The sequence below is a fragment of the Rousettus aegyptiacus genome, unplaced genomic scaffold, assembly GCF_014176215.1.
Source record: "Rousettus aegyptiacus isolate mRouAeg1 unplaced genomic scaffold, mRouAeg1.p scaffold_m13_p_2, whole genome shotgun sequence".
Lineage (NCBI taxonomy): Eukaryota > Metazoa > Chordata > Mammalia > Chiroptera > Pteropodidae > Rousettus > Rousettus aegyptiacus.
In genome coordinates this window covers 8041854-8186032 of record NW_023416295.1, presented here as the reverse complement: position 1 = coordinate 8186032, position 144179 = coordinate 8041854, and the positions used below count along the sequence as shown (strand labels likewise).

The following is a 144179-nucleotide window of genomic DNA, read 5'->3' as shown; positions in this document are numbered from 1 at the left end:
CAGAAGAGGGAAAATCGCTTTTCAGTGGGAGGAATGAGATGAGACCACGGATCATCACAGCCCTGATCACCGACCTGGGCACAAGGGCTGTGTGGAAACCTGCACGCCAAAGACATTCCTACCCGTCGCTGAGACGCGTCTAGGGGCCACGCCCTCCACACCCTACCCCGGGGAACCAGAAGGGAAAGGAACCAAGAAACGGGCAGGAGAGTGGATGGGGAGGGGAAATGCTGCGTCACTAATCGCCATGACTTAATTTGTCCCCCGGGGGTCACGAAGCTGTCTTCTCTCAGCATCAAACCCGCACCACCGAGGCATTCCGCTTTGTGATTCTGGGGCTGGGGCTCTGCGAACCATGATTTTGCTTCGCGGTCGGCTCCTTGGGAGGCTGCCTGCTGGGGGGACGGTAGAGGAAGACTGCGAGGCTGGAGGGGGGAGGGGGACAGGGTCCTTCCCGACCACCCGCGGCTGCTGTGAGTGGCACCTTGACATGGCGCGTTCACCCTGGCAGCTGCTGGATCCAGTTTGCAGTATTTTCAACACTGGCAGAGCCAGTCTCATCACACTCCCTGAGAGACTCATCGCCAGCCAGCTGGCACCCCGCTTCGAGGGTCCATTTTTAACTCTGTGTGACGCTTTCTCCAAGCATCTAAGTTTTAATCATTTCAGCCTCTTATCTCGGTTCCCCAAGACCTAGCGGTGACAGCTACTTCCTACGTTTGCCACTTCCACGATAATTTAGTGCTGTCTTTTTGCCGTTTCTGGTGTCTAGTCAACAAATTACACGTAGCTAACACTTACGTCCTCTCTGTTCTAGCATCTCCTGACTGGCATGCGCCTAAAGTTTGCTTTGTTAGTGTATTCATTCAACACGCATGCAGTGTGGGCACTGTGCTAAGCGCTGGGGGTGGAGAGACGGACAACAAGACAAGCTCCTTGCTTTCATGGGGGAGGAGAGGAACACGATTAAAAAGCATTTGGAATCTTTTAACCCATCTCCACCCACTGGAGGGAGAGATTTAAACTCTCGATCTCTGGTGTAAAGAGCTAGTGCTCATTTAACTTCTCAAGGAATTTACAGTGAAGTAGCCAGCACTACCCGATGACCAGTGCTACCCTAGACAGGCTGTTGGCCGAGCTCCCAGACACTCTGCTCCCACCAGCTGAGACCCACGCTATTTAAGAGTCGGTTGTGTTTGCCCCCAATCCTGTGGGTGCCATTTGTACTTACGTTTCTGATTGCATTATTCAATGAAACAGTATGTCAACTGTAAGATGTAAGTGCAGAAGAAGTGAGCATTATTTTTACAAGAACTAAATTATATGAAGTTTACCGTCAATGGTGATACAAGTAAATATTATGTGTCTGAGAAGGGCATTTCATTTCTGTGTGTTCTTTCCAAAAACCTGTAACTCCAGTCGAATCATGAGAAAAACATCAGGTGTTTGCAGGCATTCTACAAATACCTGGTCCGTACTTCTCAAGACCGCCAAGGTCATGACAGACAAGGAAAGGCTGAGAAAGTGTCACAGACCAGAGAATGGGAAGGTACGAAAAGCCACCCAGGATTGAGTCCTGGGGCAGAAAGAGGCAAGGGCGAAAGGAGTAAATCCGAATAAAGCCTGGAATTTAGCGAATAATGACTTAAGGAGATTGGTTTTGACGAGTGTAGATGTTAGGGACAGGGAGAACTGGGCGAGGAGTCTTTGGGACCTTTCCATACTTATCTTTGCAACTTAGTCTGTAAACCTAAAATTACTCAAAAAAAAAAAAAAGTTTGCTTTAAAAAAAAAACAACTAAATTACATGCTTTGGAAGATTTGATAATGGTGGTTTGCTTTAAACAATGCCGTTAGATTGGGCGTGGGCAAGACTTCATTGTAAAAGATAAGGGAATCGTTTTTAATCTTGTTTTCCAAGCTTCTTTATGCACATGCTCCACTTCGAAGAAACCAGAAATGATAAGTGATGCTTGATAGCTATAGTTTAGACAAGAAAGATGATGCCGAACCTGAACAGACAGGCTCGTGTGCGAGATGATGACCTTAACCTCCAAGTTAAAACCAAGGCAGATGAATGTGCATTAACTTATATTCTCACAAAGATATTTAACGTGAACATATATTACCTTTTGCTTCCCCAATTTTAGTGTCTAATTTTTAATCAACTTGCCCACCACTCACCTCCATTGCGTTAAACATGATTTCTTCCACCGAAAACTAAAACCAGATAATCACAGGATGTGAATGGCACCCTGAAAGAAACGGGCGAGGTGTCACAGAGAATGATGGGAGGGCCGCTCGGGAAGGTCAGGGAACTCTCCGAGGAAATGACATTGGAGCCGAGGTCAGAAGATGGCCGGGGGAGTTTTGGTTGACAGAGTTTACTGAGAGAGAAAGTCACGCAAACAAATAGATGCAGGATGGACGTACTGATGGGTAGCATGAGGAGCGGAGGGTACTGATTACTAAGGGGAGATGTCAGAAGCGGCGTCGTAGAATGGGCTGCCACACACCTGTGCTTTGAAAGAGAAGAAGGTGTTCCCCAGACAGATGCGGCAGGGAGCAGGGTGATTTCAGTCCGTGGGCGCTACGTTCTTCGAGCACAGAGGCGCGAAACAGCTGTCACGTCTGGGAAACCAGAAGTAGTTGTGTACGGGGAAGTAACACGGTCAACTTCACATTTTTGCAAGCGCGCTTAGCGGCAGCCTAGCCTCGCTTCTTCCTTAGAGTGTGATCGGAGAGTCAACGGCATCATCACTGCCTGAGAGTTTGTTAGAAATGCTAGAGATGCAGAATCTCAGGCTCCTCCCAGACCTATTAAATCATTGTATTTTAATTAAGAGTCCCAGATGATTCAGAGGCGCATTGTAGTTTTGCTTAGGGTGTTGTCTAGAGGATAGATTGGAGGGGTGCGTTCCAAAGGCAAGAGAGGGTTTAAGAAGTGGTCACAGTCTGGTCAAGAGAGGAAGATGTCCAGAGCTGAAGCACTAGCCCTGAGGAAGGAGGAGAATGGATGTTATTGAGGTTCAGGGGATGGAATTATAGGACTTGAAAACGAATCGGATGTGGCCGGAATGAGGGAAGCGGGGTGCTCACGTGATCTTTAAGTAGCGGCAGGCCGGAACCAGCAGCCTATCCAATTGTGAGTCTATGTTGCCATCACTAAAAATTAAGTTATATACATTGACAATAAAATAAGGTTCTATTTAAAAAAAAAAAAAGGCAACACATTCTCAAAAGTCATCACTTCCTAATTATTCTACATGTTACTGTGGTCCAAGCCCTTGAGGTTATCTGCATCTACTGTGTCTGTTATGATCTCATCCCAACTCCACATTAGTAGCTTGGAATCTGCCATGGCGAGACGAGATCCACCACGGAAATGGGCAGAAGCTACAAATCAGGGCTCCGCTCGTTGTTTCGTTGCTTTTCTAGCTCCACGTTTTACTGTAAAGGGCCAGATAGTAAATATTCTAGGCTTTCTAGACCACGGGGTCCCTGTCGCAGCCATTTAACTCTGCCACGGACAATACGAAAATGAAGAGTGGGGTTGTGTCTCCATCACATTTCACAGATCAAATCAGGCAGCAGCATGGTGTTTTCGGTTTTGTTTTTTGCACACTGGCCGTAGTTTGCTAACGCCTGCTCTAGACTCAGGAAAGTGACGGGGGTAGTGTTAATAATGTAAGCTAAACTTTGAAGATTTTACGTCTGTAGCCATCGCACTGTGAAAAGCATAAAAACTGGAGGAAATATTCTTCCACTACTCAATTCTATTATCTGAATCAGCTCAAGAGTCATTTGCATCATTATTGAATAAGTTAAGTTCCAAGACATGTCTCCCCTGCTTCATTAATGTCAACGAAATATTAGCCAACATTTGTGTGTGAGCTTCATTCAGTCATCAATGGCAACACAGGATGCTTATGGTTATAAGAGGTCAGTCAAAATCAGTGAAAGCATTCTGTAAGAATCTATTGGCTATATGGAATTTACGCTAAAAATTATGGTGTATTTTCTTAACGTTTGCAAATTATCGTGTCCCATATTCTTTCTATCAGTCAAACTTTCAGTTAATGCATGTGCATAAGAAGAACCCTTTTGGTTTTCTGGAGAGTTTGGTTAATACACATGTAATCAACACGCCATGGTTCACGTTTCTGGTTTAGGTGACAAGGTAGGTGGGGGCGGGAAGAAACAAAAGAAATAGTTTTGCAAAGAAAATCGAGTTCAGTTTTAGACACATTCTCCAACTGTAATATGTTACTTTTGAAAGCATAAAAAGTAGAGCCATTACCCATTAAACAGCATATTCGACTCTTTTAGATAAAGAATTTTTTAAAAGAATTTATTGTAATTTTATTATAAATTTTAAAGAATTTATTATAATTCTCAGAGACCTACTTAGAGAGATGTTGTGGACCAAGATTACAAATACAAGGAGCAAGGTATTTAGGTCCCCTTTTCCTGCCGCAGACAGCTATCCGTTCAAGCACTGTTTAATTAAATTGTGGCTTTCTTTCCTCATTTTCTTCACTTTGTGGACAAAAAAGGGCACACATATTAAACCTGACAAGCTCAGCGGAGGCCAGCCTGGTGGGCCCTATGAACTCAGAGACCAAAAGTAACCGCAGAGGAGGGTCTGAACATACGAATTTCTAACTAAAAGCAGGGCATGGCGGGTAGTCACGTCCTAGGCCTGTAGCCTCCTGACAAAGGTCAATTTTACCTTAAGTGAGCCTGTTTATGGTCTTTTTGCATCTAAGATCACAAACTCTTGGAATGTCAGCGTGATCCCTTTTTTCCAGACCCCTGAGGGCACAACCGAGCAGCAGAGCGGGAGACCACAGAACCCCCATTGTTATCCTGTTCCCCAATACCACCTCTCTGTGCTGTAAATGGTAATTATTAACTCTCCTGTACCCACCAGTGTAAAAGCAGTGTGTCTCTCTCTGTTTGACTTTTTACTCAATTCCAGAGATTTCCCCGTGTTCCTTTCTCCTGCCCTCTTAACATACCACCAATGGATTTCGTGTAACCCTCCTAATGTTATAAAACTAAACTAAACTAAACTAAACTAAACTAAAATAAAATAAAATAAAATAAAAAGCAAAAGTGTCATTCTCCGGAGCATTTTCTCAATCCATTGAGATTTTGCTCCCTGGCAATTGTCATCAGTTTGGCTCAAATAAACCCACAAAAGTTTTCTACAAGGTTGGACATTTCTTCTAACATTGACGACTTTTAGAGCAAAAGACCTTGGGTCCCAGCCACAGACTCACCAGCACATAAGGTGCTTTTGCTGCTTATGGTTTCGTAGCTCTCTACTGGCTTTTTATGCAACCGTTACTGGTATTCGTGATCTTATACTGTAGTGGCATCTTTACCATTGACAAAGACAGCATCCAACCGTATTTAGAGCAGTTACCTTGTGCCAGGTACTGGACTAAGTCTCTTAACTGTAATATTTAATCCTCGCAACAAGCTAAAGAAATAGATGCCATCTACATCTCTACTTTGTGACAGGAAAACAAAGGCAGAGAATGTGAAGTGAATTCACCAAGCGTCGCATGACTAGCGAGAGGCTGAGCCAAATTTAGACCTTGGCATTTGGAGTCTTCATCAGGAAAGTACTTTGCCTCCCAGATCGGATTTCCAGTCAGACTGTCCAGATTTGACTTTGTGGGGGGTCCAAACAATAACTTTCCTTCCACCTTTTAAATTCTTCTAGCTGGGCTAATAATCAAATTGCTATGAGACAGATTAACAGGAGAAAATATCCAAACTTTATTATGGATGTGCATGCAGGGGTGTCATAAGACTATGGGACCCGTAGAGGGAAGTTCAACAAACAGGCTTTGCTAGATTTCTTTCTGTCGCCACATTTAGTCTACATATTATGGGGCTAAGGTGATGCTCTCTTCCTTGAAGCAGGTTTTTCTATCTGAATTCCTTTAGCAGGTAAGGGATAAGAGGGTCAAAGGTTTTTTCTGAGTCTTTTGTTTCTTAATAACCAGCCTAAAATCAACATTCTGAAAGACATATTTTGGAGCGGCAAAAGTTCGGTCTCCCTCATTTTTAATTTGAGGTTTAACAATCTGGGGACTGCCGGTCGTTAAGTGGGGATCCTCCTCTTTCCCCTCATCGTTACCCCATCCATTACCACAAGCACTTCCTACTTACAGGGGTCCAAGCAGCCTTCTTGAACCTTTTCCTCTGCCAGTCCTGCAGGGTGGTCTCAGGGAGATTCCTGCATTGTGTCTTGTGTCCTGGGACAGACCCTGTCCTGCCAAGGGACCTCAGGGTGTTCATGTGACTGGCACAGAAAACAGCCCCAGCGGGAACCTGTGTCTAGTCTCTACATTAATAAGATGAGCGGTGGCGCGGGGTTTCCCAAAGTGCGTCCTGCAGAACGAGGAATGTTTATGAGGAAAAAGCGTTCGGACGTCACTTAGGTTTGAAACGCTCTAGGTTAAGTAAAGTTAATGATAAAGTTACACGCATTTTAATGCATGCAGAACATCTCAGAGGCTCGAATAGGCCAGTGTGCTTGGTGACTCTCCCTGGAGGTAGAGTGTGCAGCGTTTCACTCAGTCTTGGAATCTTTTTCTGTGCACATCTATCTTTTATGACTAGCATTCTCAGGAAGACACTTTGACAGACAATATCCCAAAAGGGATGAAAAGGGCTTCTTCCATTGGTCTGGGCACGTTTCTCTTCCTTAAGGTAAAACTGTTTATTCTGGTATTATAGCACTGTAGGGGAGAGGAAAAATCTTTGTCTCTATCCATCTTAGTTTCTTCAGCCCTGTCAATTAGATTGGTTAAAGACAGATTAAGGAGAGAAAACAAACAGAAGTTTATTAACATATGCATCACACATACACATGGGAGTGTCCAGAGATGAGTAACCCATCTCTTGGGCTTACCAACGTCCTGGGCTCCGGGGCAGAGAAACGAGCTAGGCGATGAGGAAAAGAATGGCAAATAAGGGTTGGTCAGTAACATTGACTGTGGTGTCTTCTACGGTGGTTAAGAGTCTTCTTCTTCCCAGTACGGGGAAAAGAGAGGACTCTACAAATGTAAATTTCCTTTACTAAAGGAAAACTCATTCCCTGTTTTTAAAGCTTTTCATGTATCTGCTGGTCCTCAAAATAATCCACATGCCAAAGAGGCAAACTTTACTGCGGCGGATTCTGAGGTCCTTCAGCACTTTTCAGCTTCAGAACCTGGGCTGGGTTTAAACAAGCCATTTTCACCATATGGTCCAGCTGTGTGAGGTCCTGAGCGGGAGCTTGAACTGGCCTCCTACATTGTCTGGAATTGTTCTTTCTACGCATTTCTTGATTACATTGTAAGAAAGGAATTTTCCCATATTAAGTAAGTCAGGGTCTGTTAATTTGTGATAAATGATAAGAGACTGACTCTACGGGCTCATTCACACAGATACGATTGTTACCTGCTAGAGAAAGCTATTGAATCACTTGAAAATTCCTAGGGATGTAAGTTAGGCAAACAGACACCACCATGTTACCACACATGCTAGGGAGAGTTTTATGGATACTCACAGGAATCAGTCCTAGGAAAAAACCAAAAGAACCATTTTCAATCTCCCATTAAGCAAAACTAACAAAGGAAATATTTCCTTTTATCCAAAGAACATCCCACGTAGCACCGTAGACAATGAGTACAGCAATATCGTCAGCTTTGAGAAGTAAGGGAAAGAGAAATGGTAGAAATTAGGAGGGTTAGAAAAGACTTCTGTGGCCCATACAAAAGGCGCTGGAATTTGGAATCATAGGATGTTGGTTTTAAAGGTCGTTTGGTGCTACCTTTCGTCTGCAGATGAGGGAACTGGACCACAGAAAAGGAACTTGTACGAGGACACCTGGTTCATCCAGCAGAGCCAGACGAAGGACAGCTGCCATATTTCCAGCTCATCTGTCCGTGAAGCTCGGGGCCGTGGAGGCTGCCTTCCGCCGACTTCTGCCTTGCGAGTGTGGGTCAGGCCCAGATCCACTGGTCAGCCAGAATTGCTTCTGCTGATACTAACAGTCTTTCTCTCCTGAGGTTCGAGAGCCAGTTTCTATGGCATTCGCTGACCCTGGCTGCTCACCTTCCTTCAAGCCTTTGGCAATGCAGTGTAAAGGCATCAGAATCCCTTCGCCACAGGAAATGCTCCATTTTGCAATCCTTTTCTAAACTGAGTTAATAGCTAAGCCCCTGTGGGACACAGAACCACTGAAATCCTATTATTTCGTGATCAGAAATGGCCCTAGTCCTACTTTTTCATTTCCTTTGAAGCAGCCAACATGCTTTTTTCTTTTCCTTTCTTCATTTTTATATAATATAACATATAGGGATTGTTTTATGTTGGAGATATCTTTTACTGGCAAGAAGAGATATTTTAGATAAAAAAAAAAAAGCATTTGCAGCTCTTTAAAAAGCAAGCAATATTTGAATGAGAACTTACATGCCTAGTTGCAAACTACCTAAAATAGAGGAGATAAAATGACATAATGGAGAGAGTTTGTAACAGTTCAGTAATGATCTGTGGAACTTCATGCATCAGATTAGCCAATCGATCACTATGAAACCGTACCCAAATAAACCCAGAAAATTAGTTTACATGACTTATTACTTGAGTAGTTACTGTGCAAAACAAAGCCATACATCATCAAAATGAAGAGCATTTTTTAAAAATCAGCTTTTAAAAAAAATTGAAATATCGTTCCAAATGATGAAATTCATGCATTTAAGTTTGATGACTTTGGACAAACATCTACACTTGTGGAACCATCATAACCACCATGGTCAGAATACGGGACATTTTCATCAGGCAAATGGTCCTCTCTTGCTCAAGTTACAGATATGACCTTTTATTCCTTAAATATTTATTCGTATTTCCTAAAAACATGAATTCTCTTGTATGACCATGGGACAGTGATCAAAATCAGGCAGTTAACACTGAAACAATGTTATTATCTAATCTATAGACCTTCTTAAGATTTGCCGATTGTCCCAACAATGTCTTTTGAATTTAATTTTATTATTAGTTTCAAGTATACAGTACATTGGTTGGACATTTATGTAGTTTATGAAACCATCTCCCCGATTCCTCTCTCTCCCCTCTGGCTCTGCACACAGCCACAACAACGTCTTTTATAGCAAAAACAATCCAAAATTTAAATTCGGTCATTTCGTCATTTCAGTCTCTGATCTGGAACAGTTTCCGGAGTCTGTCTTCCTCACACTGATATTTGTGAAGAGGACAGTCCAATTATTTTGTAGACTATCCCTTTTGTACACTATTCGGGTTTGCTGGCCATTTCTTCGTGACTAGATTCCGGTTATGCACTTTTGTCTGGAACACCACAGGAGTGAGGCAGAGATACACTCAGAACATCCCATCAGGAGACTCGTCCTGTCGATTCTTTGCATCGCTGCACGGTTATCTTTGGCCATTTGGTTAAGGGGATGTCTGCAGGGTTTTACCACTATAAAATTACTATTTTTCCTTTTGTAACTAAAAAATATTTTGGGGAACTATTCCTTGAGATTCACCATATTATTCAGCATCTACACTCATGAGCATCCTTCTCTGAAGACAGTAAAATCTCAATTGGCCAGAGTGAACGAGGTGGAAGCCATCCTTTGCTAAATAAACGGTGGGTTTGCTCCCTACGACCTAGTGAAATGGAAAACTGATGTTTCACACCTTGCAGCAAAGAATCTGTTTCTCTAAAGGGTTTCTCCAAGGTTCACATGAGGTTCTGAATACCGCTGTTCAATCCTGGTATCATTGCAGTCGGCCATGACCGCAGATGTGTTGATACCTCAGTCTTCAAAGGTTAATGGAACTGTGGTAATTCTTCTGTGCTTAGAACGTCAGGACAGCTGATGTATTTTTGTAAGAGTTTCAACAATAATGTTAAAAGGCTAAACAAAATTATTTCTCATTTCCTACTTAAACTTAAATAAAAAACTTTCTGATTAATTGAGCTTCCCTAGCATATAAGGAAATCCTGTTCCACTTTTGAGAAATATATTCTTTATACAAATATGATATTATTCCATCGTTAATATTTTTATGCTTTTCCACATACATGTGAGATTGTATTAATGAACCATTAGATTTTTACAGTGATTTCCCTTATCATTTAACCTGGGTTAACTGTTTTTAAATGAGCATTCCTGGCATCAAATCGTGTGGTAATTAATGGGCAGAAATTGTGTTCATTCTCTAAAATCATCTTCTAGAATATTTATTTATCTCATTGTTTCTTTAAAAGAAGTGTGGGAAAATGTGCTACACACATTTCTCAAAGCTAGGCTGTTACCACTTAAAAAAAAACCAAAACGACCCAATTCTAAACGCTTACTCACCACCGGGAAGCTTTTATAGCTCGACGTCTAGTTTCAGATGCCTTCATTTTCGATTTTGTTAAATAAGAAATAAAGACTTGAGAGGAGATACAGCAGAACAAGAAGTTTGACCGAGTCTGTAGCTTCCTGTTCATTTACTGACAGACCCGTGAAAGCAGAGGCAAGGCCTCCTCTTTTCTTTCTCAAATAAAATCAGAAGTGAAGAAAGAGAAGCAACCGTGACTTGAGGTGGGGAAGGGGTGGTGTCTGGATGCTGATTGGGCATTCACATCTTTAATGTCCTTCCCAACTCTCGACTCTTGCTTTGGCTATGAACTGCTCTCTAGTTGGCTCTCCCCACCACGAAGTGTTGACCAACCAACCCATTGTACCATGGCTGTGCTATCGTCCCCATTAAACTAGGGACTCTTTCTCACTTGTTTTTAGGGTACCTAGATAAGTTCCTGAGACAAGTCAGACGGTTGAATGGACAATCGAGTGCTTCAGAGGTTTGGTGAATATCAGATATTATTTTGTAGGTGGGAAGAGACTTAAAAATAATCTACCACAATGTAACTTTTTATGAAAGAGGAAAGTGACTATAAGTAGTTAAATGACTTCCTATCTATTTAGTTGATACAACAGGACATAGAATTTATCAAGTGATTTTTCCAATATGTGTAAATAAATTTGATTCTTACAGGATTGGACAAAAGCAAAATAGAGATGATGTAGAGACCAGTTTCCCTTCTGTTCTTTACTTAATGTTGATACAGCTGAGATCCCTGGAAGAACTCACCTTTTGAGAATAACAGCCTTGAAGGTCAGACTCAATGGCTTATGACAGATAACCTCTGTCAACCTCCATGTCAAAGCGATTTTTCCCTGGGAAATAATCAGGAACTTGCTCCATTTAATGACATTTTCCATTTTAGAATCAAGTGCGTAGATAAATCTAGGGTCATATCAATTCTGAATCTTTGTTCCTAATAGTCCCACCACTTGGAATGTATTCTTGTACCTATCCAAATTTTTTCAAAACATGGGTAGATCTGGAAATTAAAAAATGTCAAGCAAATAAGAAAGCTTCAGAAAATGAGTAGAGTATGAAAACATTTGTGTAAATTTTGTTCTCTAATTTTTAGTTATATACAGTAAAATTTACCTTTTTCTGGTTTACAGTTCTTTGAGTTTTGATGAATGCATAGTTATGTTACTGCCACCACAATCAAGATACAGAACAGTTTCATCACACGCATGCAAGTTCCCTTGTGGAACCTCTTGATAGTTAAACCTCACCCTGTTCCCCAGCTCTCTCCACTCCCTGGCCACCACTGATCTGTAATCTGTCATGACAGCCCTCTCCAGTCTGTTATGTAAATGGAATCAAATGCAAGGTAAGCTTTTGAGACTGACTTTTTCACCCAACCTAATGCCTGGAGACTTGTCTAAGTCGCTGTGTGTATCAATGGTTCTTTATTAATTGACGAGTTATATTCCATTTTGTGGATAGGGCTCAGTTTGTTTATCTAATTCCAAGTTAGAGACATTTAAGTCATTTTACATTTTTGATCATTACAAATATTGCTGCTACAAACTTTTGTATATAAGTTTTTGTGCGAACGTAGGTTTTTATTTTACTTAAGTAAAAATGTAGAAGAGGAGTTCTGGGTTGTATGGTTAGTACATGTTTAATTAACACTCTAAGAAACTTCTAAGCAGCTTTCCATAGTTAATAAAGATGTTCAGGCAACCCATAGGAAGGCAGAAAGAAAGAAAGAAAGAAAGAAAGAAAGAAAGAAAGAAAGAAAGAAAGAAAGAAAGAAAGAAAGAAAGAAAGGAGGTAGGGAGGGAGGGAGGAAGGGAAGGAGACAGGGAGGGGCTGGGAGGGAGGGAGGGAGGGAGGGAGGGAGGAAGGAAGGAAAAGAGAAACAAAAAACAGAACAAACAGAAAATGACAAAATACCCTAACATATAACACTTTAAAGACAGAAATTGGCTGATTGGATTAAGAAACATGACCCAGCTATATGCTCTTATAGGAAACTTACTTCAAATATAATGATAAAGGCATTGATAGTAAAAGAATGAAAAAAGACATATCATGCAAACATTAGTCAAAGGAAAGCAGGAGCGGCTCTAGCAATATCAGATTAACTAGACTTTAGAACAAAGAAAATCACCAGAGACGAAGAGGGACATTATGTAATGATTTAAAAGGGAACCTATTCACCAAGAAGACATAGCCGTCTTCAAAGTATACACACCAAATAATAAAACTGAAAAATATGTTAAATAAAAGTGTTAGAATTAAAAGAAGGTATAGACAAATGCACAGTTGTAGTTGGAGACTTCAACAGTCCTCTCTCAACAAATGATAGAACTAAATAGAAACTCTTCCATGATGTAGAACTCAGCAACAACAATCAAGAGGATCTCAATGATATTTATAGAACGCTCTACCTAAAACATCATAACACACATTTTTTTCCAAGTATCAGAGGAACATATACCAAGATAGGTCATATCCTGGGCCACAAAACAAACCTCAAAAAATTTAAAAGTGTCGGAATCCTACAGAGTATATTTTCCAGCCACAGTGGAATTAAACTAGAAGTAAAAAATGGAAAAATAACATGAAAATCTCTAAACACTTAGAAACTAAACAATACACTGCTACATATTTCAAAAAGGAAGTCTCAAAGAAAATTTAAAAATTCAGTTAAACTGAATGAAAATGGAAATAAGACATTTCAAAGTTTGTCCTCATGAAGATTATATGATTGTCTACATGGAAATCCCAAGAGAAAAAAAAGAAAATACAACTCCTAGAATTAATAACTGTGTTTAGCAAGGTCATAGTATATAAGATAAACACATAACAATCAATTGCATTTCTATATACTAGCAATGAACATGTAGATACTGAGATTAAAAATGCAATAGCAGTCACAATAGCTTAAAAAATGAATTATTTAGGTGTAAATCTAACAAAACATGTATAGGACTTATACGTGGAAAACTACACAATGTTGATGAAAGAAATCAAAGATCTACTTCTCTGGGAGACACACACTGGGTGCATGGATTAGAATACTCAGCATAATAACAATGTCAATTTCCCCAAAATTTATATACAGTTTTAACACAATTCTTACCAAAAACCCAGCACAATTTTTAAAATAGATATAGGCAAGATTATTCTAAAATTTATATAAAAAGAGAAAGGAATCAAAATAGCAAAACAATTTTGAAAAAGAAGAACAGAATGAGAGGACAAAGAAGTTTACCTGGTTTTAAGACTGATTATGCAGCTACAGTAATCAAGACTGCGTAGTGTTGGTGGAAGGATACAGACGTAGATTAATGGAACAGAGTAAAAAAAAAAAACAGAAATAAACCCATACATAAATGCCCAACTGATGTTTAACAAAAGCGTAAAGCAACTCAATGGAGAAAACAGAGTTCTTTCAGGACGTAGGGCTAGGCAGAGTTCTTAAATTTGACAACAAAAGCATAACCGCCAAAAGGAATAATTAGTAAATTGGACTTTATAAAATTAAAAACTTTTTCTCTGTTAAGAGGATAAAAAGACAAGGTACAGAATAGGAGAAAGTATTTGCAAACCATGGATCTGACAAAGAACTAGTATGTACAATATATAAAGAGCTCTCAAAGCTCAACAGTTAAACAGACGAACAAACGAACAAACAAAAAACAATTAGAGAATGGGCAAAAGACATTAGGAAGCAATTCGCAAAAGAAGATATACAAATGGCAAATGAGCATACAAAAGATGTTTAACATCATTAGTCATTAGTGAAATACACAACAAAGCCACATGCAAATCTATACCTATCTCGAAATAAAAAGTTTAATTAAAAAATGGATCTGAAGCAAAATCTGCAACATGTTAGTATTTATAAAAATAGTTTGGTGATCATATGCGTGCTTATTATATAATTTTCTGTACTTTTTATGTTTGAAGTTCCTATACTTAAAAAAAAAAAGTTTCAAGTCTCAGGTCAAATGTCACCTCTACTCAAGGCTGTCAGTTAGAATTACATTAATTGCTCTTTCTCCATGATTCTATGGGGATAGAATCGGAGTTAGAATATCTTAAGTCTAGTGCCATGTTATTTATCTTTCTTTATACTTCTTACAATAATTCCCATATTTAGTCCAATGCCTTAAATACAACTGCTATTCTTATGGATGCTATTATTTTTATACATTTAGCTGTATCCTAGAGTTCTAACTTGAATGAAAGAAAGAAACAAACAAACCACACAATTTAAATCGTCATTCCATAAAGAAAAAACAAAAAACAAGCCAAAACAAATATGTTCTAGAAATTCAAAGAAACCATAAGGGTATTGAAAAGTAGCCACAGTGTCCTTTTTTTTCAAAGCAGTTACTTTGCACAAGAGGACAAGAAGATATGGTTTATGGGGTAGAAATTCTTTTTTTGTTCTTCTCATGCTGGCTTCTCTATCTTTGTATCACTTAGAACGCTTTTGGTGTCAAGTAACAGATATCGAACTTAACTGCTTAAACGATGAGGGACCATCTTGGCTCACAGAACTAGACAGTGGCTAGGGCACGGTCAGGGTTGACTGATTGCTCGGGGTCCCATTCCAATTCCCCAAACTCTGCATTCCCCTGTGGGCTGACTTTCTCCGCAGGCTAACATCGAGAGTTCTGGGCCTCATATCCTCCCATGATGATGTCTGGAGGAAGAGAAAGACCCTCTCTTCCTGTTACCTTTCAGTCAGGAGACTTCCTCAAGGAGCCCCAGGAAACCTTCCCCCTTATCTCACTGGCTTGCCCGCCCATCACTGAAACAACCTCTGGCAGAGTGGATGGGGTCCCAGACAGACCAACCAGGCCCCAGTCCCATCCTGGGGGCACTGCTGCTCCCGAGGACCTGACAATTGTCCTGAGCAACCCCGGAGTTCAGGAGGGGTGCTGGAGGCTAATAATAAAGGCCCTTCTGCTCTCCCTGTGCGCCCTCACTCACGCGGTGCATTTTATTGATGCCCCTTTCTTTCTGTCAAGGTACTGTTTTATTTCTATTAATGATGTCATGCCAGGAGTTTAAAATTCTGGACTGACCCAAATCTGAGAAAAGAGAGAAACCTTCTGCCACACGTTCTCCGTCCGCGCCGATAAATGCTAAAAGACTTCAGGCTAGAGCCAGATGCGGCACGTCACTGCCTACGAAGTCACAAAGAGGGGTCCACAGGCTGCGGAGAAACGACTCAGGTGCAGCTCCCATTCCGAGTTCATGGGGAGCCAGACAGAGCCAGGTTGGTAAGAAGAAGGCAGGGGTCTGTCACCTGGCGGCAGCCCCTTAATGGCTTGGGTGAAGTTGGTGAGTTTCCCTAGAAGCAGACCAGAGACCAGACGACTGCACAGAAAGTCTGAGGGCAAACCTAGATAAAGCAGTGCATTCTGGTTTGTGTTTAAAAAATTCGAAGGTTAAAGGGAGAACCGGAAACCAGCCAGGAAGACTGGCCAGGAGAGTAGTGCATTCCCATGTTAGGATTTCAAGGGAATAGCACAGCGTCTCGAAGCAGCAAGATATTCGAGGCTAGCAGACCACCGCGTTCGGGTCTGTGTGTCTGCTAATGAATATTCTAGTTCCACACCGTCTCCATGGATTTGCAGGATCAATGTCACATTAAGCCTCCACTTAATTTCACTAAATGAAGCCCTTTTGTTGATTAAAGAAAAACAGCTACGAAATTCAAAATGAACTTGGGAACTTGGATTAAAAGCAGATAAACATAGAGAAAAACCACTGAAGCCTAGGGAAATGTTATTTAATGTCTGCCACTGATATTAAGAGATTATTCTCTCTAATTGTCTAATTTATTTGGAAGAGCTTGAGATATTTATGGGACTGGCCTGGTAAAAATTTAGTGGTGATTTAAAGTGCTATGAGCTCTTAAAAAAGAAAGAAGGAAAAGGAAGAAAGAAAGAAAAGGAAGAAAGAAAAAGAAAGAAAGAAAGAAAGAAAGAAAGAAAGAAAGAAAGAAAGAAAGAAAGAGAGAGAGAAAGAGAGAGAAAGAAAAGTTGGGGTACAAAAAGTAATTTTTCCCCTATTCTCTTCTCTGAAAATTCTAAGAGAACATATTGAGGAACTATTAATAGCGTTTCTTTCTTAGAACAGTGGGGCTGGAGGTCTGGCAGGTAGGGAAAAGAAACTTTCACTACCATTTCATGTGGTAGCCATTTTTTTTTATTCATCATGATCTGTCATGACTATTATGATTTGTACGTCTTAAATAAAAATTTTTTTAAAAAGGGAAAGAGCTTATTAAATGTATCCCCAGCTTATAGAGAAAATTAGGACCTGATTTATCAGTCCTTGGTTCTGTTATGTCAAGGCCGTTGTCTTCTCTGGGAAAAATTTGTGTTTGAGTTATCCTGGGCAGCCTCATTTGGAGGGGAGGAATGTGGGCTGCTGATTTTAATAACAATACAAGACAGAGATCCTAGACTGTATGCTTTGTGAAGAAGCTTCATGTACTAAATGGCGCTGTAAAGATGCCGCTTGAGCCTGAGCTGTACCATTCTCATAAACACCCCAGGACATGCCCGAAGATCAGACACAGTTCATTAGGAAATGTAACAGAATTGTCACGAAGCACAAGTGACAGATTTTAACTCAAGCTAGTTCAATAGTGCAGAAAGCCCAACCTGATTCTATTTTGGGTGGGGGAAGGGAAAGACTATTATAATCAAGGCACGATTTTAGGGGAGGGAAAACTCCTCAGTAGGTAAAGAGTAAATGTCTTCAACGTTTCAAATATACAGATGTTGTTCCGCTACCAATATCAGAGAGTTAAACAAAATCCCACGTAATCAACAAGGATTTGCAGTCGATTGGGCTTGCTCCTTACTTTCAAAACACCTAAGCTAACCCGGAGCTTGTAATATCTCTTTCCATCTTTGAAAGTAATAACTCAAATTAGATTCCTCAAACTAAAAACTCTAAGCAAGCAAAAATATTATGATGTGTGATAACCTTAAGCTGATATACTTGGAATACCGCTTACCTTTTTGATACTAGTGTTTCAGTAACAGTCCATAAAATAAATTATTTATCCATTTTTTTCTCTTTATAACCTTCCTGACCTAAAGCACCAAAATCTACACTCTGGATGAGAGATACCAAAGCCATTGCTAAATTCTGCAGAAAATTGAGGTTGAATAGCCAATCAAGAAGCTTTCCTCAGCCAAAGTCCTCTCCAACCTAAAGAAACACAACTTTGGCTTATCCCTCTCTTCCCTTTTATCTTTCCTTTCCTTTCCTTACCCTTATTCTATTTCTCCAATTTGCCTTATATTCTTTTTTCCTGCCTTTACTTCCTAGAAAAGAATGAACGGGTAGTGGAGCTGGCGAGAGGGTGGGTGGTTAGGGCATCTTTTGAACACTTTTGAGGTACTTGCTACCAAAAGCTTTTCACCGAAGGTTTTGACTTTGAAGATCTAATCTGCCTATAAAAACTTATACTTGAAGAACATGTAGAAACAAAACTATAAGCTTCTGATTAACAAGAGGGCTATAATGATTTAGGCAAGGTGTGATGGTTTCTTTTTTCCTCAAGCATTTAATGGTTCCTTCTTAAGTCTCTAGAGTGTCATTTACTTGATCTGGGGCCTTATTAAATTCAACACAGTCTAACTCTTGAGTAATTAGAAAGGGTGTTTTCTTTTTCCCTCTTGGTACGATTGTTAATACGTGCTTATGTTCGGATTAAGAACTAGAAACAGTAGAAATTTTATTTAATATAGTTTATTTTAGAATAATGCATGCTCCTCAGAGCCATGGGATTTACTTGGTGTGGAGCTGAGTGAATAGTTAAAGAGCAGGAGAAAAAAGCTTAGGAAAAGACCTAAATCGGGGTTTCTCAACCTTGGCACTGTGACACTTGGGGCTGAAAAATGCTGCCTCAGGATGCGGGGGGCTGTCTCTTGCATTGTGGGATATTGAGCAGCATCCTAGGCCTCTACACAATAGGTATCAATGGCACCCTCCCCTTCTCCAAGTTGTGAGAATCAAGAAGTCTCCAAATATTGCCGCTGAGATCTCAGTGGGGGGTGGGGTACTGGTGGAGGCAAAATCGCCCCCACTTGAGAACCTCTAACCAGAATTTCAGCAGTGTAACTGTTTTATGAACAGTCTCAGGGAGTTACTTCAGAAATTTTCAAAAATTAAAATTAAAAACTGTAGCAGAGTAAAATTGTACAGGCCTCTGCATTTTCCTTGGTCATTTGCCAAGAAGGTGTGTCACAGTCTCTCCCAGGGGACTTGGGTCTGCTCCAGGAATGGACTTCAATGATCTAATAGATTTTTTTCCCTGTCTCAGTATTCTGGCTAATGACAGCATAATCAATGTGCTGGTGCTGAAAACATGCTGAGAAAACAGTGGGAACAGGGTCAAATTCTCCTGAAGAAAGATTTTTTTTTTTTTTTTTTTGGTAGCCTGGGCCAAACCCAACATTTCAGGGTACATTTTTCACAAGGTAGAAAACGTTAGAGATTTAAGGCAAAGTAAAAACATCGGCCTTTATATTGTATTCAAGTTCAGTCCACATTCATATATAGATGGAGCTAAGATACAATCGCAAAAGGAGAAGTCTTGAAATATGTTAACAGGTGGCTTGAAAAACGCAGCCAAATCTATATATTCACTTTGGCAGTAAAACACCTCATTTCCTTTTTGAGAAAGATCTCACACTACACTCCTTAGATTCAACCAAATTATGAAATGCAGAAATTGAGACTTGGGGACAGAAAGGGAAGCCATTTCTTCCCTCTCTCGCTCTTTCCTTCCTTCTCTCCTTCCTTCCTTCTTCTTCTTCTCCTTCTTTTTTTTTTTTTTTTTATTAGTGTTCACACATATAAGAAAAGTTGATTCAACACATCTGGATTGTGAAATCAAGCACGAGACGCGGCTGTGTCCGTACAAGTCTTGCATGCTGTTAATATTCGATTGCACATTTAAAATCAAGCAGCTGCCTTAGCGAGCTCTGTAAAGGAGGGAATGTGGATTTTACCAGCTTCTCTGAAGCTTGCAGACTTTTTCATGCTGTATGAACCTAGGACAGGTCTTAAATGGTAAAAGGTAAAATTATTCAACAAACTGGCGCCTGATGGGAGCCTGGCCCATTGGTTGCACCATACATGTAGCTCTTTATATCTGAAAATATCTGCTAGGAGAGGGCATCCAACAAGTCACCGGCCAAACTGATAAGAAGTTCACTTTATGGAAAGACACCCTTAGTAATACTTTCTAAACCTCAATAACAGGAATTATTAAAAGGCTGACCTTCAAGCGCCCTATACTGTGAACAAGCTAAATTCTCTACTTTTTGTCCAGCTCCTGTGTTTTCCCACTTCCAGCCTCAGCCCAGGTGGTTTCTCCTGTCTGGGATGCTCTTCCTTCCCAGGGCCAGGTGCCTTCCAACCCTGTCCGTCTGAACAGCCACATCCTCGCCAAGTCTCCTTTCTCTCATCCTCTGAGACTGAGGAAATCACGCCTACCTCTGAACCGCCTTAGCACATTATCTCACGTGGTAAACATTTCACTTTCTGTCATGTTTTGAGGTCATTTGCGTTTACTTTCCCTTTATGCTGAAAACTCTCATGAGGAAGGATCTGTGTCTGGTCCCTTCTTCTCTTTCCCCCACCACATGGCTTAGGACTTTGCACACTGCGTTCAGTAGATAACATGTTAAATAAACGACCCTTCGGATCCTGTGGCCACGTCTGATAATTGTTCAACCCGGAGTCAGTCTTCCCGGAAGGGAAAGTAATACCTTAAAGCTGCTCTCCAATCGCAGCAGGTGAAGAAAGGCAAAGGCCAGTTTTAGCGCAACTCGCTGGACGGATGTTGCAATCATTCTCTTTGCAAACGTGTGTCAGCATTTTTGCCTCTGTTCTTCCTACATATCTGGGGTGAACAAACTCCCCAGTAAACACTGGCTGCTTCTTGAAATGGGGCATGTTACTAAAGACGCAGCCATTCCTTTTCTCTCTCTGTTGTGTAACACGCCAACCTGCTCTTTCATATTTAGAAACGTAAAAACAATGACATCACCTAGTCTCACTCCTCTGTAGGGATACCACTGCCAGAGAGAGGTTGAAATGAGACTACGTCTGACCTTTCGGAAAGACGAGAAAGAATGTCACAGGAGGAAATTCTTACAAATGAGGATCGTCACAATTTAGAGTTCCTAAACATCTGCTGGCTTGTGACTTTACACAAATTCACGTTTGGATTAAAAGAATTATTTGAGCTGAATGTTTTCTCCCACAGAATGAGAAGCAGGATCCTTGAACTTGGCCTGGCTCTGGGTCTGTCCGTCTTCCTGCTTCTGAAGAACTGAACTCTAGGAAAACATTCCTACGTTTTCTGCTACTACATGGTCATTGTCTCTTTTGCAGTATTTGAGAGTCATGTAGAGTTTATTTTGTCTCCAAGATATTGTGGCATTGGGTGGGTCTCAGTGGTATTGCGGGAGAGGTCATCGTGCTCTAGTGGACAGCACATAGAAGGTCATCTGGGTTGGGGTCTCAGCCTTGTCACTATGGCAACTTGGTTTAAGGAAAGCCTCTCTACGTGAGACATGGAGACAATAACAATACATATCTTCCAGAAGTATCATGAGCTTTTGATAAGATCATACATGTGAAAATGCACTGGAAGTTATATAATGCTATAAGCATGCCCGTTCTTTCTGTTATATTGGCAGATTCTATGGTATCCAAACCGTACATTCATTTATCTCAGATCAACCACACTTGCTGTTTATGAACACCTTCTCCATCTGAGGGACAAGAGAAAAGATGGGAAACATGCAAAATAACATTACGAACTTAAATGCACCTTGTCAAGGGGAAACGAAGTTAAGGAGACAAATGAGTTTAATCGTGCTTACTTTGTGAATTTGGAAAAGTAGCTTATCTTCTGCATGTTGGCTTCTTCGTCTGTAAAATGGAAGATGAAGTAATTACTTTTCAAAAACAGGTAAGACGATACACCCGAAGTCTGGAGCCCAGTACCTGACATATCTGTTTGCTCGGTAAACGGTACCTTTCCAAGGGATAAGAAAAAGTGCCAACCTGGTATCTATCATAAGAGTTTAAATCAATAAACAAGAACCATTAGATCTGGTTGGAAAAATCCGGAAAGACTTTGTAGAACATTAAAATCTGACCTGAGGCTTGAAGGATAAATAGATTTCTGCATTTAAGATAATGGTAGAAATGGCTCCTATGTGCCACAGACCGTTCAAAGCCCTTTCTTTACATGTGTGACCTCATTTAATACTCACGCAAACATGGTTCGTGTGGTCATCCCCATTTTGCAAATGGGAAGACTGAGGCACAGACTTGAGGTGCCTAACCCAAAGTCTCACAGACGACTGGGGGCAGAGCAGGCGCCGGAGCCGAGCAGTCCAGTTCCTGAGCTGCAGCTCATAAGCGTGGAACAGAACTGAGCAGAGCGCAGGGTGGGGGAAGAGAGGCATGGGGGGCGGGGGGTGGGAAGGCATTACAGGAGCAGAGAGGATGAGCGGAAACTCGGGATCCTCCTCTCCTGAGAAGTGTTGTGAAGAGGGGAAAGAGGCACAGTTAGAAAGAAACCGTGTGATGAAATGAAGGGAACGAAAGGGCAAGAGACACAGGGCTGTCACTGTGGCCACGGGGGCGTCACAGAGAGTCGCCTACCACCGAGCTCAGTTAATGCCTATTGACTGTGAAAGCAGCAAGAAGGAAGGGTCTGGAATCTGCAAATCCAGGCCAGACTTAAATGTGCGGCCCGGGCTATTTTTTTTTTTTTTTTTTTACAAGACTATCTCGTCTAAGAAACCAAGAATATCCTCATCTCTGTCCACAAAGCGTTGCTAACCTTTGACTTTCATCAGAGAGTCCTCTGAAAAGCCTTCATTTGATGTTGTCTCTCAACAGATCTTAGCAATTACGTGTATATTTTTTTAAAAGGTTAGACTTGCAATGTTTTTTAAGCCTGCAGAGGAGAACGTCACGTGTACACGTTTAATCGTGTAGGCATTTAGATCACAAAGGCCGCTCCGCAAAGACACAATACACATCCCTCAGTCTTTAAAGCATGAACAACCATGAAAATGCACATTCTCCTTAAGAATCGTAAATACTTAGCGTACATTTACTTTATAATGTTATCTTGCAGGATGGCTCCTCTCTTTTCTCAAATGCAGAGTTTTATGGACATAATTTCATTGGCCCTCAAGTGTCAGACTTTCAGTAGAATCATGACAACTTTACACAGTCCAATACTGTTAGCATTTAGATTCAAGGTCACTTCCTCTGCAAAAGTTAATTGGACGGGATGATGGTTATTCAATGAAAATACATTACGCCCTTAGCATTCGCCGTGGGCTTCTCATTTATTACCAGTCCAGAGAGCATGTCTCACGAAGGCTTTTTGGCTCCTCATCACATGAGCTCACCTCTGCATGCAAAATTAGAGTCTCTGAAAGGTAGTTAGCATAAATTATTCCATCTTTCAACCACAGAAACATCTTTCTTTTGGAAAAATATTTAACTTCTTTGACCTATTTGAAGGAAAACCTAGTGTTCTATTAGAGTAATCTAAGCAACCGATTGTTTTTTGCCAGAAAGACCCAAAAACCTGTTTCAACTTTCTTTTGTTAAAAAAAAAAAAAAAAATCTTGTGAAAACTACCTGTAGGAACTTTTGTAGTCAATGCTATCATCTGTGTTGGCTTTTCCACACTGTTGAGTTTCCCCCTTTACTTTAGAAACCATTTAGAGGAGATGTTTTTGCTACTATCAGTAGTCATCCCAGAACAAATATTAATCGAGCACCTGTTTAGTGCCTAGCACTATTCAAGACACTTGAAATACATCAGTGAAAAAGCAGGAAAAGGTTTCTGCCCCTCCTGGAGCTTACATTCTCCTGGGAGGTGGGAGAATGTAACAAGCAAACATGGTAAGTCAGAGAACAACATCACGTCTGGGAAGTTCATAAGTGCCCTGGAAAAAGTAAAAAGGAGACGAGGGTAAAGGGGATGGGGAGCTGGGCGTGTAGGAGGGGTGGGGGCAGGTTGCCATATTAAATAGTGCCGTCAGGATAGGCCCTGTTGAGACAGTGAGACGAAGAGGAATGAGGAAGTTAGCCAAGTGCATGTCCGGCTTAAAGCAGGGACGGCAGCTAGAGTAAAGGGCCCGGGAGGAGTCTGGTTTCTCAGTGTGGCAAGAAGGTCAGAGTCGAGCAGACGGAAGAGGAGGCTTGCAGAAGACGAGGACGAGCTGGGGTGGAGCATTGCGTGACGTCGAGCAGCCAGGTGACGCGATCCGACTCAGTGTTCGCAAGGACCTCTCTAGCACGGGGGTGAGCATGGCCAGTAGAAGGGGCTGGGCGCGGAAGCCCGGAGAGCAAACGGTCTGGACAAGTCACATCGGGAAGTGTTAAAACCTTCTTGGTTTACGTTGTTTTAAACTGGACTTAGAAACCAAAATGCAGCACAAGCCCCTGCTCGGTCTCTCCTTGTGCTCCGTGTCTTACGCCCTCCCCAGCAAGGCCGCGCCGTTCCTAGGATTTGAATTCTTCCACTTTGGAGGAGCATTAAATATAAGCTAATGTATTTATTTATTAAATAGAAGCTAATACGCCTCCCTTTCAGGGGCAGTGAGTGTATATCACAAAACAAATCACCGAGTCAAGGGGCATTGAAACAAACGCAAAGTCAGAACATTCCAGAAGTAGTTCTGGAATGCTCGGCAATGGAAGAAAAGAACAGAGTCAGGAAGGGGGTCAGCCCTGGGTTCTGAGCGCAACATACCTGACTAATGAAGGAGATACGTATTTAACGTTTTCCTTAATATTTAGAGTGACGAGACCTAAAATACCACATGGCACCTTACTCTGTCATTAACTTTGAATTTCATGATGCAATGTAGACTTGTGTCATCTGTTTTTTTCTTTCTCAAAAATCTAACATTAGGGATTTAGTTCAGAGACAGAGAGAGGGGGAGGGAGGGAGGAAGAAGGGGGGGGGGAGAGAGAGAGAGAGAGAGAGAGAGAAAGAGAGAGAGAGAGAGAATCTTTACTATAAAAGAGGGTATCAAAAATCAAGACACAAGAACTATGGCCAATAATAAGATTGAACTTGAAACTTCCAAAGAGCTGTCTATGTAAACATGAGTTATAAGCAAGAGTACTTAGGGCTCTCAATTGTTTCACGTAACTGCGGACATAGGAGTGCAGCTATTAGGAGAACTCCTAGGAGCGATGACTGCTCTAGAAAGGAAGGTCTCAAGGCTTCCGTTGAACCCAGTAAAGCCGTCAGGAAGTTTAAATGGGACCACAGGGAAACACTAATGACAAGAGGCTAGAACGATGTTGACAGGTCATTTAGCCGTAGAATGGCAAGCAGATCTCAGACTTCATTGCCAACTGGGAGTAACCTCTGGAGTGCTGAGCGGCGAAGAATCCTGGGGTCACGACTCGTGTTGGCTTAGAAGTGGTACGGTGTGATGAGTGATGCCTGCTCTAGGCAGAGGAAGCGGGAATGGTTTACACAGACCATGTACCTAATGTTCCCGACTGGTTCTTCCTCTGGCCTCCATAGCAGTCTACATTCAAATCATCTTAGAAAGATGAGATGCTATTCTATTTTTAAGAGGCTTAAAGAAGACGTTATATAAACTTCTTTCAGAAATGCAAAGATCGTTACTTCAAATAAATTCTCCTTGCATGACCCGAGACCTTGTTGCTTTGATGTAAAGTCCTTTTCTTTGGAGTTGGCCTTGGTGGAGAACGGAGAACGGTCACCTTCCGGCAGTCCACCGTGGCGTCCTGGCCACCGTCTGTGTCTAAGGTGACGACCGTGGGCCGTCTCTTCCCTCTGACTGTCGGCGCCACGCATCCGGGGCCTCCCTTCCCTTGATGTGCTCCTCCCCACCTTTGTCACCCCTGCTGACAAACTGTGGTCTTCAGACTGAGACAGAGGGAGCCTCGAGGACACGGCGGGTGATGGGGAATCTGAGTTCTCGTCCTGGTTCTGCCACCAGATCCCTCTGGGAACTTCTTTGCTTTACTTTTCGGAGCCTGATTTTCCTCATCTGTCAAACAGGGTGGGATTTAGCCTGCGCACGACGACTGGCCTGAGATTATAGTTTATATAATTGGGGAAGAGGGAGGGTTGACATCTTTTATCGGAGTCTCAAAAGGGGCTGTAATTCCCAGGCCTCTGAGAGTCACAGGCCTGGGTGACTTCTAATACTCTCTCAGTTTGAAATTTGTACGTGAAGATCCAGTCCTGTGTAATGGGTAGCTGAGTATCATGGTCACAGGTGTGTGTTGTGGCGAAGCATTCTCAAACGGCAACTTCCAGTTCTTCCAGAAAATGGACCCGTATTACTATTAATGGACCCGTATTAATCAGATTTCAGAGGATGGCGGAAGTTGACCAAAAATGCATAAGGAAGAGGAAGCAGGGCTGTTGTCCAAAATACCCTGAAAACTCATGAGTTATGAAAAAGGAAGTGTTGCTGTAAAAGATTTCTTTGTCTTTTCATGGCTTTAAATCTAAGGCTCTGTCTGGCCCCCTGGGAGAGGCAGCAGCAGGTCCCGTCCCAGCCACGGTCCACAGCCACCTGCTGCAGTCAAGGCCGCAGGATGCTGGGCCGCTGCAGTGAAAACAGTTTAGCTACATTCACCAAATGTGGTTGCTGTCGATTAGATGAAACATATTAGACAGGTCTGTAAAAGAACAGAAAAGAGTCTGGAAAGGTAACAGAGTGACACTACTTCTGGGAGAAGGGAAGTGGTGGGTGAAGCTTGGCTTTAATAATGTATTCGTTTCCTAAGGCTCCTGTAACAAATGTTCACAAACCCTGCGTGGGGGGTGGGGCTGAAAACAACAGGAATTTATCATCGCAGAGTTGTGGACACTAGGAGTCCAAAATCGGGGTGTCGGCAGGGCTGTGCGCCCCCCGGGGGCTCTAGGGAGAAATCCTTCTTTCCTTCTTTCCATTTCCGGTGGCCCCAGCGTGGTCCTTGGCTTGCGGCAGCATCACTCCAACCTCTGCCTCCATCGTCACGTGGCCTTCTTCCCCATGCGGTTTCAGCCCTGTGTGTTCTCTCTTCGTAAAGGATGCCAGTGGTTGGATATAAGTCCCGCTCTAAATCAGGACGATTTCATCTGTGTTCACACTGAGACAGAGGGAGCCTCAAGGAGATGGCGGCTGGTGGAGAATCTGGGCTCTCGTCCTGGGTAGAGGTCTCCAACTAATTACATTTTCAAGGACTCTACTTTCAACTAAGGTCACATTCTGAGGTTCCTGGTAAATGGGAATTTTGTGGGACACTATTCAACCCACACCGTCGTTCGAAGTTCTTTTTTTGAATGAGGTTGCGTTCATGTTTTACATAGAATATTAAGAAGATGAAATGAAACAACAGAAAATGGAAACCATTATATATGTACGCACACACACACATCTGCTTACATTGGCTGCACTGTAGGGAGGTGGTGGATGGGTTGAGAAGGGAGTATAATAAATAATAACACTGGTAGAGGACTCGCTATCTCCACACACTATTTGTAGTGCTTTTTCTATATGAAATCACTTAATCCTCACAGCAACCTTATGAAGTTGGTGATATTATCATTCCCACTTTACAGGTGAGAAGACTGAGCCACGGAAAGTCCTCTAGGATGGGCGGCCCGACTCAGAAATTATACTACTGCTAACCGACCAATTCAACTACGTCTCCCTGTGCAGGTCCACGGAGGCCATCAGGGCCTGGGTAACGAAACTCGTCACCGCTTCCTAAACACACACAGACGCTCACACACTTCCAGCCCCGAACAAAACAATCCTAACTGAACATGGAGCTTCTGCGGTTAGAGGTGTTGGGAGCATTCGTCTGCAGAATCTAGTGAACTGAACATTGTCAGATATTTACTTAGGAAACATGAAAACGAGCATGGACTGAGCAGAACACAGTCGTTCTCGCGCATGACGGCCGGCCTGGCAGACCGCTCGGACCACTGCGGTTTCAGCCCGGAGGGCAGCATCGCTCTGGGCATAGGGTAGCGGGATACCCAGAGGGGTCCCCTGGAAGCGGCTTCTAGCGAATGGCAGCTAAACCGGTCGTGGTTGACTTGGCACCTTACAAGCGACACACAGCACAAGAAGAAAAGGGAATGAGCAGGAATATTCGCAGCCCCGAGAGGAAGGATGGCCGCGTTTAGGCCTGTGCCAGGTGCTGAGCCAGTGAACTTTCTCATTCAGGCCTTACCAAGGCCTGATGAGTCATGAAGAGCCCCAGGGCTGGGATGGTGACTAACCACAGCGCTGCAGGTCCTGTTTACAGGGAAAGAGGGCGGTGGGCTTCTTCCTGTAAACTTACCCCAGGGGCTCCCCCGCCCCCACCCGCCCGCGAAGCTGCCTCTACCATATGGCTCTATGCACATCGGGGAAGGACAAACCTATGTGGCAACAATGACTCAGATGAAGATTTGAAACTGTTTCACTGCTCGGAGCTTGACGTGGGTAACTTTTCAGGTAATTTCCCTCATTTGAAAAACTTTCTGAGGAAAAGCAGATCCTCAGGTGTGCAGCCTGAAAGCTTGAGGGGTGGGGTGGGGGGGGGCGCATCTCACAGAGCAGAAGCCTCTGGCCACACCTTGCTATTGGGCGTTCTACCCCACGGGCCGGCTGGAGACTGGGAACGTGTACACACCGGCTTCTGTCCGGTGGGGCCGGGTTTGGCTCACCAGAGCATCCCACAGACAGTACAGTGCTGACTCTGTGGAGATTATCAGATCGTAGGCTCCGACGTCGCACACCGCTGACCTTCGGTCCCAGCTCCATCGCTTCCCAGCCCTGCGGCCTTGGCAAGGTCCCCGACTCAGAGCGAGCCTTAAGTTTCTTCACCTGTAAAACCTACTGCCTGAGGCTGGCGTGAGAGTTAATGGAGCGACTCTACCGGGTGTGCTTTGCACGGCACCTGGTGCTTAGTCCCAGGAAACGTTAGTCACCCTTCTCGGGCCATCGACGCCGGAGTTCTGCGTGCCCTACTCAGAGGCTGGCGTGTGATGACATCATCACGCACTGGGCTCAAGAGATTTACCTTGCGCTGAGTTCACCCACGTTGTATAAAGAGCCATTACTTATACACCAGCATTAGGTGAGAAATAGAGAAAGAGGGAGATGAGTTTTTTTTTTTTTTAGAGACCCGCTTTTAAAGCATCTCCATCTGATCCCTTCCAAACCAAAGCCTGAGGGGGTAGGGCCCATTTCCTTTTCTGTAGGTCTCAAGCCCTGTGGGTATTTCTTTTCTGGTTAGAGCAGGTTTCTCTTCCCACTGGGGCTGCTTTCTTTCCCCTGAACTGGAAGAGAAGGCCCCCTTTCTCTCTCCAGTAGCGGGCGGGTGAGAACAACGCTCCACTGACAACGTGAATGGAGCGTTTCTTACTCTGAGACTCTTCCTGCTGCAGAGGCTGGGGCCTCTCTGTCTCTCTCTCCCCTCCCTTCTCCCCTCCCCCTGCCTCTCTCTCTCCCCTCTCCCCTTTCCTCTCTTCTCTCTCTTCTCTCTCTTCTCTCTCTCTCTCTCTCTCTCTCTGCTTCCAAAGATGACGATTCATGCTCCCTACAGGTGATGCCAGGGCCGGCCAGGACTCCCTATTCTTTCTAGCACAAGCTGACGAGGATGGGAGGCTGCTGGGTTGGAGCCAGGTCTCTGTGCCAGGCCTGTTCACCTGTGATCTCCAACATGTGCCAGCCTTAGAATTTCCCGGGCTTTACCGCCCTTTCGGGCCTGTTGGCGGCAACCTCCCCCGTCACACAGCAACCCCTCGCCCTGCCTCATTTTCCATGAGGGCACTTTAGCATCATCGCCCGGCCCACTTCTCTCCACGTCCTTCCTGTCTGTTCTCCTTCCCCTGGGAAGATGAGCTGCAGGAGAGGAGGCCCTCTCTTGGACGCTGCCGAATCCCCCAGGGTCTGGCACGGTGCTTGGCAGATAGTAGTAGGTGCTCAAGAAATATTTCTCAAAGGAATGAACGATGGCCGAAAGCTACTTCTGATTTCCTTCTAAAGGGCAGGAGTTGCCTTTCCGATTAATGAATAACTGAAGTCTTGTCGCGATCGTTCTGGGCGTCTGGAATGGCTTGAGGTTGGGCCAGTCAATCAACTGGGACGACCTAGGTGATGGCTTGGTCCCCGCTCCCTGCACAGCTGGAGAATCCAGCTGGCGAGACGCGGTTCCCAGGGGACGGTGTAAAATGAACCCGGGGTGGGGGAAGGACGGCTGGTCTTGGACGCGGGACAGCCAGGGGGCAGGTCCACGGCGCCTCTGTTTCTCCTGACTTCCGTAGTGCGGCAGAGGTGGCGTGACTGCCTGCCAGTCCCACAGCTTTGGCACTGAGGGATGTGGGTCTTTCAGGTGTCTAGTTTCTGGCACTCCGGAGTGTACCCGGAAACCACGCTGATGTGTCCAGGAAGTACACCCCGACTGCTTGTGCTCTGTGGGCCCCCCACCCCCTTCCTTTTACATCTCGCTGCTCCTTACACATTGAAAAGCAAGCCAGGAAAGGAATGTTAAAAATAATCGAACCACAGCTGAAGAAAGGCGCTATCAGAAGAAGCATCGAGCCGAGTATTATTTCACTGCGCTTTGCACAGGAGCTCTGTGATTAATCACTGGGTGGGACACGCTGCGCCCTGGAGGACTTAATGCGGCCAAGGCTTCTTTCCTTTTGCATAACTTTAACGGGCCACAAAAGTTAGCGTGGGCTCCTGAGCCGCAAGGTGGAAAAAGTCAGGCTACGGGGAGAGAAGAAGGTGGATAAAGAGATAAAACCCACAGCTCCAGACTTCCCAGCTTGTTAAAGGCTCGCCGCTGTGACCTAACCCTTTTTCCTAATCACAAGCAGCTTCAAGCACCAGGAGGGGCGGGGGAAAGAAGGATCTGAACACCCCAAGAATGGAGAATCAGGGCTCCCTAACGACCCACTTCACTCACCTGACACTGGGTGCTGAGGGAGAACTGGGGAGGCTTCTGAGAGGCTCTGCGCAGAGATGGGGTAGGGGGATTGGGAGTCTGGGGGCTCACTTCATAGAGGGTTCCTGGACATCTCAGTTTTTCAAGGCTCCCAGAATATTAAAACATGAGAAGATGTCAGTACAGGGCCACCAAAATTATGGCATATTTTAATAATCGTACTTAGCAAATTAGCCCTTTTAATACACAAGCAAAGAAAGAAAACGGTGATTGTGCCAATCCAGGACTTATTAAAAGTACGAACCCTGAGTGTCTGCAGGTAATGACGAAGCGTGGGACATGCTGGTGACGATGGATGCGGGACACACATGTGTACCTGGCAACGTCTTTCTACTCTGTCAGTGAATCTCCTGGACACTGTGAGTGATTTCAGAGATATTGTCAAAAGTCTAAATTTGAGTCTTTCATGAATGCAGAGCCCTCCTCTCCTTCCTCAAGTACTCTGAGTGACCAAGCTGCCGCTGGCCATCTCGTGACATTTGTTACTGCCTGTCCTGCTATGCTCTGCAGAAGACACAGAGGGGCCTCTTCTCTGGGCCTCGCCTATAGGCGTGGAGGGTGGGGTGGCCTCGGATGAGTTGGCAGCTTGGTCGCTGGCTCACTGACGTTTCAAGACGTTTTCTCTGAGTCACCCTTGGTGATAAGACAGACAGACGGGAGCCTCTCTCTCAGTGAGGCCGGTTTTAGCTTCTTACCTTCAGAGGTTAGATTTCAGAATTGCACGTTTCTTAACAAAACTATTGTAGCTTTGAAAGAACTGTAGCTATTCTGGGAGCCAAAAACATCAGAGACAACGGATAAACAGAACGCCGAACATACAGCCTCAGACTGAGGGAAGCTTTATTCTTGGGCTTCCCATTGCTGCATTTATTTTATTCCCTCAACCAGTATTCATCAAGCACCTTCTAAGTGCCAAGCCCCATACTAAGTGCTAGAGAAATAATGGTGAGCCAACATAGACCTGGTTCCCTCCAGGATGAAGCCTTCAGCGCAGTGAGGGGCTGGGTCCCCTAACTGAAGATCACGAAGCAGTAAGTGCTCCTCTAAAGAAGAGGAACATGGTACCAGGAACACATATAATGGGGTCCGACTTGATTAGGTGGGATGGGGAAGGATCTCTGAAAACAGATACTGAGCTGGATCTGAGGGATGAGACGGGAAAGAGGAGAGGGCAGGCCGATTTTGGAAACAACAATGGCATGTGCAAAGGCCCTGAGGTGGGAGAGAAGAGAATGTAATGGATTGAGAGGGAAGTGGGGATGGAGCCCGAGTGGTGGAGTTTCAGGGCGGTGCCCTGGATACCTGGGACGCAGGGAGGTTGGGGCGGGGTCAGGACACCTGACAAGGTAGGCAGGAAGCAGGCCTCAGGGCAGGGCTTCTGGGCCTCCTAGGTTTTCTTTCATTTTAAAGCAGTGGGTAGTCACCGAAAGGCTTCAAGAAGCGGAAGGAGACAGGGGGCATCTGAATCACGTTTGCATTTTGAGAGGCCACTGTTGACTACAGTGCTAACAACTCTGAAGGTAATTTCTGCTTTGTAAATCCAACAAGCAGGGTTAGTACTCAGTTACTGGAAATGGAAGCTGGTGCTTTGCAGCCAGATCTGGGGTTGAATCTCAGCTTCATGCTTCATTTATGGTGTGGCCTTGGGCAAGCCAGCCTTTCAGAGCCTCAGTTTGCCTCATATATATAAAATGGGACAATAATATCTCCTTCTGTGTTGTTCAGTGCTCGACACACTGAAAACTGTCCTTGGGATTTTTAGAAGTGGAAACTTACTTTGCTATTATATGTGGTATGAAAAAAAAACAAATTCAGCATGTCATATGAGCTTCCTGCTTTACTTAGCTTGAACTTTTACAATAGTTTGAACTTCACCTGAACTTCACCTTTCAACGGATTAATAGTCTGGAAATATTTCCCCCTGCCTCTTTGAAACAACAACAACACAATAATAAAACAACCACTTATTAAACTGTTTGTACAAGGTGCTGCACTCACGCCTTCTGGTTTTGGCATTTATTAGATGATAAACCATGGAGAGATCAACAAGCAGAAAATGTACAAATGACAAATGAGAAACAAAGGAATAGGCCATTGGCTGTTGGGTAGGTGCATTAGTTGGTGATGAATAAGAGACGGCCAGTGTCTTATACTTAGCCAGAGTGGGGTTGGGAAGTCAGCCTTCTGTTTGGGTCAGTCCAGAACTGGACATGTTAGTGCTCGCATCTCATAAACAACCCAGGGCCCTCTTGCAGTTGACCTTTAAGTCAAGGGTCTTGCCAAGAAGACTCAAGAGCCAACCTTATGAAGCTCTCATAGGCCAACGACGTGACAATGTAAGCACCATGGATATGAAATATATCAAAGATGTTGAAATGTTTGAGTTAACCATGACGCTGAAAAAATATTAATCACCATTGCAAGGTGATACGAAACCAATACATTATTCTGAAAATTTGTGAATAATGACAAGGGACAAACATTTGTCCTGCCTTTCTGACAGGAATGAAACCATAGTAGATGGAGAGAAGTTTTTCTTTATAGAAATAGTTCAGCTGATGAGTTAGAAAGACTTCCCCCTCCTCCATTACATTCCTCCTGATGGAAGAACACAACGAAATACGATTTTGTCAAAAAAAAAAAAAAAATTGAATATACTGGATACAAGTGAACTAGATTCGACAACACATTTTTTTTGAGGGGGAAATGGAGAGGATAGAGAAAAATGTCAAATGACATAAACTATGGGAAATGACAGGAAAAAGGGCCCAGTTCCTAAAAAAAAAAAAAAAAAGAATTGCAAGGAAAAGGGAGATGGAGGAGAAACCCACAGACTAAAAGAAACTCGATGAGCCCTATCACCCAATTGCAATGTATGGATGCAAACCATCTGTAAAACTCCTTTTTAGACATTGATGAATAATTGGAAACTTGAACACCGACATTTGATGATTTTAAGGAATTGTTAATTTTTTAGGTGGGCTACTGGATTGTGGTTAAGTTTAAAAAAGAGAAAGTTCTTATTTTTACCTATACCAACTAAAATATGTGTGGATGATCTACATGAGAGCCATGATTGCTTCAAAATAATAGGAGAGATGAGGGGAGGAGGAGGGTATAGATAAAAAACATTAGCCATGAGCTGGTAATTGTCGAAGGTAGGCCACAGGCTCCTGGGAGTTTGATATTTTCAATAATAGAAAGTAAAAAAAAATTGATCGGCCAATCCAATATCTGTCTGTCCGTTTCTTTTAATATTAAAACATTATTATTAATAAAATTATATCGACATGAAGTCTCACTTGATCAATTCATGCAGTCACTCTCAAGGGTGATCTGGAGGCTGGCCTCGGCAAGTAAAAAACCTGGATTCTAATCCACTTTTCCATTCACCAGCTGAGTGACGTCAGTACTACGGTTCCCTGGGTGTCCTTGTATTCCTTTGGGAAATGAGGGGCAAGGATGATTTCTAAACTTTCTGCTGCCCGTGGATCCCTACAGTGATTAAAAGGTTTGGGTCCTGCAGTCTGTCTGGTTGGCATCCCAGCTTTCCCATATGTACCCTCGGGGAAACCTACTTAATCCCCTCGGAGCTTTGGCTTCCAGATTTTTGTAAAATGGAGAGAACCAGAATGATTCCCTCAAAGGGTTCCGTTGGGATTAAACGAGATACTGAATGTATTCATTCCATTGACATCCAGAGCATCTCTGGGAGGGGCTGAACTATTTGGAGCTTAAAGGAGAATGAATCTCAGACAATGCATGGTAAAGACCAAATAAGAAACAGGATTGCAAATAGCTCGAACCGTGAAGAAAACACCACATAGCAATTCCATGGAGAACAACTTTCCGGGAAGGTGGGCTGCGGCGTTAAATGGGTTTACTGGGCCGAATGGAGTTGCTTGCTTTGGGTGATGCATGAAGTCGCCTTCCCCATGTAGCAGAGGTTCTCGGCCCGGTTGATTTCATCTCTTTACAACCGTTCTCCATTTGACAATGTCTGGAGATTTTTGGTTGCCACGACTTACGGGAAGGATAGTGCTGTCGTCTAATGGGTCATGGGCAAGGATGCTGCTAAATGTCCGGCAATGCATTAGGACCGCCCCCACATCGAAAAAGTATCTAGTCCTATGTCAGTCAGTAGTGGCAAAATTGAGAAAGCCTGACAGAGAGAAAACTGCAACCTTGCTGTGGTCGGCGTGCAAAGGAAATCCAGCATGGCTTGAGTAAACCAGGACAGAGCGCGGCAGGCCGGGCTCGCTGATGGAGCGCCCGTTAGGGCACGGCGAGGAACCTGGGGTCCTCCTCAGAGCAGCGGGCAGCCCTGGGAGAGTTTTAAGCAGGGGAGGGAGGTAACTCATGTGATGCGTTTTGTACATTTAAGAGCTCAGATGAAGACTGCCTGCTATTACCACCACCTCTGTGTCTCCCCCCCTTGGCTGGCCCCAGCCCGAACCCAGGCCTCGGCGTGGCCGCAGTGACTCCTCCTGGCCAACAGGGGGCGCCGGCCGGCACTTGGCCTCCGGCCGCCCGGGGCGGGCCTCCTCTTGCCTGCCCCCGTCCTCGCCTTTTCCCCTCTGGAGAAGTCGGGAAGGTGGCGGCAGCGGCGGCGGCGGCGGCGGCGGCGGCGGTTGTCCCGGCCGGGCCGGTTGGTGTGTCCGGTCAGCGCGCGCCCCGCAGCGCCCGCGCCGCGTCCGGCGCAGCCGAGGCGGGCGGCGGCGGCCAGGCCGGGCGCGGGCGGCGCGCGCCGGCGGAGGGCGGCGGCCGCGGCCAGGGCGGCCCGTGGGAGCGCGGGCGCCCGGCGCAGCGCCGCCCGGCTCCCGGCCCTGCCGGCCTCCGCCCTCGGCGCCGCGGCCATGGCGGCCAGCGCGAAGCGGAAGCAGGAGGAGAAGCACCTGAAGATGCTGCGGGACATGACCGGCCTCCCGCACAACCGAAAGTGCTTCGACTGCGACCAGCGCGGCCCCACCTACGTGAACATGACGGTCGGCTCCTTCGTCTGTACCTCCTGCTCCGGCAGCCTGTGAGTGGGGCCGCGGGCGGGCGGGCAGCCGGGGGCCGCGGCGGCTGTTGGGGCGCAGGCTCGCGCGCGGCGGGGGGCGCTTTCGCTTTCGCGGGGCGAGGGTGCGGGCGGCGGGCAGCCTTCGCGGGCGGGGCTGGCTGGGGTCGGGATGGGGCGCCCCGAGCGAGCATCTCCGGTCCCCTCGCCGCCCGCGCCCCCTCCCTCGGGCCTCCGCCCTCTGGGGCGCTGACCCGACGGAGCCGCAGGGGAGAGACTGGGGGAGGCTGGGGGAGGGGGTGCGGGCCCATGCGGGTCCTTTGTGCGCCCCGCCTCTCAGCGGCCGGGGCGCGCGGAGGTCCCCAGCGAGGCACCTGCCGGGCGCCCGGAGAGCGGGTTGGGGGGCCGCCGCGGTGGGAGAGAGTGGGGGCCACGCATATCGTGTGCCCCCCCCGACCCCCGCCTGGGGCCGGAGTACCTAGGTCACTAGAAAGAGGAGCCAGGGTTCAAACGTCTTAATGGCAGAGATGTGGATCCCAAGGGAGAAGTTGGGGAGGATTCATTTCGGGAGAGGGAGGGAGAGAAGCAGATGTGAGTTTGAGGGGTTGTTAGCTTTCTGATTCAAAGAGGATCTCGAGGAGTTGGGGGGGAAAGTTTTCATGGAAATAAGGGTATTGATTAGGAGCTGTGTCATTCTAAACATGGTGGTGGTATTTGTAAGAGTTCTCTGTCAGTACCCTATTCTGGCCGTGTACAGAAATGGGGAGAGATGGAAAGACAGCGTTGTTTTAGAAAAACGGAGACTCGAATTACTGGGATGGTTTGTATTTGTTCTTCTTTGCTTCATTAAGCTCTATTTTGATAAGATGTTCGTTGCTGTGAAATTTCTTTTGGAAAGTTTGCAAATGATTTCGGAACTGATGATAAGATGGTTTTATGAACTGATTATCATAAGATTCAAAGTATGTTACCAACGAAGTGGTCGTTACTAAGTGATTTTAAAAGCTTCGTTGTTCCAAAACATCTGATATTTTGTGGATTGTACCATTCCTTCAAAAAAAAATAAAATAAAATTCGGTTACCCACCTCCCCAAATAAAAAAAAAATAACATTATTGAGAAAAAGTACATAATATAGGAGAAAAATCACATTTGGAAAATGCAGGACATGCCCAGTAGTGCACGGGTGACTTTTTTTAGTTGGGTAAGGAGGCATTATTGTTAGTCTTCCATGACTGTTATTTCCTCAACAAATATTTATTTGGTACCTAGTAAGTTCTGCGTGAAGCCTTCGGGCTTTCCGATAAATACAGCAAAATCCTTGTTTTCTTGGTGCTTACATGCTAGCGGAGGAGATGGTGATACATAAGTAATTACATGAAAAACTGTCAGGGGAAAGTACGCACTCAACTAGTTGATAGCGGGGACCTTGTCTGAGTTACTTTCAGACTGTGTAGTCAGGGGAGCATTCTGAGGAGTTGGCGGTTAGTGATATTATTGAATTACCCCAGAATCATAGAGCTAGGTGGTATCTTGGAGATTGTCTGGTTCACACTTTTCATTTACAGATAAAGTCAAGTGATAATGCTGAGCCACTTTGATTCTAAAATGAAGCCAGTAGTCAGATTCATTTTAAGCGTACTTGACTTTTATTATGTACATAATAAGTATATCCCGCTTTTACTAAACACAAGGTCCTTTGATACATTTAAAGTATTTGGTTGGAAAAAAATATATGTATATATTTACTGTTTTGGATTTCTGATATTTCTGTGTAGCCCTGTGTTAAGTATAGCAGGGCAACATTTAGTTTATTGCAGCAAATGCATAATATTATGAAGTATTTACAAATTTCTTCTGGGATTCCGTGTTTGAGAAGCATTCTATGTAAAAGTATACCTCAATGTGATGACAATTGTTTATTTTAATGGGATTTTATAAAATAGGGCTATGTATCACTTTCGAGTGCTGATACCACCGAAAAATACTTATAGCTTACTTGGCCTGTGTCATACACAGTGGGAGACACTGGTTACTTGGATTCTCCTGTCCTTAAGGAGTTTGCATTCCAAGTATATAAACATAATTACAATACATTGTAATATTCCCTTTCTCTGAATGAGCTACAGATGAAATATGTAAATAATAGGGAAAGTTTCACAGAAGATTTGATGCCTGACAACAAAGACCTTTAAAGACAAGATCCATGTGGCAGGTAGGTCCCTGTAGTTGAATGAACAAGTATTTATGAGCTAGATAAGCCTGGTTTTGAGTCCTGGCTCTACTTATTAGTATCTGGTATTGAGAGTGTCACTCAGTGTCTTTGAACTTGAGTTTTCGCATCCATGAAGTGGTGAGGATACAGTTTACCTTGTAGATTTTGGATGTAGGTTAGTTTTCAGTATTTGAGATAATGTGTGTTTAATATCTCATACAATGCCTGGGAAATAGTAGTTGGTCAATAGATGAGAGACATTATTAACAAGGGGGAAAGGATATCCTATGAGTAGGGAACAATATGAGAAAGACATCGAAATGGGAAGCACCTTTATAAAAATCTGTTTTGATTTTTTAGATGTAACTCAAAACCAGACTCAAATTAGTTTGAAAATATGAAGGTAATTTATTATTTGGTTTATCCAATAGTTTAATGATGTTGCCTAGATTTCCCCCATCTGTCTCCAGCTCCTGGAGCTAAATACTGGTCCAACTTTTCCAGAAGTTCTGCAGTTCACTCCAGGTTAGCTTAGGTCATATAGTTCCCAGTGCCTTTATTGGACACGTGTTCTACACTGACTTCACTGAAACAACAAGGATCTCCAAATAGAATTCCCAAATCAGAAATCTGGGATTCTTGGGAAGGAAGGAGTGGATACTGGATCAAATGTCAGAAATATTGAAGGGAAACAGCTCCTGAGGATTTTTTTTTTTTTTGAAAAACAATAATGCAGGGAAAAATAAGAATAACATAAGTATTGATTTTAATGGTAATTATGTATTTATTTCGATGACATGATATAATTGAAAGAATATAAATTTTTAAGTCAGATTTTGACACTGCCACCAGCTTCATGACTTAGGGCAAGGTATTAAGCCAGGCCAGAATGTGCAGATTGGCCTGGATCCAGCCTCTCAGTTTCAGTTTCTTTGTGATAAGAAGATGACAAAGTATAACTTAGGATTGTTATGAGGATTAAATGGTGCAATTCATTGAATATTTATTGCACACGTACTATATGTGAGGACGGGGCTAAGCAGTGGATATACATGTATGAAATAAGACATACTAGCTGCCATTCCAAAATCTTAGTGTATCTAGAAAATGTCTGTAAACAGTAAATGGTGTCTTGAATTCTAAATTTTAGGATAGTCACATATCTTTTAAAATGCATTTAACAGTATCTGTTTTAATAAATTAAATGTTAATATTACTAGACTCAGAGCTAATCTTTTCTTTTTTTCAGAGGACTGTCCTGTAAGTTGTATGATGTTCATTAAGAGTATTTAACTGAATTCAAATTGTGAAACATTAAAATAGGCTTTAGACTTGGATGTAGTTAAACTATTCCTTATTGGTGTAACATTGATTTACCACTTTCAGGTTCTATCAATAGAAATATTAAAATGATGAGTGGACACTTTATTACAGCCAATAGTAAAATACTGCCTTCCTGTCAAAAACCTTTGAGTCAATTTAAAGACTAGTTTTGACTAGTGTAATCAGTAAATAACATAAGAATTATTCTATCCTTATTCATGAATTTTTCAGAGTTTAGATAGAATTTAAAAAGATAACATTTGAGAAATACTTTGTTTCTCTTAATACCAGCTATTTTATGTGGACAGTGTATTCATTTAAACTTGGGATTTCACAGGTATATAAATGTAGCTGGATAGTAACTTACACTTTATTAATTTTGTGTGCATTTTCACTCTTATGATAAATCTTTATTGTCAGAATTTTAACTTTTAAAAATTAAAGTCGAACAGATGACAAAGGACATTTACTTTGTTTTTATACAGTTATTAGCTGTCGAGTGGATTGCAGTCAAATACCCTTTAAGAGCTCCAATTATGGTATTCAGGACCTCACGAGGTCACAGGGGGCAGCGATTTATAAATCCTTAATTCCTTTCCCATTTTTTTCAGTATTCTAATGTGGCCACATTCAGGGAGATATTTTGATGATGTAATACAATTTCAGTTTACCATAAGTGAGAAAACTATTTGATACCTTTTTAATTGCTAAATTTTGCAAGCTCTTTGATGCAAGAAGTATGAAAATCAGTACAATCAGCAGTCTGGGCAGATATAAAAATACTTTATCATCTCTCTCTTCAAACCTTTATCTCTTGGTGGCTCTAACTTGAAACCCTAACTTGAAACAGTTGTATTCAGTAGGTATGTAGTCTTTTAAAAAGATTGTTGGTGTTCAGTAAAGAAACTTGATATTTTTGAAATGCAAAAATTACTCAAGTTTTCTAGAAATTTTTTTCATCAGTTAAAGAAAACAAACTATATGTCAGTTATGTTTAATTTTGACAAAAGCCATTTATTTTCATTATTTTTTGTTTTTTTAATTCAACTTTAATTTTTATCGAAAGAATACTTACGTAATTTTAAAAAGGAAAGAAAAGCTTATAGTGAACAGAGTGATCTGTTCCTGTCTTCCATTTCTGATTACCATAGACAGTTACTTTGACTCCTGTCTGTTCCCTTCTTCTGTATTTATTTACCTTAGTATTTCTAACATATTTAAAACATAGCTATTTTTTTTTAATGTTTCAATTTTTACCTATTGACTGTCGTACAAGGAGGAAGATAAAGATATGGCTTTCTTAACACTTCTCTTACTCTCTCCACTTAAAATTTGCTTCTGCTCCTTTAGTATAATTACATCACAGTTTTCAGTTAAATCCTGTTATTCTGTATTTGCCTTATTGCAGCTGTGTACAGATCTTGTTGTCGTGTAATATGTTAGTATTATGTATATTTTTCTTCTTGAACAACCTTTTCCTCTCTGAAATTTCCAGTTGTCTCGTTTTCTTCACTGGCTTTGTGTTCCATGAATATACCATTAATATATTCTCAGATAAATTACCTTTGTCTGAGGTATAAAACTTCTTTAAATATGATCAGACACACCAGGTACTTCTGTGATCGGGTGTGGAAATGCTGCCCTCTAGGCCTGCTGTGCAGCTGTCACCCTGGGACTTCTCTTCTGCCTTCATTGTGGAGACTTCTTTCAGACCTAACTTGTATTCCGCCCTCTCTGCCCAGGACACCTACAGCTCTGTTAGCCTTCTGATCAGGAGTTAGCGGGAGATCATTTTTGAGAGGACATGGCTGAGAATGTCTTTTTCTGCCCTCATTTTAACTTAATAGTTTATCTACATTCACAAAGGTGAAAATACCCTTTGGAATTTTTAAGGCATTGCTTAGTTGTCTTCAAACTTTCAGTATTGCTGTTGAGAAGTACTGATTCTTTGTGGCCTATCCCCCTACCTCTCCGCCCTCCGGCCCCCTTTGGGAGTATATATGATCCTCTTATTTTTTTTTTAATCCCTGGTGTTCTGGCATTTCTATTGAAGTATTTTGGTATAGGTCTTTGTTCAATGTTGAGGCATTTTGGGGGACTCATTGATTTGGAAACTCATATTTTTTTAGTTCAGAGATATTTTCGCCCATCTTCGTGTTAGGGAAAAACAGTGACTGCCACTGTTCTAGGAGCCTCATCGACGGGGTCTTGGGGAGCATAGAATTCATCATTCAGTTTGTGGAGTCTTGGATAAGCCCCCAGTTTTTAGTGGGGTACCTGGTCACCATCCTCACATATGCCCAAGTCCAGAGTCTATTTGGTGATCTCTCCAGAGTAAATTTTCCTTCAGATTTTTCTGCCTGAGACCTGAAGGGGGTCGTCTCGTAGCTGTAGGGAAACAGGGAGGCTGTTTTTGACTCTTCATAACCCCCTGCTCCAGCTGCACCGGATTCCTTTGGTAATCTTTCAAGGGTTCTTGGATGGGAACCGACTTCTAGTCGGCTTCTCCCACCTCTGCGACAGCTTCTGTTTGGCTTTCTTTACTCTGCAAAGTCAGTTACTGCTGGTGTGTTCACTTTTTATCTTCCACAGTTTTTACTTAGAGAACTGTAGTGTGCTTTTGGACTCTTCCCTTGTACTCTGTTACCTCTGTGTCTTTGTGGGTCAATGCCTTTTTATTCCTTTGCTGTCATTTCCGTGGAGTTTGGAGAGAGAGTGAAGACACTCTTGGGTTTTGTCCCCTTTTAACTGGAATACCTTATATCATTACCTAAGTATTATTTTTTAGATGCTTGCCCTAAGTTTTATGAGGATATTAGTGTAATATTTGTGACTTGCAAAACAAAAACCACCCCAAATAGTAATTGTGGTTTACATTGTGTGCTTGTGTGTGTGTGTACACACTTCCAGTGTTTTAATGTTGGGTTCTGGATAATGTTTTGGGCTATCTCATATATACAGAGCTTGGCATCAACAGTCTGCAGAATCTTGATAACCTGTTAAAGACATCTTCCATCTGTTGTAGATTTTAAATGTATAATTTTTATAATATGAAACATTTATATGTAATATTTTTACTAACCAGGATTAAAATAGATCTTAATGTCAAACTGACATTATTACTTTATGCCAACAATAGCAAGCACATAAATTTCCACAGCCTATCACAATATTTTAACCATCTTTTCCCCAAGCAGAGAAAAAACAATTAATTAACTAGATAAGCGTTCGTTCTTATTCATCCTGCACACATTGTTATTTGAATTGAACAAATGGCTGTTAGCAAGACCGAGGCATAGTTAAGAGCAGCATACTGGTGGGCATATGGAATGAGTCACACCATCTGGTCGCCATCATACCTGGGTGGCGGTCCTTAAAACTCCTCCTGGGGATCTGCATATGACTTAATTATACCACAAAAACATATTGGGCTACACTAGTAGGTGACTTTGGAACTTCTTGAAACCAATTAACTGGCAAACATGCTTTCAAAATATCAATGCTGGTGTTATTAAATGAGTCATTTAATTTTTTTTTTTTTTGCACTACACCGAAGACTTAAAATGTGATTTTTTTTCCGGATCCAGAATGGGTGGTACTTCAGCATTGGCACTGTGGAAATAATGTGGTTTCCTTGCCTAACACTTTTATCCAGTAGTTATGACTAATGCATAAAAGTAAAATGTTTTACAAACACTGAATTCACACGACAGCTAGACGAGGCTTAGCAAGAAAGGGAAGTGGCGCCAGCTTTCAGGAATGCGCCTTACACGTAAATAGAGAAATTACAATTCCGTGTGATTAGTTAAGGATTTCGTTCATTTAAATAATCAAACCTGCTAGGTGGAGATGTTCTGCTAATGAGAAAAAAAATTATTTTAATTAGTGTAAAAATTGTGGTTACTGTAGATAGTAATATTTAATCAGTATTAGCGTGTTTTCTTAAGTTATCCTATGTTGGCGTTGACATTTTTGGTGTATAGTTCTGTGAGTGTTAACACGTGTATCTGTAGATTCACGTAACTGCCACCACAGTCAGAACGTGGGACTGTTCCATCGCCCCTCAGGACTCTTCTTAAATCGTGTCTTTTCTTAATCCCTGGCAACTGCTGACCCGTCCTCCAACACTGCAGTTTTTTTTGCTGAGAATGTCATGTGAATGGAATCGTACAGCGTGTAACCTTTCCCATTGCCATCTTCACTCAGCACCGTGCCCTTAATTCATCCAAGTTAGTGGTCATGTATCTCAGTTCTTTTATTTCTCCTTACTGCGAGTAGTCTTCCATTGCTTGTGTATTCATTTACCATTTGAGGGACAACGGGTTTTTTTCAGTTTTTGATACATATTAGTAAAGCTGCTACAAGTACAGATTTTAGGGTGAACACACCTTTTTATTTGATCTGGGTAAATACCTACAAGTGGGTTTGCAAAGTCATAAGGCAAATATGTTTAATTGCATAATTTATGGTTGCCATTGAAATATTATTCTTCATACTAACATTCTAGAGTTAATCAATATTTTAATGTTCCCCTAATAATGCAAAGTTTTTAAAAGCACAAAGTACCCTCACTTAAGTGCTACTGTTGGCAACATGGTACCCTCGCCACCCACCCCTGTATAAATTGGACTTTTTAAAATCAGAAGATTGCTTAGATTTGCCTAAGTGTTTATCAGTTTCTTTGTTCACTCCTTTGTATCTTAGGACCTTCCTGGGGTCATTTTTTCCCTTAAGGTATTTATAATATATGTTTCTTTAGTGAAGATCTGTTGGAGTAAACTCTTGGTTGATGTTTATCTGAAAATATTATTTTAATCTTATCCTTCAAAGATAGTATTTCTGAGTTCACAACTCTTAATTTTTCTGACTACAGAGAATATTCTGCTGTCTTCTGGTTCCTATTAACAGATCTACTTTTAGTTCAGTTTTTTCCCTTTGTCTTTTTCTGATTGGTTTTAAGATATTCTCTTTATGTTTGTAGTTTCACCAAAATGTTTCTAAGTGTAAATTTTATTCTGATTTTGATAAGCCGTGCTTCCTACCTATATTTGTAGATTCATATCTTTCATTGGATCTGAAAAATATCCTCCATTATCTCTTCAAATATCACCTTTTTTATTCTTTCAGTTCTCTCAAAAGCAAGGGCATAGATTAGATATATGTTATACCTTCTAATATCTTCTTTCTTTTTATTTTTCCCCTCACAACTGGTGTCTTAGTTCTGTTTTCTTACATGTCTGTGCTGTCTCCTTGGTTATTTCTTCTTTATGTCTTCTAATTCACCAATTCATTATTTTGATGTGTCTAATCTGCTCTTTAACTGATTTGTTGAATTTTTAATTTCCACATTTATCATTTTTTATTTCTAATAGTTGTGGCTTTTAAATTTGCCTGTTCTGATAATTACATATATCTTGTTTATGTCATCTTTTATTTATTTTAATGTTTCCTGTAACTGTGTTCATTTTATATTTTGTATTTGATAATTCTAATATTAAAATTTGGGGGAGAGATGGTATAAGCCTGTTGTGTGATGGTTTTTATTGCAACTTCATATTTTATTCAACTTTACATTTCCAAATCCTGATAGCATATTTGGAAGTGCATGTCTTGTGAGAGGCTTTGCATACTTTTCTGCTGGGATCTAAGGATACCACCAGCCTGAAGCTACTTTAAATTTAACAGGTTCATCTCTGTCATCTTGTCTTTGTTGTTGTGGTATTTGCCTTCTGAGCAGCATCACATTTTGTGTATAACAGGCCACTCTTCCGGTTTCAGCTCAGAATTTTTTTTTTTTATTTGGTCTTTTTTTCTTTTGGGGGGGTGGGTCCTTGGAAATTTTCCTTAACTTTGTAGAAAGCCCAGCAAACAATATATTAACAATTATCATTTTTTAAAAAATTTTATTTTATGGAATATCAGTTATTTTAACAGAGGGACCTTTTCAGACTACCTAATCTGGCATACAATTGAAAGTAGAAATTAATGAAATTAAATATGCAAAATGCCAGTCTAGATACTTTATAAATATCAATTTTCTTTGGTTGTATTAACTTATATTTTTCCTACTAAATTGTAGAAGCTTGCTTGATATCACGTAGTTCATTTTTGGTTATTTTTTGTGGACGCTCCTTAGTCTTTTCTAATTTCAATTTTAATATATACTATACTGATTTTAAACTTGAATATTTTGTCATTTTATAGAATGAAGTATTTCTACTTTTTGTTATTGTGGAAATAATGACATGGGAAAATTAAAGTTTTGTTGTGTGTGGAGTGAATGTGTAGAATGTTTTGTGTAAGATCGAACCTAGGTAGAAGTTATACCTTAATAGAGATACAAAGGAATTTCACTAATTTCTTTTGCTTGATAGTTAACATATTTGGTGTATTTCTAACAATGATTCTGAACTAGAGAGATTTTGCTGTCCTCTATCTCCCCGTTGCTGGGGGAGGACTTGGCAGTATCTGGAAAACATTTTTGATTGTCACTACCGGATTGGGCGTGCTGCTGGCATCAGTGTGTAGAGGCCAGGGATGCTGCTTTACATCCTGCAGTGCGTAGGTAGGACAGTCCCCTCCCGCCCTCACCCCCCGCCACACACACACACAAAGAATTATTTGGCCCAAAATGTTAATAGCGCCAAAGTTGAGAAACCCTGAATTAGAGAAATGAAGTGAAGATAAGGTGTTGCTGCTGGTAGGTGTATTTGGGAGGAAAGGTTTTAGCTTTTTAGGAAAACTGAAAGGAAACCTTAGGATAGTTCTCTCCTTCCCTTTTTTCCTTTTTCTGATTCTTAGCACAGACATTCCCATCCATAAAGCTAGGACTAAAGGTCCAAATTTTTGGCTATTAATATTAATACTAGTCAATTGGACTTTCTATTATTTCTTGTTATTTTCTTTTTCTGTTATAGAATATTGTAGATTCATTGTGGGAAACTTGGAGAAAATAGAAAAAATATTCAGTCTCATTGTATGTAAAGACTGTTAATGTTTTAGGGCATTTGGTTTGTCTGTTTTCTTTGGAGGTTTTTTTTTTTAATGTAGTTCTGAGAATGCTATGTAATTTCATCTTAAAAAATTAAAAAAAGCTTAAGAATGCATAATGTTACATAGTTTTATTGTCATTTACTTAAATACTTTCCCTTTGGTATCAAAATGTTTTTGATGTTTTTCTATTATAAATTTTGATGAACGTCTTGTACGTCGTTAGCTACGTTTCAGAGGTAAGCAGCTGGTGAGCAAGCAAAGCCTCCTCTGTGTTTGCAGCCGCTCCCCAGCACCACCTCAGATCATCAGGTATTAGATTCCCATAGGAGCTCTGGTTCCCAGTGCCAACAAGGTTGGGGACCGCTGCAGGCTAAAAGGGTATTACTGGGTCAAAAGGCTTGAATGAAGTTCTTGACCCGAATTGGTGAGTTTATCCTGCCATCAGTGTGAAGATTACTCATTCACTACTGACTCATCAGTTTGCATTCTACTGAAGAGATTGATAGAGTCAGTCTTTAATTTTTTTTTAACCAAACTGTTTTATAAGCACATGATAATCTATGTACAGAGGTTATGGAGGCTAAAAGAGGAAACATCCTTGTATATTCATGCATTGAGAATATAGTTAATCTGCTTGAATAAATGGGATTTAAAAGAACAACTAGAGAAATCAACATGAACAAAAGTAATACTTCCTTGGAGTTACTCAGTTTATGTCATTAATGTGGCCTTGCAGAATTGTGTCTGCTGGTTTTGTAAGTCACATTCCATTTTAAGTGCACTGAGAGAGCTCATTTAAAGAAATCCTGTGATAAGTGGAAAAATGTACACTCACAGTTTGGTTGTGAATGCATTGTATTTGTTTCATAAGTTCAAAATTTTGTTATTTAAGTAATGAATACCTTCTTTATGCATAAATAGACCTTGTGATATGGTAGGAACTCAAGATATGTGAGTGAATAAACTATACATTGTACTGCTTTCATGAAATTACATCTGTATAACTTACCCCCCCAAAAAAGAAAAAAAAAACCCCGAGAGATTTCTTCATCTGATTGCTCCAAAATTTTTATCCAAACCGTATACCCTTGTAAGAGTGTTTGACATTTTCTATTTAAAAAGTAAATTTTTTTGCCTTTTCTATTTTTAAAAAGGATACTGTAAGAAAGATGGAAAGGTAAAGGGTCCTGTAACGAGGAGGAGGTATTAGGGAACAAGGAGAGACCAAGTAGCTAAGTGAGAAGGAGAGAGAAGAATTTGAGAGAGCAATGGTAATAAGTTAATTCCTTCTTGCATTGGTTTGGAGCTAGATGGGATGCAAATACATAATAAGCTTCCCAGAAAATGGTGAATTTAGTCTTGTTCTTATAATCAGGATAAGCTGGAAAACAGAGTATATGCTTTAAATGAATAATAATGACTTTTCGAAATTTAAAAATTATTTTTAAATTCTTAATTTGTTATTGCAAATTGTAAAGGTACTTGAAAGTAATTCACACTGTGGTTGTTTCTTCATAGTTAAATTTGAAAGTTTTACTAGGATGAAATTGCTGTGTTCCGTTTCTCCTACTGTGCGATCTTTATTTCTGAAGTATTGATTTACCAAGAGCTAGAAGGGAAATAATTTGTTAATTTAAAATTTAAACAAAGCAAAACATAATAACAAAACCTAACATTTCTCCACTTTGAAATGTGAAACAAAGTGCAGCTTGTCATGATTCAGAGCATGACCTGAAAAGTGTGCCATCTATCTATGACAGAAGGGAAAGCAGCACAATATAAAAGTTGAAGAGCTTCTGTTCATTCTGAATTCTTTATTGTTTTGATTTAAAATCTTGTGACTTTCTAGAATGTGACATACCATGTTTAATTATTCAAAAATGATTCCAGAATATTTTTGACTTTTGGTTCACTCGTTATTTCACATAATTTTAAGTATCTTATTTAATTAGCTTGGATGATTGCAAAATGACTGTGACAGATTCTCTTAAAATATTAGTAATATATTCTAGAACCTGGATTCCAAATGACACCTTTACCTAAACAGGACATGACTCCAAAGTAATTTTATGAAACTTTGCATAGATTTCTCTGTTATTTTGCATGATTATTTAACTCTTATTCTTGTATAACCACTTTGTGGTATTTGGACAAAATGTGAATAGTTCTTACTCTCTCTGAGTGCATTTCTATTCACTTTTTCATGTGCGTGATAAGACATCATCAAGAAACTTAGGAAAAAGTCCTGTTAAGAAAAGGCTTCAAGGTTGTAAAAGACCTTAAAAGTCATTTTCATGTATCCAGCTAGTTCACAGATCCCTTCTGCATGGTCCTGCTGTTTCCACTTGAGCGTTTTCTACCTCCTGAGGTGATTAAAAATGCTCCTTATTATCAGTCCATATTCGAATTGATGGAAACATGGGACTTGATTCTTATCAGTTGATAACTTCAAATTTCCTTAGGTTAGTTTTTTTTTCTACAATAGCCTCAAACTTAAAGATAGTAGCTATTTGACTAGAATATTTGTGTAGCTCCAAACTTAACATATTATCATTTTCTTAGGAAATATGAAAATGTTTAAATAATTATGTTTTGAAATCTTTACCCATAGAGCTTTTCACAGATAGTCTCTTCTTTATCCATCAAAAACACACTAAAGCAATATTTGTATTTCCTAGAAGTTCATTTGTTACAGGTACTATATGTTTTAAGTAGGTACTTGAATTTATTTTTAAATATGTTATTTAGCGTGGGTCTAGTCAAACTTACCTTAACATATCTGTTGTGGGATTAATAGATTAAAAGAATTTTAAAATACTTTTAGTTTAAGTATAAACAGTGTTCCAAGTTTAAATGTGCTAACTACAAATGTTTTGCATTGATATTAACTTTAAAAATAGACTATATAATAGTAAATTTGTAAAACATTTTCTCTTTTAGGCGAGGGTTAAATCCCCCACACAGGGTGAAATCTATCTCCATGACAACATTCACACAACAGGAAATTGAATTCCTGCAAAAACATGGAAATGAAGTAAGTGTTTTTACAATTTCAACTTTTTTTGTTGGCAGTCATTTTAATAAGATTTAATAAGTAGTTTAGAATGGTGAGTTTCACTGTCTAAAAAAAGTTATTTTTGTATTTTATAATTTAGATATTTTGGAATTAAGAATGTATTTAGAATTAATGCCTAATCTCTAAATTCTTTGCCTCAAACTTGAGGTGAAACCTATGGATTTAAAACTCATCAGGGTTGACTGTAAAAGGCATTTTTGAAGGATATTTTCTATTGGAGTAACAGTCTTCCATTTAAAAGGTGAAAAAAAGAGAAAAAGAATGAACTTTGCAGTACTCTTGTGAACTTGTGAGGCTGTTGTGTGAGCAGCTTTCACCTGAGGTCCCTTTCACTGTGTTTTTAACTTGGGATGCATATGCGATGTGTACCACTGAGCAGGTGCTCAGTGGGGGGGTTGGTTCTGAAGGGCAGCCTAGTGTCATGGGGAAGCCAGGGGTGTAAAGGTTTGGAGAGGAGCCTTGTCCTTCCACTCGCCTTCGTGGGCTTTAGTAATTCCATTCTGTCTGTTTGCTTTCTTGGTTTTAGTTCCATGTTCTGCATTAGTAAAAGTGATGATCTAATATTCTTTTTAAAAACTACAAAATTATCAAAGAAAGTAGGTCTATTTTGTAATCTTGGAGTAAGGATGAGCCAGTCACCCATTTGAGTAATAATAACCATTATTATTTCACAGGCAAGTCTTATCATTTTCTACAAAAGGAAACAATAGTTTACTTGTAATATTCTGGTTGTGTATTTTTCATACAGGAGCCGAAATGTAAGTTAATATTAGTTTCAGTCTCCTTTTCACTGTCAGAAGTTGTATGTGAGCGTTTTTCACTCTGCCTCTCTCTTCCTAACACTTAGTAGTATCTTAAACTTGACTGCCTACTTGTGATGCATGTGTGTTTTTGGTTCTAAAATAGTGAAGAAGTATAAATTCAAGATTTTGAAATATTTTTAAATACATGACTATAGAAGTGAGCACACTTCGAAGTCTCCAAATTTTACTGATAAAAAATTATTTTGTGTAATCAAGTTCCAGATTGATATGGAAACCTAAAACTAGATGAAAGAGCAGAGGTTTGTAATGATAGCTAAGTATAGAATAATATATTTATGGACTAAAATACAGTTCGAACTCTTTGTATAGTTTGAGATTAGCCTAGTAACTTTAAATTACTTTCTTAGAGTGTTGGACTGGCATGCAAAATTTTGGACATTAGAATGGTGTGAGAAGTAAAAGAATCTATTCTGATCTTAGATTAAAAGTCTAATGACCAAAAAAAAAGAAAAAGAAAAAGAAAGTCTGATGACAGTTGATAACTGGAAAGGTAACAGCCTTTTGAAGAGGTAAAAATGTTCAAACCTGTTAGTAGGTAAGGTTAGGTGGAGACTGGTCCCAAAGTACTAAGATTTTTTCTAACATGAAGTCTACTCTCTGAAAAAGATTTTAAGTGTACAGTACAGTATGATGCCTGTTGGCACAATGCTGTTCAGCAGCTCTCCATCACCAGCTCATCTTGCATAACCGAACTGTGTACCTGTTGAATAGCAACTCCCCAGTCCCCCGCCCAGCCCCTGGCAGCTGCCGTTCTACTTTCTGCTTCTGTGATTATGACTATTTTAGGTACCTCATGTAAGTGACTGGCCTCTTTCACTTTAGCAAAATGTCCTCAAGGTCTATCCATGTGTCGCAGGTGGCCAGATTTCTGAAGGAACAATTTTAAAACTGTAACGTCAAAATAAATTTAGAATACATGAAAGGAAATTTTTGATTTTAGGTAACCTGTTATATCAAAGAGTAGAAACAAAATAAACATTAGAGATGACTGGAATGAGTTCACGAATCTTAAATTCTAAAGAGCCATGCAAATTGATAGGCCACTTAAAACATTCATCGTGACAGTCGCTGTGCTCAGTCCTGTGGATGCAGTTACAGATGTGTTACGTAGGCTTAGCTGGCGTAGGGCTCCCAGTATAGTTGGGGAAGACAGATGTGTAAACACATAATTACTACATTTCATGGCGTTAGGTAATTAATAATAAGAATAAGAAGTTTCAGTGGTAATATGGGAGAGAGACTCCATCTGTTGGTGAAAAGGAGAGGGTTGGGAAGATCTCACAAAGGGGTAAAACGTTTGCTGGTGTTTGAGGGTAACTAGCACTTGAGCCGGCAGGAAAAGATACCAATGGCAGAGCAAACGCCAGTGTGCAAGGAAGAAGGGAAATTGGCAGTGGCTCTTACTGCTAGAAACATGCCAACCTTTTCAGTACTTGCTAAGGAAGGCAGACATACCTTCTTGTGTCCCTGAGGACATCTTAGGGCCAAAATGTTGGGCTAGGTATATTTGATTCTTTGCAATATTAGCAGAATCTGGGTTCTTAAAAGCTCAAGAGATGTGTGTGGAAAGTGTGGATTGATACTGTGAAGCGTGGGACGGTACAACTTCATACAAATACTTTGACTTCAAGTACATGTGCTCTGTTATCAGTTTATCTCATTTAAACAGTTAAATCTTAAATATAGCACGCGTAAAGTATAGATTTTAGTTTTTTGTTTCAAAATATGTTGCTATATTTCAACTGTGTGTCATCTTTCAATTGTTTGGAAAGAACCATACGCAGTCACACATTTTGGATTAAAAAGGCACTGTCAGTGCCTACATTTTGTGCATGAACTGGTTTGTGCCTGAAGAGGAGGGTTTCTAAAGTTAAAAGATCAGAAAGTATATTGACTCTGGGAGCAGGCGTGGCTCTTCTACCCCATGGGGGAGTTTTAGTGTTCTGAGAGGCACGTTTGGTTGTCACGATCAAGGGTGTTACTGGCTTAAGCAGATAAGTTCCGTGGTTGCTGGATGACTCACAATGTGTTGAACAGAATTAACCCACATTCCACGTGCTCTTCATTTTATATGAGAAAAGCTTGTTGACAGTCACGTGCATATAACTTAACTCTGTTTTATATGCTTGCATTATAGTTGTAAAGGACTTACTGCCAAAGAGAGTCTTGCTGCTAAGTCCAGAATTGGTGGGAGGGGACTGCCAAGTTTTAGGGCAAAGGGCATGGGCACAGGCAGACAGTTGGGACCTTCAGCACAATGGCGCAGCACATGTGTATCTAGGGAAGATTTCACTTTTCATTTAGAGCCTTAAGAGTTGTTCACTGTTAGGAAAATCACGAAACTGATGGCAGCACAACTTAACGGTACTTGAGTCATCATCGGTAGTGTGGTGTGCACACACAGTTATTGCCGTTCATAAATATGTATCAAGGGCACAGTGTTTATAGCAGTATATTAATAGTTTCTACATATGGAGTTGACAAATAACTTGAATATTTAGTATTCTCAGACTCTTACAGTGTGTTCAGTGGGGCAGATATGTACATTATTAGATTATAGAACATAGTATGCAAATGTTTGTAAAATATTTTGCAGCAATGCAAACATTTGCTGAAATGGTTTTGACATTTTTTTCCAAAAGTAAAGTATTTCACAAAACATTTCCATATATTGTAATGCTTTCTTTTGTATCATAATATCAGAAACTACTTTAAAAATGTGTGCGTGTGTGTGTAGTTGTTTCCTCCATGTGTCCTCTTCTGTGATATTGTGGGTAAATCATGGCCCTAAAGTTAAAGGAATTTCACTATTGGATTAATTTCTGATTATCAAAGTTACTGGAAGGAGGAGTGGCGAACAGTGTTATCGATAATTCAGTAAAAAGAAAATTAGAAGTAATTTTATCTTGAAACGGTTTTTCCTTTCTAGCAGCAAATTAACCCTCCTGATTATGTTTTAGGATTGAGAGTAAAGGGGTTAGTTACTATTGATACTACGGACATAAAGTCTGCAGGTAGAAATAAAATTATGCATTGATTGACAGTATTTGATCTTTATGCTAGATTATAAAAATAACCCCCAAACAGCATCTGTTACTTTTTTAAAAACCTTAGAACAGTAGACCTGTAAGATAAGATGCCCTTTCCCCCTATTAACAGCCTGATCGATTGATTCTTTATTCTTAAATAGATCTATTAATCGCCTACTGTGTACTAGGGACTGTCCTTGGGTGCTCAGGGTACAGTGTTCAGCAAACCCAGACATGATTCATGCTCACAGTCTAGTGGGGGAAAACTTTTTTTTTTTTTTTTCAATTCCATTTTGGTATAAGAGTGAGAAAGGGCTTCAGTTTGGAGTTGCAAATCCTCGGGAGTATAGAGACAGTATTCTTCAAGCAGTTATACTTACTATTTAAATAGGCCCTATTTTATGAGACAGCAATTTAGGCCTTTTAGGCAGTGAAAATCACATCTTTGAGAAAGATTGGAGCTATTTTTTAATCAGAAACAAGCACTGCCACAAATGAAAATATTTTTCTCAAAAAATTATCATTCAGAATTCACATTGTGGTGACAGTTTAAAATCCAGGTATCATTTTATGACATATTGTACTCATAACTTCTTATGAGGGTAATAGGATACTAGTTGTTATTTCCTAAATCTTCCTGTCCTATAATAAATGTTGGTTATTCTCAGTATATAATAGTGGACTCTGAAAATTGGAAGGCCAGTATCAGAAAGAGCCTATGGAACGTTATCAGAACTAAGACAATGAGCTTTTGAATGAATCCTGAATCAGTGCATGGAACTGTCTGTCGTTTCTTTTAAGTTTGATTAAAAACTGAGCAATCTAATTCAGACTGCTTCTCTGTAGAGAAATTGATAAAATTGGGCAGAGCTTGTTAAATATTCCTTCAAGCGGAGTGGTCTTGTGCATAAAGGATTAGATTTGGACCTGGCGGGTTAAGAATGTTGGACAAAATGCCTTTGAGCCTCAATTTCTACAGTTGTAAAATAGTAACAATAATATCTTTATCCAGAAAGGTTAGAATACTTCGAACTCAGAGAATTGTGAAAATTCCCAGAATATTTTTTGTTGAATGATATAAATATTCAGATTTTTATTGAATTATAATCTAAGGTAATGGATGTAATAGGAGAAGGATTATCAATATTTTCTTCACTCCTTTCTCAGAATGGTTTCATTGAGGGGATTTTTCAGTTTTCATAGAACACAATTGTGTCATTTACATTACTATATGGGTTTTGTATTTAAACTCTTGGAGAATTTAACCTTCGAATTTATAGTAGCTTAATAATAAAAACTGGCAATTATTTTACATATTAAGTATCATCATTGAGTGGCAGAGTTAAGGTTGCGTATGTGTTACCCCAGGATTTACAGCTACCTTGTTGGATTGCTCTCCCAGGTCACATGTTTATTTTTCTCCAGCTTGTCATTCCTCTCAGACTTTCTAGCTCCCTCTCACCTCTCAGCTTTTCTTGTTTCTTTCTTTTCATTAAGTGTGTTATCTTTTTAAAAATCTTACCTGAACCTAATTAAAAATATAAATTGTTAGACTTATTTCTTTTAAAACATTTTATTATGGACATGGTCATATATCTGTACAAAATAGACAGAATTAATTTAACAAACTCCCATCAGCTTATAATCCTGTCCCTTTTTTTTGTTATTTTGAAGCACATCCAAGTCATACAATTTCATCTGTAAATTCATCAACTAATGTTATCCCTAAAAAATAAGGTTTTTAAAAAACATAATCACAATACCATTTTTTTTTTGTCCATAAAAGTTAACAGTAATCTAGTTATGTAGCCAGTGTTCAAATTTCCTTTAGTTGTATAAATCTCCTTTTTTCCTTTCCCTTAAGAGTCTTTTTGACTCAAGATTCAAGGCAGGCCTACACGTTACGAGTGGAAATATGGGTTTTAAAACTGTACTGCTGATACAGGATTGCAGACTAGGTGGCTCATGGTCTAACCTGCAAAGGCCTGCCTGGGACGAAGCGGCTTCTTGGTGTCTGCATCGCTTGCTTGTGGGATAGAGACACATTTGGTTCTGGACTGGGAGATGGCGGCGGTCTCAGACCAAGCGGCTACTCTGGGTCTGGGTACCCTTTAACCTGGGGGCCTTACCATCTTAAGTCCCTGGGAAACGGACTCAGGTGACTTCTAGGGCTTGCAGCAAACTCTTGACACAAACGCCCATAGTATACATCTGAATTGTAGTCGTTCACTTGTGTTTTTTTTATTGTTTTAGCATCAGCGGCTACTCTGGCTCTTAAAATTGACGTTGGGTTCATTCTACAGAGCAGGAAGCCTGTTTGGCTGTTAGGGTAGCCACTGGCATCTCTTCAAGAGAGAATGCCATCTAGTCGGAAGGGTGCGTTATCAGCTGGTAAGAAACTTGAAACAGGTTCTGGGCCCATAGATTTTTGAGGAATTGCTGATGCTACTGAAGGTTTCTTTATTCTGTTTGATGAAATTCAAGCCATTCTATATAGGCAAGATCAGCTATGTATAGAGAGTAGCCAGAGACTATGCCTGGCAGGAACATCTTGAATAGTTAGATACATTTTGTCAGTCTTCTGCTGGACCCCCGATACAGCTGGTTCCTGTAGGATGACCTCATACTGGCCTGTAATGCTGGGATCTATCCTAGGATGGGGTGGGTGGCTGTGAGCCCTCACCTTCTGGTACCGGAACCTGTTTTTTACGCCACCAACTGCAGTGTGGTGCTGCAGGTCTTAGTGCAGACGAGTGGAGTCTCCTGGTAGCGTGAGAGCCGTGGTGCAGCAGCTGCTCTGCTTGCAGGGGCCTGGTCGGGCTACCTGCTGGATTGTCTCTCAGAGCTCCTCTCACCACGACAGTGCAAGATCCTGGTCTCCATCAGAGGCTGCTCAGAGCTGCAGCACAGCAGCCAGATCTGCCTGTCTTCCCCGCCACACCACTTTATTATGAAATATTTAAATATACATAAAAGTTAAAAAATTGTTCAGAGAGAGTAAACATTGTGCTGCCGTATTTGCTTTAGGTACATATACTTACTTACGTATCTATCCATTTGTCATCCACCTTATATTTTTCTTGAATTTCCAAGTAGGTTGCAAACAGTAGTTCGCATCACCCCTAAGTTATTTAGTATATCATTAATTAGAATTCACTGTTAATTTTTTAAGGTATAATTTACCTAATAGTGAAATATAAATATCTGAAGTGTACCGTTGGAAGAGTTTCGGTAAATGCAAAGCCCTATAAAGGTATAACCCAAAGCCCAATAAAGATAAAGAACATGACCATCATTCCAAAAAGCTTTCTGACATCCCTTCCTCTTTAATCATTCTCCCTTCCAAGGGCAGCTCCTTACTGTTTTGATTTTTATTCGTATTCATCTAAGTAAAATATTAAAGAATGTGCTTTTTTTTTGTACGAAACTTCTTTTGAGAGTTAGGCGTGTGGATGCATGTAGCTTTTTTTTCATTACTGAACACTATTCTATTATATGAATATCAGAATTTGCTCATTCTTTGTGAGATACATGTTTAGTGAATATTTTCTTCTAGTCTGTGGCTTTCTCATTAATTTTCTTGTTGATGTCTTTTGATAAGCAGAAGTTTGTCTTTTTTGGTGAAATGTGTCAATTCTTACTTTTGTAATTGCTTTTTCTGCTCTGTCTTAAGAAATCTCTGCTTGCTCTCAAATCATGAAAATAGTCTCATTTTATTTTAGAAGATTTGAAAACTTTATCTTTTATCTTTACATCTATGCCCCAGCTCAGATTAATTTTAGCATATGATGTGATGGAGGTCAAGGTTCATATTTTTCCATGAATCTATATAGTTTTCCAGCTCCATTTGTTAAAAACACTTTCTTCAATGCCTTTGTCAAAACTGAAGTAGCCTTACAAGTATGGATATGTTTCCGGGCTCTCTTCATTTATTTATTCCTTGGTATTTACACCAGTGTCACACTGTGTTGAAGTCAGTCTTGAAGTTAGGTAGTGCAAGTCTTCCGATTTCGTTTTTTGAAAGATTGCTTTACATATTTTAGGCCACCCAGCCGAATTTGGCCTGTTGCTTGTTTTTATGTGGCCCATGTGAGTGATCTACCATTGTTTGACACCCAGGCCAGGTTTGGTTTTCCCCTCTGCCCTTGCCATCCCCATCCCCTCTGGCAGCTACTGGTACCAACTGGCAGAACCTTGTTTGGGAGTTGATGACTCAGTCACTTTTGGCCAGCAGCTCAGATTGAGATGGTTGAGACTTCAGGGAGGACGGAGAGGAGCATTGGGATCTGAGTGTCACTGGGACAGAATGAAAGCGACCAGGTTAGTTATTCAGATTATCTCCTTCTCGTATCAGTTTTGATGAATTACATTTTTCAGGAAATTTGCCCAAGTTATCTAAAATGTCATATTTATTGAGTCCAAGTAGCCCCTATTTTGTAATATTTATAGGGTCTACAGTAATTTTGATCTTTATTATTTCTTCTGTTTACCCTAGGTTATTTGCTTTTTCTTTGTTAAGGTAGAACCTAAGGTCATTGATTTAAGACCTTTTCTAATATTGTTTTAAAGCAAATTTCTTGAAGCTCTGTTTAATTTCTTTGTACAAATTTTGATATATTTTTTTCGTTTAGTGCTGAATGTAGAGTATTATCTGATATTTATATTGTTCCTATGTAGCAATAGGTCATTTCGAAGCATTTTAGCTTTGATTTTCAGAGTGTGTCTTTAATGTACCCGCGCACGCGCGTGTGTGTGTGTGTGTGTGTGTGTGTGTGTGTGTGTCTGTGTGTCTGTCCATCCGTCCATCCTTGGGGTTTACTGAGCCTCTTGATCTATAAATTTGTCTTAAGTTAGAGAAATTTTGACCATTTTTTCTTCAGTTTCTTTTTCCGCCTCATTCTCGCTCTCAGCTCTCCTCTCAAGGCTTCAGCCGTGTGTATCTAGTCGTTTCATTATTGTCTCACCGTTCCCCGAGGCTGTTATTTTTTTCCCTCAATCTTTCTATTCTTTAGATTTTGATTTTCCAGTTTAATGCCATTTCATCTCCACTCTCCAGGTTTCAGATTGACTATTTTCTACTTATTCCCACCTGACTCTTCTGTTATCTCCAAACTCCAGTTTTTAATTTGGAGTTAATTTGATATGTTTTCCAGTTCTAGAGTGTGTTTGGTTCTTTTCTGTGATCTCTATTTCTTTGCTGAGATTTCATACAGTTTTATTCGTGGTAAGCATGTTTTTTTCAATACTCTTTAATGTAGGTGTTCTAGCTGCTTTAAATCATGTCTGCTAATTGCAAAATCTTCATCACCACAGATCTGTCTCTACTGATTGCCTTCCTTTTTGATTATGGGTCATACTTTCCTGTTTCTGTGACTGTCTAGTGATTTTGATTATATTCAGAACATTGGCAGTGGTGTATTTGTGTAGCCTTTGGATTCTCTTTTGTTCCTCCAAAAAGTATTGGTTTTGTTTGTTTGTTTGTTTTATTCATTGTTTAGTTTACTTTAGCAAACTGCGGCTTCTGGTGTATGCCAGCTAAAATCCCTACTCAGTCCCTTTAGTCTTTTAATTGAACCAGCTGGAGTCCACCCTGGATATGCACCCTGGTCTGGGCAAAGTCTATACACAGGTTGCATAGCTCCTACTCTCTGATTCCCTCCCTCCTTGCATTTACCCCTTGCTTTCCAGTTGTGGTGATTGTGGTGAACGCTGTCTTTCAGCTTTATGGGTTTCTATTGAGTTTTAGCAGCCCTGCTTGGCACTGGCTTAGGCCTGATTTCAAGTGATGATCCTTAAAAAAACGGCAAATAGGTAGTGCCATTTCTTTCTTAAAATTCCTCTCTAGTTTCTGTTTGCTCGTGGTGGTTCACGAGTCTTCTGATAGATTTTATAATGTGCCCAGAGTTGTTTTCTGCTGGACAGTTGGGTTTCAACATGAGCTACTCTGACATTCCTGGAGGTTGAACCTACTCGGCTTAATTTTTAACTTGCCCTCTGGTTTTTTGCCCCCCTTCTCTCCCCTCCTCTTTCCCTCTCCTTCCTGCTGCCTCCCTCCTCTCCCTTCCCCCTCACTTTTCCTTTTCCCCTCACTAAGCCCAGTCATGCCAGTCGTTTCCCATTTTTTGGACCTTGATGATTCTGCCCGTGTAGTGTCAGTATTCCTGTCATCTCACTTGTAAGTTGATAGTTGAATTTAGTAGCTGCTTAAGATTCACATTTGATTTGGGGAAGGGGAGGAACCCCAAAGGTTCATAGGTTGCGTGGTATGTTCTTTTGGGATGTGTGTGTGGTTATGTTAGCTGTTAATAGTAACTCTGCCTACTCTAATAGTAACTCTTAATTACAGATTGTAAAATGGTGATATTCTAATTTAGTGATTTTTCCAAAGAGTCTGGGAACCTGTTGGGGATGCTGGAGATTTTTTCAGGGGTTCTGATGCAGGACAGGGCGAATTCCCCTCCCTCCCCACGAGTAGATTCTAGTCCTACACTGAGGTAGAGAGGTTCTTGATGGAACACAGCAGAGAATGCAAGCACATACCAGAGTCAAAAGGAAAGTTTATTAGCGAAGGGATAACGCTCCATAGACCGAGTGTGGTCTCTTCTCAGCGACAGAGTGAGAGAGCGGAGGAAGACAGAGACGGAGAAAAGACAGCAGGAGGGGACCCCACTCTGGGAATTCAGTTTATGTGTCATTCTGAGTTTCTGTGACTTACAGCGTGAAGGCTTCGTTTACCTCTTTTCCTGTGGTGGTATAGGTGTGCAGTGTGACAGGAATGCGCACATAGGGAGAAAGCCTCTTGGCAGTCCCCAGCCTTTGATCTGTAGCTTCCTCCTGGATTTTGGCCCTAGGGAATACATGTGGGTTTGACTTGAAGACTGTTTTCCCTTCATGGCATGAGTAAATGGTCGGTTAGTAAGCCCAGCAGAAATCTTCCTTTGGCTGGGCGGCAGGGCCGATCGGCACATCGCGGTGTCGGAGCATAGCTTGATTTAACATTCAGTTCTCGTGCCCCCTCCCTACGTTATTAGTTCCATAGGGTCAGACATTTTAACAGTAATTCTCAGGCTCAGTTTGCTGTTTTTACTCCCATTCTCATGAGCATACAGTGGAGTTTTCCAGAAGCTACATAATGTAAAAAATGCAGAAGAAGATGAGGAATCACTGTCTTCTCTTTAACTAGGCATTAATGAAATTTGCAAAAATGCAAAACAGTGCCATTCTTTTCAGTAATTTTTTTGTTTTAGAAAATACAGCTTTTTTTTTTTAATATGTAAAAGGTAGTTACATTAACATGGAGCAGTTTTATTATTATTCTTTAAGTACATTAAAACTGCTCAGAAATATCAGTAGATATAGTGCACATAAACAAAGTCATTTGTGGTCTTCAGTATTTTAACTGTTTTCAAAATAATAAGTTAGTTCCATAGTATCTTCCAACTATTAGGGCTTTTTTGGTCCTGTCACTATGAAATTATTTATTCGATATGTTTCAGTCAGTCGCAGTTATTCTCATTGATGTTCAAATTGTCCCATTTGGATAATCTGTTTTGGAAACCTACTTAAAGTTCACCTCTTCTGCAGATCTCATTTTTACTTAGAAGAGCTTTGCCTGCATAGTTCTTTTTTCTTTTTTAATTAACCTGTGAGCCACCCATATATTTTCAGATGTTCAAAGAAAGTTAATTGTTTCTTCTCCTCCTCATGATTGATTTGCATAGAATGTGGTACAGATCAGGTTTACGTCAGAGGCTTGTTTTGTGTTCGGACCAGTGTGTCTCTGTTTCTCAGCCAGAAAGCTGCATTCCCAACCTCAGTCAGCTGCCTGGCAAATGCATGCCTTCAGTCACCAGGACAACCAGACAAAGAGTGTCAGTACAGATCCATCACTTATCAGTGAGCCTTAGATTGACCTGAACAATGAACGAGTAGTGTTGGTGTTAGAGGTATTGATGCTGCCCCTGAAACACTGATAACCAGCAAACAGTTCTTATTTCATATCAAGACAAGCAAGCTCTTAGTATTCACTTCCACAGGAAGTGTGGTCAGACAGAGCAGCTTGCCCATTCTTGCTCCCTTGCTCAACTACTCATTTGTTCTAGTTGTATTATGGGAAATGGGGGGAAAAAAAGTGTAAAACTTAACTCTGTAGTAAGATAGAAACAAGCCTTTTGTTAATTTTTCCTTCTTGGTGAGCTTGATTATCAGAGTCTTACTATCTTTGGGAATGAAAATGCTTTGCTCGAAGAGGCTTCACAGGTTAAGTTTAGAACAAATGGAACTAAAACACTGATGGGAACTTTTTTTCCTTTTTAGAGAATGATTCTGAAATTCATTTAAAAGAATGAAAAAGTAAAACTAGTGGGGAAGAATTTATAAAACAGAGTAAGTAGGGTTAGCTCTACTTAGATATTAAATATATGTCTGTAGGCAATAATGTGCAGTATAAACTTAATAATAATCAAACTCTAGTGCAAGATGCAGACTAGCTCCTGAGATACACTCTAATCTTTATGTATTTTAAATGTATGTTTGAAGTTGTTATAAAAGTAAATGAAGTCCATTGGTCCAGTGTGGTTATTCAGTAAACAGAGAGTCAATTAGAATGTTAAATGACATGGTATCCCAAAATGAATTTCAGAAAAATTTTAGAGTTAAAATTTTAAAGCCTTGAAATTTAGAAAATAGTTTCAAAGTATTGCCTTACAAGATACTTATTAATTCTAAAGTGAGAAAGTATTAACTTGGTTATGGTCATTTTAACCAAGTCATCAAAGTTAATATCACCAGGAATGGGGCAAATTGACATTATGTGCCTCCTGATAAGATGCACTGAGAAGGATGCAACATCACTTTGAGTTTTTTTTTGTTGTTGTTGTTTTTTTACCCCAAAATGTATAGCATGAATTGAATCATGAGGAAACATAAATTAAGGGACATAGTACAAAATAGTACAGAATTAGGGGACACAATACTGGCCTGTACTCTTCAAAGCTGCCAAGATCACGAAAGACAAAGACAGATAAGGAACTGTTCCAGATTAAAGGAGACTCAGGCAGGACAATTTTGGATTCTGTACCAGGAGAGCCTTTTCCTTTTGTTATAGAGGACATTATTTAGATGATATAAAATGTCGATTTTCTGATATTGATAATTTTGGTATGGTTATTATACAAAAGTGTGATTATTTTTAAGAGGTACATATTTATAGGTAAAGATTAATGTCTAAGTGGTTCAGAAAAATATCCTGAGAGAATGATAAAGCGAATGTTAACATTAAAATTCTTAAGAGTATTTGGGACTTCTTTCTACTACACTTGTAACTTTTCTGTGAAACAAATTATTTAGTAACTGAAAAAACAGGCAAAACTAAATTATAGTGTTTCTGGATATATAAACTTTGTGGACACAAAGAAATGATTACCTCAAAAATTAGTAGAAAATGTAGCTATGTATTTAACATTCAAATGTGTAAGGACTTTGTAAACTAAAAGTAGTAAAAGAAATCAAAAAGTAAAAATTGATAAATGTGACTAGCTAAAATGTGGAAACTTGTTAAAGACAGCAGACAAATAGCAAGGGGAACAAATCTTTTTGGTACCCATACAGGGTAACTTACGTGTCATCTTAGTTTGAGAAAGAATTCGGTTCTTATGCTAAAGAAATCATTATAAGGTAGTTTGTGCTTAAGGTAAAAAACAAGATGAAATAAATTGGATTTGCTGTTTCTTAAATCCGATAATCTTTCACGTATTCATGCTTCTGGTTCACAAAGGCTCTGGTGTCTTAGTAGTCTGCATGTACAGCCTGCGTGTTCCTGTTTTCAGTGACTCCGTTATGTATGTTCTAGTTTCTGCTAGCACATTTTTATAAAACTATACAGTAGTGGGGCACAAAAAATAATTTTTCTCCTATCTTCTAAATTCTCACTGGGCTAATAATCGAATTAACATGAGACAGATTAACAGGAGAAAATGTCCCGCATTTATTATGGATGTGCGTGTAGCGATGCTATGAGAACAGGAGACCTGAAACTCATGAGGCGGTTGAGGTTTAGATGCCATTCTGGACAAAGCAAAGGGAGGGCAGGGGTCTGCGATTTCTAAGGGAAAGTAGGCAGTTCACAGGCAGAGGAGAAAGAGCAAATACGTGGTGAACAACTTCTTGCCAGGTCACCCAGAAACCGTGGGACAGAGGGAGACCTAAGGGACAAGCTTTGCTAGATTTCTGCCTCGCTGCCATATCAAGTTTGTGTATGGGGCTAAGGTGATGCTCCCTTCCTTTAAGCAGGTTTTTCTTTCTTAATCCATGTGGCAGGTCAAAGATTCTTCCTGAGATTTTGTTTCTTAATAATCACCTTAAAATTAACATCTCAAAAAGCATATTTTGAGGTGGCCAAACTTTGGACCCCTTCACATTCCTAAAAAGATTTCCAGTGACCCTGTATGGATTTGAAAGTCAGACACCGAAATGGCTGATAAAAGTCAAAACTAAGTTTTCTGCTTAGGGCGCAAAATGAGAAGGTGAGGTTCTTTGGAAAACACGGTAATGCTGGGGAAAATAGGCAGCAGGAAAAGACCGAGACCAAATATGAGATGGACTGACTCCATAAAAGAAGCCATAAGGAGTGTATAGGAGGTGAGCAGGGCTCTTGAGGACAGGACATTGGAGACATCAGTCATCTGTGGGGTCATCAGGCATCAGAGCCACCTCAAGGGCACATAACACGTACCTAAAAAGATGTATGTAAATGCAGGACCAATCATTTCTCTTGCAGAAGGTATGTGGATAGTGTTTTTGATTCTTCAAGCATTTAGTTAGTATACATATATATTCTTTACATGGCCCATTCCTGAGAAACACCTATCAGTTGGTGGTCTACAACTATTAGCAAAGTCATGCTAATGTAGGCTGAATGAGCATAAGAAATGTTAATAGTGTACTTGTTTAATAATTAACTTAGGTCATCACAGTATTTGATGTATTGAAATACATGAAAATGAGATATTTTTCTAAGTGTAGATTTTTAGGGAAAAATAATTTAGAGTAAAAAAATTTTTTTTTCCTTTTAGAGCAAAATAATATGTTGATAATAGAATTTTGTATAAATTTATCATAGCTCTCTAGAGAGCGTCTAATGGTATTTCCCAATTGTTGATATTTATTGCTGTTCATTTTTATTTACTTTCTGCTTCCAGGAAGTGGATATTAGTTACTTGTTCCTGAATTTTGTAATTCTTTGTTTCCTATTATTCCTGTATTTTGTGGGCCATATTATGAAATGTGATTATCTTACATACAAAAGGAGGCAGTAATCCTCCATCTTTCCAGTCAGAGAAAGGACGAAAAAGAGGCTGGAATTTAGTTGGATGAATTTAGATTGGCTTAATGAAAAAAGATTTTCTAATTCCAGAGCATTTTTCTGCCCTTTCCATATTTTCATATCTTTCTACCTAGAGGTTTGCAAGTGGAGTCGTTTCACATTGTTTATTCTGTGTATTTTTTTTTTTTATGAAAATAAGGGTTTGCCTGAATAAATGTAAACACCAGTTCCAGCAAGTTTCTGCTCTATTTTGCTGTCCCTCAGAGCGTTACAAAACTATCATCTATCATTACTGTCCTTTTCCTTCTCAAACCTGATACAACACTGTTTTCTTACCCTTTTATATATGAGTAATTGAGAATCACCCCGGCCGTTTCCTGTCTTCGGTGGTCGTAACTGAGTTTGTTGAATTGCTCGCACAGCTTATATTTGTTCTGATGACTTGGGTGCTGTGCTGGGGATGCGTCCGTCTGCCCTCCTTACTCTAGTCTTCACCGCGCTCTGGCTCCGGGCAGCTGCTTTGTCTGGATGCACAAGTGGGCTTTCTTGCCTCCTGGCTTCTGGTTGGGCCGGATGATGGGGGACATTGTCAGCGGATCAAGGAAAGGCAGGCGGGAGAGGTTAGGGTACTTTTCTTCTTCCCTGTGGGATTTCTGCTGCATAGCTGCATCATTTTATTGAAGGCCACTGTGCCCATCCAGCAGCCCTCTTTGTTTAGGTTCTGCTGACCTCTGCCTCCCTCCCCTCCCCGTGCTGGGCCCGCTGTTGCTAACCCTGGGAGCCTGTCCGCTCACTTGGGATTTCCTCACAGCCACCTGCGGTTTGTAAACAGTCTCTTTATTAAACTACCCAAATTGAGCGTGCCATCTGTTTCCTATAGCAATCTTGACTGATAAATGCACTTTAAAAGATTTTAGAGTCTGTCAGTGGCTATTGTAATTGCAATTCTAAAGTGGATTAGCAGTAGAATAAGGAAAAAAATATTCTGACAATTTCATGGCTTTTTTTCTCTTGGCTGATGTGTGATTTTATTTTTAATTCTTCCATAAGATCTGTTTTTGATTATTATCAGCCTGTTTATTGAACAATTACTATGGCACTGTGCATTGTTTTAAGCATTCTGGGGAATTCAAAAGTAAATGAGACACATGCTCAGTAATTCTGCTGTTAGGCAGTTTGTAATGGGTTTCATGTGAGAGGCGCAAAGTCATGTAGACTCAGGAGATTGTTCCGTTTGACTCTGTCTGCCGCAGGGTTGAGGGGAGAGTGTTTCCTGTGTCCTGGGGAGACCACCACTCACAGTCCTTGCTTTTTACCTCGTCACTCTATAACCCACTCAGCTTACAAGACCAGGCCCCAAAGTAATAATAACCAACACTATTTGAAGTTCGTTATATGTGACTGTTCTGGGTGCAAAACGTACATTAACTCAGTGAATCCTTCCAACGATCCTGCGAAGCGCAGGTTCTGTTATTAAACAGTTAGAATTCAAACTCGGGTGGGCTGGCTCCCTGGTGTAGGCTCATGATTACCACAACCACCGCACCTCTGTGTTTATTATTTTACTAAAACAAAAAATAAAGCAAGCAGAAAGGAGAACTGGATGCTCTCGTATCAGCAAATCTACAAACCTGAAAGAGCAATTTTAGTAGAATGGTGGGAACATAAACCAGCTTTTCAAGGACTGAAATGTGAATGGGTCACAGGGAGATGGATGTAGAGACTGTGACATTATCCCAGATGTGTCCTTGGAACACTGTCTCTGTGAAATGAATCTTGCTGAATAACAGGTTTAGTGGCTAAGTAAATTTGAGAAATGCTGAAAGCCATATGTAGTGTGTATATATATATGGAAAGGAAGTTTCCATCTGCTGGCCTAGATTTTACTAAAGCATTGGTTTTCAGACTCTGACCTATTTCACAATCACCTGGAGAGCTTGCTAAAACAGATTGCTGGCACTGCCTCCAGAAGTTCCGATTTCATAGGTCTTGGGTGGCTCCTGAAATTTTGCATTACAAGTTTTTAGGTAACTCAGAAGCTGCCAGTCCAGGGAACTGGGGAATTCCATTTTGAGAGTCACTTCACTTGAGTAAAATTCAACTGCCAAGAGCGGCAGGTATAGTCAGGATTTTGAGCAACATAGAAAATAGCTGTTGAGGGGTGGCAGTCAGAAATACGAGCCGGCTAAGAACATCAGGGCACTTTGAGAGTGAGAGCGCATCACCTGTAGCGGACACAGGCAGCTCGTCTTAATGACTTTTTTCCAGCAGTTTCGCCTGGCTGAGAGCAGGAGCAGAACTACGAGCACTTAGTACAGGATTTTGAGTGACTCCAAGAGGCTGCCCATGTCAGATATTTATAAAGTCTTAGCACCAAACACTCCGTCTTGTTTTGTATTACCGTGATGAGTGTAAGACAATACCTTTATCATCTGTCTTTAACCGTTCTTCTTTTGTTTGTATATGTATTATTTATGATTCATTAATTATTCTTAGTTTAAAACATTGTACATGGTAGTTAATAGGGCATTTAGAATGCCAGACTAAATGTCTATGGCATTTTGTGTTCTGAACTGATTCTGTCAATTATAGCTAGTAATGCTTTGGCTGTGGGCAAATGACTACCATGTCTTTTGGTGTTTGGAGTTTTTTAAATAGAAGAATTGTGAACTTCCAGTCTTCCCTTTATGAATGTAATTGTAAAGCTACAGAATCTTTAGTCAGGTTTCTGCCTAAGGATATAGCCCCATGCGGTTCTTTTTTAAGTAGCTAGATATGAATTGGCAGAGATGGGCCTCTGAAGCAGGGTTCCCCAGCCCTCCCCCCGCCCCTCACAGACCAGTACGGGGTCTGTGGGCCTGTTAGGAACCAGGCTGCACAGCAGGGGGCCAGTGGCGAGCAAGCGAAGCCCCATCCGGGTTTGCAGCTCCGCTCCACCTCAGATCCTCAGGTATTAGGTTCTCACAGGAGCACTGGTCCCTTGGGCCACAGAGGTTGGGGACTGCCGCTCTACAGGGCTGGTAGCATTTCTGGTAGTGAGCTGTATTACCATTCCTGGGTGTGTACACTTTCCTGGCTTTGCCTCCAAAATGTGTTTATAATGAGATTGCGTCCTAGCCTCAGCCTCCCGTGGGTCAGCTGGGAGCCGCCGGCAGTGTTGAGGCTTGGAGGGCGGGATAGGAGAGGAAAAGGTGGAGTCGTTTTTCTTGCCCTCCCTCCTCCTTCCTCACCCACTTCCTTCTCTGAATGCTCAGGTCTTTGTCTGCTTTTTTGAAGCGAGATACTGTGTTCTTTTCAGTGTTATAATTGGTTACTCTTTAAAATATTAAAATTTTGGAAACTTTCAGACTTGCTGATTTTTTATAGCTTTACTGAGGAATAATTAAATAACTTGTATATATTTAGAGTCTAATTTGATGAGTTTTGACATATGTGAAGCTATACTACAATGAGAGCGCACATTTGCATCATCTCCAAGAGTTTTCTTGTGTCCCTTTGTGATCCATCCATTGATCTGCTTTCTGTCACTAAAGATAAGTTTACATTTTCTAAAAATTTGAATGCATGAAATCATACGACATGTACTTTTGGGAGTGGGCGTCTGACTTTTCTCATTCAGCATAATTATCCTAAGTTTATTCATGGAGTTGCTGGTATCAGTAGATCCTTTTTATTGCTGATGAGTCTTCTACTTGTATATTCCCAAATTTACCTATTTACCTGTTAATGGTGGACATTTGAGTTGTTTCCAATTTCAAGTAATTAATAGTTGCTGTGAACATTTGTGTACAAATCTGAGTATGGACATGTGCTTTATATTTTTGGGGGGTAGATACCTAGAAATGGAATGGCAGGGTCATATGCTAGGTGTAGTTTAAGAAACTGCCACCTTTCTTGCAAAGTGCATTGTTGAGAATTCCAGTTGTTCCGCATTCTCACTAATGAATAATAGTCTCACTAACAGTGATCTGTTAGTCTTATTGTTAGCCATTCTAGTGGTATCTGTGGTTATCTATACAGTAGAGTCTCTGTGTTGTTTTAATTTGCGCTTTCCACCCAACTAGTGACATTGGACTGCTTATTTGGTGCAGTGTCCCGGATTTTCTGCCCACTTGTAAAAAAACTTTTTTTGTCTTTTTTATAATTGAGTTTTAAGAATTTTTATATTCTGAACTTTTCTGTTTCGCAAATACTTTTTATCAGGTGGTAGCTTTCCTTTTCATTTTTTAAGTTTTTTGAAGAGCAGTAGTTTTTGATAAAGACCATTTTGTCAAGTTTTCTTTATTCTCTTTATGTTCTTTATGTCCTATTTGAGTTCTTCATCGTTTCATTTCTTTAATTTGTCTAAAAAGTTAATATCTCAGATTCTCGTGTTTTAGCCATGGTGCGAGAGGGGCGTAAGAGGCAACTGTAAAGCTAGAGTTGTATCAACCTTATATTTTTGTTACTGTTGTTATACTTTAATAGCAAATTGTTTATGATCACAGTAATTTTTATTGGTTCTTTTTGGTTGATTTTTAAACCTGTCAGGGATCCGTAAACTTGCTGCTGGCCCAGTTCCTCTGTTTTCTGGCGTCAGGGAACTGAGGTTCATAAAGGTTACATGACTGTGCTAATGGCTTACATTTCATGATCATTCCCAGACCAGAAATTCCTGAGTCCTCTTCAAATCCCATTTCACTGTTTGTTTCCCTATGAGGGGTTGTTCTGTATGATGTTGTTGCTAAGATTTTACTACATCCTGAGACATACTTAAATAAATTTAGTTTCTTCATTGGTTGCGTCTTCATTTCTCATTGTGATAAATATCCTCATTGAAAGCAGTATTATTACAATTAACTAGGTTAGTTTTCTGAGAGACTCATACTTTCCCCCTTAACATTTCATTAAGTAAAGATGTTGATTTTTAACATTTTTGTTTTTTTAATTCTTTCCAAAGGTCTGTAAACAGATTTGGCTAGGATTATTTGATGATAGATCTTCAGCAATTCCAGACTTCAGGGATCCACAAAAAGTGAAAGAGTTCCTACAAGAAAAATATGAAAAGAAAAGATGGTGAGTGAATAGTTTGTATTTAGAACAAAGGCTTCCCCAAGTCACATGACTTATGGGTAAGATTAGTCTGACACAAGGAAGGAAGAGGGGAGGGAGGGAGGAAGGAAAGAAGGAAGTAGGTAGGTAGAGGAAATAGGGAGATAGACAGGTAGGTAGGAATATACCCTTTATACTTGGGCTTTTTATTGGATTTGGTTTCCACAAACCTTCACTTCCACTTTATCTTAACTCCTCTGCACCTAGTAGCAGCCTGTTCCTTATCATTACTAGGCCTCCTACCTCTTTTTGGAAAATTAGGATCCTTCCATCAAATCCTTTCCTAGCCCTTCACTAGACATTTTTAGTCTTATAAAGCCTCCCTTCCTAAAATCTTTATTCATTTAGCAAGTATTTAGTATCCTTTATATACCATGCACCATGGTAAAGCTCTTTTGTAGTCCATTTATAATCCATTCACTTAATTGTGACTCACAGTAGCTCTTTGTTCAAAATATCTCTCATTTCCTACCCAAGAAATCATTTTACACGTGGTTAAGAAGGGAGCCTTTGTACTCCCATAACTAAATCTATCAGATGCTCATTTTAAAAAAGACATTAAAATCTGCTGGACATATGACTAGTAAACCCTTTATAAAGCAAAGCAGGGAGGCTATCCTTAGAGTTAGTGTTTAATTACTTCAGGCCCTTAATTTTTAACTATACGAGCACAATTTAGTAAGACTCACTGATAATGAACTCTTGGTTGTTTGTCAACATTTAATAGTGTGTATCAATATTAAATAGTGGGTAAGAAGGTGAGGCAGAGAGTCACAGATTGAGGGAATAGGTAATGAAGAAATAAGTGACTTGTTGTTTTCCTGAGGCGCTGTGTTTTAACAGAGAGAATGATATAGCCGAGAGCCTGTTTTGGTCCCGAGGGAATGCTTGCTGTCGTTTATGCGTGAGAAGCATCTCTGATTTTTATACTCTGCGAACTTTGTGTTCCTACTGTTCTCTGGAGGAGGCTTTCTCTCCCCCTCCACAAACCGAAATTAGCCAGGGCTATAGTAAAGTCATCAGCACTAGAAACTTTAGATGTGAGTATAGATAAAACATACTAGTAAAATTTCAGTGCAGGAAAGAGGAGAATTTCAGAAGGCAGGGCGATAGTGCAAACGTGGTATCATACATGGGTCTTAGCATCAAATATGTATATAACTATCCTTCTTATCATTTTAGTTCCTAATTTCTGAGGCCCATAGTTAAGCCCTTTCTTCTCATATAGCCTTGCCTAATTTTTGATTTTCCAACAGTTTTATTTCTACCAACTCAGAATGTTAGTTTGAATAGGACTTACCTGGGATTTTGAGATAGCTTAGCTTCAATTAGCAAGTTTGCAAGAGAAAACTGTGTGACCAAGAGTTGATAGAATTAAAACCGCAGGAACCCCCCCCCCCCGCCCCCACATTTATAATAATAATAGTAGTAGTGGTATACAGCAATAAAATTCATTCGAACCATAACCCAAATAACCGTAAACCTCAAATAATTACAATTTGTGTTGTTTTTTTCTGTCCTGAGAAACAGGATAGTAGTAATAAGAGTAACAACGAATGCACACTTTCATTGTGAGGGGGAGGAGGGAGCGACCAGCATTCAGCAGGGCCAGGACCTGTGCACTTGGAACGCGCGCCCCATCGCCCCTGTGACGAGTCACTAGTGAGCAGTGCCGCGGGCTCTGAATGCGCCACAAGACCTGTCCAGACGCAGACTCCCCAAAGGCCCTTGCTGTAGGCGACCATGCCTAGTGCAGTGAGGCCATTGTCATCTGAAGGGGTTTTGAAATTGTTCTTTTGACCAGTTTTCAAACTTACTTCCTATGTTATACAAGTTCAGCTTACTTTTAAAATCAGACGAATCTTTTGAACCAAATACTATTATCTGGTTTTATCCTTTGATAACATGTGGCCATACTCAAAAATTGATATCAGTGATAAGCCAAATTATGGGAGAAATAACTTCTTCTGTACATTCTCATATTTCATCATCTCTCCCATTTACTGGAAAAAATGCAGCAGTTTTATTGTTTGTGATTATTATATAATTTGATAATAGCTAACTCTTATGTAGCTGTCACCTGTACCAGGAACTGTTCTAAGTATTTTATAAATGTTAAATCATAAATTTATACCTCTCAGCAACCATTTCTTCATTTTACACATGAAAAATCAGAGACACACGAGGAGTTGAAGTAGTTTGCTTTAGGTTTCATAGCTGCTGAGTGGTGGAGCTACAATTTGAACTACATCTCTGGAGTAGATAGGTGCTCTTAACCGTTCTCCTGCTTCTTGCACCTCTTGATACGGAGGGTGGGGAGAAGGGTAGGATAGGACAAAACCAAGAAATACAGAACGAGAGCTCTTACACGATCCCAGCCCCAGAGATCAGCACTGCCAATATTCTGGCATTATAGTCTTACCGCCTTTCTTTCCTTACTTTAACTCCCTTTCTCCCATGAATCTTATATTTATATGACTGGGGATCAAACTGGAAAGACCCATAAAGTAACATGGACATCTTTCCCTGTCAAAGAGTAGTTGTGTGGAATTATATTAAACGGGTTTGAGAGTGTCGTTTGATTCCTACTGGCCAGTATCTTATGCTGCTCTCCAGTCTGAAGCATCTCCCAGAATTCAAGAACTGGCTAATCCAACTACAAGGGCTCCTGTACGTATTGCATACTATGATCCAGAGGTCTTCACCGTCAGGCCAGCTGCTTTGAAAGCACAATGTTCTCAGAGGATCCAGAAGTTGGCAGAACCTCTTAGACGTCAAATACAGAAAGACGCATCAGTCAAACTGTAGTTATGCATTAAAAAGATGTTAGATGGCTTAGTTCCCTACTCGGGTACTGCCAGTTTCTTTTCTCCCGCAGAACATCAAAAACATACAAGACCCCCAGAGAACACCACTATGACCTTCAGTTAACAATTGCTGCTGTTACCTGTAATCATATGTTTAGCAGATTTGGGGACTCCAGCATGCAATAAAAGAGAAAATGATAAACAAACAAATACATGTACCTGTATCTGTGTACACTTACCCAGTGAATGCCTAAGGATGAGCTTCTGCAGGTGGTACTTCTGGGCGCAGAGCACAGCTATTTATGTATTTTAATAGACAGTAACAAAATTTGTAACATTTACCCTCAGATCAAATGTGCACAACTTAGTTTACAAGTGTTTTCATTTCTAGATCTCCTTTTGTTAATTGCTCCTATTTAAAAATTGGGCTGTTGATCTTATTTTTAGATTTGTAATAAGCCTTTTTGTTTAAGATTATTTATTCAGTGTAATATAATAATGTTTCCCCTTTCTTCCTTGTTTCCAAATGTTATTTATGATCTTACAATACTTCAGTTTTTAAAAACTATAGTATTAACTATTTGTCATGATAGGTCCTCTTTAAAAAAAGCAGTTACTACGTTTATCTTAGAAAAACTAAGTAAATGAAAAAAGTTTTGTGTTAGTCTTCATTATCTTTTCTCTGAGTATTTCAATTAAGTGTAGTCTTCAGCTCTCAACTCTAAGAGAGTTTTGAAATAAGATTATTATTAACAGTCTTGTACAAAATTAGACTTCAGCTTGTCATTGTGGATTGCAGTATTTCCTATATTTTTCTTAGTTAACTGCCTGCTCAACTTTTCATATGTTTTAGGTATGTTCCACCGGAACAAGCCAAGGTGGTGGCATCAGTCCATGCGTCTATTTCAGGGTCCTCTGCCAGTAGCACAAGCAGCACACCTGAGGTCAAACCACTGAAATCTCTTTTGGGAGATTCAGCACCAGCACTGCACTTGAACAAGGGCACACCTAGTCAGGTGAGTAGCCATTAAGTCTCTGTAGGGGCTCTTCTACGTAAGGAGGACTGAGTGTCATGAATTTGAGAATTCTTTAAGACGGAAGCATAACCTCGTAGGCCAGCAGTGTTGTGTACGAATGGCTTACAGCACACTGAAAGGTTGTTGGTTAAATGGTTGGAATATGTATATATTTGCTCCTTTGCTATTACTAATATGAGTTTCTTTGAATTCTCCACAGTTATGTAAAGGTATACAGGAATGTTGCTATAACTGTCATATAGCATGCCGTTAGTAAAATGTGAATCAGTGGTAACCATCAGAGTTAGAATAATACAGCCTCTGTCATGTACTTTTGCAGGAAAGTATTTCTTAAGCAGTAGAATTTTCCCCCATGCCTGATGGTAAAGCACGTTTACCATGGAAACACACGTGACTTTGCATTATATACCTTATTCTAAAAACTGAATACACCAAAGTCTTTTTCTAAGTCAGTACCGAAAGTTTGTACTTCTGAACTTTATTACAGTTGACTGAGCTATGACAAATCTGTTGCCTGATACTATAACATCTACACAAGAATGGTTCTGAGGCACGGTACTATTTGACTTAAATCCCACTCTTTTTAATCATGCACACTAGGGCAGTGGTCCCCATTCTTTTTGGCACTGGGGACCCGTGCTCTTACGAGACTCTAACGCCTGAGGATCTGAGGCGGAGCTGAGGCGGTGAGGCCGCAGTGATGCTAGCGCTGGGGAGGGGCAGAAATCCAGATGGAGCATCGCTCACTGGCCCGCTGCTCGCCTCCTGCTGCGCGGCCCGGTTCCTAACAGGCCACGGACCGGTATGGTCTGCCGCCCAGGGGTTGGGGACCCCTGTACTGGAGCATCTGGTCAAATTGCTCTATTTTTACAAAAGGTTTGTGTGAAAAATGAAAAGAGCGTTAATTCAGTCAGCATATCATAACTCTTCCTCTGATACAGATGTGTCTGTGAAAGCATCTCTGTCTTCGCAGCAGGACCAGTTTGTGTCATGAGGTCTAACAATTGTTAGAATTATATTCTTTTTGCTTTTGACTCTGTACTTAAAATTGAGAGGTAATTTGGGAATAGATGTTTAAAATTGTTGCTTTTCAAAAAATAAAGTATTAAAACTATAAATAAAAGCTACAGTCCTTAAACTGTGTCTTGAGCTCAGTGAATTGGGAATATTGTTATAAAAATGTAGCGGATCTGACCGGAAACACTTCATAGCTAACGTGTGGTTTACAGTCCCCTGTCGTAGGTCGCTCTCAAGGACAGCAGCAGGAAAAGAAGCAGTTTGACCTTTTAAGTGATCTTGGCTCGGACATATTTGCTGCTCCAGCTCCTCAGTCAACAGTTACAGCCAATTTTGCTAACTTTGCACATTTCAACAGTCATGCAGGTAAATGTTTTTCCCTAAGAGCGTTCGCCAGAGATGTCTATAAAACACCAAGAAACAACCATGTTTAAATTTAAATACCAGTAAACATATTCTGTTGAGAATGTTTGGTCACTCGACTGCTGAGGTGTAATATGTAATCGTGTGACCCTGGTGCCTTTTAATCATGAAAGAGACTGTGCTTAATGTCAGATACTGACATGACCTGTCATAGAAAAATGGGAAAGACCAACATTTTTTTTTTATCCTTTGATATGGACAATTTCAGATACTCAAAAGTGACCAGATACTATAACCTATATGTACCCATTACTCATGGCTCATCTAGTTTTATTTCTCATTTTACTCATTTCCTCCTCTCATTTTGAAGCACATTTTAGACATATTATTTTGTCATTAAATAGCTATTTTAGATATATCTATAAAAATAGGACTTTCTTTGTCAAGCATAGGCATGGTAGTATTACCGCTCCCTAAATATTAGTGATAATAATTCATTATTATTTAATTTTTTTTATTCCATTTCAAACACACAGACACACACACAGTTTATTCAAATCAGGTGTACACATGGCACTTGTAAGATACTTCTCTTAGTCTGTAGGTTTTTCCTCCATCCTTTTTTCCTCCTAATTTATTTGTTTAACAAACCAGGTTATTTGTCCCATGGAGTTGTAAGCAGTCTGATTGTCTATTGTGCCAGTGTGGTGTACTTTGTTAGGTTCTTCTCTGTGTTTACTGTCAATTGATAGAGATTTGATTGGTTGCAGGTTATTTAGAGAGGGGGCAGTGATAGTGCAGGCAAGCCTACTGAGGGTTTAAGAGGCACATAATATTGATTATCTGTGTTTGTAATGTTAGTGGTTGCCCAATGCTCTGGGATCTGTTATGCAAAATTGCGATATTCTGAATTTATCATTCCTTCATTTATCAGCAGGAGTACTTTTTAAAAAAACTTTGTCATCTTCTACAGAGATATGCATGTAGTTAGAAACGTAATTTTCTTACAGAATTTAATAGTTATTTTGCCTGGTAATAAGCATATTACAGCACCGACATACTATAAACTGCAATTAATTTTTGTCACATACTAGGAATGTCAACTTAAATTGCCTCGCCACCCAGTTACACAACTGAGTAGTAGTCTGCAGTGCAGGAGAGACTATGGAGCCCTTTGTAAAGGGGGATGTTCTCATCTCCTATTTCCACATGGAAATAGAGGTTCAAGATTATTAATATATTTATTTTCTTTAAAGGGAAGCATGAAATCTTGTGTAATGTGAAATATTCTCATTTTAAATGTTGAGAATTGATGAAAAAATTTTAAATATTGTATAGTTGAAACAAAGTTTATCTCTCAGCTGAATTCGATGGGGGTTGTTAAGTTTCCATCTTCTGGTTCCGCATTTGTCTTCCTTTCTCGTGAATACCTGTTTCTCACTGAAGAGGAAACACGGCTCTCAGCAGAATTCGGGCTCATTCACTGGTGCCCTAAATTCTAAAGTTAGTTGACTCCTTTGTACTTTTTGGAAAAGATTATTTAATGCATATCTTTACTATTTTGTCACATTCTGTTTGTGTAAAGATTGCCTAAGGTTCCGGATAGTAATTTTTGTATTATTGAATTTATTAGTTGCTTAATTTCTAAAGTTGTGTTTACCAAAGTTTCATTCTATAGCACTTAGAAATTTTAAAAGTTTCTAAAATCAGTTGTTGGAGATAATGAATATATACAGTGTCTACAAATAAAAACTGACAGAAATATTACAAAACCCTGTCTTAACCATAGTGAATAGGTGTTTGATTAATGTGTTTGGTGTTCTAGTTGGAAAATACTGGGAAAATAAAAATTCGATAAAATAGACTTGACTAACAAAATGGATTGCATTAAACTGATTTTTTCCTAATGATGTTTGACACTCATTATATGTATATTTTTCTCCCTATGATGTTCTAAATATAAGTTAAATGTAGAATATGTAGTATTATATACTATATATTCATATCTGTTTTAAGTTATAAGTGATATACTAGTTTAGGGACCCAATTCTTATTTTTACAAGGGACAGATGTATTTCATTTGTTCTCAGATGTATAATTAAATTGTTCAAAAAAATTAGAAACTTTACCTTTTGGAATGTAGCCCACTCTTAATTTGAGAACTTCCGATTCCATGTTCTCTATTTGTTTGGTTTGTAGTTGTATTATCTATATGAATATTACATATTTTGGACTTGTACACTTATTTTGTCTTTTAGTAGAATTTTCTTCTTTTTGGCCTAGTATTTCAAAGCTCTTAAATAATTTATTCTTATTCGTAAGTTGTAGAATCACAGTACTGGATTGGCAAGTAGAGACCATCTAGAGAATCTTCTCATTTTGCTAGTGAGAAACTAGTAGAGCCAGAACAATCGGGGCCTTGTCTGAGGCTATGTACAGTTACTTATGTTAGGATGGACTTCTCTGATTCTTAGCTCAGATTCCCTTGGCACTAAACTGTACTTGCCTGCTGTCGTTCTCAGCAATACTAAATGGTAACTGTGTTTAAACTTGTATTATATATATTATTTAAACTTGTATATATAGTCCAAAATGCTTTTCAGGAAATTAAAATTTTAATTTATTATTTATTATATTTCATTGCAACATAAGATTGCAGGATATCCAGAAAATACAGACTATCGTTAAGCAGTAAGCAGCCTTTTCAATTAGGTACTTCTGTATAGCGTTTGAGAGCTGGGACAAACGTGTCTAAAAAAGGTTTTCAAGAACCAAGTGTGAGCAGTGACTGGTGGGGATAGCACCCCACATTTCAGAAGTGCTAGGTGCAGGTATGCAGGAAGGGAGTGGCACAGGTAACTAGTAAAAGGGTCTGTTGTAGGTGTATTTCCTCCTCTACTGTCATGCCCTCTCGGATGTATACAAAACAGTATTGCATAAAATGCTCTAAGTTTTCCTGATTTTCTTTGAACAGTATTGTTTGCTTTGTTAATGGGAAAATATTTTGTTCAGTAATTTTTTTTTTTTGATTGTTTACAAGTAGAATACATGTATTCACTGCAAGAGCTTGGTTAACTCAGGAAAATAAGGAAATGATACCTATATGAAATCTTACAACTTTGTGTTAATTGGAATGCAGATTTTTTTATGTACATGGTATCATTTAACAAAGTGGCAGATGAAAATGTATCTGGAATTTATTAACTTGTTTATCTTACTCTGTCATAAACATCTTTATATAGGATTAGATTTTTCTTACATGAATTTTTTAGTGGTTACATTATATCCATCATATGTTCCCTCATTACGTCACTCATAGCTGGTCATTTGAGTTTTAACTTTTTTGTATGAGGGGTACTTGTAATTTTTACTAGTTCTCACTGTTTCTTACATTTTAATGTGTTCGAAGTGACAGGCTTCTAATAAAATGTGAATGTCTTTAGTTTATTTGGCAATCGTGTCCTACTTGTTAAACATTCGTGTTCTTTTTTCATTATTTTTATATGCCATGGTGTGACATAGTTGTAAACTTAAAAAAAAAACCGTAATGTAATTAAACTGTCTTTATATCAATATTCTGGATTCATCCAGCTGATGAATCACTCATTACCATTTTAAATCTGAATTTCCAGAATGTATTCTATATCCTAAATTTCCATTTGCTTTATTATAACTCACAAATTCAGTGTTCTTAATTCAGAATTTCCTTTAATGGAGTAACATTTATAGTACTATTCCTGAGGTTAAAGGGTATTGTGTACAAATTTATCATTATATAAAGTGTTTTGGAAATTTTGGGATAAATTGCTTGAAATTGAGTTAAATAAATGCTGGTAGGATTGAAAATCTGATTTCTAAATGAATTCTCCTTAAAGTGAGTTCTGAGATGTAGAAGTTTCATAAAATTCTTAAATTCATTTGTCATGTTTTTCATTTATAGTTTTCATATTCATTAACATATGTTGTTCCTTACCATTTACAGCTCAGAATTCTGCAAATGCAGATTTTGCAAACTTTGATGCATTTGGACAGTCTAGTGGTTCGAGTAATTTTGGAGGTTTCCCCACAGCAAGTCACTCTCCTTTTCAGCCCCAAACTACAGGTAGAGCTTCTCCAGCATTTGCATAAATGTTTAGTTTAAAAAATAAAGTAAAACTCTTTAGAGGTAGATTCAAAATTACTCTAAACGTAAATTCTATAATTATCTGATTTTAAAATAGTTCTATGTTACAAAGCTCTGGGGAAACCTGAAATCTTTATTTTTTCTGTGTTCATTTGTTTTTCTGAACTCTTTGGTGTGTTGCCTAATTCACAGCATCTATTCTCCTTTTCCTGCACACAAATCTTCCTTAAACTTTTTATACACAGAGGGAGTAAAGTACTAAAAGTGTTTTAGGTTCATAGAACACATTGATTCAGGCTGTAAGTACAGGAAGCTAATTGATTGCTTCCATAGAACGAAATGTATAAATAATTTTCAGGGCAACAAGCTTGAAAAAATAAATATATTTAGTCAAGAGTAGGTTATTTAACCTAACTGTAATCAAACTAATCAAACTTGGAAACAGTTTTCTGTGCAGGAATTGGTCTTTAAACATTGAATACTCTGCCATAAACTATATTGTTTTCAGACACTCATTTAACTCTTGTTTAGATCTTTGGCTGTTTACTTTTCTTTCAACTTTAACTTTGTGTACTGTCTTTAAGTCTTTTCTTTCAATTTTCTTTTTTTTTTTTTTCCTTTAAATGTCGTCATTTACATAATTTCTGGCTGTCCAGCATTTAGAATGCTTTCATCTAGCTGCAGTTTTGGTGAATTTTCTTCAGCTTTTCCTCTCCAGGCTACCAACAGTAAGTTCTGTTGTCAAGTAGGCATCGTTTGCTAATTTGTGTGTTTTGTGCTGTATTTCATGGAGTTTTCACTAGTAGAATGTTAATCATTTTTTAATAATAACCTTTCATAAATGCTCACTTTTACTCCCCTCTTCACTATTACTAAACACAATAGTATACAATAAGAGTTAGTTGATTTAATAATTCGGTTCTTAATAACGTGAAGTAATTTCATCATGCAAACTTTGAAAGCTTTAGTATGTACTTTGCTCACCAGCTACTTATAATAGATCACAATCTTTTAAATACATACATTAATTAGTTTTAATTGAAAACAACCAGAATTTTAGTTTTGAGGGAAATTTTATCAGTATGTTTTAGAATGTTTAAAAAACTAACTGATCTAACTGATAGAATTTTTTGTTGTTGTTTAAAGAGGGGTGTATCTCTCTTGTTTTTAAAATATCTATGTCTACTTTGCTATCACTTTACAATATAACTGTATATGCTGTTTCGATTGCTGAAACTAATGCATAGGCATAAAGAGCTGGTATCAAAAGTGGAGCATCCAAAGCATGGAATGAACTATCTAGCTTTAATCTTTTGGTAGTACTTTTAATAAGTATCTAGATTACAGATCAGACTTTAAATCTTAGCAAGATATATACAATAGGGACCTTTAGGGGAGTTATGCTCTTTAGAGTCAAAAATTGCTATATTTAAGTTATTTTTATATTGTATACTATAATTTTTATTTTTTGAACTATATATAATAGGGTACGATTTTACTGAGGATTCGATGGTGTTATATGTGTTAAATTATGTGGAATAATAGCTCTTCAAGTAAAATAAGTCCAAAGCTCAAAGATCAATCACCTTTTAAGAAATTCCGAATCAAAATAGTACATATTAGACTTTTTAATTTTCTACCCCAGGATTCACTTCAACCAAGTCTTTATTAGAGCTACAAAAGCTTATAGTGTAAGATACTTTTTTTGTAGAGTCTCTTTAAGGAGAATTAGTAAAAGATCGTAGTATGTAACTGCATGTTCTATAAGGTAACCAAGTCTCAAATCAGGTAGCCTGGAGTTACTCCGCTAAGAAGTATAATATTCTTTACTCCAGGGTAGATAATTACAGATAGAAACTTGTGACTCTTCATGTTGCCAGCCAGGGCCTTTGAAAATCTAGTTTCACAAACTATAAAGTCACATGTAGATGGCTAAAGTCGAATGCTGTTTGCCAGTTATTATTTTTAAGAACGTAGGATTGCTTATAGAACACTTAGGAAGAAATGATCACATAATCTGTCAGAGGATATTGGGGAAAGTCTAGAAATTTCAAATGTTCTGTTTGTTCTGTTACAGGTGGAAGTGCTGGATCAGTAAATGCTAATTTTGCTCATTTTGATAACTTCCCCAAATCCTCCAGTGCTGATTTTGGAACCTTCAATACTTCCCAGACTCATCAAACAGCATCCGCTGTTAGTAAAGTTTCAACGAATAAAGCTGGTCTACAGACTGCAGACAAATATGCGGCACTTGCTAATTTAGACAATATCTTCAGTGCCGGACAAGGTAATCAAGCTTTAAACAACCAAAAAAAAAAAAAAAAATACAAATTTGTATATTAAACAGACCTTTAAATTCGGTTGTATTAAAATCTGAGGATGCTGTGCGTTTCTTAGTTGTATAGAAATTTTGTTTAATTGTTCATAACTTTTTGGATCTGAAATGTCAGCTATAAAACCGAAGGCATAGAAGAAACTAATTCGGATACGTTCTAGTTTTAAGAGAAAATTATTGACAAACTTAATTTTATCTTAGAAAGCATGCTTTATTGTTCTAAGGCCATACTAAGTTAGGAAATCTTATTAATAAAACCAAAAGGTTATTGGGTGATTTCTATAGTATAGTCATTTTAAACTCTTTCTATTAATATCTTGATATGTGTTTTTAAAAGCTTTTTGACAGTGGATTTTTAGGCCTACTTTGGTCTTCGGGCCAATATTTTGCCTCTGAGAATGCATAGTGCAGCGGGGAACAGCAAGGGTCTGCTTTCAAGCTGGATTCTGTGTCCTGATCTCTGGGCCTGCTTTCTCACCTCCAAAATGAGGGTAGTAACTAGCATAGAACCCTGCAGTTGTAGGTATTTGGAACAGTGCCTGGCCCATACTAAGTGCTCAGTAAATATTTCGTCTTATTATTGTCTCTAATTTTCTCATGGACAGCCCTGGGAAAATGATATTAATAAATTGTTTATATCAAGGTCCAGCATTTTATGAATTTATATATTCACATGAATGAAATGCACCCACCCTAAAGATGTTACGTAGCACGTTTTGAGAATTCCTTTTTTGTGCACAGTCTACACATGTTATTGGTGTAGAGTCTTAGTTGTTGTTATAATCACAGGAGTCTATCTTTACCACAGCGGTGTATATCACAACTAATCTTGTCTGATATTTTCTAGATTCCTTATTAGGTAAGCCTCTAGAATCCTGTCCATTTATTTAGCTCCACGTCAGTTTTAAATTCACATGTGTTGCATGGCAAATGCGGGTTGATAAGTTGAAAGTATAACTTTAAATTTTGAGTGTAATTTATTTTTGTTCATTCACAGGTGGTGATCAGGGGAGTGGCTTCGGGACCACAGGTAAAGCGCCTGTTGGTTCTGTGGTTTCAGTTCCCAGTCAGCCAAGTGCATCTTCAGACAAGTATGCAGCCCTGGCAGAACTCGACAGCGTTTTCAGCTCTGCAGCCACTTCCAGTAATGCGTATACGTCCACAAGTAACGCTAGCAGGTACCTTGTCTTGGTGTTCCTGCTTCATGCTTTATCTCTTAATCTTTTTTTTCAACTCTGAATAGTAATGTTAAATAATGACTATGTGGGGACATAATTTCAGAATTATTGGATATTTTTATAAATTTGAGGAAACGGAGTTTAATTTGCTAATTAAAATACAATCCTTGAATAATTGCCATAATTTTATATTTTCATTTGATCAAAGACTTTGTTACTTTTTTTCTTGAACACCTGATGTACGCATCTCAAAATGGACAGTAATGTACAGATTTAATTGTACTCAGCAGAGAATCATTTATCAGATTATATACTTTTAAGGTACAGTTTTTAGTCATGAAGACTGAACACTGAAAGGTTCAGACATATTTTAAGAAATGTTTGCACCAGAGCCCAACACTAATTCCATCTCTTCAGTGTGTACTGGAATTTATAAATAGATGTATCTATTACTGTGTTCAAATATGTCTGGCATGAAGGAATTCTTGGCAGGGGTAAGTAGAATACATTTGAACAACATCAGCTCTTTAAAGACTTTAAAGTTTCGACATCTTCCTTTTAGTAAGGGAAACAGACCCTGAAGTACAGGTGACTCACCTGTACAGTGTTTTAACTGTCTCACTGCTTTTCATTCCTGAGGATTATCCCTTCTTCTTTCTTTTGTTATCCTAGTAGCTTTTATGTCCCTTTAGCACCTTTTCTAGAGAGAAAATCTAGGATTGTAACACTAACTGCTTGGGCTCTCAGTAATAAACTTTCCAGTATGTCAGCTGGAAAAATTAAATCCAAAGAATAAAATTAAGAGTGTTTATACATTTTTTGCTTTGTTAGTTTTATCTAATGACATACGCAATAGTGGACCATAACATGCCCTGAAGTCTGGAAACAGATACATAGAACAAATGGCTTAATAATACTACAGTGCAGTGGTCCATGCAGTGTTTGGAGTACCTGAGGCCCTTTGAAGGGATCTCTGAGGTTAAAACTATTCAGTAAATGTTTCTGAATATAGAGTTAGTAATTTTGAGCAATTATTTGTGTTTTCACTAATTGACATTTGCGTTAATGGTGTATAAACAATGGCAGATAAAGCTCTCTGGAGCCTTAGTGTGAATTAAGGCAGTTTGCACCAAATTATACAAGTAGTCATCAGATGGTCATTATTTTCTTACCACTACACATTTACTTTTACTTAGTCTTGATTCAGTTTTTTTATATAAATATTCTTGATGAAGCAGTAAAAAATATTTTATAAACTCTTGATCCTTAAACATATCTCTATTCTCTGTGTTGGACTGAGGCTTGTATCAGGGAATTCTGCAGCATGCTGAGGTGTGATGCTGTACTGAGGAAAATGAGCTTGTGTGGTTGAATCGTGGCATGAAACAGCCACTGTTTTTTGGGACCATGATGATTCAGATTTAAGTATTTGGCAGATACTTTCTAAAAAATGAAGTATTTAATTAAGTCTGTCACTTTAAGGAAAACAACTGATGATATTCACACATTGAAGCAAATTTTGGAAAGTTTATTGACATTAGCTTGACAGCTTCCCATTACTTTTCTGATGAGATGGATGGTGATATTAATGAAGGCGATTTTTTTTTTGCTTAAAGAAATGCGTTGACGTTTGGAAGATTGTCATCAAGTATTTTCCAGATGATGTAATAGCAGTAAAAAGTATTTAAAGTATGGGATAGACTAGTGCTTGTTAACTTTACTCAAGTACAAAAAAGTTCACTGATGATGGTTTCAAATTCCATGTTGCAACTAACCTTTAGGAACTATTACTGTTGGTTTCAGTTTGATATCAAAGAGATTAACAACAGTTATCGAAAAAAGCTAATATTATAATATTCCTGTTTTGTTTAATTAAGTATCAATGTGAGGCCAGTTTTTTTCCCATAAACTTGACCCTACACAATGTATTACAACAGACTCATCCTCCTGTTAGACTGGCCATTAAAATATTTGCAAAAATATCAAACAGCGTTAACTCTTCTAATTAATTTTTTTTCATTTTGGAAAATATAGCTATTATAAAAATGCTCCTTACGTTAGCATGAGTGGCTTTATTATTATTTTTAAATGAATAAAATTCAAAAACATTTTTATTTTAAAGTGTATATACACATATATTAATAGAGCATACTGAAACAAAGCCTCTTTGGGGCTCTCAGTAATTTTTCAGACTGTAAATGAAACTGAGACTTAAAGTTTGAGAACATCTGTGATACATGACATGTTCATAATTACCTATTTCCACATTTTTATGGCCGCCCTATATAGGTAGATTACCTTCGCTTTTTTAAAATAGGAACTTTTTCAATATTTGTTTTCAGCAATGTTTTTGGAACCGTGCCAGTGGGCGCCTCTGCACAGACGCAGCCTGCCCCTTCCAGCGTGCCTGCTCCATTCGGAGGTATGCGTTTCTGGGGTGTCTGCGGCGGGTACGTTCCAGGAGCCCCAGGGGATGCCTGCAGCCGTGGGAAGCACCACACGCTATGTGTACTGTGTTCTTTTTCTCCGTATACACACCTATGAGAAAGTTTAGTGTATAAAATTTGGCAATTTCACGGATAGAAGATTGGTTCTTACTGGAGATCTTAGCAACCTTAGCATACTGTTTTGTTTTGTTTTGTTTTTCCCATATGAAATTGAGAACTTTTACCTTTTCACTTAAAGGAAGCACTTTGGGCTTCTCTTTGGCATATCCGGATTGCCAGCATCATCACTGTTGCACTTAGTTTTTTTTGAACACAAGCATTCCAGTGCTGCAGCAGTCGGCGCTAACCGAGTCACATGCCTACTAAGTGACTAACAGGTGACCGTGTATACAGCATGATTCACTGCCCGAGCAGGACAGAGCGGGATTCCTTCACATTGCTTAGGATATTGTGCAATTTAGAACTTACAGATTGTTTATTTCTGGAATTTTCCATTTGGTATTTTTGGACTGCTATTGACTATTAGTAACTAAAACTGCAGAAAGCAGAACAGTGGATAAGGGGGTACACAAGTATGTGTTGATTTTTGTAAAGAACCGAAATGTATGTCCTTTTCTAGGGTTACCAGAAGAAAAGCAACAATTTACTATCAGAAAGCTCTAGTTTTCTATCTTCATATAGATATATAGATATGAACAAATACTTTAAATAATCGATAGTGTATTTTATAATTTTTTAAAGCTACGCCTTCCACAAATCCATTTGTCGCTGCTGCTGGTCCTTCTGTGGCATCTTCTACAAATCCATTTCAGACCAATGCCAGAGGAGCAACAGGTAAGAAATTAAGATTACAGAACAGTGAGCTTTGGAAAAGGTATTTATTACAGACACACACACACAAAATGTGAAGAACATTAGAAAATAAGGTTTCTTTTTTACCAAAATGAATGAGAAGTGGATGGGAGAGTTTGTCCGTAAAGACAAATACTAGCTGAAAATTTACAAAATCCTGGAATTTAACATTTGAGAAGGACCTTCGAAGTTATCTAGTGCCTACCCCTCCCCAGTAAGAGCTTTCGTGTTTCAGACAAGGAAGCCCAAGCATGGAGGTGAGACTTTCTTGAGCCACATGGCCAATTTATGACAGGGACGGGACTGGAATGCGGTAATTCTGACTTATTTGGTGGTCTGGTTTCAGAATTATTGGTTACAATTCACTCAGTCTTAATAGAAAAAAATCATGAGACATTTTTTCATCTGGTTTTGTTTCTTAAAATGAGATTGCAAGGGATGAATGGACTTCATTACACGAGGTTTTTATATACAGAAGTATTTCTACTGCACGTCTCTTAGGATGTTAACATTTAAAAAATTGTGGGAACCTGATTTAATTTGGGGTATAATATTTGACTTTTCTCTTTTGATAACTTTTTTTTTCCTTTATTCTTTTTATCTTTCCCTCTTTTTTTTTTTTTCTTTTTGGTTCATACTGTAAGCCAGCCATATCATCCTTGTATTGTACCTTTTTGATTTTTGTCTTACTATCCTGAACACCAGAGCTATTTGCGATACTGCATGGGTATGACTCAATCCCTGTTAAATTTAGAGTTGGTCAGCTCTGTTTTTGTGTACGTTTCAGTAATTTTAGTAGTAAAACCTAACTCTAGTTCTAGCGTATGTTGGTGTGAAATACTGAAAGTAAGGTGCTTGTGACGTTACCAGTAAATTTGCACCATTAGGAATTAGTAATTACCAGCAAATCTCTTTGTCATTGACAAGATTAAGAATTGTGGTATTAGGAGTTTGAATTATAACTTTCCTTTTTACGTAAATGTCTTCAGTTATAATTTGTTGGTACCTCGTATAATAGTTCAGGGGTCCCCAACTCGTGGCCTGTCAGGGACTGGGCTGCATACATAGCAGCAGGTGAGCCATGGGTGAGCGAAGCTTCATCTGTATCTGCAGCCGCTCCCCAGCGCCGGCATCGCCCTCAGCTCCATCAGGGTGGCATGGCTGTAGACGTATTTTTTTTTTTTCATGGAATAAAGGTGCTACGTAGAGATGTACTAAGATTTGTCAAATGTTTAAGTTATTTGCTAGATACTCTTGAGATGTTTGTAGCTATTATGACCCCATTTGATAAGACTAGAAACTCAAATTACACCTTGATTGGGGTTTTGTCGATCCAGCTTCTCTGAGCCTTATTGTCCTTTCTGTAGAATGTGAACAGTGTTCTCCCCCTGACAGAGTCATGAGAATCGGATGGCACAAATCGTGGTGCAGGGGCTTCGTGTTACTGCATATACTTCACAAACCTTCTCTCTTTTCCTTTCACGATTCTACTTCTGAGTTGGTTCTGTCATCAGGAATATGGGCTTTTTTTTGCTTCTTTATTTAGAATATGAAAGTCCTTTAAAGTTAAGATTTTATATAAAATAATATAAAATATACAGTGTATGTTTGGGTGTTATAAAGTAATTTTAATATTAATCTAAGCAGAATTTATTGAAAAGTAAATCTGTGTCTGCAAATTTTATTTCAGGGAACCAATTTTGAACTTTTTTTATTATAAACAATTTTTTCTATTATAAACAATTTTGAATTTATCATATTGATCACATTTATTAGGCTATTGAATTGACTAAATCAAACTAAATGTTTAAATACATATGTTTCTATTGAAGCTGAAATATGAATAATAATTTGACAAATACACTATGTTTAGGAATTTCTAGTGTTTCATAACATCAGCATTAATAATGACTCTTTAGAAGACAGTTTTTGTCACTCTCAAATGTATTACTATTGTCAAATTCCATTTGAGATAGCTTTTGAAAAGAGGGTATTGTGTAGTAGCTCTATGTGAAATTTAAGAGTTTTACTAATATGTTTCATTCTTGAAACAGTTATTTTAATCTCTTTGTTTTCTTGCATTACAAAACTTGAGGGCTCTAATTTTATGTTACGTAGAAACTTCCATTAGAAGATTAGCCAGTATGGCCTAAGATCTTTTTTATTTTAGGAGTCTATTCTATTTTGCATTTTTTTTTCCATAGCCCTCGATTGCTTAAATCGAATAACGTTAATATAGTTTTTGATTATTAGGCATTTTTCTTATGAATCTTAAATATCTCCTTTGCCACTGAATGAATAGCCTTTATTTCCTAACATTCATTTATTTTATTGAATAATTTTAAAGATTTTTTTTTCAAAGAAATAGACATACAGAAATGTAGAACCGTAAGAATCGTAGGAACAACTGCCTAGCCTCTTTGTTTTATTACATAAGTGAAAATTGATTTTTTGGCTTTGCCTCAACAGTTCAAATTACTTAGTGACTAATCTAATGTTAGTGCCCAGAACTCGTCTATAAACCAGCAGTATTTCCTTCCAGTACAGCATATTTATAATTTAGTTTTGCTTCGGTGAAACGCATAGAAATCAGCATTATGTGCTGTTCCTTTTTTATGTCTAAATACTCAGTAGGCCCATCTCATCTGTCTAGTATATTCTAGAAATGAGGCTTAATACAAAAATGGGACAGGCACAAAGGGATGAGGAAAAGGCAAGGAAGAAACCTTCAGCAGAAGGTGGCGTGGACCGCGTGGGTCGTGTTCCTAGTAGTCATGCGCCTGCCCTCCAGTCTCACGCTCAGTTACTCCCAACATTTGGATCATCTGCACTTGTAGCATCCAGTGGAAACAGTAAAGTTTAAAAAGCTAACACAACAGAAAAATTAACCTTATAGCAGTCTAGAGAAAATACTTGCAAATCATGTATCTGGTAAGGGGCTTTTCCAGGCTACAGAAAGAACTCTTAAACTTAATCATAAAAAGACAGCTCAGTTAAAAGAAGGGCAAAGGACTTGAGTAGACATTACACCAAAGAATACGTACACAGGGCCGATGGCCAACGAGCACATGAGAAGACGTGGAACATCTTGAGTCATTAGGGGGATGTAAATCAGAACCTCAAGTGGCTACTTTATACCCACTGAGGGGGCTGTAAGCAAAGAGAAATAATGGGTTGAGGAAATTAGAGACGTGATACGTAATATTGGTGGGAACGTAAAATGGTATATAACCTTTTTTGAAAATAGTTCTGTAGTTTCTCAGAAAGTTAAGCATAGAGTTACCATATGACCTAACAGTTCTACGCATAGGAACATACCCACGAGAGTGAAAACATAATATCCACACAAAAACTTGTGCATAAATGTTCATAGCGACGCTATTTATAATAGCCCCAAAGTGGAAACAGCCCAAATATCCGCCAGCTGATGAATGGATAAACTAAATGTGTTATAGCCATAGAATGGACTTTGTTTGATAATAAAAAGAAACGAAGTACTGATATCTGCTACAGCGTGGACGAACCTTGAAAACACTAGGCTGAGTGAAAGAATCCAGTCCCCAAATTCAAGATAGTGTATGATTCCATTTGCACGCTGTTTCCAGAATGGGCAAACCTGTGGAGCCTGCAAGCAGGTGGGACAGAATGCGGAGTGACAGCTGCTGGGCATGGAGTTTCTTGTAGGGGGAATGAAAATGTTCAAGAATGAGATTGTGATGATGGTTGTACAATTCTGCGAATATATTAAAATACATTGAAGTCTACCCTTTTAAGTGGACAAATTGTGTGATACGTGATTTATATCAAACTGTTTAAAAAGAGCCTTGGATTTTTTAGAGCAGCCTGAGACTAGAGCTTAGAAAGGCATTATCGTGGCAGACTAAGGTACCTACGTATATTCAGTAGAACATGCCTCCCGAGTTGTTACCAGTACTCTACAGGAAAGGGTTGTATGCCCAAATACATTTGGAAAACACTGGGATAAATAAAACTTAACCAGCATTACTAATGCAGTACTTTTCAGAGCCTTTAATATGCTCTAAGAAAGGAGATAAAGTGGCCAAACTTGTTTATCACAGAGCCCTTCTCCTTCAATGAACCTTTTGTTGAGTTCAGAACATAGTATAGAAAGCCATCTTTTCAGGTTAGTGAGAAAAATACATTCATTGAATCTTTGCTATACAGCACTTTAAAAATTCATTGTTACATTTACTCTTCATAGCATCTTTGTAAATAGGTACTATTATTTCTGTCCCTCCATGCCCCGTTTACAAATGAGGGCCCTGAGGCTTGTGGAAGTTAAGTAACTTCCTGTGTATTTAGAAAATGACAGAACCAAAACTCACAATCACACCAATATGTCAGTCTCTCTGTCTCCCTGAATTTAATCGGTTTAAGTATGCTAATTTAAAATGCACAGACATATATTTTAGAAATAGTTCCACTCCAGATGGTTAAACACAAAAGGCTCTGTTACATAACAACCTAAATTTGTTTTCTATTAATTACATTTACTTAGATGTAACCTTTCTCACCTGGGTCATGCCAGGTGGGGAGGATCTGCTCAAGATGCATTTCTTTTTTTCTCTCCTCAGCCATTATACTTTAAACTGGAGGTGCTGCTCTCCTTTCTAATGATCAACCTTGAATAACTTTCCCTTCATAGTACTTAATTAGTTCACTTGCGTTATCTTCATGCATTTCCAGTTAAGGACAGAGTTATAAATAAAACACGCCTTATTCAAGTGCTCGCTCTAAGATTTGCCTTTTTAGATGCTAACGATAGATGCTAGATTATTTTAGATGATTCTATGAATTGTGTTTTGGGTGTAACTCATCAGGCATACAAAGTCTTTTTATGGATCTAAGTTGTATCTTCACATGAAAAAAAGTGTTTATTTTTAAAAATGGACTTCATAAATGTTTCCTCATTTGGTATTATTCTAATTTCCCCTTTATTTCAAACTATAAATGTTTCACTGTCATGAATACAATTGAAATAAAACGACTGTGGATACGTTTTTATAATGTGTTATGCTACCCACCTTGTAACAGTACATTTTAATTTTAGAACTTTTTAATGAACAGATTTACTTTTATTTGACAATAATTACCATCAGTTAATTGACACTGGTCTCTTTACGGCTTCCCATAAGGCCTTTCTGGAGCAATGCATTCTCAAGTGTTTCCTCACGCTCATTTTGGTAGGTGGCCGCAACTACTGTCTAGATTTACGTGGCGGTTTGTCTACCTGCTTGTGGAAGCTTCTGCTAGTGTTCTGGATCCCTGCATGTGGAATTTTTTCCATGTTTTAAGATGGAGTGGGCATGAATGTGTGGCATCGGGATTACGTATATTTAAAGTTACATGAAAATCTGTAGTGGTTTATGTTTTAATGCTGACAAGCATTATTGCTTACCTCCATGGTCGTATTAGAATGTCAGTAGCTTTTCTGATTATTTTTCTTAAGTTTGAATTCATAGTACTTTGAGTGATAGCTGTTGAAATAGCAAACCATTTACCACATTATTCCATGGAGTTTGGTTTTGCTTAACTGTATCCAAGTTTTGCTTTTTAGTGCTTTCTTAAAGTGATCTGTCAGTCATGTCAGTGCATTGTCGTCTGTTATGAAACCCTCCTGTTTCCCTTGCAGTGTGCTTATTATTTTTTAATTCACTTGCTTCCCAGTGGCTTGTTTCCCCTTTTCTCTCCTCAGTAATAAAAAATAAAAAAGTGATTAGAAATTCGACTAATTAGGTTCATTGAGGTTCATTGTTACAAACTTTAGGATTATGTGGATTACTTTGGGCAACATTTATAACATGTTTTTTAGTTTTTTTTTTTTTTAATAAAAGATAATTCGATGTAACATTTTAAAAAAATTTTTCCCCTTTGCTTTCAAGTCAGGAGTTATGCTGGTAAATTTTAAGTCAGGAAATTCAGTGAAATATTTTCTCGATAACATCACGCTGAAAGTATTTCTCTATGTAATTATAATATTCTGTATTAAAAGCAACATTATTGGCACATTTCACTGGGCCCTTTCTCAGAACACATAGTTGGAATGTTGTCTTTAGTCTTTTCCAGCAGTAGGTAATATCCTGTTCTGCTGCTACACGTGTTTCTGTAATGCAGATCAGCCCATCAGGAATTTGTGAACGGGGAGTGATGGCAGCACAGCGCCCCTCGCGGGAGTTCACACGCGCTGTCCCCAGCCTGGGTGTGCTCCCGGCCACGGAGGAGTGGTGGCGGGCCGTGGCGGGGTGCAGTAATGAGCACAGCCCGGCGCTCTGCGCTCGCTTGCTCTGCCGCCTTTGTCTCTTCTAAGGGTGCTCATTGCAATTCCTTGTCCGTCTTTGTGCATTTTTCCCGTTTCTGTTAACTCAGCAGTCCTAACGTTCCGTAAACCCTTTATCTAATGCAATATCGATTTGCCTTCCCAAAAAGGAATGTGGGAGTCCATATATTTCCTTTGGAATTGATTTACTAGGAGCTTAAAATGCCCTTTTAATTATGTTATCTTTTTATTAAAGGATTCCCACCTACCCTCCCACCCCAATTTTTGCCTCTGGTTACAAAGCTGCATAGGTTTTGCGTGGCCTGCCTGTAACCCTCTTTCTGTTATGAGTCTTGTTATTTTTAGTGAGCTATTTTGCAGAAGTTAAAAAAATGTTTTTTCCAGAATGCACGTTACATTATAGCAGACAGTTCAGTAGATGAAATTAAATTTTCGGCTGTTCTACTCTATATAGTGAAACAAGAGTAAAAAATGTGCATTAGTATACATGTGAATTGCATGACGATGGGCTTTAAAAAGTAGGCTGCTCTTTAGACTTGAACTTTATATAATTCGAGAAATTTTCTTGTACGATTTCAGTGATAGCTTTGTTGGATTATGGTCACTGGGTTTTAAGAAAAAATTGTGTAGGTTGTTACACTGTGTAGCACTAAAACTTATTACTAACTGTCGAGTTTGGGAATTTAAACTGCCCGTAACGTACATCCGAATATTTTTCACGGTCGAGGATGTCTCTCCTGTAATGCTGAGTGTGGGAAACAGACGTGCTCTCGTGTGTCAGTGACGAGCCTCCTTCTCTCCCGCAGCGGCCACGTTCGGCACGGCGTCCATGAGCATGCCCGCGGGCTTCGGCACTCCCGCGCCCTACAGCCTTCCCACCAGCTTCAGCGGCAGCTTCCAGCAGCCCGCCTTCCCGGCCCAGGCGGCCTTCCCTCCGCAGCCAGCTTTTCCCCAGCAGCCCAATGGTAAGAGCTGGCGCTGGGCCAGCCAGCCATGCGTCCGCTTCGGGTGTCTTTTGTATGTGGCGATGTTCCGTGTTTGCACAGAAGGACTCAGGTAAAGAATGCTTGTCTGCCGAGTGTTTATCACGCGATTAGAGAAGCCTTTGGTGATCAGGGCTTCAGGAAGTTGAGTGAATTTGTATGTTTTTGCGACCAGATTGTAGATGTAGGAAAAATCAGAAACTCTAAACAGTATCCCTTTTCTCAGAATCGCCAGTGTCTTAAGAATTTCTCTATGTTCTAATACACCTCTTACTTTTCAAAGGGAACTTGATAGACCTAGAGTGTGTTTTTGTTTGTTTTGCATCAGAAAACTGTGCCATTTTGTACAAGGTGTTTTTTTGCTTTGTTTTATGTTGTAGACTAATTTTCTAAATAGGTAACTATATTATGGTTAGAATTTGTTACTTGTTTTCAGCAAGATTCACTAGAGACCCATTTTTTTGTTTGTTTAACCATTTCGTTCATTGCCAAAGTTTGAAGTCCATAGATTTGACGATTGCTCTTGAATTACAATTGCATTTTTTTCTTTTTAAGTCAGTAATTAGACAAAGATTTGGAAATAGGGTCCATGGCAGAGCCACAGTGATGAAATGTTTCCTAAAGAATGCTGCGATGTTCGCGTGGAAAGCCTTTCATGGACGTCGCAGCCTCTCTCAGTCAGCGGTTCATCTACTGATTATATTTTTTGAACATTGGCAGTTTTTGTAGCTAAGACAAATTGGAATTAACCACTTCTGGAGAGCTATATAAAAGCTCTTTTAAGACTTGCCACAGGAAGTTTTCTCTGGTGGAAAGAGCATGAGGCCTAACAGTTTAACATTGGTATTTTTTTATTGTTGCTCTGACAGCAGTTTCTCCGAAATGCATTATGAGACTTTATAAACGTCAGCTTGTTTCTCAGAGGTGTGGGTTATAATTGGTGGTTCTGTTTTAACAAGGTGCAGGTTTTGCAGCATTTGGACAAACAAAGCCAGTGGTAACCCCTTTTGGTCAAGTCGCAGCTGCCGGAGTATCTAGTAATCCTTTTATGGTAAGTGAGATGCAATTTTAAACTCTTGATTTTCAAATTAGGAAGAACAGGATGCGCTCCTCCTAGATGCTGTTTGGTATTCTGCTAATGTTATAAGACTGTACAAATTGAGGCAGCCATTATGCACATTTTTTTGGTTTTGTTTTTTAAAAAGAAACCACATTAATCAGTTGCAAATCAAAGCGCTGGCAGTAAATAAGCTATTTTATAACATGAAACCTGCCTACTTTTTTGTCAAAATAGCTTTTATGAGAGGCTGCAGATTCAGCCCGCATTGTGAAAAGGGATCTTAGAGTCAGATTTGTTTTGAATAACAAATGCTTTTATCTTTTTAAGGGCCCAGTCCTTCTTAGAATCTGTTTTGAGAATTATATGAAACAATGGATATAAAAGACACAACACAGTGCCTAACACCTAATAATTTTATTATAGTGTGTTGCTAACGATGACAGTGAATAAATTCAATCACCAATAATTAATCCTAATCTAAATATTGTTTACTTAATATCCTCATCTTTTCAACGCACACCTTCTTAATTATCGTCATTTTGTTCTCTTTCCCTGTAGAGTGGCGCACCGACAGGACAATTTCCAGCAGGAAGTTCGTCAACCAATCCTTTCTTATAGCCTTACATAGACATTTTACGGGAACGAACTTTTCGTGGTCACATTACATCTCCGCCTCTTGCACTGTTGTCTTGTTTCACTGATCTTAGCTTTAAACACAGGAGAAGTCTTTAAAAAGCCTGCATTGTGTATTAAACACCAGGTAATGTGTGCGAAACAGAGGGCTCCAGTAACAACCTTTAACCTGTGAATTGGCAGAAAAAGGTAGCGGTATCATGTATATTAAAAATTGGCTAATATTAAGTTATTGCAGATACCACATTCATTATGCTGCAGTACTGTACATATTTTTCTTAGAAACTAGCTATTTGTGCATATCAGTATTTGTAACTTTTAACACATTGTTATGTGAAAAATGTTACTGGGGAAATAGATCAGCCACTTTTAAGGTGCTGTCATATATCTTGGAATGACTGACCTAACCATAGCTACTGCAAAGTTACAGAGTCAAAATTGGAAGGTTTTATTCGTTCTTGAATTTTTCCTTTCTAAAGAGCTCTTCTATTTATACATGCCTAAATTCTTTAAAAATGTAGAAGGATACCTATCTGCATAATAAAGCTGATCATGTTTTGCTACAGTTTGCAGGTGAAAAAAATAAATATTAGAAAATATGCGATTGTTTTTGTGTTCTTGCTGCAATGCCTTTACCAAAGTGGCCTTAAATATGAGTAGTGAATCGAGAACATCTTGAATTCTTAAATTAGAATTTCAGAAGACTTCTAGCGACTAACTTTTATGTCTAAAAGAGAACATTTTATAAAAAGGCCATGTAGAAATGTATTAAAACTACTATGACTGCTATATTCAGGAATATGTCAGTGGTAAAGCATTTAAATGTAGCTTGTCAGATTCACCATAATCCTTCTAATTTCTTTGCAACTTCTTAATTTTGTGAAATTTGTATATATGAAGAATTTGCATGTATGTGTATTTACAAATTTTTAAAAGTATCTTGAATTCTCAGACTACAAAAGGCCTATTTTAAATATTGACTTTAAAAATACTGTCTTTGAATGTATTGGAAGCAGACATGCATTAACTGTGACATGATTGCACCTCAGTTTTTTTTTTCTTTGTCTGGACAAACTGATAATAGGACATTTATTGATGTTCATTTATGGGGGCAAAGAAACTGGAACCCAGTGTTACCTTAAAGTTATAGAATACTTTGTTTAAAAAGGCAATGATACTAATGTTTAGTTATATCTTTTTGTTAATATTCAAGTGAACTTGTTTAAATATTTATGTATAGTAATCCTTCATTCATCCAGAGATAATCTGGCAGTCTCATCCAAACAAAACATGACTGAGAAACTTGGAGTCGCTTTTTTTTTTCAATGCCTTTGAGCATACATACGTCACAAAGTCTATAATGATTATTTTTAATGATTATTTGATTTGCCAGCCCCATAGCATATTAGCCATTCAGGAGTGGTGGCTTGAAAGGAAGGAGATAGGAACGTCTCTGAAGAGCATATACTGTTGAAGACCATTTAGTGTAGGGTCAGCCCAGCCTAGAGGACACTACTGTATTACATCACCTTCTGATAATTCTCTATTACTAAGACTCTGTGTCATCAAGAAAAGGTGAAGTTATACATACAAGTATATGTAATACATGTTTGTAAAGTTTTATCATAATGATTAGAAAAAATTTTTAAAGCTTTGCTATTAAAAGAGGCGAACATCAGTTTCCTCAAACCTTTTATTCATGTTGAATACCTTTATCAGTGGTGACCACACGGGAGTTATACTATGTCAAAATCCGTGTAGCATTTTAGACTTGTTAAAGCACTGCTGTTCATTGCCTGCCTAGCTGAATGTGTGGTTTATCTGAACCGGTTTGATAAGCAAGAAGACTGGGGAGTCTCTGCCCCTTTTTTGCGCAGTATCCTCTTCTTTTAGAATTAAATGAGTGCCCCGAAGGTCTTGGTGTGTGTTGGTGTATACTTGAAATGTCTACATTTTTGGGGGTCTCCCTCCAGCCCCTTTTTCATGGAGGGAATACTTAAGAAATGTCTTTGAATTTTTATGTTTTAGATTGTATTGAGTCCCAATCTATTCGTATGTACAAAGTTATAATATATAATTATAGGCCATAACCCAAATAACCTACCTACTAGCCTTTCCATCTAAAAAATAAGTAAATTAAACAGTTGTTGTTAAAATAATTTTAAAGACTATTTTTTCTGGGTGAATTTCAAAGTTTGTCATTAAATGTAAATTCTTATTGACTGGAGGGGTTATAAAAGTGAAATACTTAGTTTAAGAAGTGAGCCAGCTTTAGGTGGGTTTAAATCAGCCTCTGTTAGCCTTTCACATTCAAGTTTGCTTCGGGGTTTGTGCGGACCATCAGGCATGGGACTGAAGACCTCCATGTGTCCCGGCTTACTGGTGAATCAGAGCCCTGCTGTTCTGTCTTTACTCAGAAAGGGAAATTGTCTTTTCTTTCAGAGTGGTGCACTTTGCTGATAAAGCTTAAGGTTATGTTTTATTTTCACTTTTATGAGAACAGAGATTAGGTAATCACTTTCTTAAAACGATTCCCTCTGCGAATCTGAAGAGCACATCAGCGCTGTCCCTGGGCGTCGCCCTGCTCCCAACACCCCTCTGCTGCTACCGTTCTCGCAAACGGGTAAAACGGGGAGTAACTGGCTGCTTTTGTACCACGACGCCAGCAGGTCTGAAACACGTCGGTCTCAGGACCACAGCTCTTAAAAATTGTCGACGATCCCCAAAGGACTTTTTTTTAATACAAATTGCATTGATCGGAAGTTACTACATTAGAAATTAATACTGTCGTTTAAAAACTATTTGTTTATTTAAATACAACAGTACTAAACCCATTGTGTGTTAACATGAGTACCATTTTTGATAAAAATAGGCGTTATCGAGAAACAGTCGAGAAGGACATCATCTTACATTTTGCACATCTCTGTAGCCTGGCTCAAGAGAAGCAGATCCTCATTGCGATCCTTTTTGTGTCCCGTGGACGTGGACTGGAAAACTCCCGTGTGCGCTCGTGGGATCACGAGTGAAACAGGGAGTAGTGTGAAAATAGCTTTCATTCTGGGTTTCGGGGACCCTCGAGGGTCCTCGGACCACACCTTGAAAACCACCGTGCTGTCCTTTCTTCTGGAACAACAGTGTTGGGCCACTCCCTGAACTTCTAAGAGTTTTTATTTGCTTGGTGGGAAAAATTGAAATTCCAGTTGAAATTTGCAGATGTGAACATTGTTTTCTGGATTTTTTTTTTCTATTTTTATTTAATAGTATCTCGATAATGAAATTGGTGAACATCTCCTTTTTAAAAGGATATTTATTACAAGTTCTGATTCACGGTTATTGGTGTTTATTTTTGGAACCATTTACTATTATGGAAATTGCATAAAAATTTGGGGGGACTATCAAATAGCTTTTTAAATTTTTAATAACACCTTTCTGAAGTGAAGTTTATAGTTAATAATCTTAGTGCATGTGTACGTGTGTGTGTATTTTTTTTTTTTAATGAGAAGTAGATTCCTCGAACAAAAATCACCACCCTCCAGGAAGTCAGCCTAGTGCTTTCAAAGGATGGTGTTTTTCCCCCAGTGGCTTTTCATACTTTCCCCATTTTTAAAGAGAGCACTTGGCTGTGGCTTCTCACTTAAACAAAATGTTTTGAAATTCTTTTGAAGGCATAGTGACTTTTTAAAAGGTAGTTAAGATAAGTCATCACCGCGCACTCTGGCTTTGTTGCTGTTCTTGCTGACACAACGTAAAACATTCTTTCTTGGGTTAATACTCTCATTTCCATCCCCGGGCAGGCCCTGCGCCTTGCCTCTCAGGCCCCCTTTGTCCACATCTTTGTGCCCCTGTACCTGCCTGTGCTCACAATGGCTTAGCTCATCTTCAGCCTCCACTTGCAGTCTCAGATTTAATTGGAAAATTAATTTCTAGGGAACCATTATGAAGATAATGCTTTTTTAATTTAAAGTAATGACTTCAATGTAATGTGGCATTATGGGATGTGGTTTATAAAGCCCTTTCAGTGTTATCAGAAACCTGCTAAATACTTTTCATGTATTATCTCATACAATCCTTAAAGTAGGCTCATACTTCCAACGGTGAAAGAAGCAAGGCAGAGAGACGTTTCGCTAGTGACAGAACTTTTGCTCTGGGGAGCCAACATTTTGTTGTCGAATTAAATACTGTAAGTAGATTTTAAAAAATCGTTTGAAATTCTAAGAACATTTGCATATCTTACATAATAAAACAATCATTTAATTTGGGTTCCATTTATAATTTGATGATATCGGTACAGCTTATTCTCTAGGGATTTATTTCAACTTCACAAGTAAATTAATAGGGATAATTAGCGCAGCATGCTTTAAACTAAAGAGACATCTGAATTATTCCAATGACTCATATTTTTGAAACATTCCAACTTTATTAATAAAATTGGTGCCCTCGACAGTTTCAAATTTTATTTTTTAAAATACAGCATTAAATTTTATATTAGCCTATCGGATTGAATTCATCCTTTAGTTAAATTTTCCTTTATTTTAAAACATTATAATGTTACTAGTGAAAATTTTCGCATGGTATATTTGGAGAAATGACTATATGACCAAAATGTAATTCATTCAGTGTCGTTCTGTTGGACGTTAAACGACTCTCATGAGGAAGTGGCCTGTTGCGTAGTGCTTACGGACATTCGTGGTGTGAACACCCTCACCTCGGCTCGGCCGCCTTCACCCGCCAACCTGCTATTGACCTTTGCAGTTAACAAGGGCAAGCGCAGCGGCAGGTCCCCCAGGCCCCGCAGGCGCGGGGGGGTAGCTCCGCACGCCCTCGGGACTGGTTATTCAATGATCGTGCCTCATATTTGAAGAGCCCTTTGTTTCCTAGTGTTAGTTCAGCAAGATTTGGACACTAACCCATTTCTAGGAGCTTACGGAGCACCGAGGTATTTAATCTGCAAAGACCCAAGATTGTGAACCCCAGTTTTTAAAAGTCCGGTTATTGTGCTGATGCAGCAGTTGTACGTTCATGGCACATACTCTGAATTCTGTCTGCAGTTGTGCTGTGTTTGACCAGCACAGTGTTCTAAAAACTTGGATTTTGAATAGTGTTGTGTGCTCTTAGGGTGGCCACTGGCCTACCACCCCCAACTTCCTTAGCCTCAAACCTCCAATGAATTTAAAAGCCATTGGCAAACCCTGAGTAGCCGTAGAAGGATTCTTATGCCTCCACTTTTTCCAGTTTTGGAGTCAGCCTTGTAGGGTTTGAATTCATATTTTCTAGCGAAGACTTTTGCCAAGAATGTATTTCCTTTTACACGTGATAACCTCTGTGTATTGGTGTATTCTGTTTATTTTATGCCAGTGGGCAGTACGTAACATATTTATTTAAATATATTTTTGAAATCTCTGCTTGTCTGACTCCCAGGGCTTTGGAGTTTAATGGCAATAGGATTTTGTGGTCCAGGCTTCGGTGTAAGGAAAGTGATCTTGGATCAGATACTTCCGTTGTTGGTTCAAGTGCCTGTTTTTTCTTAAAATTAGTTCTCGAATCTTGAGCAGATGTTACCCAAGTTACAGTTTCAGCAGTGAGAGTAAGATTTAAATTCTAAATTCAAATGAGTAGAGGGACAGAAGAAGCAAACACCAAGGAGCCCTCTAATTTTGACTGATGATTAAGTAAAAGGCAGCGAAGAAATGCAACCTGATGTTATATAGTCAGTGTTTCATGGAGTGCTGTGGGTACAGTCAGATTTTTTAAAGACTTTAAGAGTTGTAAGGTTATAAAATAGTGCATGCTTATGGTTTTTAAAAATTATGCAACATACAAAGGGTGACAGAAAAATTGCGTCTTTTTTTCTGTGGCTTCATTCTCATACCTCAGAGGAATACAGTTTCTTGTATTCTTGTGTAGTCTTTCAGAATTGTCATTTATTTTATATATTTCCATATACACATATATGCTTCTCACTGCCCTTATTTTAGATGTACAGTTTTGAAAATTAGTTCTTTGTAACATGGTTATCTTTCTATACTATCCCATGCAGCTCTCATTATTTTCATGGCTCCAAGATTTCATTTTCTGGATGTCCTTTTTGAAGAACATTTATTTATAGATTTTTTCTTACTATAAACATTGTTACAATGAGAATATCCTCATGCATGCATATATGACAATTGCTCTTGATTCTGCCTGACCGGAAACAATAAAATAGGCATTCTGTTTCGAGGCTCACCAGCTGCTTAAGTATGATCTTGTCCTTCCACATAAGGCATTCTTCCATTTGAAGAAGAAGAAAAATTACTCAAATTGATTACCTTAAAATATTTGAAAAATTCCTGTACTTTTTCGTTGAACTGAGAAGGCATTCAGTCAGTTCATTAAAAGGTCACGCAAGTTCACTTATTTTGCACCTTAATTTTCTGTTGTCCCTACCCAGGGCTCTTGGAGTTTCTAAAAGTGCAGTTTGGGGCTGTTTTCTGTTACTACTTGTTAGTATTGTGTCTTACCTACATTAGCTTAGAGCATACCTTATTCTTAAGAAGAAAAAAATACAAATTTACTATGACAATTATTTTGGCACAACCACATGTTTTATTCATTATTTCTACAAAATTAGCTTCCTGTGCCTCAAAACATTTGGGCAATAACCGAAAGTTCTAATTCTCGTCCTTTACAAGATTAGAGTCCACAGAATTTCTTAACATGTATTTACCTTGAGTCAAGAACAGGATTTGCTTCCTGGAATAGTTTATGAGGAATAAAATCAGCTACACCAGTTGATAGAAAAAGTGCCTTAGCACCTGAGGGCTAGAAATAGGGAGCCAGACAACTTACTGAGAAGTCTGGAGGACAGAATGAGGCTCGCTCAGCGGTGCGTGTTCCAGACGTTGTGTTAATGTGCCAATGTTTACGGAGACCAGTCTTAGGGCAGGACGTGGTTTTAGGGATTCAACTAAAACTTATAGGCTGATTTCAGGATTTGTTTCTCAAACCCGTTAGTATGGTAGATAAATTTGGTTAAATACGTTTTCGATTGTTGTGAACTATTGTTGGAACTTTTTCAAAATAAAATCTTCTCAATTTGTGTACCATTTGAGAATAGCTTCTTTCCTTTGTCACACAACCTTAACAAGACATCCAGAATATTAGAAGAATAACCTTTGGTCATTCATGTTATGTATTCCTGTAAAGTAGCATGTGCATCTACTTCCAGCTTAACCTTTTCTGTTTCATTAATTATACACTAATAACTGCTTTTGTCACATTCTTACCTGCTTTTTAAATTATAAAGCCTTTGTTTTTTAAAAACATATGTTTGTTACTGAACTTCCAATAATGATTCTTGCCCCCTTACCAGTTCCATGTTGGTCTAGCTTGGTTTTAAGACAGTATTTAATTGTGATTAGACTTGACCTACTCTGTGACCTAAAGAAATTTAAAAGATAAATAGTGAACCATCTCCCAGTTCTTCACATCCCTGATACTGTTTCCTGGTAATAATCACTATTATTTGCTGTGTATCCTTCTCGATTATTCTATACGCTTTGTTTAAATTATTTTTATTAACCATCACCAGAACCCAGAAAAAACATTTACTTTCCTTAGAGTCAGTATTTGTGCCAGCATCATTGCCCCGTTCCCCCAGGAAAGCTATTTTAGTCTCCTTTATTTAATGAGAAAAGATTTGAATTCTTTGTATCCGTTTTGTTTTCTTAAATAGTGTGAACTTGGGAATTGGGGTTCTGACAAGTACCAAGCCAGAGTCAAGATTCCCGTGTTCCTGTATTAAGGCCTGCCTTTAACTGCCGTTTGGGCAGGTAATTTAGATGCTTCGAGTTACCCAACTTTAAAATGAGCTCACTCCCCAGTGGTGGACCGTGAGTGAGTCCCATTAGTCATTTGGTACACATGCTTAAATTAGGGAGCGATTAGCTTTGGGAATTGGGATTGAATATTTCAAGAATAATAGCTGGTAGGTTGAATGTATGAAACTGGTTTTTGTAGATAAGAAAACCAACTGTCACAACATTATATAGTTTAATATCGTGGCCACTATTTGTTAATTATCAGCTTTGTGATGTGCATGTCATAATTAATGTCATTTAATGGTTACAGCTGCTGCTGTTTCCAGGCAGTATTTGTCACTGGAAAATTGACATTTAGGTATTTATTTGCCAAGATTATACAGCTAAGGGGCAGGAGCTGAATTCTGCCTGACTTTAAAGTTCATTCTCTCATTTATATTGTATTGCTACTTTGAAGCTCTGAGTTCCAGCAACTTTAATAAGAGTGTGGGTTTAAAAAATAACCCGTTTCACACACAATGGAAGTTAGAAAAAACTGCTCACAGCCTCCTCCAGAATGATCCAGTTTTGTTCTCCTCCCCTCCGTATTTGCTTCATGCCCTGTGAATGATTGCATCGTGATAGCCGCCAGTTAATGCTGGAGTTTTCCCATGTAACAGTTTTCTTCCAAACTGGAAATATATTTTTTACTTTTCCTGATTGTGAAAATATGCTAATTGTAATTAACCTGAAAATACAGAACACTATTATTATTTTTTAAACCAATCCTGCGCAAATACATCATAAGCACTTACCGGCTTCTGTTCCATGTCTAAGCAAATATAATGACCTTGCAGAGTGGGGTCGTGCCGTGCTTACCGTGTTGTATCACGGGTTTCCTTCTCCAGGCTGGACCTGCGTCCTCCTGCAGCGACGTTTTGTTGTATGGGGTTCTCATCCCTACGATGAGCACAGGTTTCCAATTTTTCAACATCAGAAATGCCGCCTGTGCTTTTTGCGTGAGGTTCGGCGCCGTGTCTTAGAAATGCAATCGCTGAACGAACAGGGTCCGTCTCAGAACATTTTCTGTACTGCTCCGTAGTCTTCATGGTCACTTACCATAATTTAAATAACCGAATGCCTTGCAGTGTATATAACCCTTCATTTGTATTATATCTTGGAATAAATTCTTACAAAATCACGCTGTTGTCTTACAAGGATTAACATTTTGTCCTGTCCACTAAATTGCTACTTCAAGGGGTGGTTTTAATTTTTATAAATACCGAAAAGGCACGCGGGCCACTCCAGCCTCCGGTTGTCAGAGGGAATCCTTTTCTAATGAGTGTCGATTTAAGGGCTGTGGAAAAACGCCTCCCTCGTCTGTGATGTCCTTTCCTAAGTTACCGCCGAGGTCGTTTTTCTTCACGTTTTACACGTCGCATTTTCTCACGTATGAATTGTTTTAAAAGTTAATATAAAAATATCAATTGGATCGCTTAAATTTATACCGTTTTGAGATGACAGAGGCACAAACAAGGGCCTTTGTTAATGATACCACTTTTAGGCTGACCAAACTCATCTGTAATGGGATTTCAGATCCAGACAACTGCTAATGAATGAGTTTCCTTCTGCAGGCCTTCCGTGGATTTTTTTTTTTTTTTTTTTAAATAAGAGAAGGGTTCGTTATTTAGATCCTCCAGTTGAACTGACCATTATTCAGGCTCACAAGCTCATCTTTTCTCGCTACCCTGTGTTTGCTACACACAAAAAGGCCCGCTTTTTTTTTTTTTTTTTTTTTTTTTTGTGCGTTAGTGTTACTGTGATGTGTGTGGGTGCGGGTGTTTTGTTTTATGCCTGGAATTCGGTGGGCTTCTCGAGTCTTGATTGCTGTTATTCCCAGTTCTGCAAGTTTTTTGACCGTTCTCATCCTCCCATATTACCTCTGGCATTTGCTTTTTCTGCCTCAGTGACTTAAGGCTTTTAAGAAAGAAAAGTGGGATTCTAGAAGAGTTTTAAACATTTAAAATGGTAATGGTTATAAATTGCAATTTATACTAAATTCCCATGAAGTCACAGAAGAATATTTTAAATTTATAGACTATTATGATTTCAGTACAGTACAGTGTTTTCAGGCCTTGTTCATTTTAGTTACTGAAAATATGTGGGGAGTTCTCTCAGCTCAGAGAGAGGGATTGTCAGGCCTCCCAGAAGTGATGTTTTACACCCTAGACTGGAAATTTCAGAGAAACTTCCAAATAAAATCTGCCAATATTTTGAGTTTCTGTTATTTCGAAACAATACCTTTAAAAATGACAATTTTGCCTTTTAAAGTGAGGTTCGAGAACTTGCCCATGCGAAAAATGAAATGTCACATGTCATTCTCATGATGGTGTCTGTTTAGTAGATGTCAATTGGGTGCCTCTTTGCCAAATGATTTTTAAAGATCATTTACTATAATTCTCACAATGCCACCTGTAGGAAGGATGTCTAGGTTACCAGACTAAACAAGCTTAGAGGTGGCGGTCCACTTGCTAGAGTAAGGTGCATGGCAGGACCGAGCTTTGAAGCCGGCTCTCACTCGGGCGTCCACCCCTCCAGCCCAGTGCTCCGGAGGAACTGTTGGGAAGGTCGTGAAGAGGGCGTGACTAGTTTGACCGGGACCAGGCAGTTGGAGGCTGCCCACTGTCCCTTGTGCATGGACTGTGCCCTCCGCTGGCTTTCGCCACCAGCAGCTGCCCAAGGACACAGCCTTGAGACAGTGAAGTGGTGAAGAGATGATGGCACTTGTGCAGGTGACCGAACCCTACCAGCCTTCGTGTGAACCCAGGACAAGCCTCGTAAGTTGCTTGCTAATCACTCCTGCCACCTACCCATCTGGGGCGGCCTGCCTCTCTGGGGCTCTCCCTGCCTCAGGTGTGTGGGGGCCGGTTTCAGATTTTACCTGGGAAGCTCCCGAACTTGAATTGATCATGTTGATGGGAAGGCTGATTGATGTGCAGGCTCAGTGCAAACCACAGGCAAGGGGAGGGCCTCTGGGGAGAGGGCCGGGGCTCGGCCCTGCCTGACGTGGGCCTGTAACCGGTGACAGTCTTCAAGGAGTTCGTGTGTGGTGGGTACTCCGTGTGGTGGGACATGTTTTCCCTTAGAGCATGTGTTTAAATAAAGGTTGTGAATGTGTGTGTAGGAGTACTTGTTGCAAATACTTCCCTTACAGGTTCCTAGGACATGAAGAATGTGGAAAGCAGTGTGAGAGTCAATAATAATTCTAAAATATTAAAATAATGTAAAATAATAATAGTTTGGAATTCTTTACAGCATAAACTTTGCACCTATTAAAGACGATTATGATCATTTGCTACTCAGAGTGCTCTGAGGACCTACAGCTCGGACAGACTTCGTCTGGGAGTTTGTCAGCCCTGCAAATTCTTGTCCCAAGGTTATAGTAATAGAGTCGGCATTTCAACCAACCCCAGGTGATTTGTATGCATATTCAAGATCAAGAAGCACTGATTTGAGTCCTATCTAGGTTAGATAAATAATTTTTGCATCTTGCTTTTAAAAATGTTTATCAAAGTTAATCTGTTAGGGTAAAATTGCTCTAGAGAATCTTCAAAAGATAAACTCATCAAAAGAAATTATGTAAAAGCACATTTGAATTAAGTTCCCTTTAAGCATGTTCAGTTTTAAATATGTTTTTAGGAATTAGGAGTCAGCGCGGAGGATGTTTTATTAAAAAAAAAAAAAAGGAGTTAGTAAAGAAATACGCCAGTATTGACCTCATAACACACACGGGTCAGGCAGTGATGCTGTAAAGGGCAGGTGCGCCTGGAGGCAGAGCTCCCCCTGGAGGGCGTTGTGTGAGAGGCGAATCTGAAGAACGCTCGTTTCACTGACTCTAAAGCCAGTCACTTGGGAAGGAGACGCTGTAGGAGACAAAACAAGCATCTAAGGACACCTGAAATATTTCTTGGTGGCACTGGTCGAACCATGCCAACATTGAACACACGGGGCTCAGAAGAGCAGTAGCTTAGAGGATTGTAGTCTACGCCTGTCGCACACCCGCTGGCCCAGGCACTCGAGATGGGCGGTAGTTGTTCCCATGGTGATTTTAAAGCAATGTTGTTTAAAACTCTCTGTCTTATACCTTAACCAGTTACCTTAGAATAATCAAAAGCAATCGTTTCACAGATCTGCTTTTCCTTTTTAGAGCATTAAAATATGTTCGCTGAAGAAAACTTTTAGAGAGAGCCGCCCTCCACCCCTTATAACATAACCTCATTACCCTAAGATCACCAGTATCAACATTTGGGTATAGAATTTTTTTCCTACTATACGCGCTTTTGTATACAATTTATGTAAGCATCGTATATCATCTGCTTTTAAAATTTAGCAATTGATAAGTACCTTTCCCCATCATTAAATTGTATACAAGTTCATTTTCATGGCTGTGATGTCTTCCCCTCTTTGGTCAGACCATAAATTTCTTCGCTATAGATTAGGGGTCTGCAAACCTTACATGGCCGGATAGTATATATTTTAGACTTTGCAGGCCTTGTGGTCTCTGTCCAACTCCTGGGCTCTGCTTAGTGGAGCAGATCAGCCGTAAGCAATATGTAAATGGCTCTGTCCCAGCAAATTTATCTCACGAAACCAGACCCACAGAGTAGAGTCTCCCCACCCTGCCCTGTCCGAACCTTGAGGTCGTTTGTGTTCTGTCTGATCACGACCATAATTCAGCATCTGCTCAACCGTAGTGCCATGGATCAGTCCCTAGAAAGGATGTTTCTGGGCCAAAGAGTATGCAAAACTTTAACTTGTTATAGTTCTTCAAAACATTTTTCTAATTTAGGGTTCACACAAATTCTTAAGTGTTTATTTCTCTGGAGCATTGGTAATGCTGATTATTTTTAGGAATCGATTTGCCAATTTGGTCAATTTGATGGGTTAAAGATATCTAATATTTAATATTTCATTTTTTGTTTTTTAGATTGCTAGTAAGGTTGATCATCTTTTCATGCTTTTGTGAGTTACTGTTTCATGAGACACCTTTTTTTTAGTATGATCATCTTTTAGCAATTATTTTGTTAGATATTTTTGTATGTTGATATTAAGTAAAATCAATTATGTATTGTGCACATATTTTTATTTTGTTTTTTAAATATCGAAGTTCTGTGTTTTGATAAAAGTCAAATCTATCAGGTTTAGTTTTTACGTATAAATGCTCAAGATCAGTAAAAGTTTTTATTAGAAGTCAAGAGTAAAGCCTATTTTATTAGAAGTCAAAAATAAAGAATGAAGCTTATACCAAAAGCCCAAACAACAGCAAATGTTGTGATCTCTTGCTGCATAGGATGACTTCAGCTTTGAAGTTTTAAAGTACAGAAGAGAATATAGGACAATTTTATACCTTCTGAGATGGCTCTAATCAGCAAGCTCAGCAGTAAGTGTTAACGAGGACGTGGGGAAATTGCTACCTTCATACATTGCTGGTGATAATTTAAAATGATGCAACTGCCTTGGGAAACAGTTTAGCAGAACAATTCAAACAGTTCATAGAACTCAAAAAGTTCCATGACCCGGCAACTCCACTGCTAGGCATCTACCCAAGAGAAAGAAAACATGTCTGCACAAAAACTGGTACCGGATGTACATAGCAGCGTTATTCATATAGCCCTAAAACGGAAACAATGTTCATCATCTGGTAAATGATAAACAAAACATGGTGTAACCACGCAATGGAATAATTTTCAGCCACGGAAAGGAACGAAGTACTGATTCATGCTGTCACGTGGATGAACTTTAAAAACACTACACTAAGTAAAATAAGCCAGATACAAAAGGCCACATGCGTACAATTCTATCTGTATGGAATGTTAAGAACAGGCAAATCCACAGGAACAGAAGGTGGGATAGTGGTGTCCAGGGCTTGGTGGGGACAGAGTGGAGGAGACGGCCGCTAATGGGAACAGAGTTTCTTTTGGGGGTGATAAAAACGTTCTAAAATTAAATAGTGAATTTCGTAAATATGCTAAAACCCATTGAATTGTACACTTTAAAAAGGTAAACTTTACGGGACATGAATTATATCTCAATTAAAAATGCAAAAATAAAAGAACCATGCATGGGTAAGTCATTCAGACACATACCCTTCCCTTCTCAACCATGGAGACTTCACCCAAAACTCCAGGCACCAAACCAGCGCTGGCGAGCAGTCGGCACTCCGTTTTTTGTTTTCATTTTATTTTATTTTATTTTATTTTATTTTATTTTATTTTTATTTATTTTATTTTATACTTTTTGGAGCTATTAAACAAGTGAACTAAATATGCCATCCTAAATTGAATTCCTTGACTCATTTCCCAGGGGTGATACAACTGGTTCCTTTTGACTCATTTCGCAGTGATGATGTGACTGCCATCCTTGCCGGTGGTTCCCCGGTTCCCTTCCTGGAGTGGCTTTTGTCATCACCCACTTACGAAATATTACCCACTTGCTCGAGTGAAGTTGCGAGGAGCAGCCTAGTCGTAAACTGATTACGTTCCAGCACTTGATTGACGGTTATTCTAAGATTTCATACAAGATGCTGTTATAACGTGGGCGAAGAAACCAGATGGACTGTTTCTGCAATGAAAGAATCGACTACTTCCATCACGTTGCATGCGGCTTGGCACAGCACGGGAGGACGAAAAGAAGAGACAGGCGGCAGCGAGCAAAGCAAGAGATGGAGAGGCTGGGGCACGCATGGAAAACCGCCCTGTCCCCAACTGTAGAAAGAACCTGATATTTACGTTTCTCTGCTACCTGGAAAGTGATAGGAAGTGGACACTGCTCGAATCAAGAGCTTATTGTCCTTCAGACATGTCCTGATACGTGGGTTCTTCTTATCCAAGGAGAATGAACAATGCTAGTAGTTATCGCTAAATCATACAAGGACATCTAGTGATCCCACCCCACCGATGCCGCTGTTTACCCAGCAGCTGCCCCGTTCCGTGGCTGCCGATGTTTGCAGTACAGCAACGGGGAGCCTAAGCAGGCGAAGCTCTCAGATCGACTCAGTTTCCAGCCCCGCACCTCACAAAGCCCGGCACCTTGCGCACACTGGTCTCCCTGCATGTTAGTTTTTCCGTCTGTGAAATGCGGATCGTGAGGCTATCTTTCTGGCTTGTCCTCAGAAGTAGCATTGATTTGATGCATGTACGCCCTCAGTAAGCCGTAACTCTTACCATTGTCATCATGGGTTTTATTTCTAAGTTTTTACTTGTTCAGAGTCTAATTTCTTTTGAGATCTGGCCTAATTTTTGAAAACAAGATTTGGTCTATATGCTTATATTAATTCGAGTCACAATTCAAGCATTGTCTGCTTAACTTCTCGTCATGAAAATAAATTTGACTGAAATCGCTTCACACATTAGATGTATACATTAAGTTGATAATAGTGAAATCTTCAAATAAAAATAATACCTGCCCTCTTTAGACAAACCAGTAATTTCCTTAATAATCATCTATCTAGAGAATATTGTTGAGTTAAAACAGACAAGTCCGTATCAGCATTGAACTCACTGAAGAATTTAAGATGTGGAGCGGCCCCTGGCAGTATCCGAGCTCAGTGTTTAGAAGGGAAGAATCAGCTGCTGATAGGCTTAGCGACTTATCTTCAGGCAGACAGCCGGGTGGCGGTATGGACAAGACCAGATCTAGCTGTCTCCCATCCACGCTCAACACTTGTTTCCAAGGCATCGGCTCCGGAATTAAGATGGAAAACAAAAAAGCGATTCTGGTCACTTGCCCTGAATATTTTACTGTCTGTTCTCCCTTCACTTACCTGTTCAAACTCTCCATTACACACCTTCCTCGCACGTCCTCCTGATCCATCCTAGTTCATCAACCTCGCAACACCCAGGTTCTTTTCTGACCTCAAGTTCAAAGGCTTTGTAGAGCTGCCAGCGGCAATTATAGCCTCCCACACTGTATTCCCACAGCCCTGAGAACAGTCACACAGCTGGTTATTTTTGGGTTAGAATGCTCAGCCTTGTATCCCGCGGCTCCCATTGAGAAGTGTTTGATGAGATTTTTGGTCCTACCTGCTGGCTCCTAGGGCGAGCAGTGGTTTCCAGACACCTGTTTTATGTTTCCTTCAATGGCTCTTAGTTTCTAATTCTTTATTCTGTTCTGTTCAGAACAACTCAAAGGGAAAAAGAATATTCACTGACATCCTCCCTGAAAAATAGTCAAAAGCTGTTTTGAAGACCTTGGGTTCCAGGGAATAGATGTGCCTCTTTGTTCTCGCCTTCCTCCTGCTGGCGAACCGTCTTACCCCAAGATCAAGAGGCTGGTGATTGAAATGAACAAAGGCGCTGCCCCCTGGGCTCGCATGACTGTGGTCTGTGAGGGGGGCCTGGGTGGGGATTGAGGAGGGGAAGTCATCTCCATAGAGGCTGAATTCCCTGCCTCTTGAAACATGCTGAGACACCTATGCGGAGGATATTATGAACATCCATGCAGATTAGACATCTTAGGCACCACGTTCCAAAGGTTTTCTTTTTATTGCTATTTGGTATTTTGTGTTTTGGGGTTTGTTTGTTTGTTTGTTTGTTTTGGTAGCTCAATTTTGCTTGTATCTAATTACACATTTTCTTTTTTTTTTTTTAGGCGAGGCAATCCTTGGGTGGCCTCACAGATTGTAAGGACCTTGTCAGCTTACATTCCCTTATTTTTTATTTATTTCTATTTTTTACACTTACAGCACCTGCTCTTCCTAGGTGGTCTCCCATGCATCCAAGTACTAACCAGGGCCAACCCTGCTTAGCTTCCAAGATCAGATGGGATGAGGCTTGTTCAGGGTAGCATGGCTGTAGACTACACTTTTTTTTTTTGTAACAAGCAAGAAAAACCACAATAGCAGCAAAAGCACTAGATGAATTGGGGGACCATTTAAATGCCTTTTAAAAAGAGTATCAGTGCCATCTTATACTGTGCATTAAAAAAAAAAAAAAAAAAAGGAAGGTCTGCGTTCAAGATGACGTTATTTCCTGAGTTTCCATCACCCACTCTGGTGACCTCTGAGAAGCTTGGAAGACCCCAGAGGTCACTTGGGTATCCTTTAAGAAAAACATCAATTTTATTTTGAATGATATTTGTTGTATTATTACGGGGCTTTCTTCTCCCTGCTGTTTTAGATGATGTGCCTTTTTTAAAAAAGTGTTTCGATTCCAATTCTTTCTAGAAGACACATTGTGCTTTTGGTTTGCTGTTTTGCTCTTTTTTTTTTTTTTTTTTTGGTGAGTTTTCTGTGAAGAACGTATTTGTCCAGAAGCCTAATGACATGGCTGGATTGTGTACTTTATGGAAAAGAGAAGGGTTGGGTCCTCTGTGCCTGACTCATATGCCTCGCTTAAGACACTGTTCAATACCCAACCTCTCTGGCCTTGTAAATGGCTTTAAATGGATTCTCGGTGACATGGCCACCTGGTGTCACCCCGTGGAAAGAGGATGAAGTCATCGATTCATCAAATATTAATTGAGCTGAGAGGGGACGAGAGTGAAGCATTGAGGACAGTGGGGAGGGTACACCAGCCGTGCAGAAAAGAGACAGAGCTGGTACCAGGGGGCGACGGTACTGGGGGAAGTGGACATTCGCGAAGGAGAACAGGAATTCAAGTGTGCAAGGCAACGGTAGCACAATCCCGACAGAGAGCTGAGCACGGGAGAGCCATAATTAATTCTTCAAGGTCAGGGCTGGGAGCGAGCAAGGGGAATGGCCCAGGGAAGCCACAGAGCCAGGGCTTTGTGGTCTCACTCAGCCCAGATCCCATATTAATCTAGGTGCGTTCCTTGCAATTTACTGCCTATTTTTTAACTTTTTATTTGAGGATGCCGTGGATTCACATGCACTTGTAAGAAATCATACAGGGAGGAAGTGCACAGCCTTCACCCCATTTCCCCAATAATAACCTTGCATAACTGGAATATGATCTCACAGCTGAGACACGGACATTGCATTGACCGTGTTCCTTTGGGTGTATTTACTTCTAGGCAATTTTTCCACATGTGTGCATTTGTGTGAACACCACCAGTCAAGATACAGAGTTCTACCAAAGGGACCCCCCAGGTACCCTTTTATAGTCACCCACATTATTCCCTCTCTTCCTCTCTCACCTCTAGTGATCACTAACCTGTTCTCCATCTCCATACTTGCATCATTTCAAAAATGTTATATAAATGGAATTATACACAATGTATACTTTTGAAATAGGCTTTTTTACTCAGCATAAATCCATTGAGATCATCCAAGTTTTGCAGGCATCCAAAGGTTGTTCCTTTTTATGGCTGAGTGGTATTTCAGGGGAATGAATGTACCACGGATTTTTTAAATCATTCGCCTGTTGAAGGACATCCGAGCTGTTTCCAGTTTGAAGCTATTGTGAATAAAGGTGCTGTAAACATTTGTGTATAGATTTCGTGTGAACGCTAGTTTTTATTTCTCTGGGATAAATGTTGAAGAGTGCAACTACATTAAAAGCATACACCTGGTTTTCTAGGAAACCTCTTTATACTTTTCCTGGATGGCTATACCATTTTATATTCTCATTAACAATATGCGAGTGATCTAGTTTAGCCATTCTGGTAGGTATATAGTGATTGCTCGTTGTAGTTTTAATTTGCATTTCCCTAATGGCTAATGATGTCAAACACCTTTCTATGTGGTTATTTGTCATCCGTATATCTTCTTTGGTGAAATATCTGTTTATAACTTTTTGCCTGTTTTCCTGCTGTTGAATTTTGAGAGTTCTTTATGTATTCTAGATACAAACCTTTTGCCGGAAATGGTAAATTCTTTTTTTCTCTTGCTGTATCTTGTCTTCTCATCTTTCAAGGTCTTTCTCAGAGCAGACATTTTTAATTTCGACCAGGTCCAATTTATCAGTTGTTCCTTTTATGGTTTGTGCTTTTGGCATCAAGTCTGAGAACTCTTCACCTAGCCCTGGTCCCAAAGATTTTCTCCTGGTTTTTTTTTTTTTTTTGCTTAAAAATTTATAGTTTATTTCACATTTAAATTCATTATCAATTCTGAGTTAATTTTTGCGAAAGAATTGAGGTTGTGTTTCATTTTGTGTCCCTACGCATACCAGCGGCTCCAGCATCATTCGTTGAACAGGCCACCCTTCCGCCACTGAATTGCTGTTGCTCGTGTGTCCAAAATCAATGGGGCACATTTGTATTGGTCCTTTTCTGGATCCATTATTCTATTGCGCTCCTCTACATGTCTGTCCCTTTTCCCATCTTATGCTGTCTTGATTACTGTGTCTGCACAGTAATTAAGGATTATTATCCTGGACATCAGGTAGAGTGGTTCTTTTCACTTTTTTTTTTTTTTTTTCCAAAATTGTTTTAGCTCTTATAGGTCTTGTGCTTTTTCATATAAACTTTAGAATGTCTACATCTACGAAACACCTGGCTGAAATTCTGGAATTGTATTAAACCTATAGATCAACTTGGGGAGAATTGGCATCTTCACTACGTTGAATCATCCAATTCACGGACATGATATGTCTCCCCATTTATTTGGGTCGTCTTTGATTTCTTCCACCTGCATTTTGTAATTTCCATGATACAATCTGTACCATTTTTTTTTTTTTACATTTTCTACATAAGTATTTCATTTTCTTTAAAGCAGTTGTAAATGGTATGGTTTTAAATGTTTCCATGTGTTTTTTGTTAGTATGTAGTTTATTTTTTGCTCTTCACTTATTTATTTGTTTGTTTGTTCATAAATCTGTCCTCAGGTAGCAGATTGTTCCTTGCATTGAATATAAATCACTAAGAGAATTGCTAGCCCCAGAATCGTCATTTTCTAAACACAATTTCAGTCCTGATTTCCCCGAATCTTTATCTGGGTAAAGGTTAGACCACCTCTGTATCCATGGAAATCTGTAATGTTTGGTTGGGATTCATTGGGACTTTATGAGTGTCAGATAAGAGGGGAGCATGGTTTCTAGGAAAGGGATTTTGTTGTTTTTCAGATGGCTATGCTAGTCTCTGCATTAGCTATTTTTGGCTGTTCAAACATGTCTAGAATTAGCAGCTGGCCTAGAAGAACTTCATACAAGCTATATTAGTTTTGTTCTCTTTGATTTTTACATTTTCGGGGAAAATACTGAATATATTTGCTGTAAGAACATGCTTTCATTTCCTTCACTTAGTCTAGGGACCAATGACAAGATAAGTAGTTGGTAGGGGTGGCGGCACTGATCATTGAAGAAAGGGCATTGGCTCGTGGTTCAGCTTGACTAGCGGCTGTGAATCCCAAGCTACTACTGTGTTTCTTATTGTAAGACTAACTGACTTCATGAAAAGAGTGGAATTATTAGCGTGATCACACTTCCAAACCCCATATTGGGCATCATAGTTGAATAAGTGGGTTCCAAGTTATTATTTGTTGATATAAAAATTGCATATATGTTGAGATGTGTGTGTGTGTGTTGAGATGCGAGCCTTGAAGTACAGGGTAATTATTAGGAAACCCTGCATTTTGAGTTATATTGTGTGAATTTAGCAGAGGATAAAGTCTCGGTGAGAAAAGATGCTGCTTTCAAAATACTACACTTCATCGGCCCATCACTCTAAGAAAATATGTGGAAAGAAAGTACTGAAGGCAAAATAAACATAAGAAAAGTGACTGAATAATGCAACATAGTAAAAAGTTATCTTCCCTATTTAAAAAAAGAAATCTTCACTGGAAAAATGAGCCATAGTTTGACATAAAGTACTAGATGACAGTGCATTGGGATGTGCCAACGATGGAAGGCATGGGATTTCTACACTTAGAGAAAGAAAAAAGTTCGTAGGACATTTTTTTCTTTTCTTTGGTTCTGTTTAGAAGTTCTCTTGTCTAAAGGGAGATGATTAAGTTTCTAAAAATAAAAGATATGCCACAACGTGGATGTAGGTTAATTCTTTTCAATTTCTAAATCTACCGAATGTAGTCATTGAATTCTTCAGTCGTCTAGATGTTTTCTCTCAATGCTTGATTTGTATAATTTTAATTAGTCTCTTCCTGGGTCTGAGCAATCGGATGCTCACGGCATATTCTTGGTCCGGCTTGGCTTGGTGAAGAGTCATTCCAGTCCTTCTCCCCACATCACACAGAGGTTTCAGAAATCTCGATAGTAGTGTATGGTGGGTCCTTGCTCAACCTCTTAGATCCATTTTTCACAATTACTTTGTTCTTCTCGTGAGAACAAGGTGGAGATTGCTCTCAGAAACTGGCAAATCCAGAACAAAATCTTCAAGCATAGGCTTAAACCTTTGGCAGCACCTGCTCACACACCTGCTCCCCGCCCTGGCACAGAGCCATTCTCCCACATAACACCCCGCTCGCCCGACCTGTTCGTAACCTCTGCCACAAATCACTCTCTGTGATAAGCGTTTTGTGTCAAAGGCCACACGCGTCTAATGAGGGTTCAAAAGGGAAAGATCTAAGACAGATCTGAAAATATGTTCCTCTTATCTTCAGAAGCGCTATCTTTTGGGTGAGGCTGATGAGGAGCGAGACACCTGCTGTTCTATTCAAGTGGCAACGACTCAAATTGGGTTCATGCTCCTGCACCCCAAGGTAAGAGGTAGGAATTTTTGCAATAAACAGTAACATTTCCATTAACCTGAAAGAAATCAATGTTGCCACAGTTAGACAAGGAAATTGAACGTGGGTAAATAAGGCTGCTCTGCGAACTGCTCGTGGCTGTGAACACCATCTTTGTCCCCAGTGCATCTCTCAGAGCCACCACGATCCAAGTGAAATGAATCTGACAACAGGAGAAATTCTTCCCAGCGAAGGTTTCTTTATTTGGTTTTGCATAAATTTACAGAACACAAAAAATCCTTTCATAGCGAGACGAGAAAGTTAAAAAAAAAAAAAAGTTTTTTTTTTTTTTTTTGCCATCAACATGCGGTACCTTACTCCCTGTCAGCATTTAACGTCCCGCAGGACAGCACCGCGGGGCATAAGAATACAGCAGAAGCGCGTGGGACAGACGCACGGCGCGAGCGCGGGCACCGGGGCCACGCGAGTCTCAGAGGAACGAAAAGTTAGTAACCACGACTCCCGTTTGGGTTTGTTCAACATGTGCGTCACCTCCTACGGCGGCCTTGTCCCGTTGTCCTTGTCCACATGAATAGCAGGGTCTTTTGCAGTGATTGATTTATGACGTGACAGAGAGGAAAGTGTCCAGCTCTAGCCCTGGACTGCACGTGAGTGGCGTCCAGGTCGCGGAAAGAGAAATGGGGGAGATTTGGAGGAAGGTCTTACCCACGCTCCAGCGCGATCCCAGCGAGGTGCACCGCAGCCTGCGCCGGCCGCCTAGCAGCAGCACTGCCTCTGGCCGCAGCATTTCTGCTGGCAGCAGCCCTTCCCGCAGCCCTTCCCGCAGCCGCAGCCGCAGCCGCAGGAGCCGCAGCCGCACGAGCCGCAGCCGCACGAGCCGCAGCCCCAGGAGCGGCGGCAGCAGCAGACCACGGGGACACTGCAGCAGCCCCCACAGCAGCCGCGGCAGCCGGGGCAGCAGCCGGAGCAGCAGCCCACCCGGTAGCACCTGCAGGTGGTGCAGCTGCCGCAGCCGCCGCCGCAGCCGCCGCAGCCACCGCAGCCACCGCAGCCACCGCAGCCACCACAGCCGCCACCGCAGCCACCACCGCAGCCACCACCGCAGCCACCACCGCAGCCACCGCAGCCACCACAGCCACCACCACAGCCACAGCACCCCATGGTGTCAGGAGAGAGGACTTGAGTGAAGTGAGATGGATACTCGGGAGGTGAGGGAGGTCTGATGCTTGCTTCTGCCAGGTGGCCCTTAAATACTCCCTCTGGGGACTTGGCACATGGTACGTCGTCACTTCCTTGTTGCTGTTTTTACCCGTTTCTGTGGCAGGTGTTTATTTCCTGTTGGTCAATGCCTTGAGGGTGCACACAACTTGATTTTTCAAAATTTCGATAAATCCACTTCTATTTAGAAAGTGGAATCAGAACAGGCTGAAATAGATAATAAAACACTGAATTTTTTAAAAATAGGTCTACCTGGGTGGACAGTTCCTTTGGTCAGTATTAGGTGATCTGAGCTGAGAAGATCCATCCTTCTCTCTCCTTCCCCAGGTCACTCGCAGGCTCCCAGAGGAAAGATACCTGACTCTAATTTTATCTATCTTTTAGTTTAATTATATACGTTTTATCTACATTATCTCATCAAAGAGCCCTTAAAAAATGAATTAGTTTATAGTCTATTAAAATCAATTTTATAGTTAAATGAGCCTAAGAAATGCTATCTATTATATCTTTTGGGGGAAAATGGATATGTATGTTATTGCCTCTCACATATTAGAAGTAATAAAAAGTCCCGGAGGAAAAAAAAACTAAAAAAAAATAATGTTCGGCAATAAAGACATTTCTTACACGTCAACTGGAAATGTAATTTAAGAAAGAACCCATTCCAAGTAGCAACTAGAGTTATAATAGTGAATAAATCTAATGACATACAAGACCTATATGGAAAAATTATTAAATAGTGTCAAAGGACGTAAAAGAAGAAATAAATGGGAATATGCTAGGTTTATGGATGGGAAGTCTCAAAAGCTGTTGTGATGGTTAATTGTATGAGTCACTTGCCTGGGCTGAGGAAGGCCCAGATAGCTGGACAGTGTTTCTGGGTGTTTTTGGAAAAGATTAGCATTTAAAATCATGGACACAATAAAGAAGACAGACCTCACCAACGTGGGTGGGCACTAAAGGTCTGAACAGAAAAAAAAAGGTGGAGGAAGAGGGAATTTACTATTTCCGTTTGAGTTGGGACATCCGTCTTCTCCTGCCCTTGAATGTTAGTTCCTAGTTCTTGGGCTTTTGGACTCAGGTGGGAACAGACACTATCAGCCCACGAATCTGAGGCCTTCGGACCCAGACCGAACTACGCCGCTGGCTCTCCTGGTTCTCCAGCTTGCAGGTGGGAGAGCATCGGCCTCCGTATCATGTGAGCCTGTGCCTATAATAAATCCACGTATCTATATCTATACTATATCACTCTCTGTATCTCCTATTTGTTATATTTCTCTGGAGAACCTTGGCAAATACAGATGCCAATCCTTCCCAAAGTAATTAACCAACCCATTGTAATTTTATTAAAAGCACTATGACATTAAAAAAAATTTTTTCTCTTTTCATTGTTTACTTTTTTTTAACTTGACAGCTTCCCCTAAAATACATTTATTTGATGAAACAAAACATCAAGAATGGAAAGACATTTTTAAAGAGGAAGGAAAAGGGGCATTCATCTATCAGATAGTGGGTCTAATTCTAAAGCTGTGATCATTAAAACGTGGTGGTGTTTTATTATCAAGAGAGACAGACTGATCGATGGAAATAGAGAGCCCAGAAATGAAATCGCATGATTTTTGGGATTTGATATATGGCAGAAGCATTACAAATTGGGAGAAAATACTGACTTTAATATTGGCATTGAAATAACAGGTTATCCATATGGATAAAGAAGGGTCCTTCTTCAAACCACACATCGAAATAAGTTCCAGATGATTTTAAGACCCGGAAATGAAAAACACAAGTCCACCTTTTAAGAAGATATGGAGAATTATCTTTATGACCTCAAATTTGTAGGTAGTTCTCAAAACATAAAAGGAGTAGGACTGATTAAATAGAAAACACATGAAAGAAAACACCTTTACAAAAAAAGATGTTGAAAACAATAATTAAAAGAAGCCTTAGGCTAAAAAACAAATCAATTTTAAAAGGAAAATAATAAAAAAGTGCATGAAGAATATGAATTGAGAAGTCACAGATGTGCATCCTCTCATTTGTTCATTTATATAAGTATGGGTTCATGGGAAGAATAATACTTTTCTATTCCTTTCCTGCATTCATGCCCCTCCCACTCAATTTCAATTTTTTCCCCCCTGAACTCTACTGAGGTATAATCGACAAATAAAATGGTAAGATATTTAAAGTATACGACGTGATAATTGAATATATGCATATCTTGTGAAAGGTCAATCCCAGGTTTCTAACGTCAGCATTCTTATGCCTGTCCTGTAGTGGGAACGTGTCTGGGGACAGTGTCATCTGCGAGTGTGGCTGCAGAGAGAGGAGAGGCCAGAGGCAGCAGCAGGAGCCACACGGGGCCCAACGGAGGTGCTTTCTTGTTTAATGGCGGGAGAAGTATCATCTTAAAGGTTTTGATGCGGATGAGAAGGGTCTGGAAAGCTGCAGGAGTTCACCGCTGCGTCTGCAGTGCTTGCGTTAATGTGCTTTTCTAAACCCGCCATCAACATCTGAGCTTGGGACAGTCCTGGGAGCTGTCACCTGAAGAGTGAAGGAAAGCAGGGCTTTCTCCTGGGAAAGTTAAGTTCAGCGTCTAGTGCGTTCGAACTGTGTCTGAGGGTCACAGAACAAACACGTGACCAACTGAAGCCTCTGGGAAGATCTGGAGTGAAAAACCTGTTTGGCTTTCTATACGTTTTATACTTTTCAGACATGTTTGAATTGTTTCCGTGCCATATGTTTTAACATCCTATGGAACTAGTTTTCTACCAAACAAGATTTGTCGTCGCCCTTCTGTGGCCGCCGATCTCTGTGAGGCCTGAGCTAATCGGCCACCAGACGAAAGAGTCCGCAGGAGGGACGGAGGGAGGAGCTTCCTGGGACGTGTGAAACCTCATCCAGCGTTTGCTTTGTCGTCCACTCTATGACTGAGACCGGATCACAAACGTGACTCGTGCAAGAAGGCAGAATTACAGGGCAGACAACGGACGATGAGGAGGTCCCGAAGATGGATCTGAGGACTGTGGTCTCCCCACCTGAGGGTGGTTTTTATAATTCACTGCATGAGTTTACCATTTGCAGTCAGGCATCTCTCCCAGGCAGAAGGACAGATGTGTCTGCTGGTTTAGACATATGCGCCCCCCCTTGATCTGTGACAACCAGGCTAACGATGGCAGCAGTGATGCCGAAAGTTACCTCCTTCATTTAAGGTTCCATGTTCTCCTCCTTCTGACCGGCCCCTCAGGAATGTTCCCTGAAGAGATGTCAAGAGAAATACATGATGCCCTTGGGAAAGTATTAGTGAGCAAGGAAAATATTAATGGGAAGGGGAGTGTCCCCAGCTCCTCCGATCCAAGACAGGCTGTGTTTGCAAATACAGATATGGCCTTTGCTAAATATTCCTATTGGGTGAGACAGAGGTAAACATAGATAACCTGAAAACACGTGCCCTAACACGACGAAAGGTGTCTAGTATGGAAATAAACAGGTGGTGCGTTAAGTTTTCCTACAGAAATGGAAATAAACAATAACAAGGAAGTGGTCACGTGTCTTCCTTTACCCGGTCCCCAGGGTTGGTATATAAGGGCTCCCCCAGCAGAGGGGACATCAGACCTCCCTCACCTCCTGATTATCCACCTCTCTTTACTCAAGTCCTCTCTCCTGACACCATGGGGTGCTGTGGCTGTGGTGGTGGCTGTGGCGGCTGCGGTGGCTGCGGCGGTGGCTGCGGTGGCTGCGGTGGCTGCGGCGGTGGCTGCGGCGGTGGCTGCGGCGGCTGCGGCGGCGGCTGCGGCAGCTGCACCACCTGCAGGTGCTACCGGGTGGGCTGCTGCTCCGGCTGCTGCCCCGGCTGCCGCGGCTGCTGTGGGGGCTGCTGCAGTGTCCCCGTGGTCTGCTGCTGCCGCCGCTCCTGGGGCTGCGGCTCGTGCGGCTGCGGCTCCTGCGGCTGCGGCTGCGGGAAGGGCTGCGGGAAGGGCTGCTGCCAGCAGAAATGCTGCGGCCAGAGGCAGTGCTGCTGCTAGGCCCGCGGCCCCGCCCGGCGGCTGCGCAGAAGCTGCGCGAGGCCACGCGCCCTCCCGCGGGTGAGACCTGGCTTCGCCCGCCGCGTCCCCTCCCTTCCCGAGTCCTGCGCCGCCCTGAGCCTCCGCCACCCTCCCGCGCCCACGCTCCGCTCGCGGTCGCCCACCCCGCACGAGGCGAGCCAAGGAACGACGCGGCCGAAGGGCCGATGAGCAGACCCCGGGGCGAAGTCGAAGTCTTCCCCGAACCCTGCGAGCTGCTTCCTTCATTTAGGGGTTCAGTTTTCCGTACGCGCTCCCGCCGGGACTGGGCCCTGGGGGAGCCTCGGCGGAGCCTCTTCCATCGCTCCGTCCGCGTTTGCTGTTTGGATGTCCTAATAAAATGACTTGACGCGCGACCAGTCGCACGTGGTGTCCTTTCCTCTGTGCGCCGCTCGGGCCGCTGCACCGGGAATCCAGGCTGGCTGGGTGGGGGGTGGGGGGGCTTTGGGGGGGGTGGACCTGCATCTGGAGCCGCTCACGGGGGGGGGGGCCGTTTGGGGGGGGGTGTGGACCTGCATCCGGAGCCACTCACGGGGGGCGGGGGGGGGGCGCAGGGCCCCTTTGCTGCTGCCCCGGAATGACATGCTCCCTGCGCGGTCCCTGTGCTCAGGCTCACCCAAGGGTTTTCCAGGACGGGGCGAAGGCGCTGAGGGTGGGTGGTCGTGGTGAGTCTCTGTTTCTTGAACCTCATCTGCAGAATGATGAGCGGGCCCGCGGGCAGCCCCTGCCCTGCATGGCCGGTGTCCCCGCAGGCCCTGGAAGCGCTGGCCCGTGGGCGTGCGTGTGGGGCGGGCTCCGCGAGGCTCTCGGCCTCGCTACCTGCTGGCGCCCTTGGCCTTGCCAACCTCGGCTGTGCGCTTCCTCTCTGCTTACGTCGATTTCCTGCGGGCAGCTCACCAGGAGGCCCGTGGGAGGGGAGGCCTGTTGCTCCCAGCTGCTGACTGGGGAGGGTGGGGGGCGGTTGATTCACCTCAGGAGACAGGAGGGGGAGCTCCATTTTGATGCCAGGTCCAAGCCCTGGTTTCCAGGTGCAGCAGAAGGGTCCTCTCTTTCCGTTTTCATCCTGCTCCCTCATCCATTCAGAAAAGGAGTGGGGGGTGGTGAGTTCCCCTGGAACCCCTCTACACACGTGATTACTTTTGTTTCTCACTACAACTCTAATAGGTTGTACTAGACCCGTTTCACAGATGAGGAGATTAAGGCTGGGGCAGTTAAGAAACTCACCCCAAAAGATGCAACTGATATTGTCTTGACTTCATCCCAGGTTTCTCAGACACAAATCCCGTCAGTCTTGTTTCCGTATATTGCTTCTCAAAGTTTAGTCCTGTTTCCTTGTTCCTTCCTTATCTTTTCCATCTTCCCAGGCTCCATTAATTACTTGGCTGTGCCCCCCACTGCCACGTGGTCCTCAGATCCTGCTTCCTGGGTGAGAGCCACATTCCGGCTAGCTCCTACTCAGCCCCCTCAGGGCTGTTTCTGAGCTGCATAAGGGCAGAGTCTCTGCTTACAGCTACTTTATCACCTTATTACTGACGAGATGTAAATGTCAGCTGATGCTTAACGCTAGAAGGAAGACAGGTCTCTTAACAGCCTCTGTGAGTGCTCCTGGAGTCGCTTTATTTGTTCTGGGCTCCCTGATCAATGGTGTGGGATACCATCTGCACCTGGGAGATATGAGTCCTGGGCTGGCAGGACTTTAGCTACTTCTCGATTTTTCACTCATGCCTCTTGAATCGACCTAAGGCCGTTTAGAGGTGGCATGGTTTCAACTTAAGTCCCATCTTTCCCATTAACCTCCCTCCCCCAAAGTTATCTTTTTCTGAGCTTCCATAATCCTGCTATGTTTCGCTAGATTTTACTGTTGTTACTTATGAACAGGATAGTATAGATACTCTCCTCTTCATAAGATTATACATAGTATTTATATGGATATAATTTGGCATATATAAATATAGATATAGATGCAATTTTTTCTTGGGCAGGTGAGGAACAGGGTGAATGAATCATTTTGTCACCCACTGACGTGGTGATGATGACGGTAGCAGCTGCCATTGTCAGCAAGTGTCATTCCATCTAGTTCTCGTAACAATCTAAGAGGCAGGTACTAATAGCATCCCCACTACCTACTTCAGGAAATTGTGAGAGGACATCTCTCAGCCACGGCGGGGTGCAGCCAGCACTCAAGTCCAGTCTGCTGGACACAAAAGCTTGTTTCTTAACTGCCAGGCGGGGCAGTGCGGGCGGGAGGAGCGGAGTTGGCAGTGAGCCCTGCTCATCTTCGTGGCCTTTCAGAGTCTGGCACGGTATTTACGGTGGAGGCCTCGCGAAAATATTTCTTACAGTCAGTATAACTGATCATCTTCTTTGTGGGGAATGGGACCTTAAATTCTTAGGAGCCCTGCTAACCACCTGTATCTTCCCTCCTGCCACAGTCTCGAATAGGTGGAAGGTAGAGGCATGTTTATATTTGCAGAATCATGGTACCATGTAAGTACCTCGTTCTAAACTGTTTCAAACCCTTGTAAAGAAGAAGCCGGGCTGGGCCCAGGCGAGGCTTCATCAGGCAAGTGCAGCGTCCGGTCCCGACTTTATGTACAGTTTTGATGTTTGTCTCATCGTGGATATTTTGCCCTAATTTTGATTTTTAAATATAGGATTTATTTTGATAACTTGCAGTTTTTAGTACCATCTTAAATTTTCATCCCAGGCAAGTGCCTCGTCCACCTCACTCTAGTCTTGGCCCCAGGAAGAAGTATTATAGGATCCCAAATATTTCCTACCCGCCCCACCACTGTTATTTCTCTGCTGACTTAAGTAGGTTTTCCACACGGAATAGCATTCATTTGTTGGGAAGAATGACTACTTCAAATTGGTTACTGTCACACCGAGCTTAGGCTTCAGCGATCCTAAGGACCGGTAAATAAACAGGAAACTCACCTAACACAGGTTATGGGAACAAACAGATTCCGCTGAAGAGGGAAGTCAAGTGCAAAAGCTCAGAGAAGCTGCGGCTTATCCGGGCGAGAGAACGAGAGTGCCGAACTCATGCTGCATTGCAGCTTGTCGCAGTATACACGTCAGGTCAAAAGCCGTGGGCTTGCACTTGAAAATTCCTTTTTGACTAAAAAGTTCTGCATGAAATAGACTGGTGTTGGGTAGACCTTTCCGTAAAGAACTAGATAGTAAGAATTGTGTGACTTCACTCACATGGGGGATACAAAATAAAAAGCAACAAACGAACTAGTGAAACAAAACAGACTAGCGAAAGAACTCATGGACACAGACAACAAGGATGGTGGTCACCGAAGGGGAAGGGGGTGGCGGGGGGATGAAGAAGGTAAAGGGGGTCAGATACGTGGCGACAGAGGAGACTAGACTTTGCGTGGTGAAGGCTCATGAGCATATACAGATGTCATACTATAAAGTTAAACCCCTGAAATTTATATAATATTATTAACCAGGTACCCCAGTAATATAAAATAAAAAGAACCAGACAGTAAATATTTTCTGCACTACTGCAACTGCTCAGTTCCGCCATCGTAACCTGAAACAACCATAATAGACAAGACTTAAATGTATGAGGGGTTTTGTTGCAATAAAACCTTATTTACGAAAACAGATGGGAAGCCAAAAGTGGGCCTTCGTTTGTTGATCTCTGGTCCAGATACTGAGTTTTGCAGATGAGAAATGCAGTGTTGCATACAGGGCAGGCTCTGAGGTCAGGCTGCTGGGGTTGTTTCCCGACTTTCCAATTTCTTTGGAACCTTAGACAAATAATGTTCCAGTACCTTACTTTTTTCTTTTTCTTTTTCTTTGGTAAAATGAGAGTATGTGACAGTATATTCTTTGGAAGGTTACTGCAAGAATTAAATCAAATGATGCATGTAAAATACTTAGAATCATGTCTGGAACATATAAGAACTCAAAAATATTGGTACAGAGAACCAGAAAAGGGTTAATTAAGCATTATGGAGGACATACTGGTGACATGGATTTGACTTTCTCTGCAGTTGGGGAAAACACATCTTTCTTTGTGCTTGAGTGTGCTGGTGAACCGCACCCCCCCCCCCGCCCCAGTTTTGGCAGGACCATGGAGGGAGACTGAGCCCCTTCAGCGAGTGGGCTCTCCCTTCATTCCTCAGGGTTTAGCTCAGCTGTCATGTCCCTCCAGAGACAGGGTCCTGTAGCTGCTCTTTCTGAGGACCCACATTCTCCTCTCATATCTCTAACGAAACCCTTGACGTTGGACGAAGAGCATCTGCTCAGTTTTCCCTTAGCCTATGAGAGTTTTAATAAGAAGGTTTGCATTGGAGCACCTTGCATGCAATTCTCTACCTATAACCATCTAAATGGCCTCTCTCTAGCTTTCCTATAAGCTGCTGCCTGATACATCTCCCTGAAATATCACATGTACCATCCTATGCCATGCACTTGCAAGAGAAACATGAAAACCTTCACGCCCTAAATTTCACAACTAGTCTCAACTTTTATTTCCAACTCGAATACCTACTAACTCCCTTGAATAAACTTTCCACCATCTGTAATCCCGCTTTCCTTTTCATCTCCTACTAAGTCTCGTTTTTCTCCTTGCAATGTGTAACTCGCCTCAAAATACTAATGACAGCCAACATCTGTTGAGCGCTTATTATGCCCCAAGCTTTATTCTAAGTGTTTTATATGTTACCACATTTACATTTTACAGTAAACTTATAATATAGGTATTATTATTTACACCAGGAAACTGAGATATAGGAGGATCAGGCCGCACAGCCAGAGGAAGAAGTGGCCGGAGCAGGATGACCCCAGGCTGCAGCCTCCACCCTCACCCTCTTCAGGTTCAAGACCCCACTCAAGCTCCGCTTTCTTTATAAAGCCTCCCTTTCTTCACTAAGTAATTGGAAGTAATTTGGAACTCTCGTAGGTCTTAACATTCACTTGGAATTTTGTCAGCCAGTACTCTGAGTCGACTCTTCTTTTATTGGACTAGTGTTTAAGTCGTTTTTCTTTCCTAATTCACCCAATTATTTTTTCTCGTCTCTCTTATTAGTTCGGAGTTACTTAGAGGTACATATTTTGTGTGGCCCACCCACGTTGCCTGGCAAGTAACATAGGTCCGACACATGTTTATTGATGTGGTTTGCATTTGCTCAAGTGTTTAGCTTTCGCCATAGATCTGTAAGCAGGAAGTTAATTGATAGATGCCTGAAATAGTGTTCTCTGCTTAGGACAGCAGCACCAGGTTATTTTTAACTGGCGTGCTTATGCATTTGAGCTATGCTTTATGTAGGAATTTATTCTGCTGACTAATGAGTGGCATATTAGAATGCCCCGTGGTTTCCCTAAGCCTGGTTGTACAGATTGGAAGTTGGGATCGGAATGCAGTCACCCTTTAAATGAGTTCTGATCATTGTCCAATGTTATTTTTTCTAACGTTGGTTAAAAACTTTGAGAAAAGCAAAGAACCCATGAGACAGTATCTGTTGGCATCTAATTTTTGTCTTTGGGTCATTATAAGGATTGCTGTACATTTTTACGATGGGAGGCATCGTGGCTAGGGTCACACATGGTGGTCTAGAATCCATGGCTGATTTTGCTGTGTTCTGAGTCCTCATTTTTTTAGCCTCTATCTGCCTTTCCTCAGCTTAACCAATTCTCTCGATCACCTCTTGGGCTCTGTGAAGTGTCCAAAACAGACATCCTTCACTACATTTATTGACATCCGTTCTTTTCTCTAGGCAGTGTTGAGAAACTTCCTGTCCTTCCTATAAGAAGGAAAGAGAAACGGATTACTTTCTTCTTCTTCTTTTTTTTTTTTAATGTAAGTGTTCTCCCACCATTTCACTTACAAAATCTTGGGAAAATGCACAGTTATAATATTAAAGATAAAAATAAGTAATTCAATTTCTTCTATAGATAATAAATAACTTTTATTTGTTGCTAATTTATTTCATATCAGCTCAATCAAGACAGAGCCTCTGAATGACAATTTCAATACCACCACGACGATGCTTGTTAAAGCTTCATTTATTATCTGAATACCCGGTTTGAAAGATGGCTTGGAGGTCGAGGGGACCTAATGAAGAATTTCTCCATCATTTTTCAACTTGACTTTCTACAAGTACACTTTGAACACATATACAGCGTGCACAAATTTATACTTTAACCTAATCGCATGTAGGATTGGCGCAAAAATAATGAGCAGCAGCAAGTATGTAAGGAGATGATATACAGTTGACTGGCTTACTACATTGGAAAAAGTAACTGGAAAGCCATTTGAGCAACCAATTTTTATCAATTCTATGTCCATAATGTCATGTATCCTTAGGCAGTGACTAGCTCAGCTTGAACTTGAACTCTGCTGGTCTGGGGAATTTTACATGTCTGATTAGGCTTAGAAAAGCTTGAAGTTGGCCTGTCAGGGGTAAAGACTGAGAGATATCTTAACCAAAACACATATAAGTAAAGTGATGTTAAGGGAAAAAGAGTCAGGCAATGAATGAACTTTGGCTCTATGACAATGTCCCAGTTACTAGAGACCTTCTGAGTAGTCTGTATCATGGACCTGTATCAATTCTATCCACTCTGGACCTGTCCCCGAGGCATGTGAAGAAAAAAGCAGTGAGAAAAATTCCTTGTGAGACGTGGAGAGTCCAGGGATGCATTCTGGGGTCATGGAACAGAATATGGTACAAGGTGAGGCTGGGGGCGGGGACATTCTTTCCATCGCAGTTGAGCGACATCAGGGCAGGGTGACATCGATACAGAGGTGGCTAAGAATGTTGGCCCTGGCAGCGACTCCAGTACAGTGTGGTGGCTGGTGGCAGTGGTGGGCTCCATCGTGGTATAGCTTTGCCCTAGGACTTTCCAGCAGTACCTGCAGGAGGTGGCGTCTGCCATGTGCCTTCACGGTTTTTCCTGCGTATGAGGCCTCAGAGTTGCACCATTGCTGGCCCTGGGAGACTGGCCAGGGTGGAAAATGAGGCAAATGAAAGGGCCACTCCACAGGCCAGAAGAGCGTCATGTGTTCCTGAGCTTACTGACGCCTCTTGGGGACCCCCAGAATAATGGAGCACGAAGACTGTAAAGAGGGTGAGAGGATCCACATGGCACATATGGTGGATTAATTAATCAACCAATTGATCAACACAGTCAGCAAGTACTTACCGACCACTTACTACATAGCAGATCCAGTAAACGCTGTTTGCTACTCTTAACGTGACCCCGTTTCCTCTCCTGCGATGCTGTTCCCTAGGGATATTCTATGCCCAGCTTGTCCCTCTTTCTCTCCCTCATATCCCCAGCCTTTGGCTCATTGAGGCCCATCTTCTATATGGCCGAGGTTGTTGCAAAAGTCTTTCTTTTTAACATATTTTTATCATGGCGATGTTGGTTAATGAAATCCGGTAAGTTTCAAATGTACAATTCAATAGTAAGTCATATTTACATTGCGTTGAATGTTCACTGCCCGTAGTTAGGTTTCTTGCTGTCACCACATATTCGACCCCTTTTACCCTGTCTACTTCTCCCTTCCCCCTCCCCTCTAATAACCACTAGTCTATTGTCCATGTCCATGAGTCTGTTTGTTTGTCATGTTTGTTTGTTGCTTTTAGATTTATTATCCCCCATATAAGTGATATCATATGGTTTTCAACTTTTTCTGTCTGGGTTATTGCTCTTGGCATGATTATCTCAAGATTTACCCATGTCGTCGCAAATGGCAGTAGTTCATCTCTTCTTATAGCTGAGTCGTATTCCATTGTGTATATATATGTACCACAGCTTCTTTATCCGATCATCTATCATAGGGCACTTCGGCGCAAAATTCTTTCAACTGGTCCCCATCTTAAGTCTCACCTTCCTAAGTCCTGGTTCCATTGTCAGTTACCTTCTTGAAGCTTGAATCCCAGTTCCCACTGACTTCCAAAACTCCGACGCTTCTTCCATGCAGTCCCTGAGGATTTCTACCTTCGAATTTACCTATGTTTCTAGGCTCGGCTCTCACTGTTCCTAGCCTTCTGTGCCTCCCCCAAGTCCCATTCTGTTAAGTCCCATCTATAGGCCTGTGTAGGTGCAGCCTGACCACCCCTCACATTTTCCTATCCTTAATCTTAAGTTCAGACACAGAAAGCCCTTTCTTGCAATAGTTAGTCCCTGTCCTCGTCTTCCCAATTCCCTTTCTCTCATGTACACTCAGAATCAACTTATTTTTACCATAACTCTAAGGAAGTCGTTTTATAAGGTTATTCTGGTTCTCATCCCACTGTATTGAAATCTCTTTACGTGCTTTTCTTATCAGACCAGGAGCCAGTGGATTCATCTTGTTATGTTTTCACCGTGCCCTGAGGTCACTTCCCCATAAGAAAAGACTAATTCAACAATTATTCATTAAACTGAATATACCGACACCCCCTCCCCCCAGGGTGGGTGTTGGTATATTCAGTTTATATAATGGAAAAGTTTATATAATGGAAAAGTAGTAAGGTGCATTAAAGCAGAAGTACATGTGATACATTTAAATAAAAACAGATGAACCCCGAAGATTAGAGAGTTGGGAAGAAATGTCTACTAGCCAAAACCATGGAGGAAATGCTTATTCATCGTGTTCTCCAGTGTAATTATCTAAGCAATTTACTATTTTCTCCTTACTCTGGAACAGGAAAGAAAAACTACCAAATATTCACAGGAAGTGATTACGTTTCAAAATTTCAGCCAAAAAAAAAAATATATATATATATATATGTAGTGTGTGTGTGTGTATATATATATTATATACATATATATTATATATAGATCTACAAGAAATGAATTGGCAATTTATCCAGGGGTTATCCTGGAAGTATCATGATAGATGCCAAGTAAGGGTAGGCAGGGTTAAGAGGGCTCTACAAAATCATAACACTAAGCCAGTTTATTATTTTTTTCTGGTTTGATAAATAGTACACAACAGTTGAATTCTCAGAGAATTCATCTCTAAGATTTCTCTAAATGTAGCTAAACATTAACGTGAAGAGAGCTAGGTGTTAAAGACACAGATCATAACACTATCCCAGGGGAACTACTAGTTTCTTCAAGTCAGGTCCTGCAGGGGGCTGAGAGGACATGGGGACCCAGACTGGCTGAGCGTGGCCCATATGCTGAGGACCGTCAACAGAAGCAGACCCACAGACTCCAGCGATCGCCTTCACCGCTGACCCCTGCCAGGAAAGAGTGGTGTGTGTAACATGGGGGGTCCGAGGCAGCCACTTCAAGTGAGCATTCCATGCGGTCCGGGTCCAGGGCCACCCAGGCACCATGCCTGTCAGAAGCGTGACTTCCTGTTTACCAGGCTGAGGATAGCAGAAGCCTGCTCGAGTTTGGCGAGTGACTCGGGTATGTTCTAGTCAGGATGAGCTTCTGTTGTCTGGCACAGGGCTAAGGAGGCTCTGTTCAAACCCTCGATAACGCATGATTCACTCTCCTCTGAGTCAGAGTTCTAACCTGTGTAACAGGATGAGGAAATAAATACCAGACTATCTCTTCCTCAGGATGATAAAATTATATGACCCGGGGTCACGTTTTCCTTTTTGATTTTCAAAATGTTCTCCTCTGTCCAATGTGAGGTTTTGCATCTTAGCAAACTGGTTATAAATGGTGTAAGGATGAAAAGTTTTGGCCCTGGGCTGAGAAATGTGTCCGTAGCTGCAGGGGACTTCTCATCCCATTCAGACTTTCATAATTATCAAAAAGTAAGAATAAAAAAAAAGGCCTTAACAGCTATTTGCTGTTCTACTTTAAAGATGGCTTTAGAAAGACAAGTGAAAGCCACATTTAGCAAGTTTTTCAAGTCAAAGGGACCCCTTAGGGAAGTGCACAAAAGGCCCATGAGCTGCTGCTGTATTTGCATTAGCAACAGAGAAGTAGCCTGGAGTCCTGGGTCAACACTCTCGCCCAGGATTGGTATGTAAGGCCTCCGCAGGCAGAAGGTGACATCAGACCTTCCTCACTTCCTGAATGTCCCTTTCTTACTTACCGCTGGAATTCAGTTCTACAAGAAAAATAAATAAATAAAGCCGAAACTGTGATGAAGACATTTAAAAGGGAAGCGAATGACAGATGCTGGATTCTTCAATGTCCACGGAGCCAAATAGCAACAAGGAAGTGGTCACGTGTCTTCCTTTACCCTGTCCCCGGGTTGGTATATAAGGGCTCCCCCAGCAGAGGGGACATCAGACCTCCCTCACCTCCTGATTATCCACCTCTCTTTACTCAAGTCCTCTCTCCTGACACCATGGGGTGCTGTGGCTGTGGTGGTGGCTGTGGCGGCTGCGGTGGTGGCTGCGGTGGCTGCGGTGGCTGCGGTGGCTGCGGTGGCTGCGGTGGCGGCTGTGGTGGCTGCGGCGGCTGCGGTGGCGGCTGCGGTGGCTGCGGCGGCTGCGGCGGCGGCTGCGGCAGCTGCACCACCTGCAGGTGCTACCGGGTGGGCTGCTGCTCCGGCTGCTGCCCCGGCTGCCGCGGCTGCTGTGGGGGCTGCTGCAGTGTCCCCGTGGTCTGCTGCTGCCGCCGCTCCTGGGGCTGCGGCTCCTGCGGCTGCGGCTGCGGCTGCGGGAAGGGCTGCGGGAAGGGCTGCTGCCAGCAGAAATGCTGCTGCCAGCGGAAGTGCTGTGGCCAGAGCCAGTGCTGCTGCTAAGCCACCAGGCTGCAGGGCCGCCAGCGCCCGGGCTGCCGGTAAGGCTTCGCTCCCTCCCGTCCTCCCATCCTCCCATCCTGTTCTGCTTCTCCCACCTGATGGTCCTGGACTCTCTTCCTGTCTTTCTTTGGTTTTTCCATCTGCAAAGTTCGCAGGCGAATAGGCACCTTCCGATGGAACAGACAGGCGTGCAGCCCGGCACCTGGGTAATGGTGCAAATCACCGCACTCAGCCGGATGAATTCGTGATTCCCGACGTTTGCTTGGACGGTGTCCACGGCCTCTGGTGGTCCCTGTTCCACTGACCTCTGTCCGCATGCGTGGCTTCTTTCCTTTGTGTGTGTAGGTTCTTAGTTATCACATAATATTGTTCAATTTTCTAATTAAATAAAAAAACCTAGATGCTCATTAAAAAGTATTCTTTTTTGCCTTCATTGAACACATGGAATCCTGGTTTGTCTGTTCTAAAACTTGAGAATTTATATCTGAATAAGGCCTTTGAAACACTTGCGATGATATCATCACAAGCAAACGTCTTATAAGAAGCTCTGGCCAGGTCTATGGAGACCAAACTCTTCCCTCAGTGACACATGACTGGCTCTCAAAGACTCTTCTGCGCGTCCCAGTGGGTAATCTCTCCAGGAGATACTGCCCCTGTTTTAGTGATGTAACGTGACGTGGCACTTCAGCAGCTGCCCCAGAAGCCACACTTGGCATTCCCCCTTGGGGTCCAAATACAGAATTTAATGGTGGGCCCACCATTTGGGCTTTCGTGGGTTTATTTTATTGGTACATTCAATATTTTTCTTCCCCTCTTCCTGTTTTTGGTGCGTGAAGTTTTCTTCTTTTTATTTTTTATTTTTTTTAGGACACTGTAACCCTCTATAAAAGACACGTGAAACATTGTGTAATATAGGCACTCGCCACTTAACAGGGTAACATGTTCTGAGAATGTGTCGTGAGGCTATTCCATTGTGCGAACATTGCAGTGTGTACTCACAGGGACCGGGGTGGTCTAGCCTGTTGCTCTGAGGGTACCAGCCTGTACCGCACGTCACTGAACAAAACAACACGAGATTAAATCAGGCACAAAACAAAATGATGCAATCCGTAAACACGAGACGCATGAAGCCGTTGCCAACATGACACGGCACCAATTTTTTTTAATAAGTAGAAAGAATACACTCTAAAACAACAAAAAATGATATAACACATATATAATCCAGTAACTTAGTCATTCATGATCATGATCGCGTTTTAGGTACTGTACATAATTGTATGTGCTACACTTTTATACAACTGGCAGCTCAGTGGGTTTGTTTACACCAACATAACCACACACCGCAAACCCGTGAGTAATGCATTGTGCTATGACATCACGACAGCTACAATGTCACTAAGGGATAGGGCGTTTTCAGCTCCATCACAATCTTGTGGGGCCGCCATCGGATATGGGGTCCGTCGTTTACCGAAACGTCACATGGCACGTGACTGTAAAACACATTACGTTGCTATAAACTCTTTCAATGCCTCTGCAGTCTCAACTACCTTTAGCAAAAATAATAAATGAAATTAAGGTCTGATGAAAGCAAGCTCAGGGGTTAGGGGTCTTCAAGGCCTCTTTGAAGGGAGGAGTCTTCTGCTTCGGTTTCACTGAAAGTAACAGGGCGATCGCTCCCTTTTTCCCCCTTTCCCTTCTCCTCCTCCTTCTTCTTCTCCTTCTCCTTTTTCTTCCATTTTCAATTCCCTTATTTTTCTTCCTCTCCTCTTCCCTCCTTTTCCTTTCTGTTTTTCTTTTTCTGATTATTCTCTATCGCTTTTCTCAACTCTTTGAGATTCTGCTCTTAGCGGTAGATGCCATAGGGCGAGGCACTTTGGCTCACAGTGGCTTGATATTTTCATACATTGAGACAGCCTCTCTTGTGGTGGGTAACATAAAAATGAAACACGTTAACAGTACGGCTGGGCTCGAAAACAAGTTGAACGTCTCTGTGGACCAGACACAGAATGGAAATGGAGAATACAAGGCTGAGCCATGGCCTCGGTGGCTTTGGGGCCCCAAAGTAAGCTGTAGGTGCGAGAGTGGAAATATGATAACAGAGATTGAGCATTCCATGAGTTGGGGCACTGGAGCAAGGCTTACATTCGAGGTTAGGTGCCAAGATAGGGCCCCTTTGGTTTTTAAAAAAAATCTACTGCTCTTAGCTGCTCAGGGATATGGCTTACAAATTGCCGTCTGCCACAGAGACCGGAGGATGTAGACGGAGAGATGGCCCGGAGAACACAAACTGACTGAAATCATCTGCAGGCTTGAGAATAATCTGTGATATCCCATTTCTACTATTAGGAAGAACTCAGAGGTGGAGCAGGAAAATATAACTGCAAATCTAGACAGAAAGAAGCAAAGGGGGTTAGGGCCTGGGGCGAGAAGACAGAGTGAGAGAAATGAAAACGAAATACAAAACACCTTGCCCTTAGAGTAAATCCTGCACTAGGAAACTCTGTGAGCCTCGAAGATGGTTCCCATGCCCCCGGCTCTCGGTGTTCACACCCTGTGTAACCGCCTTCTCTTGAGTATGCGCTGGATCTAGTGAGCAATGAAGAGAAGCTCACAAAAGTGAGAAGATGTCGCATTCTTGTCAGGTTTCACAAGTCTGTAACTTCCATCTTCAAGCCAACTCCCGACGTCTTGGCTTGCACGCTTTGATGACGCATGCTCCGTGTTGGAGAAGCCCATGTGGCTAGGAACTGAGAGTGGTCTCCTGTCAACAGCCAGCAAGAAATCGAAGCCCTCTCAGCTCAATAGCCACGAGGAACTGAATCCTGCCATCCTGCCAACGATCACAGGAGCTCGAACATGAATCCTGCCTCCGTCAAGCCTTGAGATGACCACAGCCCAGTCAACGCCTCGACTGCAGCCCGTAAGAGACCCTGAAGCAAAGGACTTTTACCACTGGTGATAATCCAAGTGAGTTGGAGGACTCAATTTCTGATCCAAGCCTGGTTCACAATATTAGCCTGGTCTTTCCTCCCACAGACTCAGAGGATGGACAACCTGAAAATATATAGTGCTTAACTATATATGATGTTCTACATTGTTCTAGATTAAAATGTCATGAAAGACTGCACCTCATCATAATCCGCATCAACATTACATCAAAACCTCCGCCATTGGCTAGTAAACTGGATACAACTGAAAAATGGAGTTGACCAAATTGAAACATGCTACCAACATGGCCTCAGTGAGCAGCTGGGATACCAAACTCTGTTTCGTTATTTTCGAGTCCACCCTCAAGACAACAGGAAAATCAGACAAGAGAGACCATCCAAGAGCAGAAACATAAAATGTTATCTAGAGTGAATAATATATATTAGTCTTCTGTGACCTACCTCTTAAAGTGTGATTTGTTTTTAGTTGGATAATAAAGAAATATATGGTGAAAGCATTATACAAATTAAGTCATTTGTACATGATAATCATTTTATTATTATACTAATAGTGTAGACCACTAAAAAAAGTTAGAATAGGAATAAATATGTAATTTTCACAAACTAGTGCAAAAAAAAAAGTCAAAGAAAAAATTTTAATTAAACTTTACCATGATCCTGCGTGAAAAGACTGAATACTCTAACGATTTCAATTTTCTTCTCAAACTAATTTTAAGTTCATTGCAGTTTGTGATGGTCAATTTTATGTATCAACTTGACTAGACTACATTCCTCATTTATTCAATCAAGTATTAATCTAGAGGTTTCTCAGAAGTATTTTTCAGACGTTATTAAAGGCCATAATCAGTTGACTTTATATAAAGGAGATTACCCTAGATAACTGTGGGTTCCCAGAAGGAGAAATCCCATCTGCGGAGAAGAGCTTCATCTCGTGCCTGAGAAGTCTAGCCTGTCCGTCCTGATGGTCTGCCCTGTAAATTTTGGAGTTGCCCTCACCAGCTCCCAAATCAAGTAAACCAATTCCTTGAGAGGAATCTCTTAATATAAGCTCCTACAGGTTCTATTGTCAGGCTGAGCCCTGACTGATACAGGTTTTGGTATTGAGCATGGTTGTAGAGGACAGAATCTTAAGGATGAATTTTCTGAACTGCTTTTGTGTTTTCTGGAACCGGTTACCTAATCGGGCTAGGTTTAAAGCCACTAATGAATCTATTTCCAATCATAAGGAGGCCACTAGTAGTCATGGTATGACACATAGAGTATCACCATTGAATGTTTCCGATCAAATACTATATTGGTTTCCTAGGGCTCTCGTAACAAATCTCCACAAACTGGGTGGCTGAAAACAAGAGAAACTCATTCCCTCACATTCTAGGGGCTAGAAGTCTGAAATCGCAGTGTTGGGGGGCAAAACTCCAAACTCACTCTAGGGCAGGGCCCCTCCTTCTGCTGGCGATTCTTAGCAGTCCCTGGCCTATAGACACATCACTCTAATCTTGTCCTCCAATGTCACTTGGTGTCCTCCCTGTGTGTTGTGTCTGCACATCCAAATTGTCCTCTTCTTATAAGAAACCAATCCATACTGGATTTAAGGCCCACCCTAATCCATTATGACCTCACGTTAACTTGATTATATCTACAAAGTCCTTATTTCCAATAAGGTCATAGTCACAGGTTCCAAGAAAACTTAGAGGAGGGGACGATATTCAATTCAGTATAAATATCTGTAGAAGGTGAGCTTTCTGGCTTGGTTGGTATGTGTTTGTCGCCTTAGGAAATTTTAGTTAAACTAAGGCGTATAGTAGAATTGGCTGGTTGCTCCTAACAGCAGTGAAGAAAATAGAGAGGGAAAGGATGAGCTCGGGGCTTCAGATTCCAGTCGAATCCTGCATCATTGACCCGAAAGCTTCAACAGCTCCCCTGAAATAAACTTTCATCTCCTACACCAGCACAGTTGAGATTTCTAATAACCAAACCGAGTCTCATTCTGTGACTGAATTATAATGCAAATCGAATTCTTAACCTTGCAGAATGTCCTCTGATAAAGTGAGGGGCATTCATTGGGGGGTTGGGGGGGAATGGAATCCTGAACATGGGAATGGAGACATATAGAATGGAGACAGATCTCAGTAAAGATGGAGACATCTAAGCCCTCTACTTGCCAAGTCTTCTTTGCTGATAGAAGCAGCCCTTCCACTCCTGCCCAAGGAGTTATCCAGTAGTGGCCTCCCTTGAGGTAGTATCTGGCAAGACAATGCTGACTCTCCCCAGAATCGACCCCAGCACCCTTCATTGCTTCTAGAACTATAACTAGACTCAAAATTCTAATTACAGTTTCTACTGAATGAATATTGCATATGCAACCTCTGTAAAATTGAAAAATCATTAAGTCGAACCATCATAAGTAGTAGATGGTCTGTATTACTCTTTTATGTGGTCAGTGTTTATTTAGATTTATTCACTGGTTCCCTTTCTTTTTCTCATTCCTCCTTGCATCGCATACCTTATTTTGGGATGATGTTCCTTCTTCTTCAAATTGCTTTCATAAGGGTCTGTTGATATTGACACTCATTCTATTCGCCTGTCCAAAAACGTCTTCATTTGGCCCTCATTTGTGAAATGTAGTCTCCCTTTGTGTCTAATTCTAGGCTGGAAATTATTTTCCCCAGCACTTTGAAGCCATTGTTTTTCTGGTTCCCGTTGTGTGCTATTGAGAAGTTTCCAATCTACTTGCCACTTCTCTGTAATTGTTCTTTGTATTCCTCTGACTTATTCTGGAGATTTTTTTTTCTTTGTTTTTCTGCAGTTCCACTACAGAATTAGATGAGTGCTGCTTTTGAAGAGAAATACCATGGGTAAATTTCTCTGACATCACCCAGATTAGCCTTCTTTGTTGTACCCTCCCCCCGCCCCCCATTAATTTCACATTTTGTTTTGTTCTACCAGTAAAACCAAAATTCCAGGTCACCGGGGAAATCAGCAGATGCCTTGAGCACATGACAGATTCGGTGCTTCCTTATCTGTTCTGTTTCCTGTTCTGCTTTGGCCTCTAAGAATTTTTTTTTTTTTTTTACTTCTTACCAATTCAGCCATTGATTTAAAAAAAAACCTAGATTTACGTCCAGGAATGTTAGATGTTTTGTAGTATAAGGATTTTTCTAATATCTAGTCTGTTGTTGTTTTAATGGAAGTCAGCCTTTCTTAATTTAATATGTTTTAAAAACCTTTTGCAATTTGTTTAAATTATAAACAAATTTAAACTCAACCACCTAATCTTGTTTCCCTAAAGGAAACTACATTGAGGCCATCTTCATCAGAATAGAAAAGTAAGAAAACGAGTTGATGTTTGAAGATCAGGACCCAAGAAGTTATTTTGTTTGATAATGAAAATCTTACCTTCAACTTCTATTATTCTTTGAGTTAAGTCATCAAAATATATTATGAAATAGTGAAACCCAAGGCTGACAGATCACCCATATCACATGTCTGAGTTAATGAATGTGACCTGAGAACGCTCATCCGAGCTATCTGGATTGGCAAATATTACATACTTTAAACAAATGGGAAATTTTTCAATTTTGACATATATGAGGCTGCCCCAAATCCGAATGAATCCTTGTTTCATGCACTGAAAATAATAGCATCTCTCTTCTACTCTTCGTGAGGTAATCTTTCTGTTTAGAGTGCCCCTTCCCTTACTAAGACCTTTGGGGGTTACAACTAAAAAAATCCATTTTCATAATTCTCATTTTAATTAATTTAAGGTAGATGAAAGTACCAGTTATCCTAGCTCAGTAATCCAATGGAGTGTACAATCAGGGTCCATCTGGCTGGCCCCGGAGTGGCTGAGTGCAATGGCTTCCTGCCAAGAGAGGTATGGAGCACCACTTTGCATCTCCCAGTGAGGATACTAAACACAGAGCAGCTCAGTAGCTGTGGTCTTCATGACATCAAGGGGCCGCTGTGCACCCCCAGCCTCTCCCTTTCCTTTTTCATGTGTATTCTCAAACTTAACAGTGGTGAGGCTCAGGATGCACTACCCCAAAACAGGGCAACCTGACATATTGAATATTTTTAACTAACAGGACTTGAGACCTGACAGGTGCAGGAAAGACTTTGACCTTCCCCTGAAGCAGGTCATCCTTGTCTCTGAAGATGGAGGGACACCAAGAAGAATCTCAATAAACAGGCCACACAAAGCTTCCCTTGTTTATTACTCTTAGCTCATATCCTTTCTGTCCTATCCCTTTTTTCCCCACAATTCTCCATTCTTCATCAAGTCTAGTATAAAAACACTCAGGTTTAACTATTTCGTTGGGTCTTCATTTACCTATGAAGGCTCTTGTGTTACTTAAAACTTACTATCAAACAAATCTTTATTCTGTTCTCTTGTTAATCTGTCTTTTTGTTACAAAGACCCAGCTAATTATGAAATGGACAGGAGGAAAAAACCAATTTTTCTTTCCTACAGTGTCAAGAATTGCTTTTCATATCTTATCATAAGCCTCAAGACCATGTGCGGAGGAGGAGGGCGAATGCGGTGAGATTCGTGAAGGGGAGCGGGGACTTGGAGTCAGCTCCCTTAGTCAAGAAGAACTTGATGCTGGCCCACTCTGTTCCCATCCCAAAGGGTATCTCTGCAAATTGGAAGGCGGGACCAGGTGAGGATGGAAAGGATGGAGAGATAATGTAACAGGCGCCAATGTGGCAATAGGTGGGAGTTTCTATGCGTCACTTATGGGATGTTACTACTTCATTTACTTAATTAAAGGAATCGTTTTAAAAATTATTCTTTTTTGAGATATTGTGTGGTTAGGTACCCACTTCCTCCAAAACGCCTTCATGCTTCAGACTTACAAATTTCATCTATTTTTTTTTTTTTTAAAGCAAGACTTCCCCAAAGCATTATACCACTGGTACACTACCATACATGTTTATACCTTCAGTAAAGACAGAAACTTTGTAGTGGCCACTCCTTACATAACTAGCTGGATACTTACAGATCATTGCTAAATTACTCCTTAGCTTTATCCAGATGAGGTAAAAAGAGTTTTTTTTTTAGCTTTTCCCGTGGGTCTTTTTTCTTTTAGCCTGTTAGTAATATTTACATCACTTTTTAATATCTCCACGGTCCTTTTAAATTGGGAAACCCATAAATATCCTGTATTGTGTCAACAGTTTCAGAAATGCTAAAAAAATGGAAAAATTACTTTAGAACATCCCAGCGAAGGCTTCTTTCTGATGAATCTCTCTGTCATACAAAAACACTGACTCGGGCTGTATTTTCTGTTTTTTTAGATTTCAATCTTTTAAAATGGCATTTGGCATTATATCAAGGAGCTCATGGGATATCATAAGTGCATAATCAATGATAAATGCACATTGATGATTGAGATTTGTGAGTTAGCAATCAATATAACTCTATATTCCTGGCTTTCAGAAGTTTAATTCAAGCATATTTAATTAGATTCCTATGAAAAATTCAATTTTTAAGAAGCTTACTTTTCAAAACCAGGTATCTCCAATAACACATTTTTTATCTATGAAAATATGTTATAGAAATAGAATTTTTCTTCTATTACACCTTTAGACTGTATGTTTTTTGCTTACCCTGCTCTGGCACCGGGTTAACTAGTCTTTTCATTAGAAGTTGAATTTTAAAATAACTTCATGAAAGAACCTTGATGAAAGTTGTCGTAGCATTGAGGATGCTGGCAGAAAGTAGAAGACATGATAGAAATACAAAAGAAGATTTTAGAAGAGTGCCTTAAATCTGGATTTCCCTTCGTGCATAAGGTAAAAAGATTTGAGAATCTTGAAATACCTAGTGAAACAAAGCGAAGTTTGACTTTTTTCTGCTTTAATTTTTTCCCCAAGCTTTTGATGTTCATGTGAATTCCCTGGAAAGGTCAAAGTGTATTGATTTGCCAACAAGCAAAAATTTAAATCAAGTTATGCAAAATAGTAGCAGAAAGGAGGAGAGATAGATTGATGAGCTATTTTTATCTCAAGTTCTCTTTTGCCTACTTCAGTTATAGGAATACATTAAATCAAATTAAGACAAAATGGATTTGCAGAAAAATAAAAGAACCAAATGGAGATAATTAATGTAAAAGTCCTTAGAAAAGATAAGTGCACGTGTGTTGATTGATGTGAATAGATGTTATTTATTCCGTTAGAAAAACAGAGAAACACACTTGTGTATCGAGTACATTATGGTCCAGGAATGGTATGTTTTATAAGCTGGCATTTAATCTGTGTAAGGCCTCAGGAAGTAGATGTTATATTCTCCATTTCATTGATGAGAAAACTAAGATATTAAAAAATGTTATATTTCTGGGGAAGGCATGAGGAATTACATGTGGAGTGTACAAATGAAATGAAATTGGTCCAAAAATGATAATCGTTGACATTGAGTTGATGGGCACGTAAGGCTTTATTACATATTCTTTCAATTTTTAAAAGTGTATTTGTAATTTTCCAAAATGAAAAGTTTTTAAGAAGTCACTAATAAACTTGAAGATTCAAATCCCTATTTTGCTAATTTCAAGCCTGTAGTCTCTCCATCATATTACACACTTGATTTCCAAAAATCTGGAAAGCAAATCGTAAGCTGGCTAATAAATCAGCAATTCAAATTTTATTTCAGAAAGCAACAATGGCTTGTTTTTTTTTTTATCTCAAAAAGTATCCACTCTATATGCCTCTTAGTGTTAATATTTATTAAATGGAGATATCCTTCCTTCTTGGACAAGTGTGAGATTCAAATAGATGCCTTGGATGTCCTGGTGTTATTTCATTTAATTGTGTTTTCCAAAATAATTTTGCTTAATCTTTTTGTTTTGCAAAAAGGTAGCTCGTTATTCTAAATGTTTTGTATTGAATGTTTTTGGAGATATGTACGATTGGCCATTTTGTCCGTGAGACTGAATGAGTTTCTGGAATTTATGAAGTAAGCTTTAATAAGATTGACCCTGAGCCAGGGGAATGAGAACCACTTACACTGGCATGACCTTATGGCTCTATCTTGGGTAGTTCCCTCATTCTTTTTCCCGTTTAACGAAAAGGTTTCTTAAAAAATAGAATGTATCTTAATACGTTGCATTTATATTTCTCAGCATAGATTTTGTTAAATAAGAAATCCAGAAACAAAAGGCTGTAAACATTTGATGCCCTTTATATGACTTTCTAAAATGACAAAGCTAAAGGGATAGAAACCCATCAGCAGTTTCTGGGGAGCAAGGGCGGGGAGAGGAGTTGACTACACAGTGGCATGGGGCACTGTTCGGGGTAAAAAAAAAAAAAAAAAACCCAAAACGTTCTTTATCTTCATTGTGGTGGTGGCTATGTAACTACATTTTTGCCCAAATTGATAGAACTGTACATAAATTTATTTATGTGTAAATTTATTATATGTAAATAATATGTCAGTGAATCTGATTAAATAATATAAGTATGTATAAACATAGTTTAATGAATATGCCTCTGTGTCAGGGGGCGCAGAAGTGATGTACTTACCAGAATGTCGACCGGAAGCCCCAGCCCTCGTTTGCCAACCACAGTCACCGTCATGACAGTCTGGATCGCCAAAGCAACGAAGGTGTTGATTCCAAACACCGGGGCACAGCGTTCCACGCTGAGATTAATGGCCAGTCAGAAATCTAACATTGTCCAAATGGAAAAGGTTTTGAAAGAACGCATAGGTGGGATTCTCAGTACAGAGCAGTGACTTGTCCCCAAGACAGCTCTGCTCACCAAGCTTTCATTAACGAAGCTCTTCGAGCAGGGAAAAAGGAAAGGAGGGTGAACGCAATTGTGAAATGCTGTATTTTATCATTCCCTGGGATGTGATATATATTATAAAAATTTAACACTGGTTAAGCTTGTCTAAAATTTAACCAAATATTCCAAGTATTCTGCAACTAGAGAATTTAAATGTTATTTGGTATAAATATTAAATGTTATTTGGTATAAATCCACTTTTTAAATTAGACATATGATGAGTGAAAACGGGTCAACTTGGTGAATTTTAATTTACTTGGAGATTGTCCACTGGTATATTGATTATCTACATTAGCAATTTCAAAGCCTCATAGGTGAATTTTTCTCTGGAAAATTCAAATTATTTCCTTTCGTATTTGATTCAATCTGACAAGTAAATCATTTTAGATAATTGTACTGGCTTTTTAAATTTAGTCAGGCAAGACTACTGTATATGCATGAAAATTCTTCACACAATTTAGTTAAAACCTTTGTAACTCGAATCTATTTAAAAATATGAAACTGAAAGAAAAGTTAGAACTATTTTTAATCCCTCCCCAAATCCTCACATTAAAAAAAAAAACAAGCATTTAAAAATTATATGACTCAATGAAAACGCATTATTTCAGTGCAAAAATATTACTAATTAAATATAACAAAACCCACAACTATCCCGAGGTCCCAAAAAATGAACGTTAACAGGTGGACCTTGTAATTCCAGGTGGTACCTCTTCAGCTAACAATTTTTCCCCTTTAACAAATGTTACCCTGGACTGATGCTTTTGACATTTAGCTTAAATCAAATGGCAGTCGCCTTTTTATTATGCAGATTCTTCCATGCTGGAATCTTGATTTATTCCGTACAGATGCTTAAACAGCTTGTCAGTGATTACTTAGTTTTGGGTAAGGACTGTATACATGGTGGATTCAGATGAAAACACATTTCTGATGTCAGGCCGATGGTGACATTGAATCCTAAGATTTTTTTTTTTAAGTCTAAATATAGAAATTACTTTTGCAGATACCTAAAATTACATTTATCAATGTCATCCACCTGGCCACTGAGAGGCCATAAAACTACCATGCAGAGTACATTGCCCTGGCTAGTAAGTTCTTAGAAAAAATTGTATTTGTATTCTTCTGTTTGGTATTTAGCACTAAATACAGGGGAGCCTCTCAATATCTATAATTTCACAGATAGAAACCCTTCGAAATTTTATTTGATCATTTGTGTCTCGTGTATTATGGAATTGTGGGCCTGGCATTCACCAGCGTACCTTATAATTTAAAGGAAAGCATTGGGAACATTTTCTAAAGCATTTTTAAAAATATTAGTTCGTGCTTATATAAAAATAGACTGGTTAAATTTAAAAAGTTTAATGGCCCAAAGTTTTTTGTTTTTTTTTTTTATGATGTATTTATTCCTTTTCTTTTTTCTTCAAGAAATGCTAATCAAGTGCTTACTGTGGAGGAGGAAGCAGTAAAACTCCAGGGGCTTGTTAATAAACAAGCACGCTAGCAGAGAATAATTGGTCCTAGGTATCTACTTTGACCAATTTTCAGTTAAATTAATCAATTTCTATATTATGAAAAAGAAACAGGAGGTAAATATTTTTTATAGAAGAAGCAAGTTTTTAAAATGTAAACTTACTGTATCACATGATGGTAAAAACCACAAATGATCAA

General features: G+C 40.3%; 3 protein-coding genes and 1 long non-coding RNA gene across 12 annotated transcripts; 2 read left to right on the top strand and 2 right to left on the bottom strand.

The window, feature by feature from the left end:
* Positions 1-18155: 18155 nt before the first annotated feature.
* On the bottom strand, positions 18156-21369 carry LOC118613619. Its single transcript, XR_004955554.1, has 2 exons — positions 21321-21369; positions 18156-21209 (listed from the first exon to the last, which is right to left on the bottom strand). It is a non-coding gene; the product is annotated as an uncharacterized LOC118613619 (long non-coding RNA).
* A 13668-nt stretch (positions 21370-35037) lies between these two features.
* On the top strand, positions 35038-96623 carry AGFG1 (ArfGAP with FG repeats 1). Of its 9 annotated transcripts, none has more exons than XM_016118868.2 (15): positions 35068-35482; positions 48929-49022; positions 69180-69295; positions 72992-73154; positions 74405-74558; positions 78538-78657; positions 79335-79406; positions 80756-80965; positions 82011-82191; positions 84534-84613; positions 85380-85472; positions 90647-90694; positions 92595-92753; positions 93731-93822; positions 94390-94449. In XM_016118868.2, the coding sequence occupies exons 1-15, from the start codon at positions 35316-35318 to the stop codon at positions 94447-94449; spliced, it is 1809 nt and encodes a 602-aa protein (XP_015974354.1). In that variant the 5' UTR covers positions 35068-35315. The 9 variants fall into 9 exon arrangements, with proteins under 9 accessions (XP_015974358.1, XP_015974360.1, XP_015974361.1 ...); XM_016118870.2 differs by having other exon boundaries at positions 35069-35482; positions 93737-93822; positions 94390-96623; XM_016118872.2 differs by lacking the exon at positions 90647-90694 and having other exon boundaries at positions 35038-35482; positions 93737-93822; positions 94390-96377.
* Positions 96624-116543: 19920 nt separating this feature from the next.
* Positions 116544-121346, bottom strand: LOC118613841 (ice-structuring glycoprotein-like). The gene is made up of 2 exons (XM_036237852.1): positions 120704-121346; positions 116544-117157 (listed from the first exon to the last, which is right to left on the bottom strand). Exons 1-2 carry the CDS (start codon positions 121344-121346, stop codon positions 116544-116546), a joined length of 1257 nt encoding a protein of 418 aa, XP_036093745.1.
* Positions 121347-131385: 10039 nt separating this feature from the next.
* Positions 131386-131784, top strand: LOC118613838 (small cysteine and glycine repeat-containing protein 7-like). Its single transcript, XM_036237844.1, has one exon. It carries the CDS (start codon positions 131386-131388, stop codon positions 131782-131784), a length of 399 nt encoding a protein of 132 aa, XP_036093737.1.
* The last annotated feature ends 12395 nt before the right edge of the window (positions 131785-144179 follow it).

Coding starts and splice junctions, on each gene's coding strand:
- AGFG1 (XM_016118868.2), top strand. CDS start 35,316: ATGGCGGCCAGCGCGAAGCGGAAGCAGGAGGAGAAGCACCTGAAGATG. Junction 74,559..78,537: donor ACATTTCAACAGTCATGCAG/GTAAATGTTTTT, acceptor TACCATTTACAG/CTCAGAATTCTGCAAATGCA. Junction 80,966..82,010: donor TATCTTCAGTGCCGGACAAG/GTAATCAAGCTT, acceptor GTTCATTCACAG/GTGGTGATCAGGGGAGTGGC.
- LOC118613841 (XM_036237852.1), bottom strand. CDS start 121,346: ATGAAGGAAGCAGCTCGCAGGGTTCGGGGAAGACTTCGACTTCGCCCC. Junction 117,158..120,703: donor TGTCAGGAGAGAGGACTTGA/GTAAAGAGAGGT, acceptor CACCTGCCACAG/AAACGGGTAAAAACAGCAAC.
- LOC118613838 (XM_036237844.1), top strand. CDS start 131,386: ATGGGGTGCTGTGGCTGTGGTGGTGGCTGTGGCGGCTGCGGTGGTGGC.